The sequence below is a fragment of the Artibeus jamaicensis genome, unplaced genomic scaffold (assembly GCF_021234435.1).
Source record: "Artibeus jamaicensis isolate MK-2021 breed Jamaican fruit bat unplaced genomic scaffold, CSHL_Jam_final contig_76, whole genome shotgun sequence".
Taxonomy (NCBI): Eukaryota; Metazoa; Chordata; class Mammalia; order Chiroptera; family Phyllostomidae; genus Artibeus; species Artibeus jamaicensis.
Genome location: NW_026521954.1, coordinates 12,977,923 through 13,121,327, shown reverse-complemented (window position 1 = coordinate 13,121,327; position 143,405 = coordinate 12,977,923). Strand labels below are relative to the sequence as shown.

Genomic DNA, 143,405 nt, shown 5'->3' with positions numbered 1-143,405 from the left:
GAGGAACCCACGAAGGAGCCCACGGACTTGGAAGACCCCTGGGACCTGCCCGAGCTTAAGCCCCAGGGGATCAAGTGGTCAGGTAAAAATGAGATCGGCACTTTTACCGGATCACCTCGCTTCTTATTGTCCCGCTGTCCTTTCAACAAAGGTCCTGGCAAGGGCTGTCACATGACAGTCCAGGAGGCTTGCAGTCAGAGCATGGTGTGATGGTTGGGGAATCGTCTGTTCTTTTTTCCATTCATTCAGCAAATGTGTCGTTGCTGGGGTTATAATCAGGCCAGACACAGCGCTGCTCCTTAGCATCCACTGTGTGCTGACCAGGTCCCGGGTACTGTCCTGGGTGAACAGCCAGGGCCCCTGCTCTGAGAGCTGGTGGGTGGGTGGGGTCCCCTCACTTAAATGCGAGCATCAGAGGAGACTTTTGGAAGATGGAGACTGTATAGCCAGATGAGCCGGGCAAGCAAATGCTGCACTTTTCCTGATGCAAGGAGTAAGGTCTGTCTGGATCACACAACTGGGAAGGGAGCTGGGAGGGAGGAGGTAAAAACCACTTGAAGGGTAAATAGCCATCAAGGATGCAGCCTGGCCTGAGCCCTCCCCAAATGGAGGCTGTGATTGCTACCTTGCAGCCACATGATAGAAAATAGTCTCTGCTGTGGGGAAGGTGCTTCGCGGAGCCATTATCTCTGACCCCGCCCTTAGCAGGTGATAATTGCCTTTCACTGCCTCACCTGGTGATACTGGTTCAGCTGGGCTTGGAGCCTGGTTTGCTTGTCCCCAGACAACCCTGAACCCCCCATCCCAAATGCAAATCCTGTAACGACCCTTCCCCATGGATTTCACCTAAACTAAGTGGACCGTAGTGGTGATCACTTTGAAACGGCAGCCTCAGCCACCCTCCACCTCTGGGCCTCACTGTCCACGAGAGCTCCCAGCCCCCTGGCTGGGGCAGGGGGGCGGGGGGTGGGGAGAGCTCTGAGCTCATTGCCCAGCTCCTCAGGGTTTCAGACACTAAATGCCTTAGTGCCTTTCCCGCTCCCCCCAGAGAGAGACACCAAAGAGAAGATTCTGTGTGTCATCCAAGGGATCGGGAAGTTCATTCTGCTCCTGGGATTCCTCTACTTGTTCGTGTGCTCCTTGGACGTTCTCAGCAGTGCCTTCCAGCTGGTGGGAGGTATGGCTGAAAGGGGCCAGGGGGTGCGGGTGTTCCCATTGGTTCAGACCCTCGCCACTCAGCAAGCCCTCTCCCACTCGCTGCTTCTGAAGCCTGGGGGCCACTGGGCGTCATCTCCTGTTCCACTGAGGAGAAAACTGAGGCCTGTAGGAGTCTACGGACGGCTGTGGTGGCTGAGGCCCTTCCAGGCGTTCAGCCCCTTTGTGTGTGTCCACAAATCCCGGACATGAAGCTGTTTGATGTAAAGATCTATCTCAGGGACCCAATCTTTCTTTGCCCCCTGCCCTGCCAACTGAAGGGAGTATTGGATAAGACTCTTCTTAGGCCAGAGCAACTATGGAAGACCAGGGTGGACCTTTGCTGGAGAAGGACAGGAGGTCTCAGCCAGGGGTACTCACCCAGGGCTGAGTGTGGCTGTGCATTGTGAGGGGGGGCCCAAGTGAAATCACCATGCTCTTGGTTGCCTTTGTTATTACCCAAAATGGGTAATAACACTAATAAGCTAGCTGGCACTTTGAGTGCCTGCTGGGTACTGGTATTTTTAGGGGCACTGTCTTAAAGTCACCTCCACTATCTGGGTTTCAGTCTCCATAAAATGGACTGGAATGGCTTGGGGGTCTCACGGACATACTCAGAAATGACACTCCCAGCATTCAATTACAGGCTGTGGCTAGGGCCAGGGGTTTGGGGGGATGGTGGACAGATGAGAAGACCCACTCCTGGAGGGTAAGTCTTATGAACTGGAACACAGCCGGGAGACAGGACTCAGGACAGGAGGGTCACTGCATCAGTCCAGGTGTGGAGTCGAGGCCAGGTTCCTGATTAGAGAAGGCTAGGACAGGGTTTGCTGAAAGAGAGGCTGAAGGATGGAAGGGTGCAGGACGGAGCCACACGAGGAACGGGGCCGAGGGTGGGTGGGCCAGGCCTCCTGGCACCAGGGCAGCTCGGGGGAAAACGCAGAAAGAAGCGAGATGCTGCAGGCATGGGGGCTGGGCTGGGCTGCCCTCCCCACGGCCAGCGTTGACCCCGGCTGGAGGCTTCAGCACTCCGTGCCCACCTAACCCTCTGTCATGCGGCCGTGGGTTTGTTTTTTTCAGGAAAGATGGCCGGGAAGTTCTTCAGCAACAACTCTATTATGTCCAACCCCATGGCGGGGCTGGTGATCGGGGTGCTGGTGACCGCCATGGTGCAGAGCTCCAGCACCTCCACGTCCATCGTCGTCAGCATGGTGGCCTCCTCACGTGAGTCCAGGTGTCTCCCTTTGCAGCTGGGGCGTACTCGGAATGCGCCCTGGCGGGACATCATCATCTCCCCACCTTGTCCAACCATGATGTCTTCCACTCTGGGTCACAGGCGGTCTCCTGGGTCTATCAGTGTAGACATGTCTGAGAGTGGACTCTGGTGCTCGAACTACCTAGAGCTGAGCTGCCCAGCCCAGCAGCCCCTTGCCACATGTCGCTATTTCATACTGTTTCACCTTTAACTGATTTTGATTTAAAATAAAAAAACTCGGTTGCTCAGTTGCATCAGCTATATTTTAAGGGGCCAGTAGTCACGTGGCCAGCACCTGAGTTACTGAAGGGCAAAGACAGCGTTTCCATCACTGTTTAGTGCTAAGAGTAAAGACATCCAATCACATCACATGTTGGTGTGGGACAGCCGAGCTTGGGGAGCTGGCATTCCAAACTCGAATGTGACTGGTACTTGCCCTGGCTTAGCTGAGACAGACCCCCTGAGGGGAACCAGCGTGAACACATGAATTTTCAGCCCAAACCAGCATTTCAGCCAAAATTAGGCTGAATTAGAAAAAGGTATTACTTCTTTAAAATACTTATACAGGATTTGGCAGAAGGAACACCTGCTTGAGTGTGGTTGGTAGGGTAATAATTTATAGTTTTAATTTGAACATTTCACCTAAAATGTCATATGGTGTGCTTAAGTATGATATTGTTACAGAACTACATGCTTATGATTTTGTAATAAAAGATTTTATGATAAAACAGGGGCGTTATTTGTGCCGGACCCTGTATATGCTAGAATGTTATGGCAATAAACTAATTTTGTAGAAAAAAGAAATTGCCAGGAATTTGCTATGATAAACGCACAAATCTGTAAACGATGTTTTCTGGTCTTTAAGGTAGCCTTGCATCTGAGGAATTCAGAACGGCACTTTTGAACCAAGGCCCACAGAAGGGCTTCTTGGCATCTGTGGATTCCCTGAAATTATGCACTAAAATTTTTTTGGTCCACGTGCCTGTTTCTATGGGGAACCGCTGTAGCGTTCGTCAGATTCCCCGCAAGGCGCAGAGTCCTAAGAGGTTAAGAACTGCTGCTCTAGGGAGTCCCTAGCCTGATGCGTTCGGCTGCCCGGGTCCCACCAGAAGCTGGCCGGGCTGCCGTTTCACACTCACTTGCTTGCTGACTTATGTTCCCTGCACCCCAGTGCTGACGGTACGGGCCGCCATCCCCATCATCATGGGAGCCAATGTGGGGACCTCGATCACCAACACCTTCGTGGCACTCATGCAGGCAGGAGACCGGGCTGTGTTCAGAAGGTAAGAGACACAGAACCAGCTCTTGCCACCATCAGGCCCATCGGCTCGGGCCAGGTTGCCGTGAACTACCATTTAATAGCCAATGAGAATATGTTCATCCTTCCCGGGTCACTTATTACCGGCCACAGTGAGTGCAGCTGAGAGGAGGGATCACATACTGAGCCACCACACCCTGAACTGTGTGGCAAGGATAAAAACGGCATCACCACTGTGTCGTCTAGAGGAGTAAACACAATCGTGCGGGTAATTACTTAACAACATGCCTGGCACAGAGTCAGGGCCCCCCAAATGCAAGTCCTAGCCAGAAGCTCGCCTGCAGCAGGGCATAGTTCGAACAAGGCCAGCCAGGTCAGGACTCCCTGTCCTGCTTAGTCAGAAATAGTTGCAACCCGAAGCTTCCATTCTGGGCCAGCTCAACCCCTGCCACTTCTCGGTTCTTCACATGCCTGCCACTGAAAGGCAGAATGGAGCTTTTGTGGTTGTGGGAGACAGGAACGTGCGGCGGGTTGGATCCAGGCAGAGAGAGCCCTTTCCTCTCAGAAGGTTAACGAGAAAGTTAAGTCCATTTCCCGGGCTCTCTTCTCACAGGTGACAGCTTTTTCAGCTTTTGTACTTAATAACGCAGAGGAGCAGTTGTCAGCTTGTCTGTGTCGTGCTCATGCTGTGTGGGTCACCCACATGGCTTTCAGCTGGCTGGTTGGGGCGCCACAAACACCCCCACCCTCCTTTGGTCCCTGATGAAATGCTGATGCACATTATCTGGGGGTTTGCTAAGCTGATCTTCTCAAGAAGCCAAGTAGGCTTTTCTACACGCCCATTTCACTGATGTAAAAAGGCGAAGAGGTGGAAGTGGCTTCTCTGGTGCGCTTGAGTGTGATATTGTTGTGTTACAGAATTACACACCTGAGGCACATGGCTGGGAATCTAGGTTTTCTTATTTCAGATTTTGACCTCTTTTCACTGTTCCACAAATTTTGGCCTCTGGATAACCTATGAACTAGGCACACATGCTCTCTGGAGGCACCTGCGCGTAGGGATGTCGTTGACCCTGCCCGTCCGTTTGGCATATGTTTAAATAGACTGACCTTCCTAGACTGGTGCCTACTTGGTCATTGACCAGTCTGGCCACCGGCTGAGGATGGGGTTCCCTCCTGTAGGGCTTTTGCCGGGGCCACCGTCCACGACTTCTTCAACTGGCTGTCCGTGCTGGTGCTGCTGCCCGTGGAGGCCACCACCCATTACCTGGAGGTCCTGACCAACCTGATCGTGGAGTCCTTCCACCTGAGAAACGGAGAAGATGCCCCGGCATTTCTGAAAGTCATCACAGATCCCCTTACGAAGCAAATCATCCAGGTAGCCTGGCCTGCTCTGGAAGGGAAAGCGGGAACTGCCTCCCCCTTGCACTTTACCCCCTCAGCCGGGGAAGCACAGGGCTCTATGAACACCGCTCCTTGGCTGCCTCTGAAAAAGGCCGAGAGAAGCAGGGCGGGGTGGGGGACACTAGAGAGAGTCATCAGCCTCTTTGTTTCCTTGACTTCAACGTGCATGTCATGTTGGGGAGGGAGGAGGAGGTGGTGAGAGCTTCTCAAGACTCAGGCACTGGGCACTGGGGGCCACTCTGTTCCCACTGCTGAACTCAGCACCAGTGGGCTCACCACTAAAGTACTATCCTACTTCTCACCAAAAAGAAAGGTCACTGGCCTTCCCTTCCATGTCACGGCTTTGGGCTCCGGGGTCTGTCCTCATTATTAAAATGAAAGAAGGCTTTGTGTAGGCTGCCTTGGGGAGAGAGGGCCAGCTTAGACCTTGTCCTTTCACTCTCACTTGTCAATGTCCTTCGGTCAGGAAGAGAACATCTCCACACTTTCTGGAGAGCAGCCCGCCCACTGTTCACACGGCCATCCCTTTACCTGTCAAGCACTTGCTGATGTCCAGGTGCTGGGCTGCCCCCCTCGAGTGCAGAGCGGGGGAGCCCCAGCTCCCCTCTGCAGGGCCTCGGTCTGGTCATGTCGTCCCAGCCCCTGTTTACAGAAGCCTCCCTCCCCCCCGTCAGTTCTGAGGATGTGCTGATTCTATTCTGTCTGTTGCCTTCCTCAGCTGGATAAAAAAGTCATCAGCCAAATTGCAATGAATGATGAAACAGCTCAAAACAAGAGTCTGATCAAGATTTGGTGCAAAACGTTTACCAATGTGGTAAGTTTCTAAGAATACCGCTGGGTGGATGAACTCTTGCGTCTGTACTTTAAGCAAATTCCTGCATTCAAAGTGGGCAAATAAAAGGTAAAGGAAAAGAAATTGGGGATGTCTGAAAAATCAGAAGTGGTCTGTGAGGGTCCGTAAAGAAGCAAGTCTTTGAACCTGGATGGAGAGACAGAAGGTGGTACAATAGAGGCGTCTTTTGCCGCATCCCACCACACATACATCATTCCTGCTTGGAACTGTTTTCCTGTCTCTTGGCTTATCCCTGGCTGCCTCTGTCCCCATGTATGGAGGGAACCGTGGAGGCAATGCATCACGCCCACAAGTGCACACAGACTCCCCCGACTCCTCACTAAAAACGAGTATTGTGGATGATCCATGCCATTTCTCATGTTTGCCATCCAGACTCAGATGAATGTCACTGTCCCCTCCAAAGAGAACTGCACCTCCCCCTCCCTCTGCTGGACAGATGGTTTCCACACCTGGACCATCAAGAACATGACCCACCAGGAGAATATTGCCAAATGTGAGTACTGCTCACAGCATCAGTCACTGGGACGTGCTGTCTAGGGTGCTGGTGGCTGGCGACCGAGGTTCCACTGCTGGGAGACAGAGGAATAATAACAGTCTGGCCCTGGGGGTCTCTGCCCTTCGAGTAAGGACTTCCCATGGTTTCTTCAGGTCACCACATCTTCGTGAACACCAACCTCACGGATGTTGTTGTCGGCGTCATTCTGCTGGCGGTGTCCCTGCTGCTGCTCTGTGGCTGTCTGGTCATGATCGTCAAGCTCCTGGGCTCTGTGCTCGAGGGGCAGGTAGCTGTTATCATCAAGAAGACCATCAACACCGGTAGGTGCCCAGCCCCCGTCCGGGGCTTTCTCAGGGGCGGCATCACTGTCGCCACCTCAGGGGAGCCCCTGCAGCTTCTTGTCCAGCAGTGGCCTCTCCGCATGAAGTTTATCTCTTGGATTTGACAAGCTGCAGAAGATTTTGCCCTCAGAATCTTTCTGGCTGTCATGGGTGGGAGCTGGGGAGCAGGACAAAGCTTCCATGCGAGGTTCTGAGAAAGAAGCCTTCCTTCCTGTCAGCTTCCCTACCCTAGTTTGTTCGGCCCCCTCCCCAGGCCTCCAACCCTTCTAGAAGCATCATGACAGACCGCTTTTCCTCCTGCCTTCCAGATTTACCTTTTCCCTTTGCCTGGCTGACTGGCTATTTGGCTATCCTCGTGGGTGCAGCCATGACCTTCCTCGTACAGAGCAGCTCTGTGTTCACATCTACCATGACCCCGCTGATAGGTGAGCTGCTCCCTGGCTTCTCCTCCTAGTCACCATTACTGTCTCCTGTCATCCCCTGGGGCTGACGTCATGTGCTTTGTGTTTCTCCCCTGCCCGCCCGCCCCAGGTATCGGTGTGATCACCATTGAGAGGGCGTATCCCCTCACGCTGGGCGCCAACATCGGCACCACCACCACAGCTATTATGGCTGCCTTGGCCAGTCCAGGCAGTAGACTGAGGAGCTCGCTCCAGGTCAGGACGTGTTGCGTGGGGCAGGGGCTCTGTGGATGGGACACAACGCGCTCCGTGGTCTTGTAAGCGGACGGTCTCTAACAAGAGCCCAGCTCTTCTCCAGCAGATCTGAGACCGTGTTGTGGAAGAGAGGCCACAACAGGGAGACAGAGAGGTAGTGAGGCTCCCAGCACCAGCAGCTGTTTAACCAAAGGTGGGGTGGCCACCTGGTGGCTGTAGGAGGAGTCTTCAGGAAGCACAGACCCCCACTGCTCTCCCCACTCCCCCTGGGGACTCAGCCTGCGTCTGGCATTAAGAAGAATCAGGGGGCCCTTCCTTGCTGCATCAACTAGGCACCAGGGTGTATTTTACACTCACAGCACGTCTCAAGGCGAAGGAGCCACATTTCGAGTGCTCCGCTGCCATATGTGGCTCGTGGCTGATGTATTAGATGGGGCTGGTCCAAAGCCCCTGGCGTGACACCTGGTCCCTAGTGGGAGGACATGGGACAGTGCATGGCCTCGGAGCCAGGCTGCAGCCACCTGGGTTCAAAACCCACCTCTACCATGTCACCTGTTTGATTGGGAGAAAATAGCTTAACCTCATGGTGCCTCATTTCCTCTTATATCAGTTGGGGACAATATTGATAGCCACTTCATAGGACTTTGTTTTAGGATTTAAGTAATTCACATAAAGTGCTTAGGACAGTTGTCTCACCCACAGTAAGCACATAAATGTCAGCTGGTGAGGCTGCTGTCACCACCCTTCCTTCTCTCTTCCCCTCCCTGGAATGGGGCACTGAGCCAAGAGAGCCAGCTACCCTGCGAGCTTCCCTGCCCCTCCGGCTCCTAACTGCTCAGCTGGGAGCAGCAGGGCCAAGACACAGGCTAGCTAGCGCTGGGCACATTCGTGAAGTTCATTGTTAGAGCTTGCCGAAAAGACTTCGGGCTCTGAAAACCGAGCTGTGATTCAGCTAGTCCCTTCCCTCCCGCCTCCCTTCAAGTCCAGCCGCTTCCCAGGCCCTTGTGGGATACAGGTCCTGCCCACGCTGCTTTGGAGACATGGCTCTGCTGCTGATGCTTGCTAGGTGACACCCCCTTCTCCCCACTGCACAACAGACCACTCACCTGTCTAACCTCTTGTGTTGCAGATTGCTCTGTGCCACTTTTTCTTCAACATCACAGGCATCTTGCTGTGGTACCCAATCCCGTTCACCCGCCTGCCCATCCACCTGGCCAAAGGGCTGGGCAACATCTCAGCTAAGTACCGCTGGTTTGCCATCTTCTACCTGGTCGTCTTCTTCTGCCTGGTCCCGCTGACAGTGTTTGGCCTCTCGCTGGCTGGGTGGCCAGTGCTGGTGGGCGTGGGGGTGCCCGTCATCCTCGTGATCCTGCTGGTGGTGTTGCTCAAGCTCCTGCAGTCCCGCTGCCCACGCATCCTGCCCAGCAAGCTCCAGACCTGGAACTTCCTGCCCTTGTGCATGCGCTCGCTGCAGCCCTGGGACCGCGTGGTCTCTCTGGTCACCCTCTGCTGGACGAACCCGTGCTGCTGCTGCTGCCGTGCCTGCTGTCGCGCCTGCTGTATGCTCTGCTGCCCCACGAGCTGCCGCTGCAGCAGGTGCTGTCGGGACCTGGAGGAGGTGCCAGACATCCACATCAAGGCCCCGGAGGCCTTCAGCAACGCCGCCATGGTGGGAGAGGGGCACGATGGGGTCCCTAAGTCCCAAGCGAATGCCCTGGACACAAACACCATCTCCAGCAGCACGGCCTTTTAGCAGCTGTCCCAAGATAGGAGGAGGGGCCCCAAGTCTCACGTGCTCCCTCCTGGTTCTGCATGCCATTCTCCACCTCGCTGAGAAATGGCGTCAACATCAGCTCTGACTTATTCCCCTTTGCACTGCTGCAGCTAGAAAAATGATCCCAACACCCACCCATGCACGCAGATGGGTTGGCCAATAGAACTTATTTTCAGACTCAAACCGTCCTTTTCTGAAGTCCTAAAGGAGGGATTTGTGGGGGATTCTCAAAGATGCACTCATCCACACATGCTTTACTCATAATAAAACTCTCCTTTTACCAAAGACTGGCTTCAACTAAAAACAGATGCCCCTCAGGTGTCCTTGCTCCAGAGCGGCCCAGGTCAGGGGAAATGGATCTTGGAGAACACAGGTGTGGGCCTTTTTCTCTTCCTAGCACTCCCCAAGTTCCCCGACAAGGTTTTCTCACCTGGGCAGGTAGGGCTGGTCCATTTTACCAGCTGTGCCCCCGAGTTTCCAGGATGGGAGCCACATGGGAGCTGCAGAGAGATCCAGGATGCATGTTGGCTCACCTGTTGCTTCGCCCTCCAAAGAGGAGGGTGGTCCTGTTCCTGAACTGGGCAGATGGAGGATGAGAGCAAAGCAGTCCAGCAGTGGCGAGCATGGGGGGCAGGGGAGAGGTTTATCTGCTAAAAGGGCCAAGGATTTTTTTTAATTTGGCCATGTTGGAAGCCAAATTGACCGTCATAGCTAAAACCCAGGGCCACTCTTGGTCAGATTAAAATCATCCCTGTTGAGTCTTCTGGATTCAGGTTCTGAGTCCCCTCCACCTCACTGCCTTGAGTCCCAGGAGGCACCTGAGCAGGGGACAGTTCTGCATACCTGTCTCTGTGCTGCGTGCAAGGTGCCTGTGTCAGCTTCCTTTCATCCTCCCATACCCCCATGGATGGACGAACTTGGTTCCCTGCCTTCTCTTGATGCTTACAGAGCTAACTTCTCCAAGGGTGGAAGTGAGGGCCTGGCTGGACTCCCACAGAACTCTGGTCATCAAGTGGCAGTAGGGTCATGTGTGTTGGTTGGTCCAGGGGGTGGGCTTCTAGCCCCAGATGCCTTCTGTGTCCTTCTAGATCCCCTGTTGTATTTACTCCGTCACCCCCCACTGCTCCTCACCTTCCATATTCCCTGGAGAGGGAGCTCTTAACCAAGTCTGGCGGAGGCGGGGGGCGGGGCCACCATGCTCCCAATCAGCAGGTTGGGATACCAAACTGAGCCCTCCCCTAACCTTTGCCCGGGTAGATTCAAATTCCCTCACGGCCATTCATGCTCCATATTTATAACTGTACCTATACAGTGCTTGCTTTCTCTTTCTCTTTTTGTAAGTTATATAGTGAATGCATGATATGTTTTGGGTTCTCATTTGGAAATGTAAAGGAAAAACCATCTCTGTATTTTTTTAATACTGGCTTTTCAACATGCCTCTGTTAGCCATGCCCCATACCTCACTCTGTAAATACGTAAGCTAAACCTGGGCGGGGCCCTTTATATTCTAAAAATTGGGTTCTTGTATCTGCATTGATGTATTTTTTTAACTGGTTGTGGGAAGGGAGAAATAAAAATAATCAAACCACAAAAAAACGTGTTTTGCTTTCAATTACAGGGGAATAAGGGCCCCCTGGATCTAGTTCCTAAAAATGGGAGGTCCTTGTCCTCACTTGATGTTACTAGTCCCCAGCAGGGCCAGGGCTGTGATTTTGTGAACCCCTTCATCAGGAAGCAGGAAAGAGATGACAGGTATTAAAGGCAGAAAGCTTCCCTTTCTTCCCTGGTCTCTTTTGACTTGTCTTTGTAAACAGTTGTAATTTACTGATTCTCCTCGCCTTGTGATGGGGTTATATCCCAATAAACTCATAAGTTGAAAATGTGTGTGTTACATGCATTTTCCACTTACATGCATTGTAAGTGGAAAATGCATGTAACACACCTTCCCTACTGCAGATCATAGATTAGTCCCGCCTACCTTCAATGTGCTCAACAGTTTCCAAACAAGGTGTCAACATTGCCCCACAGAACACCGTGTTCACCCATGGGGCTGACAATGCTGGGGCTCATGACCACGGCCCGAGAGCCGAGTTTGGTGGCCCCTAAAAAAACAAAGATTGATCTAGCTGTCCTTTTAGTTTGCTTTTGTTTTAGGTGTGGTTCTTAATAACTGTGAGTTTGCTGTCCTTTCACTGTTCATGTTTTTAACTTCTTTTTCTTAGATAAGTCCCTTTAACATTTCATATAATAAGGGCTTGGTGATGATGAACTCCTTGAATTTGATCTTATCTGAGAAGCACTTTATCTGCCCTTCCATTCTAAATGAAAGTGGGAGGAGGAGAAGGGGAGAGAAGGTACGGAAAATAAGTAGCATAGACAGTAGATAGAAAGAGAGAAGGTACAGAAAATAAGTAGCATAGACAGTAGATAGAAAATTGATGGGGGGCAAGAATAGTATGGGAAATATAGAATCTAAAGAACTTGAGACACATGGTCAAGTGTGTCTCAAAGGGGGGGTAATGGTGGGGACGGGGGGTAGGGTGGAGGGGAATGAAGGGGGGAATAGAACAACTGTAATGGCATAATCAATAAAAAATAAAATGAAGATTTAAATCAAATAAAAAAAGATTGAAGCTCAGGCTTCCAAGTAAGGTTTCTACTGAAGACATATAGCTTTCACACTACCATAAAGTCAGAAAATCTAAGTCAAACCATTGTAAGTCAGGGAACATCTGTAATACTATTCTAAGTAAATATTAGTCTGGATTTTCTGTTCATGCTGTGTGATGCCAGTTTTAAATGCAGAATTGCTAAAGTCACACCACTCACGTTTGGTAGCTGGTACATGCATTTCATTCCTCCCAGAACAGCAGGGAACTGCACAGAAGTAACTCAATTGTCTCGATTTCATTTCCTGGTGCATGTGCATTGCACTGACACTTCACCTGACTGATGAGTGGGTTAGAGTGAAAGAAAAAGGAACCATGGCTGCCCTTGGCATGGACGCCATCACTTTCAGCCTAGGTGGATGACTAGCACAGGAAAGTGAGGAAGGATCAATAAAGTTTGTTTTGTTCAAGGAAGGTTCTGGTTTCAATGGAAAGCATGGCCTCGGGGTTGTTGTCAGTGCCCCAGCTCACTCAGTTGCAGATGTAACACATCCACCTTGTACTTAGCTTTGGTCTTGCTGCCGTCCCACTAGTGGGAGTCTACAGGAATTCTGTACTCAAGCATTGCCAATGTCCAGCTTTCTCCTTGACTCACCTCCCTGGTGCTCCCAGCTCCCCATTCTTGGATGTCGGCCTTTTTTGATGTCCCCTCCCCTCAGGCCCAGGGATCACCAAACACTCTGTATCTGGGGTGTCCTTGGAGGAAGCCCCAGATCAGTAAACATCCTAACAGGCCAAGGTGGCACTCCTACCCTTTCCTGCACAGAATAATGGAACTCTTTCTTCAAAACGACAGGTGTCCAGGCCAGGCCTGGGGATAAGCGTTGAAGAGTCAGCCAATGGCTCTTCAACAGAAGCATTTTCCACCACCAAAAGCGGCTCCTTCCATCGCCCTCCCCAGGATGACTCCTGGGAACCACTTGCTCGGGGGTGCTCTCAACACTGTGGAGCCAATTAAGATGCCAAACCTCAGGCTGCAGCCCAGAGACTGTGTTTAAATAGGCCGAGGGCCAGGAATCTGCATTTTTGAGAAAATGTGATTTCGATGCAGGTGACCATCAAATCATGCTTTATAAGAACTGTGCTCCAGCAAAGTTAAAAAATTAAGCCCAGTGCAAACACAGCTTCCCAGGCCTCCTCATTCTCTTTCCCTTCCCCACTACCACTCTCCTCCTCCTCCACCCCCCTTACCTTCCATCCCCCCCACCACACACAAATATTAACGGCCCTTTCTGGGTAGTAAGAAATATTTATAAAAAATGTTATATGTATGTATTTTGTCTTTATATATTTACTTATGCTACAGTTTAATAATTATATATATTTATATGCATGTTAACCTAACAACAAAAACCCAAAGTGAGAGGCTACAAGCGTGTACCTGCAACGAGCAGCAGTTGGGAAGCTGTGACTCGGGCAGAAACTCAGTGTCCCGATCAGGAGGTGAAGGCTAGAGGCATTTATGAGAAGTAGAACAGAAGGAAGGCGTCTCTGTGGATGCGAAGAAGCTGAGGAAGGGCTTTCAGAGGTACCAGCAAGCCAACCGAGTGATCCGAATTTTAAAGGCTGCCTTCAGCTGTCAGTCCGATGATCATGATGAACAGGTGTCTGCAATACGACTTCTAAATGCTGCGTCAGACCCCGCCCACGGGTGGATCGCCCCCTTCTGACGTCCCAGGGGTTTGTCGAGTTAGATGTGCCGGCACTTCCCAGGGAAGGCAGCTCTGACTCTGTTTTGGTTTGTTTTTCTTTAATAAATTTTGTAGCCCACCCAAATTTTTAAAAAGAATTGTGTTTATTTTTAAAGACAGGAGGAGGGAGGGAGAAAGAGGGAGAGAAACACCAACGTGTGAGAAGTACATCAATCAGTTGTCTCTCCCATGTCCCCAGCGGGGGCCTTGGCCCCCAACCCAGGCATGTGCCTTGACTGAGAATCGAACAGGCGACTTTTAGGTCTGAGGAACAATGCCCAACCAATGGAGCCACAGCAGGCCAGGCTCTGACTGTTTTTAAAGTGACTGTATTTATTTTTTTTAAGTTTTAAAAAATTTATTTATTTTAAGAGAGAGGAGAAGGGAAGGAGAGAGGAAGAAAAATACCAATGTGTGATTGCCTCTCGCACACCCCCTACTGGGGACCTGGCCCACAACCCAGGCGTGTGCCCTGACTGGGAATCGAACCAGCGATGCTTTCCTTTGCAGCCTGCACTCAATCCACTGAGCTACACCAGCCAGGGTGTAACTGTATTTATATTATGCCTTACGTGTATATGCATATACAGTATAAGAAAAATACAAGTGCTTAAATTTTTCTGCTTTCCTCCAGATATTTTGACCATGAACTTACATTATTTTGTCACTAGTAAGAAAAAAATCTAATGAAGAAAAGAAACAAACTCAAATGACCCCTCCAGGAAGTGTATCAGTTGGGAGACTGGATTAGACCTGGGAGGCTTCCCTCGCTCAAGGACAAAGCTTCCTCTCCTAATATCTCAGTAACCAGGAGGTTGTTCCTCTGACTCCAAAGGAACCTCCTGAACCTGTCAGTTCCTCAGACTCCAAAGGAACCTGTCAGTGCTCACCAAGGACAGCAAGTTCCTCCAGCTTTCGCCCTGTGCTCTGAGCTTGGAAGGGAAAAGGTGCTCAAGGGTAAAAAGGGTCAAGGTCATCTGCCGCAGGTCTGCCAGGACCCACAGTTCCCTTCCTTCTCTGCCTCCCAACCTCCTGCCCCACCCCAAGGTTCTGAGGCCTTTGTGTCAGCCTGGTGAGTTCGACCCCAGTCTAAGCCTGAAGGCAAGACTCAGCTCAGCAGTGCCCACTGCCCGCAGGGCGGCAGGGACGCGGAGTCACAACCCTTTCTTCTGAAGTCTGTTGGGAGAATGAAATGAAAATCAAACCTTGTCCTGGAAATTATCCTGCAGGCGTTCATGGTGTCTGCAGAGCTTGAGCAAATTCTGCTGAGGACTGGTTAGGGGCCTGGGCCTGGGATGTGAGAGAGAGAGAAACGGACCAAGCCAGTGTGTGCGCAGGTGGAGTCAACCAACCTGAGAGCAAACCCTGACCCCTCCTGAGGAGTTCCATGACCTGGGGCAAGTGTTTGAACCTCTGTGACCCGTGGGCTTGAATCTCAGACATAGAAAGATCTCTATGTCTCAGGGTAGTTGTGTGGATTAAATGAGAGTTCCCCAAATCTTGCGTGTTATCAGCTTTCTTTTATTTATTTGTTTGTTTGTTTTTATTTTGAGAGTGCATTTATTAAAGGCGAGGACAGCACATCAAAGAAGAGCTGAGGACAGAAGAAACAGCAGGGGAGGCCTGGGCAGTCAGAGAAAAGGGGCCTTGCAGGCAGGCTCAGGGGAATTAGCGTAGGACCAGCTTTGCTGCCCATTGCTCCCCTGGTTGCAAGTCTCATGGGGACACTTAGAGTTTAAGAAATGCATGCTTGAGAGGAAAGAAAAGCATGGGCATAGTCCCAGGAGGGAGAAGATGCCAGCATCATTATTTTAAAATGTTTGTGGAGGACTTCCACCAAGATGGAGGCATAGGTGGAAACGCTGCACCTTCTTGCACAACTAACTTTAAAAACAACAAAGTTGTAGGTCTTTGGATTTCATGACTTGGAATACCTCTTTCCAGCCCTTCTTGCCTGTAAGGTCTCTTTTGAGAAATCCGCTGACAGTCTGATGGGGACTCCTTTGTAGGTGACTGTCAAAGACCTACAACCAAGATTGCTCTATCCAGCAAAACTTTCATTTACAATGGAAGGACAGATAAGGTGCTTCTCAGATAAGATCAAATTCAAGGAGTTCATCATCAGCAAGCCCTTATTATATGAAATGTTAAAGGGACTTACCTAAGAAAAAGAAGTTAAAGAAACATGAACAGTGAAAGGACAACAAACTCACAGTTATTAACAACCACACCTAAAACAAAAGCAAACTAAAAGGACAGCTAGATCAGGAGTGGAAACATAGAAATGAAGATCTCAAGGAGGGTTAGCAACAGGGGAGTGGGAGGAAGAGAAGGGGGGAGAAGGTACAGAAAATAAGTAGCATAGACAGTAGATAGAAAATAGATGGGGGGGGCAAGAATAGCATGGGAAATATAGAATCTAAATTTGAGACACATGGTCATAAACTAAAGGGGGGTAATGGTGGGGATGGGGGGGTAGGGTGGAGGGGAATGAAGGGGGGAATAGAACAACTGTAACAGCATAATCAATAAAAAAATTTTTAAAAAAACTCAAAAAAAAAAACAAAACAAAGTTTTAGCAACAAAAACGCAGCCAAACCACAGAAAATTGAACTACACGAAAGTCTGACAATAATGAACCCTTCAGCCAAACCGGTAAGAGGGGCAGAGCCAGCAGCAGAGCGGGGTCAGGCAGGAAAGATCCACTGGACAACCCAGGCGCTCGACCAGGTGCTCCAGCAGCCCTGGGCGGATCCCAGGTGTGGAGTAGCAGGCAGACCCACTGAGGGCGCAAGGTGGTGGACCCACTGATGGCTGACCGCGGCCACACATTCAAGCTCGGTGAAGGAGCTAGCGGTGGGACGGACCATGCAGGCCCCAGAAGCGGGAAGCAGCAAAGGGGGCTGCCATTGTCCCTCTCTGACCCCGCCCCCACATACAGCATCACAAAACAGCGACCTGGGTGGCCCTGCCCTGGTGAACAACTAAAGCTCTGCTCCTCATACATCGTAACAGGCACAAACAGATCAAAACATGGCTCAAGAACAACTCAGAGCCCCAGAGCCCATAAATCTAAGCAATGAAGAAATAGCCAAACTTTCAGGTGCACAGTTCAAAACACTGGTGATCAGGATGCTCACAGAACTGGTTGATTTTAGTCACAAATCAGAGGAACATATGAAGGCTAAACTAATTGGAATGAATGGAAATACTCAGGAAACCAATAGTAATGGAAAGGAAACTGGGACTCAAATCAAAGGAGTGGACCAGAAGGAGGAAAAAATGACCAAACAGAAAAGGATGAAGAAACAAGAATTCAAAAAAATGAGGAGAGGCTTAGGAACCTCCAGGACATCTTTAAATGTTCCAAACATTCGAATTATAGGGGTACCAGAAGGGGAAGAGGAACAGCCACCAGTGGAAAACTTATTTGAACAAATAATAAAGGAGAACTTTCCCAATCTGGCAGAGGAAATAGACTTCCAGGAAATCCAGGAAGCTCAGAGAGTCCCAAAGAAGTTGGACCCAAGAAGGAACATACCAAGGCACATCATCATTACATTAGCCAAGATTAAAATGAAGGAGAGAATCCTAGAAGCAGCAAGAGACAAGGGGACAGTCGCCTATAAAGGAGTCCCCATCAGACTGTCAGCGGATTTCTCAAAAGAGACCTTATAGGCAAAAAGGGGCTGGAAAGAAGTATTCCAAGTCATGAAATCCAAAGACCTACAACCAAGATTGCTCTATCCAGCAAAACTTTCATTTAGAATGGAAGGGCAGATAAAGTGCTTCTCCAAACTCAAGAAGTTCATCATCACCAAGCCCTTATTATATGAAATGTTAAAGGGACTTACCTAAGAAAAAGAAGACAAAAAAGATGAACAGTGAAAGGACAGCAAACTCACAGTTACTAAGAACCACACCTAAAACAAAAGCAAACTAAGAGGACAGCTAGATCAGGAGCAAACCATAGAAATGAAGATCACATGGAGGGTTAGCAACAGGGAAGTGGGAGAAGGAGAAGGGGGGAGAAGGTACAGAAAATAAGTAGCATAGATGCTGGGTAGAAAATAGATAGGGGGGAGGGCAAGAATAGTATGGGAAATATAGAATCTAAAGAACTTGAGACATGAGGTCATAAACTAAAGGGGGGGAATGGTGGGGGAGGGGGTATGCAGGGTGGAGGGGAATGAAGGGGGAAATAGAACAACTGTAAAGGCATAATTAATAAAATATATTTTTAAAAAACAATAAAATGTTTGCCACATCTCCCTGCAGCCTCTACAATTACAGTTGACCCTTGAACACGGCGGAGTTTAGGGGCACTAACCTCCAGGCAGTGGAAAATCCGTGTATAACTGAAGTTGGCCCTCAGCATACAATTCCTGACCACACACCCAGAATACAGTTGACCCTTGGACTGCCCGGGTCCATTGTATGTGGATGTCGGCGCCCCCAAGCCCCAGGATGTTCAGGGTCCACTGAAGGTTCAGGTTCATTGACATTGCTATCCACTTTTTTTTTAAAGATTTTATTTATTTATTTATTTATTTTTAGAGAGAGGGGGAGGGAGAAAGAGGGGAAGAGAAACATCAGTGTGTGGTTGCCTCTCACATGTCCCCTACTGCAGACCTGGCCTGCATCCCAGGCATGTGCCCTGACTGGGAACCGAACTGGCGACCCTTTGTTTCTCAGGCCTGTGCTCAGTGGTTCTCACTGAGCCACATCAGCCAGGCCTCCTGTAGTTTTAAGCTGCAATGTTTGTGAAATTGTGGAATGGATGTATGAGTCCTGCTTTTTTCCCCCTGATGAACAGTAAAACAAAGGTGTAGCTAGTAAAATTTTAGAAGTTCATTCAGATACTTAGAAACTGTGCACGTGCCTTGAGGGGTATAAATACTACACTTAGGGAGATGCTGAGATTCATCACAAAAGCACCCAGCACATTGCTGGGTGGTGGTGAGGCTTACATGCAAATTTTGTTGATTCTGAGAAGCACAGAGGGGAGAGGACCAATGCCTTGAAAAGGGGAAGTGGGGAGGGAAGAAGGGCTTCCAGGGCCAGCGGGGGTGGGGGGTGGGGTGTGTGTGGAACGTCTGAACAGGACACTGAAGCCTCAGCTGCCACCAGACTGGCGAAAGGGTATGCGGAAGGGAGGAAGGGGACGGAGCCTGGACTGTAGAGCATTTGAAGAATTGCCTGCAGGGCAGCCAGGCTGGGCTATAAGGCGAGGAGCCTGGAGCCCGCCGATAAATTGGCTCAGATACAGAAGGCACTGCCTATTCCCTGAGGAATCTGAATTTGATCCCGAATGATGTGGTGAAATACTGAGAAGTCACGTGGTCCTATTTATAGCCTAAGAAGACCTCAGAATTATTTAGGAGTGGCTGCAGACAGACAGTCCACAAGGCTATATACCAAGGTTGCCCGATAAATCTGTAAAAACACCTCTCATGCTTCTCGTCCCTTCCTTCCATAACCGGGGCTTCCAAATAAGGCAGCCCATGCGGAACTATTGACTCGTTTCAGCAGAAATGAGCAGCTTCTGCTGTCCCAGGGAACCGGGACTGTGAGGGTCGTCATTCACCCACCTGGTGGGGAAAGCCAGGAACCCGGGAGCTGGCGTTAACCCCTTCCCGCGCCCTGCCATCCTCAGCACCCCAGCAACTGGGTCAGCAGCCTATCAATTTCTTTTCTTTTCTTTTTTTTTTTTTCGATTTCCCTTCCTATACGGATCAAATCCTGTCCCTCCTCCGTACTCCACAGCTGCTGTCTGGGTCATAACCCTTTTTATCTCTTGCCTCAGGGCTTTGCTGTGGTCTCAGAACTGGTCTCTCTGCTGGTTACATATGGATTCCTAGACGTAGGTAGCTGCAAGATCCTCAGCAAATCTAACCTTGTCCCCTCATCGGTCAAACGGGGATAATAGGTTCCTATACCTGTTTCCGAGGGTTGTTATGGGGACAACATGAGATACTGAGTGTGAGGCACTTACTATACTGCATGGCACAGAGAAGTTCAATAAGGATTTGCTGGTATTTTTACAGCCCCCCTCCCCCGCCCCGCCATTTTGCAATCTGTAGCTGCCTGAAATACTCCGACTTTTTGAGCCAATACATTGGCCTTCTGGTAACAGTCACCAGCCTCCTGTCTACGAGAACCTGTCCAGAGGGCTCAAGGGGCCCTCTGTGTGCAGACTGCTAGGCAGTGGGGCTGGGGACCGGCAGGGGTGAGCCCCAGGTGAGGTGAAAGAGCCACCTGGGTGCAAACTTGAAGGGGGCTCTCTCACTCGGGTCATACAAGTGCTTCCTTAAAGTCTGCGCTCTGGACCAGAAGGTGGAACTGCAGTCTGTCTTGTTTTCTTCCAGGTGCATGGCCCTTATCTGAGAACCAGATTCTTTAGCTTTTGGGGAAAAGCAAGCAGGCTCCCATGGTCCAGGCCCAGTTTCCCAAGACCCCAGGGGGTAGTGTTGAGATCTGGGAAATTGAGAACATAGCCTGACCACAGCAAAACAGGAACAAGGAACAGCATGCAAACAAAGGCTGAGCAGACAGCCTGCAGCATGTGAGTGTCCTACTTAGAGCAAGATAGGCAGATTGTAATCTGTTTAGTTTTGAACTTTGAAACCCCACCCTGTTCCCCGCGTGCGCGCGGTCTCTGTCAGCAAATAGCTAACTGCCACGTCTGCTTCTGTTCAATGCTTGCTTGCTCTTCCCCTATATAAGGACTTAGCTGTAAGCGCTCGGCACGTCTCTCATCTGCAGCCCTTTTGGGCACCGTGTCTCCGGACACCCCGAGAGTTCGCCCCTGCGCAGGTTAAGCTTGGCCAATAAAATAAGATCAAAACCCTGAAAGGTCTTCGAAAATTATTCTTGCATCCGGTGGATATAACAGTAGGAGGAAGAGGACTGAGCCCAGGGGAGGATTAGGGTCACAGTGACGCCCCGTGAAGGGAGTGTTAGGAAAGAGATGAGTATCAGCAGCCCGGGCTCCCGGACTGTCCAGGGGCAGAGATCTGCCATCAAACCTGAGTAGACGCAGGCTGGCTAGTAGTCTGGAGCTTTCGGTACTAAAGTCCTGTGCTTGTGTATTGAAGTGTCTCTACTTTCTCCCATCCCAGCTTCACCTTCCAGCGAGGGAGAAAACACGCCCTCGACTCGTGCTGGCCCTGGCCCTGAGCTACTAAAGCACATGCTGATTAGGTTGAGGTCTTTTCTATGCTTTGGCCATCATGGGGGTGTTTTAAATAAATTTTTTTAATGGATCTTAGAAAGAGAGAGAGAAACATCGATTTGTTCTTTCACCTGGTCATGCATTAATTGGTTGATTCTCTTTTAAAAAAATATTTTATTTATTTCGTTTTAGAGAGAGGGAGAGGGAAGGAGAGAGGGAGAGAAACATCAGTGTGTGGTTGCCTCTCACATGCCTCCTTCTGGGGACCTAGCCTGCAACCCAGGCATGTGCCCTGCCTGGAAATTGAACCAGTGACCTTTTGGTTCTCAGCCTGTGCTCAACCCACTGAGCTATACCAACCAGGGCTCATTGGTTGATTCTTATATGTGCCCTGACCAGGGATTGAACCTGCAACTTTGGAAATTGTGACAATGCTTTAAACAACTGAGCTACCTGGCTGGAGCCTCTGACCACCTCTTGATTGCTGATGAGACAGGCAACTCTAGATCCAGTAGGCGAGGTATGGGGATTTCGGGGGTGATAGAGGGCAGGGGCAAGGCACCATCCTCTCAGGGGGTAATGTGGGCAGATGTCTCTGTCTTGAAGCTCTCACAGCAGCACGAGTAGGAGCTTCTCTTCCAGCACAGGGGGATGCAGTGACAGAGAGAGGTCTCAGAGGCCCCAGGCATCTGTCCTGACCCACATTGTAGAACTTCTTTCAAATCAGCAGGTTGGTGCACCGAGGTGAGGCCATGTCAGGCAGGTCCCAGTCTGGTGTTTGGGATTAATGCATCGTGAAAGGAATTGAGGGTGTGGCTGAGGCTAACTAGGAAGTCAGCGGTGCTGGGACTCCCAGGCAGCAGGGTTTGCGCACCCTGCAGAGCTCTCCCTGTCTCCCGTGGGTCTCCCACGTGCTTGGCCCAGAGAGGAGCTCTGGGCGGGAGAAGCAGTGCAGTGAACCGGGAAGCTTATGAGACTTGGTAAATGTCAGACTGGGTTTGATTTCTGGACCTACCATTAACCCTCTGTGAGGTATTTGTCGATTTCCTTAACCTCTTTGAACCTCAGTTTCCCCAGTGGCGAAATGGGGACTGTATACCTACCCAGAAGACGGAGAAATGAATGTGGTTGTATTTGCAAAGTACCGGAGAGTAGATTCCACTGATATCAGGTACACTCAGTTCATTCTGTCCCACCTTTATTTTTCAAATGGCAAGCTGTTGATTTTTTTTATAATCTTAATAGAAATAAAAGAGGAAATGGTTTGCATGAGAATTTTTTGAGGAAGCTTTCCAGTGGGTGCCTTGGGTAAGAATGAACAGTGATGACAGATAACAGGCAGGGAGCCTTTACCTCACGCGCAGCCCTGTTCTAAGTACGTTACAAGGACGAGCTCATCTACTCTCCCCGGAGCTCTGTGAGGCGGGAAGTACTGCCATTCTTAACTTCCAGGTGGGGAGAAGCAGCCACGTCTCCTGGAGAGCACGCTCACCTCTTTTTCCCTGCTAGACTGTTTGATTGTTTATTAAAGAGTGGCTTTGGCCCTCTCATGATTTAAACAAATAATAATTTATTGAGACAAATTCCTACAACATTGCATCAACTACTTGAAAGAGAACAATTCAGTGTCACTTTGTGCATTCATAATGTGCTACTGTCACTCTGTCTAGTTTCAAAACATTTCTGTTCCCCAAAGTCAAACAAATCCTCACCCACGGGCAGTGTCTCCCCATTGTACACACCCTATCTGTGTCCCCTCCTTATGGATTTATATATTCTGGGTATTATACAAATGAAATCATGTAAGGTTGGCTTTCTGCTTCTGAATTTTTCTGCTTAGCATAATCTTTTCAAGGTTCATCCACATTGTTTCATGTATCAGCGCCTTTGTTTGGCCGAATAACTCTCCATTGTATGCTTATTCCACAATCTGCTTATCCATTCGTCTGCTGGTAAACATTTGGGCTGTTTCCACCTCTTGGTTATTGTAAGTCCTGATGCTGTGAACATGCCCGTGCATTTACTTGTCTGAGTCCCTGTGTTCAGTTCTTCTGGGTGTTTACCAAGGGGCAGGACTGTGGGGTCATATCATAGTTCTACATTTAACCTTTTGAGGAACTCCCAAGTTGTTTTCCACAGTGGCTGAACCATTTCACATTCCACGGACAATGTATGGGGGCTCCAGGTTCCCCACGTCCTCATCAACAGGTGTTATTTTCCTTTAAAAAAATGATGATCACCTTGCTGGTTGTGAAGTGGCAAGTTATTTCTCTAATGACTAAGGATGTTGACATCTTTCCGTGTGCTTGTTGGCTATCTGCATGTCTTCTTTAGAAAAAAATGTCTGTTCAAGTTCTTTGCCCATTTTTAAAATTGGGTTGTCTTTTTATTGAGTCGTAAAAGTTCTTTATATATTCTGAACACTAAACTCTCATCAGGTATGTGATCTGCAAATGTTTTCTTCTATTCATAGGATGTCTTTTCACTTTCCTGATAATGTCCTTGGATGCACAAAAGCTTTTAATTTTGATAAAGTCCAGTTAATCTATTTTTCCTTTTGTTACTTGTGCTTTGGTGTCTCATCTAAGAATTCATTGCAAAAAAAAATTCATTGCCAAGTCCAAAGTCATGAAGATTTACCCCCAGTTCTCTGCTCAGAGTTTACGGTTTTAGCTGTTATATTCTGGTTGTTGGCCCATTTCTGAGTTAATTTTTGTATATGATGTGAGACAGGAGTCTGACTTCATTCTTTGGTGTGTGGAAGCTCAGTTGTCCTAGCTCCAGGTGTTGGAGAGACTGCTCCTTCCCCACTGGCTGGCCTTCTCTTTGTGGTTTTGATCTGTGCGGAATAGGCATGAAGACAGTGAAAGAACCGCCAGGCACTCGGCCCTGGACTGGGAGCAAGGGGAGTGATCAGAACAGGTGGCTCAGCATGTCAGACGGAGGATGGGGAAGAAAACTGCTAGAGCCACCAGGCTGCTCCTATAGGTGGGGCACTGCTTCTTCTATGTGGTTTATCAAACACAAGCCGAGTGATCCTTTCAAGTGTAATTGGATTTATAAAATGCGATGAGAAGAATGAATAATGCAAACCATTGTGGTAACACTGAAATCCCAAATCAGAGCTCTGAGCCTGTGACACACAGACAGACAGGCAAGATTAGCCTTTGCATAAATGAGGCGATGTGATTTCCAGCATTTGAGTAATTTACTTTGTTTGCTTTTCTAATGTTCCTGAATGGGAAGGACTTTATCCAAGCTGGTGATTATAGTATAATACTTTACAGTTTTCAAAACCTGTTCACATTCTACTGCAGCAAATGCTCAACTCAATAAGACCTCACTCTAATACGAGATAGTCAATGAACTTGAGATTGTAAATAAAACACTTGGGAAGGAGTGAATGTTTATAACACGAACATCACACAGAACTGCTGAACTGACAGATCAGGAAAAGAGGGTTACTGCTTTCTCAGTATCTACTGTATGTGGGTCACTCAGACGGGGGCACAGCCATTGTTTTCTCCTAAATGCTTGCAGCAGCCAGCGAAGGAGTTACTCTGATTCCCATTTTACAGATGTGATGGCTGAGGCACAAAAAAGTTGTCTCTCACTCAAGGCAGATATCTAAAAAGTGTAAAATCCAGGATTTTAGCCCAGATCATATGGTTTCAAAGTCCATATACTCTCTTTTAAAAAGTGAAAACAGCCCTGGCTGGTGTAGCTCAGTGGATTGAGTGAGGGTCTGCAAACCAAAGAGTTCTTGGTTCAATTCCCAGTTAGGGTACATGCTTGGCTTGTGGGCCAGGTCCCCAACAGGGGTGCATGAGAGGCAACTGCAACCACACACTGATGTTTCTCTCCCTCTCTCTCTCTCTCTCCTTTCCTCTCTGTCTAAAAATTAATAGAGACTTCTGCCAAGATGGAGGCGTAGGTGGAAGCACTGTGCCTTCTCACACAACTAAGTTTAAAAACAATAAAGTTTTAGCAACAAAAACACAACCAAACCACAGAAAATTGAACTACACGGAAGTCCAACAACAACTAACCCTTCAGCCAAACTGGTAAGAGGGGCAGAGCCAGCAGCAGAATGCGGTAGGGCAGGAAAGATCCACCAGACCCACCTGGGTGCCAGACCCAGGTGTGCCAGTAGCCGTGGGCAGATCCCAGGTGTGGAGAAGTGGGCGGACCCACTGAGGGCTGATAGCGTCACACATTCGTGCACAGATAAACCGGTGAAGGAGCAAGCAGTGATACAAACCGCGCAGGCCCCAGTGGCGGGAAGCAGTAGAGGGGGCCACCATTGTCCCTCTCTGACCCCACCCCCACATACAGCGTCACAAAACAGCGACCTGGGTGGCCCCGCCCTGGTGAACAACTAAGGGTCTGCTCCTCATACGTCGTAACAGGCACAAACAGATCAAAACATGGCTCAAGAACAACTCAGAGCCCCAGAGCCAATAAATCTAAGCAATGAAGAAATGGCCAAACTTTCAGATGCACAGTTCAAAACACTGGTCATCAGGATGCTCACAGAACTGGTTGATTTTAGTCACAAATCAGAGGAACATATGAAGGCTAAACTAATTGGAATGAATGGAAATACTCAGGAAACCAATAGTAATGGAAAGGAAACTGGGACGCAAATCAAAGGAGTGGACCAGAAGGAGGAAAAAAATGACCAAACAGAAAAGGATGAAGAAACAAGAATTCAAAAAAATGAGGAGAGGCTTAGGAACCTCCAGGACATCTTTAAACGTTCCAACATCTGAATTATAGGGGTACCAGAAGGGAAAGAGGAACATCTACCAGTGGAAAACTTATTTGAACAAATAATAAAGGAGAACTTCCCCAATCTGGCAGAGGAAATAGACTTCCAGGAAATCCAGGAAGCTCAGAGAGTCCCAAAGAAGTTGGACCCAAGAAGGAACACACCAAGGCACATCATCATTACATTAGCCAAGATTAAAATGAAGGAGAGAATCCTAGAAGCAGCAAGAGACAAGGGGACAGTCGCCTATAAAGGAGTTCCCATCAGACTGTCAGCGGATTTCTCAAAAGAGACCTTACAGGCAAAAAGGGGCTGGAAAGAAGTATTCCAAGTCATGAAATCCAAAGACCTACAACCAAGATTGCTCTATCCAGCAAAGCTTTCATTTAGAATGGAAGGGCAGATAAAGTGCTTCTCAGATAAGATCAAACTCAAGAAGTTCATCATCACCAAGCCCTTATTATATGAAATGTTAAAGAGACTTACCTAAGAAAAAGAAGACAAAAAAGATGAACAGTGAAAGGACAGCAAACTCACAGTTACTAAGAACCACACCTAAAACAAAAGCAAACTAAGAGGACAGCTACATCAGGAGCAAACCATAGAAATGAAGATCACATGGAGGGTTAGCAACAGGGAAGTGGGAGAAGGAAAAGGGTGGAGAAGGTACAGAAAATAAGTAGCATAGATGGTAGGTAGAAAATAGATAGGGGGGAGGGCAAGAATAGTATGGGAAATATAGAATCTAAAGAACTTGAGACACGTGGTCATAAACTAAAGGGGGGGATGGTGGGGGAGGGGTGTGCAGGGTGGAGGGGAATGAAGGGGGGAAATAGGACAACTGTAATGGCATAATTAATAAAATATATTTTTTAAAATGTCAAAAATAAAAAAATGAATAAAATGCAATAAATATGTATCTGTCAATAAAAATAAAAATCTTTTAAAAAATAATAAAGAGTAGAAACAAAATTTAGTTGACTTATAATAAAAAATGATACTAAGCAAAAAAATGACTCAATTAATTGACACGGGCCTTCAATAAACTAAATACTCTTTTTTAAAAAAATTATTTATTTCTTTTTAGAGAGAGGGGAAGGGAAAGAGAAAGCGTGGGAGAGAAACATCAGTGTGTGGTTGCCTCTCATGTGTCCCCTACTGGGGACCTGGCCTGCAACCCACGCATGTGCCCTGACTGGGAATTGAACTGGCAACCTTTTGCTTCACAGGCCCATGCTCAGTCCACTGAGCTACACCAGCCAGGGCTAAACTAGATACTCTTATTTTACAGAATGCCAGTGCTGGTTTGAGAATCGCTGGACTCCCTTATTTAAAATTGATGATTTCAAGAATCAGTTTCATCTCTCTCCTTCCCCTGAAATGTTTCTCAAGAGATTTTTCAGAGGTGGTTCTAATCGGGAGCTATTAGTTTTCATTCCAGTTTCTGGAAGTTCTACATTCAGTTCTAGGTTCAGAACCTCTAGGGTTGCGAGGACTCCAGAAAGATCTACACTTTTCCTCATCACTGCTCCTCTTTACACCCTTCAGGGTGAGAGAAACAGGTGGAGGTGTGTCTGGGCACCAAGGGGCCCCAGGAGGCAGGCCAGCAGCAGGGCGCCAGGTGCCCAGCTCTGCAATGGAGCTTCACCCCTACAGGCCAGAGTTACTGGGACTTTTGTTGGAAATCCAAACATCTGAAGCTGAGTGGTCACATCAGCCCCTGCCCGAGGTAGTGAACAGAGCCAGCCACATGTAGCATTCATGGGTTGATTCCTGTACATGCCCTTGACTGGGGATCGAACCCACAACCCTGGTGTATCGAGATGACACTCTAACCAATGCAGCTACCTGGCCAGAGCAAGAGACTAGATCTTAAATTACCACCTCTTTCCACAAAAAGGAAGTGGTAATTATATGCTGTGATGGACGGGTTGGCTAACACTATGGTCGTAATCATAGAGCGATATACACTCTAAGCGTATCATCAAACCACACAGTGTACACCCCAGACTTCGCAATGTTGTATGCCAATTATAGCTCAATATAAAAAAAAGGAAAGTGAGCTTCTGGTCTCATGCCTGGATGAAGCACAACTGAAAATAAGGATATAAGCTTGGAACAGGTTTTGTGTATGTGTTTTATGTTTGGTTTTAAGAAGAAGCTGAGTTTTGACAAGAGCTGCTAATTAAGTCTGCAAGGAGGATACAGTGCTGATTAATCCAGCTGTACCTGCCGGTGGAAGATCCTCCGACATAATAAAGAACTGTCAGATTCTTCCAGCGCTGTGGGCCACAGTTACCAGCTCAGCTTTGTGGGTCTGTTTCATGGAATCTGCCAGGACGTCCCCAGCAGCACTTGTTGCCAGCTTCTTGGTAGGACAAATACGCCTGACCGGTCCTGTGCAATTACTTAGTGTGCTCCCTCTGTACCAGCATTGTGCAGGGCCCTGCGTGACTAGAAGGGCCCCCACCTTAGGAACTCAACAGTGCCATTCGGGACACAAAGTCAATACCAAAGAATAAATACCAGAACAAGACAAAGGCCTATAATTAATTCCTTCACTGAACTAAAGACAGAGAGCCGGGGGATTCATAGGAAGGGTGGTACGCTAATGTTGCAAGAAGGAGCTACCGCTTTGGTGTCTGACCGATGGAAGTTGAAAGCAACCCCCATTCCTCCTCCGTAGGAGGAAATGCTTTCCTTCCCATGTGGCTTTACCCTTGTGACTTGCTTTAACCAATGGGACACGAGCAGAGTTCATGTGGGTGAAGGTTTCAAAAATGCTTGTGCAGTTGGATTTTGAGCCTTTTGCCATGAGATTGTTGGGGAAGATAAATTTCTCCTCTACCCTTTTATGTTCAGTAAATGGGGGCCTGTGAATTCAACTAACAGAAGATGGATTAACAGGAGAAAAGGCATCCTTTTTATTAATATATTACATGTAGAGAATTTTACAGAAAGAGAGAAACTCAAAGTAATCAGACTCAGGAGCTTCTGCACCGTTTTTACAAAGGAAGGGCGTTTGAGATTTGAGGAATGATGAATTGTGGGGCCGTCACTAGGAAATGTATGGGAACACTAATGGAAGATGAGGGTTAATTTAGCAAAGTTGGTTTACGCAGACCATCTCGGTGCCTACTCTCCATCTCTGGTGACAAGAATTGCTCTCCTCTTCCTGATACAGCAGAGGAAGGAACACTTTCACAAAAGGAAATTTATGTCCTGCTCTGGGAAGAATAGGTGGATGCAGAGAGTTCTTCCTGCATCTGCTGATTCTCAATAACCCTTATGCTGAAATGGCGTATTTCAGGGTTGCATATCTGGATCCCATTCCATATGAAGACTCCCCAGTTGCCTGCTGACCCCAGAAGAATGAAAAGCTTGCCTGGACCCAACTCACAGCCTGGAATTAAGCCCCGCTGAGGCCAGCCTAGATCAGCTGAACCACAGCCAACCCACAGGTGCCTGAGCAAGACATACATGCTTGTGGCTGTGTGCCACTGAGATTGTACAATTGCTTGTTACTTGGTATGCTTGCAACAACAGTTTATTCATGTGTAAAATGGAAAAAATGTGTATCTTACTTGCAGTGGTATTGTGAAAACTAAGTGAAATATATATCTAATGTCTCAGATTTCAATATCCTGAGAACACAACTGAGGTCACACTCTTACTGAAGCCCAATTCCCCACGGTTCATCTGCTTATGAGGAAATCCCCTCTGGATGAGGGTCTATGAAGAGTCTAGATGGTTCTCAGTGTGGGGTGCAGCCCCTACCTCCCTCAGCCCCTGGTTCTCACAACTCTGCTAGGATACCGCTTCCAAGCTTGGGTTCCGCATTTATTGATCGGCTCGGGCTGGTCATTTGTGGGACTGCAGGGGAAACTCACCAACCAATAGCAGAGAACTTGAACTTCATGAGGCAGACAGTGAAACTCATTGATTCAGCGATTACCTAACTCACAGTGAGCCAGATTCGTGCTGCAGGAGGCTGAGAGAAGAATAAGGGTATCTGAATGTGCCAATGAATTAAAAACAGCATTGGACAGGGAGCTGGGCTCCATCACCCTCCTCAGTTCATGGCCCATCATCACCAGTGTGGGCGAGACCCTGACCTTTTTATATGGTAATATTTTTCCTTTCCTCACAGTCCCTCTCCTCATCCCTGCCTCTGAAAACTGAACAAGCCACTCTGATACATTTGATATAAAATTACACCAGCGGGTCCCAACCAGGGCAATTCCCCCCACCCTCACCCCACCAGAGGACATTTGGGAATGTTTGGAGAGACTGTGAGTTGTCACAACCGAGGGCATGCTTCCAGCATCTAGTAGGGAGGCCGAGGGGGCTCTAAGAAGCATCCAACAGTGTGTAGGACAGACAGACCCTACGACGGAGGGTGCATATTGCCAAGGTCAAGAGCTATTGGATGTATATAATGTTGTCTGGGTTTTTTAAGTTTAAATAAATAGTATTGAGATAGAGATCTCATTCATGTTCTTGCTCTTTATTAATATATGTTTTTTAACATCCTTTGATGTTGCTGCTCATGTCTAGCTCCTTCCTTTTTGACTAGTGCCTTGTTTTCCATTACATTCACCTACCACATCCCTTCTCCTACCGAGGGACACCCAGTCCGCCCCTCTCCTTGTTCTTTTACACAGAACCGTGGTGAACGTCCCCCCGCCCCCACACATATCCCGCGGGAGCTGGGCCGTCTGCTCTCGGAGGTGAGCACCATCGGACAACCGTCTCAGACCCGGACTGCTCCACGAGCCCACCTTCGGAACCTGCACCAGCTCCCCATTGTGTTCACGTTGCTGTTCCAAACTGAGATGTGTCCTCCCCGCAGTCACATGTCGAAGCCCTAACTCCCAGTGTCTCAAAATGTATTGCATTTGGAGACAGGGCCTTCAAAGAGACAACTAAGGTAAAAAGAGGTCACTAGGGTGAGCCTTCATCCAATATGACCGGCATCCTTACGCAAGGAGGCAATTAGGACACAGACACGCACCTAAGGAGCAAGACCGTGTGCAGATGCGGAAAGAAGACGGCCACCTAACACGTCAAGGAGGGAGACCTCGGAAGGAACCAACTCTGCCGACACCTTGATCTTAGAGCTCGAGGCCAAACCTGTGGGGAAATACATTGCTGGCGAAGCCCCCCAGCTCGTGGCACCTTGTTACGGCAGCCCCGGCAGACTCACAGACTCATGGGTGAACAGTGCCAGGAAGTCCTGTGTGAAAACGAAAAAGGCGGAATTGGGCAGAGGAAGCCATGGAGCCACAGTGGGGTAGCCACCAGGTGGAATTCTGGGGCTGAGATGGCCCTCCTGGGCTGTTTCAAAGTGACAGATGGGGCCTTTGCTTTTTGTGCATGGGTCTTTCTCAAGTGAAGGGGGGTGTGATTTTGCCCCCTGCCCCCAGGAACATTTGGCCATGTTTGGAGATACTGATGTGGGGGGGGTACACTACTGACATCTAGTGGGTAGAGACCAGGGCTGCTGCTGCTGCCATGCAGGAGACAGTCCCCCACAGCAGGGAGCCATCGAGTCCCAATAGTGCGTAGATTGAGAAAGCCTACCCTACCTACATCAGCAAGCCACTGGCCCTGCGCTGCTCCGGCAAGGATGCAACCTTGGGCAGGCCCCCACGGCAATGGCGATTCCCATGGAGGCTGTAGCTGTGGCTGCTGGCAGGCTGTGGTCCCAGAAACTGAGGAGTGGGTGTGTGTTCCATGAAGAGGGGGTCTAGGCAGATCAGAGGGCCCTTGTCTGGCCCCTCAGGCTTCTTTCTCATGAGAACAACGAATCATATTCAGGACACTGACCTGGAAGTTTTGCATCCATAATCTCATGCAAGCCCCATGAAAAGCCCAGGAGATAAATTTTATTACCCCTGTTTTATAAAACAATAATCTGAGGCTCAGAGAGGGTTAATCACCCACCCAGGGTTACTGAGCTAGGAGGTTACAGAACCAGAATCTGAATCCAGAGCTCCAAAGTCTGGCTTGTACACAAGCAGGAAGGATATGCTTTGCTATAAAACAAGAGTACACATAGGAGAAGGTGGGTAGGCTGCAAACGGAACCCAGAATTCATAAGAATTCAGCCTCAGAGCAGCCAGAAACCCTGAAGCAATGTCTGATCCTGTGCAAACATCACATGATCACATCCTGAGCTTTCTCAAGGAGAACTTACTTTATTTATTTTTTGCTTCCTGAGGGGGATGAATAAACCTGAGGACTTTATACAACGACAACAGCAACTATGAAAAAGAAAAAAAGCCACTTCCTGGGAATCAATGGTATAAAAATAATTTTTATTTACTACTGTAAATAAAGTAGTGCAAAGAGTAGTTTGGACCCACAATATTGCAACACCAATTTATTCACTACCGTAGCAGCATCCAGTGCACAATGTGCCCTTCCTCACACACACACACACACACACACACACACACACACACTCGCACACTCACACACACCCCTACAGGGACTCAGGCAGGCATGAAGGGTGGGGGTGCCTGGGAACTAAAGGCTTTTTTCCTGCATGTCCCATCGCTGCCAGTCTATCCTAATGGGCAATTCATGGAGAAGGCTATACTTAAATACTAAGAATTTTCTAAATGTTATTTTATGGATTGCAATTGAATAGTAACTGACGTCCAACCATGTCATTGAATGATTCAGAAGCACTACGACCCTAGAAAAATCCGAGGAGAAAAATGTAAACCAATTTACAAAGCCACCACCTTCCCTGTACTCCCAGCCATAACCTCGGCCAGGCTGTGGCAAACACATGTACCGGAACATTACCTAACCTGTAGAAAAGTCACCGTTTTTCTGCTACTGAATGAAAGGGAATGAACAAGGGGCTAAGATTCTGAAAACGTGTCCCGTCCACAGGGAGTGGGATACAATGCAGGGCCAACTGTGACTTCTGACCCACGGAATCGCCAGGAATGGTCGTCGCCGACGTGCTAACCTCCCGACGCACCCCTATGACCAGGCTGTCCCCTGTATTTGCTTGAATGCCTTTAGTACCACTGTCTGCTCTGGGTACTCTGTCATTTGATTAAAAAAGACACCAAGTGCAAATGTCACATCCACCTGACAAGACGTCCAAGGGGTTTATCAGTAGTACAATGCGTGGCCTCTGCTTTCCAATGCCACCTGTTGAAAGGAGTCTCTCTCCTGGGAGACACCTGGAGCGCACACATCACCTGCGTGACTCTGGGTTACTGGTGACGGGGGGCTGGTCCTGAGCAGAGGCGTCTGCAGCTGGAGTCACAGCTGGACTTGCAGTGGGAGCGGTGGGGCCTGGGGAGGGCCCGGCTGGCGTCAGGTTGAAACCGTTGGCTGCAGAGACACACACACAACAGGCGGTGAGGACTCACAACAGGGCACGCAGGGCACACCACCACGCCTAGGCCGCAGCAAGCCAGGCCAGAGGCTCCTGAGTTGGTGGCCCTGAAACCAACTAGCTAGCTGACATTGGACCCACTATCTAAGTTCTGCAGACTTTGGTGTCCCCTTTCTACAATGACAGACTGGAGCAGACATATGAAACTCTCTGCTGGTTCTAACACCATGGGACTCTAAGTTCTAACATTGAGGCTGTGACCTCCAGGTATCTATTTTAATTAAAAACAAAACAGTCTCTGGTTGATGGTTCTTGTGGTCGTGTCTATTTTTCCCCCCATGGCGTGGATGCAATGCAAGCTATGAATTATACCAATCAATCAGAAAGGAGTGTTGGTTTTATCTACATTATTATTCCATTTGGACAATGTACCAAGTTTGGCTTAATTATTTTATTTAAGTAAATGTGTATAAGTTCTGGAAAATGTAATTACTAGATTTAATTACTTATCAATTTACCTTCAGGTGCAGAGTTGGACCTCCATAAATGTTAGGGAGGCTTATAAAGTTTATAGTTTAGGTCACTGGTTTTTCAGATGGGAGCCATTTTACCTTCCAGGGGACAGTGACCAATGTCAGGAGACATTTTTGCTGGTCACACTGGAGGGTGGGTGCTATTGGCACAGAGCAGGCAGAGGCTGAGGGCCCGCTAAGCATTCTACGCTGCGTGGGACGGCTCCCCACAGCAAAGCAGGCTCCAGCTCCAAACACCTACTGCAAACACCAACAGCACCGAGGCCAAGAGGGGTCCTGCTTGCAAGACTGTGGGCTCCGGAACCTGCTTGCTCTGCCCTTGACCAGTTACGTGACCTTGGACAAGTTTCCCACTCTCCTTCTAAAATACGGGGAAAGTGAAAGTATCTATACCCTGTTGAGCTGTTAGGCTTAAATAAACTAATGGACCTGAAGTGCTTAGAACAGTGCCTGGCAGGCAAAGGCACTCAGCAGATGTTAGTCGTTACTACTAGTGATCTGCTTTACTGTGGAAATGCGTTAGGGTTTATTAATTTCAGGTGCACGGCTTGCAGGCTCGAGGACAGAGCTGGTGCCTTTGTTTCTGGGATGTCAACACTTTTCTTTCGGGCCCCAGTAGCCTAGGAAAACAGCAGAAATGTTGAAGCCAGAAAGACCAGGAATCGAACGGCTGATGTTTTTACCAGCAGAGCCATCCTGAGCAAGCTACATAAACACTCTGAGCTGTGGTTTCTTCACCTGTAAAATGAGGGCGGTGGTTTGCAGGGACAGGTGATGTATGCCGAGCACAATGGCCATCGTTTGGGCAAACAATTTGCTGGTTTGCTTTTAATCAGTGATCTTAATTAAGCTCAGGAACCCTGGAGTCTCACAGTTTTGTCGGTGGGACCATTTTTAAAGGCTCTCAAATGTCCACCCAGAATTGTATTGAGTTTTAGAAGATGTCACTACATGTTGGCCATCTGACTTCCAGAAACACCTGTCCAAAGCTGCAACTCCACATACGTGCAATCATCTCCACGGGGCTGGTCTAAGAAATTCAACAATGGGCTCCGAAGCCCCTGGCTTCTCAGGATATGTAAAGAACCCTCCTAGGAATCCCTTTCCGTACCTCCAGGAGATCTTGTGAATCCAGGGACTGTTCTAAAAGAACAGGACAGTGGAGGGGTGGGGGGCCAAGGGTGTTACCTACATAATGACGTGACATTTCTAGGTTAAAGCCACCATCCTGGCAGCTGACCTAACTGTGGCAGGGAGCAGAAGGCCCAGTGAGGTGGCACAAAGACCACCTGCTGGAGTCCAGAGACCCCGGCTGGCCCAGCCTCACACATCTACCACCAGTACATTACTTTGGGGCAGATACTGAACAGCACACATTTCATTTCTAAAATGCTTGCATCTCATAGGCCTTGGTTTCCTCGCCTGTGAACAGGGCGGCTCAGCTGAGAGGGTCTTGGACCCTCGGGCCCTCAAACTGATCTTTCTGATGAGCTCTCAGGAGTTAAGTTAATGAAGTACTAAGGCATTCGATTTTTCCTTTGCAAGCTTAGGGAAATGTTTAAATCACCATGGTAACAAGATAAATCAGCAATCAGTTTTCTGATTAAAACAAAAAAGTGCCACTGTGTAAATGGAGAAGGAATGCATAATCAGCACCGCCATGTTTAAATCTCCTTGTCAGAGCACAAGGAGAACGCTCGACGTTCGTCCAGTGAGCTCGGTGTTACCCCCCGTGAGAAGGTGCCCTCCCCGCCCGTGGCTGGGCCCCCGACAGCCTGCGTGATTTTCAAGTGGTGTCTTTTTCTGTGCTCACCTGGGGTGTGCACTAATTTGATTACTGGACTCGAATCAAGATTACGAGGAAAATGGGCATGTTGTTTTAAAAACTTAAGAGAGTCTATTCCAGGGCCAAATAGAAGTGATTTTCCAATCACTTGCCGCCTGGGAGGCCATTTTCTGTACATTAGTGAGAATCGGCAAGCGCTGGCCCTGAGTCACGTGGGTGGGCAGACCAGCCCCCGGGGCCAAGTGCGGCTCTCTGCCTGTGTTCGTACAGCTCACAGTTTAAGAACGGTTTATACATTTTTAAGCGACTGGACAAAAATCTAAAGAGTAGTAGTATTTCATGACAGGTGAGAAACACACGAGAAGTATTCTTGGCCACCAGCCGTACCACGTGTTTCCACGTATCCTCGATGCCACTTTCGTGCTACAAGGAGGGTTGAGTCACTATGACAGAGATGGCCCTTGAAACCCCAACTGCTTGTTCCCTGGCCCGTTACAGAACACACTCACCAACCCCTGCTGCGGCCACTGCAGCAGAAACATCTGCTCGCCAGGCAGCCAAGCCGGACGAGAGCACGCGGGGAAGGAGGACACGAGGGAATATGCTAGACGGATCCTGAGACAGCGAATGTTTGCAAAGGGGAGCTCAAAGCGCGTGCAGGGGGAAGCCCCTGAAGTCGCCTGCTATGAGTGAGATCTAGCCTGCTTCCCTGGGCCTCCCAATGGAGCAGGGACCGGTGAAACAGGAGGGGGGCGAAACCCCACCGGGAACTGGCTCTGACTTCTTTCCCAGAAGAAGGCTCCTGCTTCTTCTGTGAGCACCAAGTTTCCTGACATTTTACTGTGATTTCAGCAGAAACCTCATTAATTAGAAGTGTAGAGGACAGGAAAAGGTTTAATGGATCTCGTTTACATCATTTTCCTCTTACACGAGGCTAACCACTTAGACAGAAAGGATGAGTTGGCTTAAATTATGAATGTTTTGAGTAGGCCGGCATGGGTTTCAAAGGTTACTTGTCATACTGAGGAGCTGGTAGGTCTGCAGATCTCGCCCCATACTGTGTATTCTGTTTAGACACAAACTGAACACTAATAGCGGGCGGGCAGGACTCTTTCTTTGAAATGGTCATTTACATTTCCTCCCCTCCTCCTCCCTTTACCTTCCTTCAGGTGGCCAGCCAGGCTCCGTGGTTTTTCTTTTTTGGTCTCGGGAGATTTGTGGCAGAGCAGAAATGGAGACGTTTTTAGACATACTTTGCTTTGGGGATTTTTGCTTTGTTTTGTTTTTTTGAAAGCCTGAATCCATTAAGGCAATTACGCTTGGCGTCCCTGGCAGGCAGGGGAGAGGGAGAGTGCTTTAGCGATGCACTGGAGCAGGAAAAGGAGCTTTATTGGAGTCTGGGAAAGTGGCTGAGCCTGGCGGTGGGTTGTACCGTCAGCGAAGCGCTCACCTTGGGCGCCAGCCATCTGAGAAGGGAATATTGGGAGAAAGAAGGTAAACGGGGCTCAGCTTTGGCAAAGATGATGGGACTCCTAGGCGACCCGGAAACTGCAAAGCCAACAGGCCTGGAGGGACAGAGAAGGCTCTGGGACACTGTGTGTGTTCCTCTATCGGACCTGGGACACGTGAGTGTTCCCAGTGCCACCTGAGACCCAGGGGCCTTGGCACTCGCTCCCCTGGGTGGCATCAGCCTCGAGAAGCACTGAGCAGCCTGGTGCAAGGGAAGCTCAGAGTCAAAAATAAGTTCCCCGAAAGGAAATAAAAAGGTGTGCCGTATTTCTTGGGGACTTTTTTTGGTGCCTTGGTAGATTCGTTGAAATTTTTGTTTAGATGCCTTAAAGAGCATTTTATGTGTTAGACAGAGTCTACCAACATAGAAACCCATGCCAGGCTCTGGCCGTTGCGTCTGTCACGGAGGTAAACTGAGCCAGTATTTTGGTGCAGGTGCTACCCGCTGTCAGCAGCCGTCACTGCACTTGACATGCCCTTAGGACGTCACTGCTCAGGCGCTAACATGTGCGGAGTTCTAAGCACTTTACCTCTGTTGTCTTATTTGGTTCTCACAACTACCACAGGAGGTGGCTGTACTACTTCTGCTGTTTTACAGAAGGGGAAACCGAGGCACAGACAGGCTCCCTGCCCAAGGTCACACAGCTGGTGGCAGGGCCAGCATCATGGCAGCCTGACTCCAAGCCTGTGCTGTTGGCTACGGTCCTGCACTGCCAGCCTCCCGAATGCAAGCCAACTTAACGTGGCAAATGCATCGCCACCTTATGTGCCCCGGGGTGCCAACTGTCCACCACAGGGCACAGAACTCGGCGTGGGGTGGGGGTAAGGAAGGTAGTTGGAGCTGAACGCAAAATGGATGGACACCTCGATGCAAAGGTTTGACCACAAATCTCTTCGTTTTTTACTAACAACTGACTGAAAAAATCCAAATCACAAAATGACAAGGATCCCTAATCCCACTATCCTTCCACAAAGCCACCTGAGGTGGACTCCTGACTCTCCCATCCGGTCCCGTTTCCATGTTGTGCTTGCTTCTCGCTGCCGTGGCTGCCACCAGCATGTGCTACACCTTCCCCCTCCCGTGGGCAGGTCAGGGGGCCTTGCACCCGCTCATCGGGGTGACGCCAGAGGCAAAACCTTTGCCTCTGAGGGGCTCCTTGCAGTGGCTTCTCTTCGCTCTCTGGCTTCTATCACCCCCACCTCACCGCCCCACTGCTGATGGAATAGCACCCTCTTACACCAAAGTCACTGACCACTCTGCACTTAGGTTGGCAACCTGAAAAATATGCAAATAATTTATACATATTTTTCCTCGACAGTAGTTCTAACAGGGCTGGCAGGCACCACGGTGGGGCACATTTTGGAAATAGGTAAGTATGTGGGGACTTTTTCTTTTTTTTTTTTAAGTTCTAGGCCCTTATGACTCAAAGTGTGGTCCATGGCACAGCGGAATGGACAGCATCCGAAAGCTTGTCAGAGCTGGTGAGTCTCAGGGCCCACTCGGGCCTGCTGCATCCGAATCTGCATTTAACAAGCACCCGGGTGATTCATGAGCACGTGAAAATTAAGCACGGGCTATAATTTACATATTGAAAAAGATATTATCTTATGATAATTAGTTTCTTTTTACTTCTTTATGTTGATGTTAGAGCAGTCTTTAGAAAATAATGTATGTGGGCAGGTTAATTATCATTCATGTCAGGGCACCAAAAATGTGCTGCAAAGTATTCCTTATGTAAGGAGATAACAGAATAGGTTCGAGACGGATGATAATGAGCATTTTCAAGTATGGCAAGTCGGGAGACGTTTAAAATTCCGCTGCCCTACATCCCTTCCTGGGCTTTATTTTGTGATTATGGGGCAGGCCATGTCATCCCTTTGGCCTGAGTGCTTCAGAGAATTAAATTATTTTTAAGGTCCCAGGCAGACTTCTCTGAGGCCGGTTAACAGAGAGGGAGGGATGTTAAGGAAGCAGCAGATGAAAGAGTTTGAAAACCATGAAGACAACGTGTGAAGGAGCAAAGGATACACACGGGGAAGGGGAAGCAGACGAAAGGGCAGGAGGGGTGGGGAGATGAGAATGCGGACGGACTGACAATGAAGGCCCGGGGAGGGAAAAAGAGCCGACTTCTGATGAAAGCAATTCCACCAGCCCATGAATTTTCATGGCTACCAGCTGGCATGAAATCATACAGACAATTTTTGGCTCCTCCGACGGAATTGCATTTGTAATAATCGTAACAATATTTCTACAGAGTAAAAATGACAAAGATAATTTGAAATGGAAAACACTGACAAGATGCAAAATAAACGGGCTATACCTGGCAACACGTTTTGGGATGGGGCAGAATTTGCATGAGGGAAATTTATAAGCTGGCGTGTACCGCGGGGCCTCAGGCCTGGACCGGCCTCTGTCAGCCTCCTGGGGTGAGTCATAGGGGTGACTCATATCAGTCTCTCATAACAGTGGCATCTCACCAGAGAATCTGAGTGGGGAAATGTGTCCCTTTCGCTTTTCCTTATCTGCGCCACAAATAACGGCTGCGCGAACGCTCAAATGCCATGTCTGGTCCTACGGATCCCTTTGCAAAGGTCCCTGTTGGTCCGCGTGTGTGCGTATGTCCCTTCACAGCCATCCCAGACGGTGGCAAATCATAATCCTCTGTGAGACACATTTGCAAATTCGAGCACCTACTAAGTGTGAGATGGCAAATGAAGGCCTCCCTCTGACTCCACTTACGGTCTAACGGGGGAGGTAAATGCAACAGCTAATGTTTACCAAGAGGGTTTTACGTGCCAAATACATAGGACAGGTAAGATTTAACTGCAGTTGTCATTTGGTCTCACGTGTATTGTTTTTTTCACTGACCCTTTTTAACATCCCTGGAAAGTAGCTATTATTATAACCTCACTTAACTGATAAGAAATTGGAGGATCGGAAAGGTGAACTGACTCGCCAGAAACACACAGCTAATAAGCAACCAAGCCTGCACTCTCAGCCCAAATAGAAGTGATGGAGGTGCCCACCCCCTTAGCTACTGCCCCACATTAGCACAGAAAAATAACAGTAGCTACTGGAAACCACACTAAAATACATGTTCACTTTATATTCCTCCTCAGACCCTCCCTCTGAATCCGTGTGGCCGGGTATTTTGATTCAAGTTATTAGGGGCTTCCATCAGCCAGATATTACAATACAGCCCAAGGAGGACCCCTGCCCCATGGCCACCTGAACCAGGGAAACAGCATGACCCAGGGCACAAGGAGGGAGAAGGTAATTTTTCTGGTGAGGGAAAGAACTGGCATGTTTTTGTATTGCCCTGGCCTTGCAGGAATCTCTACCTGAGACGGACTGGAAATACTGCAGGGTCCAGGCGATCAGCACAGACAGCAGGAAGGTCCCCAGGAAGCAGGTCTGCAAACACCGGAAGCACATGTCAGATGACGAACAGGGCCTGGGACCTCAGGGCGGGGGGCTCGCGGGAGACGGCACCTACCATAGCAGAGTGCAGGACAGCACCCCAGATGAGCCGGACGTGCAGGTAGAGCCAGGCCAGGGCACAGGGGCTGAGGGACTCCTCGCTGCTGTGGCTCCAGCACCTGCAGACACGAAGCACAGGGCGCCCTGACATGTCAGCGGACCTTGTTGCCATCACTCATGCTGTGACATCCCAGCATTATCAGATCCTCAGCTTGGGGACAATGGGACACATGTGAGATGAGAGACAAGGGGAGAAAGCCAGCTCTCAGGGGTTCGGGCCTGCCCTGACATTCTAGGACCCTGCCGGACATTTCAGGAGAAGGTCACTTCTGTCCTCAATAAAAAGCCAACAGGTCAAGGAGGTCCATGAGGCATGGGAGCTGGCAGAGCAACAGCTCTGTCCAGGTGTCTGTCCAGAGTCCAGACGTCAGATGCCTCCCTGTCTTGCAGAAAAGCACAGTCTAATCAGATGCATTATTTTTCCCACGCTGCTGGAAAACCTTGGTCGGCACCTTAACTTCAGATCAAGTTCATTTTGTACCTTAAGCCTCAGAAACTAGAAAACGGAAGTAAGTTTGGGTCCAGCTCAGTGCTCTCCAATCGGAACAAACCCTGAGCCCTTTTTATAATAAGTGATGTTACAAAATAAAAGTCAGGCTCACTTTAACCAAGATGCCAAGAGCCTCCAGACTGCAGTGTTAAAGAGGCTCTGAACTCACCTTTCGTACAGTTCCTGGAGGATGGAGATGTTATTCGAATGGATAGTTGGGTCAATTTCCAAGAAATCCAAAATGTGATGTGGGATTAGAGCACCTTCCTCAATCAGCAGGGCCAGGTTAAAAAATCCCTGAAAACAAGCCACAAACCATCCTCATCAGCTTCTTACAATAAACCCAGATGCATACCCTTCATCAGAATGTAAACTTTCACAACCTCTAGATATTTTTTTCAGTCCCTAGGGCCAGATGGCTTTGTCATCTTCACTGATGAATTGTTTCCCTAAATATGTGCATCTGAGACATTTATTTGCAGGAGAACCAGGAGGCTTTCAGAAGAAGCTGGGTCCCATCTGCTCAGAAGCCAGTCAACCGGCGGATCTGTCCTTTCCTGCTCACTCTCCAAGACAGAACTTGCTGGAAAACGTGCCCTGGGTCACCAACAGAACCAGAACGCTGAGTTGAAGGCCATGTCCATCACTGATGACTCTGCTTTGGGTCACCACCAGTATGTCAGAAATCTAACAAAATGTTTTTGTGGCTGGAGGTGCTATGGATGACTGACATTCTAACATGAGGAGACTCACGATTCTTCTTGGCACAGACCTTCACTCTGGTGCGTTTCCTCACGTCCTTTACAGACCTTGTTCTTGACCCTCAGAGGTAGGGTCTGCCTCATCAGGCTGTGCAGGTCCAATAATATAAGGCAGCGAGGAGCCTGACGGTACAGCTTTTTCATCAAGGGTGGGAGCTACAGTGATACTACCTGGAGGGGGCTCATTGTCCATCACGAGTTGAGCATGTGGCCAGACCAAGAAATAAAAGATGACCTTACTTAGCATTAGGGCTTTACAAATTTCATTGGACTGTGGCCCTTCAAGGAGTTCAGGGTCATATTCTAATGACACGGTCTCCCTTTTGGTCTTTCTGTGCGGTTGCCACTGACAGCAATCTCAGTGGAAGCCAGCATCTGCCTGGGCGAACACACCAGGGCCCTCACAACCATCCTGTGCAATAATCATGATAAAAATAACAGCAGCCAGTATCTTCTGAGTGTTCACTCTACATGAGGCATCGCTGTGGTTTGTACATATTCATTGAATATTCATAACAACAAATTGAGATAGGTACTGCTATCCTCCTCATGGTATAGATGAAGAAACTGAGGAACAGAAAGTTTAAGGAATTTGCCCCGGGTCACACAGCTGGAAAAGAGCAGACAGGGTCCAGAGTCTTCAGTTTTAACCTCCATCATGCTGCCAAATAACCGCCAAATAAATGGAAGCGTTTAGTATCTTTAAGATGCCCATACATGCAGAAAATAGAATATTTCTCCAAGCTTTGAAAAGAAGGTGCTCTTAAAACTTATCACAAGAAAACAAGTACCACGTAAAAATTTAAATGCTTCAGAGACCTTCATCTCTGAAAGATGGAAAAGTAGAAAGATTAAAATAAATGAGAAAATAGACGAGGGGAATATTTACATGCAATGTAACAGCTTAAGGTTCATTATTTACTAGGCAAATGTATAAAAAAATTGTCATTTAAATTTTTAAAGTATCAGAACTCTAATAGATTAACAACAGGCAAAGAACAAGAATAGAAAATTCACCTAAAATATGAGGAGTAAATTATCATAGACAAGTATATGCAAAAAATGTCCCTCCCGACTAGAAATCAAGTAAATACAATTCAAAACAACAAAGAAGTATCAATTTCAAATTATTCAATTAGCAAAACCAAGTGACCAATGCAGACAAGTGCAGACAAGATTTCAGTTACCCTCCTACATGTGACCACTGCTGGGTGATGCATTAATTGGAAAACACTTTCAGAAAGCACATCAGCAATAAACTATTATTAGGTAGCCATAAAACCATTTAGATTGCCCTTGACTTAGTAATACTATCCCTTGGATTATAAAGAAATTACTCAAATGGAGCTAAAAGATGGAAACATGAAAATGTAAATATAGCACTAGCTGTAATTACAACCCAATAGGAAAAGACCTCCTCATCTTCCTTTATGGGCTATAATCTCATGAAGGCAAGACTACTGTCTATTTTTTAATCTTATGATCCCACTACTAGGCAGTGTCTCAGACATGCAGGACTGAGTAAATGTGCCAAATTAATTATAAAATTAGCAAACAAATAATAAATGCTACCAAATAAGATAAAGCTTAATACATTACAGTCTATTAGTGTGACAGAATATGGGAAGCAGTTAAGAGCAACAATTACATCAAGTGTGCACTAAATTGCACAGATCCCTACGATATGTGAAAAGAGCTCCCGTGTGTGCACGGGAGTTCACGCTGCAGAGGTGTGCCCGCCTATGTCAGGGGCTGAAGGGAACCTGCAGACACGAAGGAAGAAAAGCCTCTGCCATGGAATGTTTTGTTTTCTTTTAAAATTATCTTTTAATGTTTTTATAACATTATTTTTCCAAATGATAAAAATCAGATTGAAAAAAAAAATGGCCCGGACCTAATTTTTAGTATCAACAGACATCATCTAAGAAAGTTGGACTCTACGGCAAATCCCTTCAGCAGCAATTCATATTGCATTGCAGAAGAAATAATAATAGAATAGATAGATCACGGCCATTGCTGGGCTCAGTGCTTCTACATCAAACATCTCATAAACGCAGAGGTTGATGTTATTACTGTTCCCAGTTCACAAAGAATAGGAAGACTCAGTGATTTAGTGACTTGCCATGTACAAATAGCTCTGAAGTGATACGGATAAGGGACTTTAACCCAGGTAAAGAACCACTCTGATATAGGACCTCCTGGGAAAAAAAAAAAGACCAAGACAGGGACAAGTTTCCAATATTTGCTCTGCAGTCAAATCCCAAAGTGTGACACCAAAACCTGTTGCCTTTAAGAGTAACAGCTATTCCAGCTTCCACTGTGAAAACGGCCCTGAGATCACGAGAGAGTTGGGATTAGCGAACATCCAGGAAATGAGAGAAACAGAGACTCATCATTAGTGCACTAATTGTTGCAAGATCTATCAAAGGGTCCTGAAATTAGTGGCAGCAGTTTGAGGAGAAGTAAGATATTTGTGTAGTTGCAAACCCTCTCCCCATGATCTCTCTAAATAGAACGAGAAAAACATTAGCTTTTCAGGGGAGAAACCCAGCAGAAAGCGCCTTAACCGAGTGCCCGCGACCAAGCTCACCAGCAGTGAGACACCAAGCACGCCTGCACGGATACAGTGAGGACACATCACTTTTGTGCTCTGCTTGCCCCAAATGCATCATCTCAATCTGTTTGTGAGAAAACAGAAGCCAGACCCACATCGAGGGACACTCTGCAGAACACCTGGCTACTTAATATTCTCCAAAAGTGTCAAGGTCATGAAAAGCAAGGAAAGAACTGAGGAACTGTTTCATGAAGAAGACTGAGGAAATATGAAAACTAAATGCAATGTGGGACCCTGGGAGGGAGAAAGGCCTTGAGTGGGAAAACTAGTGAAATCCAAACAAAGCCGGAAGCGTGCTTCATGGCACTGAACCAACGTGGACCTCGTAGTTTGATAATGGAATTAATTGTGCCCATGCAAGATATTCACATTAGGGGAAGCTGGACAAAGGGTATACAGCAACTCTCTTGGACTCTTTCTGCTATTTTCCTATAGATCTTAAAATATTCCAAAATAAGTTAAAAAAAAAAGTCATCGAGAGTGAAGTCCTATGGCCGAAGTGTGGGGTCCACTATACAAACAGACCACTTTGCTTTTGACCACACCTCCAATTTCCTGAGTTTCTACCTGGTGAGTTTGTTTGATGGAATCTGGGCTTGGAGTCAGAAGCTCTGGCTGCTTCACCTGCTACCTGATTGTTTGGCCTTGAGCAATGTGTCACCTTGTCAGAGTCGTGGTATCCTCTCCTATAAACTAGGCATCATAGTCCCCACCCGCACAAGACTGCTGTGACAACGGTGGGGGAAATGGAGTAGGAGCTCGGTAAAGGCTCACCATCCTGATTAGCGCCCTTACAGGGTCTTGGTGAGGGGCTTGTGAAAATGGATGAGAAAGGACTTCGTAACCTGGGAAGCACACAAAGAGCTGGAGAGAACTCAGGGCATGCGACCTTGCATGCGACCTCACAAATGGGCATCACCAAGAACTCCTGTCCGTTGTTCATGCTGTTGCTGCTTACCTGTGAGTCTCCATCCAGCGCCGCTTGGGCGTACATCTGTACGGACAGTTCCAGGTCTTGCGACTGGTTTGAGTGGCCATAGTAGTAAAGGTCTCCCATTTTCAAATATGCTGCAGGACAAAAGGCACAGATGCACTTGTCAAGTGGTTTTATTTCAGAATGACAGTTGAGATGATGGGCTCATTCCCATGACTGAGAGGTTTTCCTGCCAGAACCTAATACAGAACATCTTTGGGGTCTTTAGTTTTTCATGTGTCAGTAGGGGAAAAAAAAGGCTTTTCTGCTGAGTATCCACATTTCCAGATACATTTTCTTGCTTTGCTCGGTAGCTCTCTGGAATAGATCTATTTGGGAGGATGGCAGCCCAATCAGCCAAGGATTTGGGGGGGCGGGGGACACTTTGTTCCACACCTCAAATTTTGCTGCCTAGATTTGATGGCTAAAGCGTACTTCTTTACTCTGCTTAAGCCATGTTTGTTTTTTTTTTTTCTTTTGAGGAAAAAGTTTTGTTGAAGAATTTAGGTATTGCCCTGACTGGTGTGCCTCAGTGGGTTGGGCATCATCCCACCAACCAAAAGGTCACCAGTTCGATTCCTGGTTGGGCCACACGCCTGGGTTGCGGGCTAGGTTCCCAGCTGGGGGTGTGTGAGAAGCAACTGATTAATGTTTCTTTCATACATCAATGTTTCTCTCCCTCTCTTTCTCCCTCCCTTCTCTAAAACAATAACATAAATAACATTTTTTAAAAAAAAAAAAGAACGTATGTATTGCTCAGTGTTCATTCAGAAAAATAGAGTCTATGTCAGGTAGTCCAAAACAGGGATTTTTCCAACTGGGAAGTGCTCCCCAGGGTGTTGGAAGAGCTGAAAAGGCAAACAGCACCCCAGGTATAGGCAATGCAGGAAGCTACTGACCTCCCTGGGCCAAGGCTCAGCGGGGCCCACAGAGTGTGGGGCCCAGGTGGGAGCTGGGACCATGGGAATGCACCACTGCCAGAGACAGAGCGAAGCAGAGAGAGAAGGACAGAAATACCTGAGCCCTCCACTGCCCCCATCCTGCAATCTCCCACCAGAACCTCCAGTTGACTGAACTGATCAGGAGCCCCGGGGCAAAGGAGTCTGGGAACTGTGGTTCCTGGGGGTAGCCCCCTACCCTACAGAGCAGAAGAAGACAGGGAACCTATCTGAGAGCTGAAGGGCATTGGCTCAGGGAATCTTCCATAATAGCTTCCTTGGAGTCTCACTGACTCTTCAAGATGTGGCGGGTAGAGGCTACAGCAGACAAATGGGCCAGGAAAAATCCATAGCGTGAGGCAGAGAGCAGTTTAGTCACGATCTTAATAGCAGAGATCTCTCTCTCTCTCCTAATTGTTTAGAAACACCACACTGCACACAAAGTTGTTAGATATTTCCTGTCACTGAAGATTAAAAGCCACCGGTGCTTTAATTCAGCACCTGCTTTTCCACACGTACCAAATGAAGGAGCATCAATTTGGAAAACAGAGAAATTATAGTATCTCCAAACGCAGTTCACACCCAAGTACGTCTCAGCCAGGTCCTAACAGGGAGAAGGGGGAGGAAAAGGTAATTCATTAATATTTCGGCCAAGTGAATTTTGCCTCCCTAAAACCCCAATTCACCCTCCTTAACCTTAGAGCTTCTATTCTGAGAAGAATACATTTACTCACGGGCCTCTCCTCACAGATGTGTGCTAAATTTGTCTGTGACACTTCAATTCCAGTTTCTGCAGCTAAAACGTAATACAGCAAAGCTTCGTGCCTAAAAATAGATGATTAATAATAAATTTCATATAGGGGCTTTTGCTAATATTCACAGACAACTTGATAGTCAAACATAAGGATACAAAATAAGCAGTTTTTTAAAAACCACAAAACCGTGAGTTTTTGAAACACTTTTTAAAAATGCTGTTGTTAAAAATACTGCATGCACTGATTTATTTTCTTCCTTAAGGCTGAACTGGCAGATAAGGCTGGGAGCTAGTTAATACAACAGCTACCTCTACTGGCTGAATGGTTTGTCAGCGGGGTTCTCGAATGCTTCCATCCTTCTTAGAGGAGATAGCAGTATTCAAAAAGAAAAAAAAAAAAAAGTCCTATGCCTTCAAGTCCTCTGTTTTGTGAAAGGCTTTATGGGAATTAGGATTCTGAAGAAGCTCTATTAAAGCTGAGCTTTTGTGGTGCATTAGACGTTTGGCAAAGGAGAGGCAGTTTCCAAGGGCCCGAAACACATCTGAATAAGTAACCGTTAGACACCACTAGTAACCGAATGCTGCAAAACAATGAGACCACTTCTCATCCGTTGAAAGGATGGCACTTGACTCATAATACCAGGAATGGCCAGAGCCCGGGGAGTGGATAGACGCACACCCTCCAACCACTGCTGCTGGGAGGGCTGCTGGATGCGGTGGTTCCGTGTGGGAAGTCTTAAGGGTGCAGAGACCGCGTGCCCAGCAGTTCTCCCTGTGAGGGTTTATTCTAAAGAAACAATCAGAGATGTGCACAGAGTCTGTGGCAAGAGTTTATTTATGGCAGAGCTTTTTCTATGAGTGAAAAAAAATTTTTTAAAAAACGGATAAGAACTTAAATATCTGAAAATCAGTGACTATTTAAATTAACCCATGGTGTAGGCTCTTTCAGATGAGGCCATGAAAAATGGTGCAGAAGAGTATTCAAAACTGTGCAAAGATGTCTACGCAAAATTATCTATTCAGTGAAAAAAAAAAGGCAGAATAAAAACCAGTGCAATTCCATTTTTGTGTAACAGAAATAAACCCGAATACACACATATGCAGATAAATATATCCACAAAAATCATCTACCAAAATGCTAACTATACTTATTTCTAGGTGGTGAGAATGCAAGTCATTTTTATTCTTTACTTTGGACTGGTCTGATTTTTTTCCATTTTTCTTTGTGGCAGCCAGTTTATCAGTAAAAATTTATTTTAAGCATAAAAAGTTGTTTCAAAACTAGCTGACATTAGGAACTCCCCCTTAGTTTTCGGTCTACCTAGGAAGTGCTTTAAGGAATGTGGGGATGGGTGGGGGAGGAGGAGTAAGGGAAGCAGATTCTGAAGTCGCCTTTCCTACAGGGCCAGAGCAGCTTCTGGCAGACCATCCCTGGGGGACAGAGGGAGGTGACCGGGGAGTCAAATTAGAACAGTGGACCTTCAGTCTGACATCCTGCAGGGCACGGGCCATGTGGCTGCTGAGTGAGCTGATTCTTAGCCTCCAAGACACCCAACCAATTAGCCGTGACTCATTCTAGACACAAGACATGAGATTTGCCTGCATAGGCACGTCAGCTAACAAGCCCTCACTGCAGCCGAGACAACCGTGAAAGACCCAGGAGCATTTTCCCACATGGACTGCAAACATCACATTTGGTGACATGAATCCTCACATCAGACCGAGGACACGCGAAGGCACAGCACAAAGCCTGCATCGTTCTGCAACAGGGTCCTGCTCCCAAGGTCTTATAACCTGAAGTGTCTTCTGAGACACTCAGGCACGCATAGGTGCCTCAGTTTCCCCCAAGGATGAATGAGGGAACGAGATGGTGTATGCTCGCCAGCCCAAGGCCAAACATCAAGCTCGCTGCTTCTGCTGCTGTGACTGGGAGGAATGTGACTCCTGCTATTAAAATGCAACAAGATGAGTTTTCCTCAGACAACGAACGGTCAAGTACTGGCAGACTTAGAGTTTGCGGCTGGGGTCGGGAGTACGAGATCGACCCTCCTGTAAACCAGAGGCACTCTGATAAACTTCATAAAGCCAGAATCTGGTCTCTGAAGTTATTCTGGTGGTGGTGGAGGTTTTGTAGAAAGGCTTTCGCTGTCCAATTACTGGATAAGCCGGGAGGAAATTTCATAGAAGCCTTATGCATTTCCCTTGAAGAAACGTGGCAATCCATCAAAAAGAGATGTCTGCAAACGTCGATGGTCACAGAAGTGCAGGGCAAAAATCCACCTCTGTCTTCCATCTTGCAGAAGCAATCACCAGAGGCCGGTGCACTCTGATTCCACCGCCATCTATTTTCATGTAATGAAGTGTGAACTATGGGTGAGGGTTTGAACACTGAAGACCCGACTTTCTCAGGCTATGAGGATTTCTGAGACTCGCCACCAATGCAGAAACCCTGTCCCCATTCAGCCTCCCTCCCAGCATGTTAATTACAGGTATTGCTACACTCATATTCATGGGACAATCATTTTCTTAGCATTTGCTATGTGCAGGAAGCCCCCAAACAAGAAACAAAACTGTACTGCCCTTCCAGAAGTTTCTTCAAGGTTGAGGAAGCCAACCCAAGCTTCCAGTTTATTTCCAGTGCAGACAAGTGCAACTGTCCCCTTGACAGTGATTCTACTGGGGGTGGGGGGATGCAAAGAGGAGGAAACTCACAGGAAAGGAGGAGGTGCAGGCACATTTGCTGCCCTCCCACTTCAAAGTCCGCACACACACTTACAGAGCTTTCCTAACGATGCTTCACCACCAGTTCTCGGTCTGCTGGCTGTGACTCGTGAATCTGACTACCTCTGAGCAGGTTCTCAAACAATTATTTTCTCTGTGCTCCTTTCCTAACAATGCCTGAAGCAGCTCAAACTGGAAGGATGAAAAACAATCCTGGGGTCTCAGTGGAACTCAGGGCTCCTGTTCCATTCACCAAAAGGTGAATCTCTTGGCTGGAACTTAGCAGGCCCACTTGTCTCGCCTCCAGCCCACCACAGTCAGGCAAACGTCCTGGGTTAAGTATTCAGGTGTATTTAAGATAAAGCACAATAAAACACACAGTTAATAGATAAAGCATGTGCAGGGCCCCGGCAGAGAGAAATGGAACCTGACAGCCGGCCTCTCCGTAGCTGATCTCTCCTGGCGTCTGCGGACAGCCTCGGGCATGACAACGTTACCTTCCATGTTAGGCCTGAACGGCAAAAAGCCCCTTTCCTCAAACACGCTCCTCTTTGAAGCAATCCCATATAAGTCCTGGAGCCACACAGAAAAGCACGTGCTCATCAAACTGACACATGTAATTTGAAAGTAACGTCCAGAATAAATTCACTCACAAAAAATGGAGAAAGGGGATGGACTGGGGACATTGATGGGTGCTTCAGTTCTGTGACAGCAAAATGGATGGTACCCCAAAAGCGATGCTGTGGGAGGTTACGCTCTTACGGTTCCTGTTTAACCCCCAGGGCACGTTTGGGGCTCCGAGAGATGAAAGCACTCGGCCTCAAACGTGTTTTGACAAAAGTTTCCCAACTACACATTGAGACTCACCTCTAACAATAGTTTAGCACCAGTGTCAACACTGGCAAGATCTGGAGGAACAGAAATGTACAGAGGATTGGCGGGGGGTTACATTGGTGAAATCATTTTGGAAAATAATCGGCATTATCTTTTTTCAAAATCAATTAATTAATTAATGTAAAGGATTTTATTTCATTTCAGAGAGAGGGGAAGAAACATAGATGTGCAAGAGAAACACAGATTGGTTGCTTCTTGCTCACCCCCCACCGGGGACCTGGCCTACAACCCAGGCATGTGCCCTGACCGGGAATCGAACCAGCAACCTTTCCGTTTTCAGGCCAGGGCTCAATCCACTGACCGCACCCGCCAGTGTGCAACTGGCATTATCTTGCAGAATCTAACATGTGACCCTACTCCTAAGTTTATATTCTCAAGGAACTATTCCTCTGAGGGTCAGGATACACATAAAAACGTTCATGGCCACATTGTTCTTAAACACATAAAAAATGGGGCCTTGGCCAGGGGGCTTGGGTGGTCGGAGTGTCACCCCACACACTAAAAAGGTTGTGGGTTTGATCCCCAGTCGAGGCGGTAACAGGAGGCAACTGGTGGATGTTTCTCTCCCACAGCGATGTTTCTCCCTCTCTCCCCCCCTTTCCTTCTTCCTGAAATCAATAGACATATCCTCAGGTGAGGTTAAAAAAAACTGGGTAACAACACAAATAGGTGTTAATATGAGAACTGGTAAGTAAAACGTGGTATATGACAGCAGTGAAAATGAACGACCTACAGGGACATGCGTCCAAATATATGAATCGCAGACACGTAACGTTAAGTGACAAGCCTCAGCTGAAGATTTATGTATAATAATATTCTACTAATAGAAAACTCAGAAACAAGCCAAACCAAGTCTATTGTTTAGGAACATACCTACAAATAGCAAGAACTATAAAGAGCAGGATTCAGGATCATGGGTACTTCTGGGTCCTGGGGGTGCGGGTGGGTTTAATCTGGGAGGGACACAGTGCAGGGGCTCCGACAGTTCCTTAAGTGGGGTGGTAGGTCTACAGGCGTTCATTTTACTGTCATGCTCTGGAACTTATGTACATTGTTTCAGATGTTATCAACCACTACACGACAAAAGAAGAGAAAAACAACTCAACTGGCTCGTGCCACTTTCCCGACCCAAACGCTCAGCTCCTTTTCCTTGGATTCTCCCAGGCTCTCCATCATTATTCAGTTGTTCGGTCAAGCATCTCAGAGCCCAGATCTGGCACATCACTACCCTCTCCCAAAGCTATCAATGGCTCCCTGCTGCCCCACAAATTAAGTAAAAAGACAGAACCTTTCACTCAAAACTCCAGAAGGTAGCACCTCTTTGGTCTCATCATGTATTACTCCCTTTTACAATTCTTACCCTCAAGGTAAATTGGGTGGCCTGAAATCTTCTAGATACTCCCAGAATTTTCCTCTCTCTTTGCTTTTGTTCCTGTGACTCCCTTCACAAGAAATGCTGACCCCTGCGTGGCAAAGTGGACATTCCACCCATCCCTCAAGGCCCCATCATGGAGGCTGGCCTAAGTCCCCCAACCCAGATAGCATCTTTCCCCCTCAGGATCCCCAATGTTCTTTATATACCGTTCAGGGCGCTTACGTGACGTTTGTTCTATTTGCCTTAGTTCATTTACTCAGTAGTTTCTGAGCACTTCCCAGTGTACTAGGTGCTGGCCACTGGGATACAATTCATAGGGCAATCAACAAGTAAGGCACAATCAGGGCCCATGGAAGCGCCAACACAGGTAAGAAGTTAGGCAAGACTTCTGGGCAAGGGCAAAGGCCAGAAGGTCAGACAGAAGGAGGAACGTGAGACACTGCAGGGAGTTCAGCACGAGGAAGACAGGAGGCAGCTAGCAACCCCGCCTTCCTTGCTGACATCCCCCCAGCTCATGGCAAGGTGCCCGAATGGGAGGGACGCAGTCAAGTCTGAGGAACTGAATCCAAACTCCAAACTCACCAACAGTGAGGACCCAGTTAATTCCCCCATCCTCTCCACCAAAAAAAAAGTCTCTTATGTTTGAATATTCTAAGAAAGACAGCAGGCCACAGAAATCTTAATTCATCTTTAAATGTTAAAGTGATGTTAAATTCAAAAGGAGGCAGCACAGCTACACTACTGACAGATCCTCTCTTTATGAAAAAAAAAGTATCAGACATCTTGGTGCCCGTCTGTGAGTGTGTTGGGGCTGTTTACAGATGTGCGCTCCCTTTGGGAAAGCCCCACATGTAAACACCTTGATGTCTGAATGTTTAGTTCCCCCTGAGAAGCTTGTGAGGAGCAAAGGATGGGAAGTTTAGGGGGTAAGAACAGAATAGTTAAAGTCAAATTTGGGAGATTTGCAAGAGAAAACAGCACCAAAATTGTAAGGTATATCAATTGGAAAATAATAATTTCCTAAAGAATTTCTTTCCTGTTGTGCAAAGGGAGGCCACGGATAATAAACTTTCATAGGATGTTAATAATAAACATTTTTATTTGGTGCTTTTTCCCACTGGCCTCCCTTCTTCTGCATTATCTAACTTCGGACTCTCCATCACTGAAACACTCTCTGTGGGTTACATGGGCACCCATGGACCAAAGGGAAAACGGCTTTCTTTTGGACTTACATTTAAATTTTTTAATTAAGGTTCTGATCAGAGTATGATCGATGTTATGTCTGGTCTAATGTCTTTGAGGCAGTGTTCCGAAGAAATATGTGCTGATTTGCATAGCCTTTGTAGTTATTACTGAAATATCCAGATCATTTAGGCAATAAACCAGCCTAAAAAACATAGCCCAAGGGACAAGTGAGATGAAGTGCTAGAACTGACAGGAGATAAAATGGTGAGGTCTGGTAGAGTCTGGAGAGGCGTGCCCTTTTAGTAAAACCGAAGATCAGCAAATGGGGGGAGTCTGGAGTCGGCACATGTGCTGTCACGGGGTGTTCTTCACGCAGCAGAGCACAGCATGAGGTCTGGTAACCCCGTCAGGAGGAGGTGAGAAAGGGGCGTCTGGCTGTGACATGAGAGGCCGTGTGACTTCCTGCAATCCCGGGCTCCTGGCCACAGAAGATGCAGCAAAGTATCTGTGGAAGGATGCGGTCTGAGCCCTAATTCTTTTCCTACAAACACGGTGAAAATCCTGGACCTTCCATGACCTGCCACTGAGAAGCAGAGGGTCGGCTAAGACCCCCCATGTTGTGTTTAGACTCTAAAACCGAGAGAAACAAACTTGAAGGAAAAAGAAGTCAACACACGCTTGTGTCTCTCAACTGGATGAATGTGGATGCTCCCCCTAGAGAACTAATTTTTGTGTCTAATTAAACATGGGATTGCTATGTTTTTCAATCAACAGCCAATCAGTCAGTGATACTCTGCATAGTATTACTGAGGGGCTGTGATTTCCCTGCAAATTGCTTTTTTGGTTGCATTTTAGGCTCCATCTCATAAGACGACAGTGACAGATGAAAGGCAGGTGCTGAGGAAGTTCTCGGTAATGTGGGGTCCGAGCTTACCATGAGCCCTCCAGGTAGGCATTGAGGCCTTTCCGAATGACGTGGCCCAGGTAGCCATTTTTCTCGGCGATGTGCTTTGCCCATCTGAAAAGGGAAGAGAAAAATATCCAAACTGTGGCAAATTAAATAATAATTTTTTTCTTCATATGATTTCGATAAATCCCATTTGGGGAATATTTTGCTTGTTAGAATTTTTACAGAGCAACAAACCAGAACTGAATGTCAAGAAGGTAAATAGAGAGGCATTTTGAGAGCTTAGCAATGCTGAGGAGTTGCTGGTTTATGGAAACAAAGAAATGAAAGGCTCCTAAGGAGCAATATTCACCAGCGCAGGAAAAGATCATCTTTTTGGACATCTGTACAGTAATTAATCGATACTCATTTTCTGGTCCTACCTTTACTTTAGAATGGGGATTTATAATATCGGGCATTTTTTAAAATTTTATTTTTAACTACAGTTTACATTCAATATTATTTTGCATTAGTTTCAGGTGTACATCACAGTGGCTGGACAATCATATACTTTCCAAAGTTGGCCCCCAATATTTCCGGCGCCGACCTGGCACCGCACATAGTGAACCCAATAATCCTGACTATATTCCCCATGCTGTGCTTCATTTCCTGTGACGATTTTGTGATGATCAATTTGTACATCTTCATTCCTTCACCTTGGAAAAGATCACCTTTACCAAGAACTCTAAGTTCTTCATTAAAACAGTTCTACTTCTTTTTAAATAAGGTTTCCTTATTTTGTTTCTGCTCTCTAATGTATCCCAGAGGGTAATTTTTAATAATTACCCTTCATTCATAATAATGAAATAGCCTATTGTCATCTTTGGATTTATAACCACTAAAAGAATGTCATAAAATACATAACAAGCTAATGAAATGGGATCGAGAATGATTTTTAAAAATAGTTGATTACTAATGGCCCCAAAGCACGAGTGGTGATGCTGGCGATTCGGGGAAGCCAAAGAGGAGCTGTAAAGTGCTCCCTGTGAGTGTAAAGGTCTGTATGTATAGAAAGAACATTTTCTACAGGGTTCGGTACCATCTATGGTTTCAGTCATCCACTGGGGGTCCTGGGACACATTCCCCGAGGAGTAGGGGGCACGACCACAGATGCCTTTCCCTTCATACACAACATCTGGTGGGTGCTTACACGACAGCCTTCTCGGGGTCTCTAGGGAATGTTGCCAGGTTGCCCGTTATGTAGTAGAGAGAGCACCACAGGGTCCCTTCGATGTGTCCGCCTTGTGCAGCCTTATGGAAATACTCGCCAGCTAGAGTCTGTCAAGAGAAAAGATGAAAGCAGAGTCATTCCTCCGCGAGGAGCCCTCCTGGCTGGGCTGGTTCCAGCAGAGCCAGCATATTCTCACAGGCTTATAGCTTCTGATATCTTTAAGAAAACCAAGTCAAGTTCAAGGAAGACAGCCAATCACAGATGCCAGCCTCTGGAGGTGATAACCTTGACCACAGCTAGCCTGTTGATGAGGCTTGCCCCACAAGTAGGACACCATGTAACTATGAATATCACTGCCACCTCATTTCGTCCTCATGTAACCCCTGCCAGCAAGAGAGAAGGCTGCGTCAGAAGTCACGCCAGGTGAAAACGCAGGCATTTGCTTTCCTAACCTTGCTTAAGACCTTTCTCCAAACTTGTGCACAAAGACTACATTTCCAATAGGAAGGTGAGAATTAGGAAGCAACAATAAAAACCCGAGTTCCCAGATGTGTGGGAGGGTTTTTGCAACGCACAGAAATACACAGCCTCACACGTAGTCAGAGAGGTAGAGGGAAAATGAAACACTTCGACATATGCTCCGCTGATGACTATTACTTTTCGGAGGCAGTTACTGATGTTTTTTTTTTATTTTTGTTTTTATTTATTGATTTTTTTAAGAGAGAAAGGAAGAGTGAGAGAGAGAGAGAGAGAGAGAGAGAGGCATCGGTTTGTTGTTCCATTTATTTATGCATTCAGTGGTTGATTGTTGTATGTGCCCTGACCAGGGACCACACCCACAACCTTGGCGTCTCAGGACGATGCTCTAGCCAACTGAGATACTTGGCCAAGGCTAACTGACATTTTTAAAGCATGGGCTTTGGAATCAGGCAGGCTTGGGTTCAAATCCCAGCTGTGTTTCTTACTAGCTGAGTGACCTTGGGTGTATTAGTTGATCTCTCCACCTGAGAAATTAACTCAGTTTTTTTAGCTGAAAAATGTGGTGTCGGATAAAACCAAGCATGAAAGGTGTTGTGAGGACTAAATGAGAAAACGAGTTCTTCAGGGTTAGCATGGCGCTTCACGAAAAATAATCTGCTACCCCGCCCCGGATAGGCTGCTGCCCATCCCATAAATGCCCCTCTGTTCTTTCCATCTCAATAAATGCCAGATGCTCCAGAGTGTTCCTGATTCCTCACTCCCTTTCACACCGCATATCCAATCATCAGCAAACCTCATCACCTTGACCTTCAAAATATATCCAGGATCCAGTCACGTCTCGGCCCCTCTTGTGACATGGCCCATCCTCTCTCACTTGGATTCGATGCGTTAACCACCCACCCGCCTCTCTCTCTTTTGCAAGCCTGGTTTCTGCTGGTATCCGAGAGCCTTTTAAACTGCATCCCGCCCACTGCAAAGCTGTGCTCCCATCTCGCTCAGAATGGCTGAGTCATCCCGAAGACCCGGCCACCTGCCTCCCTGACTTCGTCCCCCACCTCCCCATCTCCTCTGCTTTCTGCTCCTGCCACTCTGGCCTCCCCGCCGCTCCTCGAGCTTATTCTCAGAGCTTTTGCCGTGGTTGTTCCCTCTTTCTGGAATGTTCTCCCAGATATTCACAAGAGTCCTTCAGGAGCTTATACGACGTCACACTGTTAGAGAGACCTTCTCTGATCTCCCTTCTAAAACAGCATCCCCCAATCTCTACCCTCCCTGCCCTCCTACTCCTGCTCTATTTCTCCCCACAACACCCTCATATTATATATTTAACACCTGATTGCCTTTCTTCCCCATTGGAATGTATGCTTCCTAACAGCAGAGACTACTTTATCTGCTGCTGTGTCCCCAGGGCCTGGAAGAGCGCCTGGCCCTGGGTGGGCATTCAATGAATTTTTTAAATGCGATGGTGCTCTGATCATTGTCATCATCTTCGATGTTATTATTAATGACCAGGAGTCTCCACGTTACACTGGGATCCAGATCCTGACTCTGACAAGTGTGTAAGTCCCATGCCTTTCAGAGCCCTGGTTGCTTATTCTGTAAAATGGGCTTAATAACAGTCCATTTATAGCAACACTCCAGAGGTAGGTAAGATGATGCGGGACATAAACCCTTTGTGAGTGTCTGGCTTAGGGGAGGTGCTCAACCTACACTAAAGATTATCTCTGCTGCTTTCATCGTTCTTAAATCTGTTCAGGCCACCCAATCTGAACCCAGCTCTCTTCCAGTAGGATGGATCTTACACTGCCTCTTGGTTTCTCGCTCATTCTCACCTCGTATCATCTCCCCCTCCTCTTTAACTCAAGCCTCCCTCCTCCAGGAAGCCTTCCTGACTGCTTTGACCTTCAACTTTCCCCCTTCCAGAACTGTTTGGGTCATATCAATTAGCACACACTTGACACCTGGCTAAATTCACTATCTTATGTTCCTAACGGGGCCCTTCAGTTTTTGAGAACCTGGTCTGTGTCTTGGGTGCTGTCTGGGACACCACAGGCCTGGTCCGGGCAGGGCACACAGTACACCCTCACAAAGACTTCATGAGCAAGTGACCCACCAGCTGCCCAGTGTGTCTCAAGTCTTACTCACTTGATTCCTTCCAGGGACTCCTGGGAAAACACCGTCCAAATGCAGGACTCCAAGGTTATAGGAAGCATCCGGGTTCCCCATTTCTTCTGCTTTTAACCAGTACTTGGCTGCCTTGGCATAATTTTTCTTGAATTTGTGGTAATACCATCCTAGACCATTGACTGCCTGATGCAATCCCTGGATTTTAGAACAACAAGAAAGAAATTACTTTAAAAAAAAAAAACCCTAAAGAGAATTCATTGTCATGAAAGCATTCTGCACAAGTGTGACCAAAACCTCTCCTGTCTCTTTTCTGAGGCAGATGGCATTAGAGAAAAGCTAAGTGTCTGAACATACGAGCCCGCCTCAGGGTGCTCCCAGGTGGACTTCCCGTGGTGGCTGCCGGGATGCCGGCCCCCAGACCATCCCTCAGCCCCTCTAGGCTCTGACATGATGCCCTTGTCTACAGAAAGCCTCCGATGGTCCTGCAGCATCAACAGTGCCCTGACATCCATGAGCGCTCAGCTGCGACAGGCAGCCTGAAACCTGCCCTGGTGGCCACAGGCACAGTTTCGAGGTGACCTCTCAGCCCATCTGTTGATGACTCTGTCCCAAACACCAGCAAATCCTCTGAAGGAAGCAGCTGCAACATCCTACCTGCAAAGTACAGGTGATTTGGGACTGCCTGGCGTCCCAGTTCAGGGCTGAGGCAGAAGGGGAAGGTGGGGGATAAGGGGGCAGGTTCAGAACCGTGTCTGAACCTGCAGGGCTGGTTCATGGGATTCTAGCCTCGAGCCTCCTTGCCTTCACTGAACGCTCTCAGGTGGGAGCCTCTGCTGTCCCCAGGGGCTCCCACCTGCTTCCATCGGCAGCTTCCTCTCTGCTTGTTGAAGACACAGGTGCCCTGCAGGGGTGCATCTGCCAACCTGGGCACACAGCGCTCATTCCTCCCTCCCTGCCAGAAGCACAGGACTGTGAACAAGCAGCGAGAAAGGATTAGAGGGGCACACAGTGCCCTCGCATATGTGAGGGCTGGTAAGTCAGAGCCTAGGTGTGGAACCCAGTTTCTTCCACCTCTCTTCTCACAAGGGGCCATGGTGTGTCCCTCAACGACAGATGCCAAGGCCCCAGCCTGCAGCCTTTCCAGTTGGCACAGCTCCTGAAGGCCTCACCTCCTAGTCTTTGGAGTCCAGGTTCCAGGGAGACAAGGAGGAAAAACTGTGGGAGGCAGTTAGACATGCACAGAGCAAGGATGATGGGCCAGGGACAGAAGGTCACCAGCGGGGAAGGCCCGGGTGCCTAACAATGGATAAAACTGGATCTCGCCCCCAGGGTAACCATTCCCTCCCCCTCCCCAGCATATCGCTGGTCATGAGGTTTAGACCCCTGACCTTTCCTTCCTAAAGACAACATCTAGGCCTCAGCTGTATTTCAGACCCCAGGACCAGCTGCACTGACTAATAACCCCCTGTCCTGGCAGCAGCCATTCAATGGAGACCATGACCCTGAAAGTACACACCTGGAGAGCTGGTTAATATTCTACTGAGGTCCACCCCTGGGACCTCCCCTAAGGTTCCCACCTGCAAGGGGGAGATGAAAACCCCCAAGACAAAGGACCCAGTGTGCATTCTCCCTCTGGGGAGCAACCCCACACCATTCCCTTCCTCCTCTTCTTCCCCCACAGGCATGTGTCTCCTAAACTCCAAGGGTCCCCACAAGACTTGCAGCCAGGGGACAATGGGCAGCAGCAGGCAGCTCCTCCCAGGCTAACCCCCTGAAGCCATCTCCAAGGCCCCCTTTTCTCTGACTTCCCGGTGAGCAGCCCTGCCTGGGCTCTCCTGTTGCTTCTTCTACCCAAGCCCTCCCTGTTTCACAGCCCTGTGTGTGCTTCTGCTGCGGCCAAATGCCTGCTTGCTGTGCTGCGCTGTCTCTCGACTGAAATCTTTCCTTCAGGAAGACAAGAACCAAGATCTTGCAGTCTCTCTGGTAACAACACTGGCAAAGCCCATTCACACAGGAGCTCCATGAGGGCAGGGGCCTTTGTTTTGTGCCCCAAGCACCAACATTAGTGCTTGGCATAGAGTAAGCACTCCATAAGTATTTGACGAATGAACGAAAGCCACCCTTTGAATGCCAATGCTCAACAAATTGGAACCCAAAGCCAACACCCTGAGGAGCCAGAGGAGGGTTCGGATTTGCAGGCCCCCAAGACAGCGGACACTTGGGACCGAGTCTGTGTCACGGATCCAGTCACAGAAGCGTTTTTCTTGAGCTTCAGTCACACAGCACCAGGTGCAAGGCCAACTCCTGATAGGTCTTGCAGAATGAGGAAGTTTCAATGGTGTAAGAGACCAGGCCATACTACAGAGAGACCAGAGCCGGCTCTGGAACAAACGTGCAGGGCGGACACATCCAAATGGCTTTCGCAGCGCTTACGTCCAGAGGCCACGGCTCATTCCAATGTACCTGTCGTCACCCACGCTGTCCGCAGAACTCCTTGATGAGCTGCGTTTGGACCTAGTTCAGGAACCCGCAAGAAATCTTGTTTTGTTTCTTAAGTTCTCATCCGTTGTTCTGGACTTCACTGCTTGATCGACAGATCTGCCTCCAAGTGATTTCCGGCTCATTCCAAAAATGAAACTGTGTGCAACCTTCTCCACAGGGCCCGGCGAAGAGTAGGGGCTTCACAGCTCCCTCCTCCATGAATGACTGAGAACCATTTACACTTTCCAGGATGTGACTACTCCAGGCCATAAAACTGCATTTGCCTCAATACTCATCTAAGCCCTGCTAAAAATACATGCAAACACACAGCACATCAGACACCAATTCACCACCAGAATGGCTAAAGAGATGCAAATTTCACACCTGCCAGGAAATCCCACCCCTGGCCCATTTTAGGGTGCTCTGAAACCAACGCCTCCCACGACCAAAATTCAGCTGCTTTTCTGGCTCTGCCTAGAATCTGTGTTGGGGTCGAGAGCTGGTGGGCACCTCAGTGGGTTGCCTTCTCCTGGGTCACATGCCCTCCAGACACAGGGAAGCCTCTTGGCTCGCTCACTCCATGCTCCAACTCCTACTACTCCAGAAAAATGCACTCTGAGCTCCCTAAAGAAGGCGAACGAGGAAGCCCAGCCAGGTTCCTTCAGGAACCAAGGCATCCTTGGGGCGGAGCCACATTCACGAGCCAGAAGGGCTATACAGGGCCTGCTGAGGTGTAACATTACAATAGTTCCTACAAAACTTATTTATTTGCAAATCTGTATGCATGCATGTGAGTGCACGCATGCGCACATGCATGCATGGGGCATGTGCCTGACACAGGACCATGTCTGCGTATGTCTGCGAGCATGTGTACCTCCTCATAAGCGACATTATAACCTCTGTTCTCTAGCGCTGTGCTGAAACTAGCTGCTTGATGACTACACTGAAGAGTAAATAGTGACAAAAGCAAAACAATGTTTAAACCCAGTAATAAACCCGATAAACAGCCCCATTATTCAAGCACAGAGAAGCACACAGGCATGGACGTGGCAGGGTTAACCTTCCAGGGAATTAGGCTTTTGGTTTTCCTAATTCAATGGCATTTATATCCATTTACTTTCAAGGAGCCCCCGCGGCTTGTTATCAGGGCAGCCTTGATTATAATTTTAGCCTTCAAACAAAATTGGCCTGAATTCTATTGACTGGAGGTGAATACAGCTTTTGAATTCTGCTGTTCCCATTGTGGCGGGTTTCTGTGCGTGTGTAGCTCTAAAAAAGACCAGTGTTGCCATTCTGGTGACCCCTCCCACCCCTCTCCGTGTCTACCTTGGTGCTTTGTAGGGAGACGCTGGCCGTGTTCTCTCTGGAGTGGGTGTATGTGGTGCAAATGTTTTCCTCTGACAATATGCGAAAGTGTTACCTTGGATGCTGCTTTCTTCATCAGCTCCAAGGCAAGCCGTCTGTTCTTTTTCACTCCTTGACCCTAAACAATGATAAACAGCAATGATTACAAACAGAACGAACCCAGTGTGCACTCAAAAATACCACACAGATAGGCCCAAGTTTGACACAAAAGAACTTAGAAATAAAACCCAAGGCTTCTTAATTATAAACCAAATGTTAAAAATCCCTATAAGCAGTGCTCTACATTGTCATCGTCATCATCGTTTTGTTTATATCTGTGGAGCCAAGGCCACGAACCTCAGCCTCCCAGCTTAGCATCCGTACACAAGTCCCCAGTCATCATTAAGTGACTCGCCTGTGCATCAGCCCACAGGTGCTGTTGGGAGAAGCTGAGAACAGGCTTGAATGAGTTTGGGCACCTTGGATGGGTTGCTCTGGGGATTATCTAATTTGCTGCCAGACACAGTACTTTATCTGCGTCCACAGGCCAGAGTTGTCAGGCGCTGTCTGCGGCCTCCCTGGGTCTTCACTGAAGCCCCCAGGGTGAAACACTGTTGAGAGCCACCTCTGAAGGAGTTGGGACCCCTTGGAATTGGCTGTGTCAGGCAAAAACCGACAAAGTTCCTCCGGCAGCATCAGGTTCTTTTTTGCAGAAGTGTTTTGTGTGCCACAGAAAGAAATGGCCTTGGGGTTCTTGTTACCACAGAGAAGTTCTGCGGGACCACGCCGGGTTGTCTGTGGGACCACGTGGGGAGGGAGGGGGTCCCCTGGGTCTCTCAGGACATGGGTCTGACCATCAGGATGGCAGGCAGGGGGAGCCAGGTGAGAATCGCTGCTTCCTCCAAACTCACCCAGAGTCCGTGATGAACACACATCCCCCCACCGAGTGCCCCACGGAGTCCTGGTCTCAGACATGGTGGTCGATGGGGTCACGTGTACTCTAAGGTGAGCAGGCTTTGCAATGGATCCAGCTTTTAACTCCAATTATGTAAATACTTGGCTTTATAGTAAATGAGACAGCAATAGTGAACATTCCTGTATTAATTAACGGGGGTCAAGCACTAGCCTGTCATTTTTAATCCTCACAACAACCCTGCCCTCAGTCCCATCTGAGAAAATGGCCCAGAGTTCCACAGCGAGAAGCAAAGTTGGGATTTGAACCCAGGCTGGTGGGCTCCACAGTCCAAGCTTATAATCCCCACGCTATGTTTTCCCCTGTCCATTTCAGCTGTATGCAGAAATAGTGTGACGATTCATAACCTCCTGGCAGGATGCAGAAAACATGCAGAGTATGTTTGTCTCTGTATTTTTCAGGACCCAAAATAAAACTGTAAATCCAGCTAAAGGTTAAATTACATACACCGAGTTTCTGTTAGACTTTAACTTACCCATTTAATAAAACCAATGAGCTGAAGCAAAGTAGAAGATATTTTTCAGAGGTGCATCATTACTTCATTTAATTAGAGAGGGGGAGGAGAGAGGAGAGGACATGAGGACATTGGAATAACTGGAGGTGCCCCTGGGACAAGCTTTTCTGATTTCTGAAAAAGCACCGAGACCACTGAATGGTCAACCCAAAGTGTAGCCTTCATCCTTTTCCAACTTCTTTATTTTGAAGAAATAAAACTGAGGCTCAGCGAGCTTGACTTATCCCAAACCTCAGGGTCAGATCTGCAACGAGAACTCAGAGATGCTGATTTCTAGGCAGGGCTTGTCCAGTGCATTTGCTATTGAATCAGAAGAGGGGTGATGTCTTGCACAAAGACTACGCATTATACTCAAGTCTGAGCAGTACTGGAAGTCGTTCAGTGAGAGAGATGTAAGGTCCTGGTACCACAAGGCACGTGCTCAGTAATTAATGTTCACTGAACACATTCATTGAGGACAGCTGTGCGGTGAAGTCAACGCTCCATCCTCGTGCTGATGCAAAGCGGGATGCACTTGACTGTCCTGGACAAACCGCCGCTGCCACTGTGGCACCGTGTTTGAGCACAATAAGCCGAATGCCCTCACAATACAATAAGCCAATGCACATTCCTGTTCTCTACATTTGGAAAGCCCGTTTTCCGCGTGGGGCTCTTTCACATGGAATACACTCAGAGAGACCTTCTGGCCAGAGGGGTACAGATCTTCCCTTGAAGGCTGATCAAGGGCTTCCCTCATCCCACTTAGGAACACCTTAGCTAAAAGGCAGGAAAATCAAAAAAGCTTTTGGGTTGAGGAAATCAGACCCTGAGGAAACAGTACGTCCTCCGCAGAGCATCTGATGTGTGTATCTGCCTCTCCCTCTGGACCGCGAGTTCCTGGTGGGCAGAGGTAGTGTCTGAATCACACGCTTTGGGGGGCAGCCAGCCCTGGCTCCGGGGACAGGTGCCAGTCTCTGTCCCGTCTTCCCCATCAGTGCACAAGCCCCCAGAGGTGGGAACATGACTCATGTGCCCACATGTCCCGCCATCTAGCACAGGGTCTGGCATTTCTTCAGACCGAATGGGTGTTTATCAAACAAATACATGAATGCATTGGCATATGGCTAAGAGTCAAACCATTTCTATGTTGATTTGACAACTGGAAAGAGAAAGCCCAGGCCATAAATTTGGAAACCATAACCACCAATAGGTTTTAAAGCTTTGGAAGGTTAGAAACGTAGCAAAAGTCATGGCTGTTAATCAGTGAGGGCCACAGCTGTGGTTCTGGAGCTGGGCCTGGCCACAGGAACCTGTGCTTTTGTTTGAAGACACTTGCCACGTGGGGGCAGCTGCTCTCTTTGGGTACGAACACGGGTCTAGGGGTTTCCATGCCAGCGCCAGCAGCTTTTCCCTTTTCCAGGATTGGTGAGTTGATATCTTGTGTTTGGGAGTGAGAAGCACAGACTCTGAAGCCAGCCTGCCTGGATCTAAGTTTCGGGTTTGCAAAGCACTAGCTGTGCAACCTTGGGCAAGTTACAAAACCTTTCTGTGCCCCGTTGCCTCGTACATAAACCACAGTCATAATACCAGCTGTGCCCACCTTGCCAGGTTGTTGTGAGGATTAAATGGTTCACACATGTAAATCAGGTAATAAACACTCGGGCGATCACGGTGAACAACCATTATTTTGTATAAAACGCAGTGTTTTATAGTTTTCAAAGCCCAATCATTATGTCATTTCATTCAATGTGTGGTCATCACTGTTGTCCCGTGGGATCACACAACTCCAAGGACACAGCAGAAGCAGGGCTTGAACTCCATCCTGTGTCCTGGGCTAATGCTCTTCCCACCTGTCCCCCTATTCTTCTGTTGGCTTAAAACCAAGGTCTTTGTTTGACCAACAGAGATGGTTGGGATTGAGCCCAAACAGGCACTTTAAGCTGTGACTGAATGCCAACACCGCCTGGTGGCAACTGCAGCTGGTGGCAACACCGCAGCACCTCTGGGGGCTGGCGGCCATGCACCAGTCCATGGACTCCGGTGTCTCCTGCAGAATGCCACAGCGCTCGCAAAAGCAAAGAGCATCCAGGTGCCTAACATAAGACTCATGATCAAAAACGAGACCAGGGGACCTCCTCCTACTCTGCCTGTTCAGCAAATATCCCTCTTCATTAAGAGTGACGGCAGGGTACACTGAGGTTCTTCAGTCCCAGGCTCCCTCTGTGACCACACGCCTCCAGGAAACTGCTCAGAAGTTGCATGAGAACTGCACAGCCTCAGCACCGGTGAGTGGTTCTTACCTTGAACAGCACAATGGCATAGTCGTATATCAGCGCAGGGTCCTCGGTCTCCAGGGCCCCCTTGGCGTACCACTCGATGGCCGCTTCGGGATTCTTGGCCACGCCTTGCTGCCCCCAGAACAACATCTGGGCCAGTCGTTGCTTCAAGACAACAGTTCAGAATAGTGACTTTCCTGTGCAATGCTTAACATAAAGTTTTGAAAGGTGGGAGGACAAACCTGGCTTAGAATGGTTACATATTGAGAACCAAGAATGAGGCAGATACATGTAATCTTCCAACCGGAGCCAGAGCCCTGAAGGTGGACCTGTGTAAATACAAGTCCTTAACGCAAGCTGGAAATGGTGCATCGGTGTGTGCGTGCGTGCTTGTAGGTATGTGTCCATGTGTGTGAATGCATCAACTGCACCCAGGGCCAAAGCTGGATGAAGACAGCCACAGCTGTCTCCTCTCCTCTCTTCTCTGAGAGGTGCTGCCCGGCCTTGTGGCCCAGTGAACTGCGGAGAGGTCTGTGCACATCCATAGCCGTTAGGGCATCTTTCTACGGCATTTATCTCCTCCTGACCCAGCATCTGTCCACACAGCCGTCTCCATAGTTACACTTGAGGCTGGGAGCCCTCTGGGGGTAGAAACCTCAGGAAGTGATTGGCCTGCCCTTGTCCCCTCGGCCTCCACCCAGCAGAGCTCACAGAAACCACTCAACAAAGATCTGCTGAATGAAGGAAGGAAGGAAGAAGTGCCCGTGACTAGGGAAGTTCATGCAGGCTCTGGAGCACCCAGGACGGAGCCCTGGCAGTGGCCTTTCCAGAACCACACACTGGAATTCCTTCCTGCACTAGAAAGCATACAGGCTAAGGACAGATGCCCAAGAACGGAGCCAGAGGGAACATCCGTTAACATCCTGGCCCCATGCAGGCCCCTGAACGTCTCCTTCCTGTCTCTTCTCTCATCTCCTTCTCTTCCTTCCCTCCTCCCTCCAACTCCAGCGAGTGCTTGCACCTCCAGCAAAGTATCCCCTGAGTTGCTAGGGAGACCTCCACAGAGGGCAGGAGACCTGTTACTAGAGGGTCTGAAATGAGTGCTTGTCGATGTGTTTATTCTTCTGTTTTCTTTCTCTTTCCATTTCTGGTTTTTCTGCCTGCCTAGCAGCCCCAGGGGCCCTTCACGACACTGTGCTCACCAACAGCATGAAGGCAAAGCTAGATCCTTTGGGAAGGAGGACCCCCGCCCCCCTGCCCGCCCCGGCGCAATCAGCCTTACCCAACTCCCACCAGGGGCTCTTCTTCACTGTGAAATCAAGGCCAAAGGGCAGACAGAGCATGTTCTCCAGTCTCCTGCCCTTTCTAGTACCCTTTTAAAGTCCCCCCAAAAGACATGGTTGAGAGACAGGGTCGATCTTTTCGGCACATGGATTTCTATTATTTCAGCCAGAACATGGCCTTCTTGATGCCCATCTGCTCTCTCCTGCACCCCAGACGCTTCTTTCTCTTTCTATCTTGTGCACTAATGTCCACTGGCAGCCTTCTGGACTGGCCGTAAGTACTGTGGCTCTTTGTCCTTCTGGGGTCAGGGCAGGACTACACTGCAGGCCATCCGAAGTCAACAGTGACCAAGGACTTGTTCTGGCCAATGAAACGTGAGGGGTGACCTGTGCTCTTTCTGAGCAGAAGCGTTAGAAGCCAGCGTGGGAGGTCCCACAGCCCTCAGCCTGCTGTATCGGTTTTAGAAACATGTGTTTTGATGAAGGCTCCGTTAGCTTGGGCTCCTAGGTGACGACGGCAGCACAGCCCATGCCAACCCCCCACCGGACAGGTCACGGGAGCAAGAAATGAACCAGCACCAATTTTAGCCACTGCGGCCTGGGGGAGGTCGCTGGCACGGCATAACCTGTCCTACCACGACAGGGTTTCCAAGACGGTGGGCCCCGTCTTTACCTGCGCTGCCGCGTTGCCTCGGGCAGCTTCATGCTTCAGCCACATAAAGACATCTCCATCTTCTTTGGTTTGTACCTTGAGTACCTCATCATCTTTTAGTCTAATGGTTTCAACATAGGCCTAGAAAGGAAGCAAGGAAAGGAGGGAGAGAAGAAGGGAGATAGAAAGCATCTAAATGATATGGGCATGCAAAAGATAAGACATTGTTCTTAAGTCAGAAATTGCTCAGGGGAAAACTATATGAATAACTGAAATACGAAGGGTGTCCACTGTACCATCAGATCAAAAAAAATTTTTAAGCCAATGCATCACATCCAATGTATCTACATGAGTATCTTTGTTCCTATGAAAGCATATGCCTTGGGAGGGCAACATTTATTCCACTTCTACTTCTACTGTTTAAGCTTGTTCAGAAGTCAGCTTCTGTGCCTCTGATTTCCAAGCCAGACTATACATAGCATCAGAAAAGGTAAATCAATATTTTCTAAGTATAACCTTATTTTTTATCCCAAAGTGTTATTATCCTGCATGACTAACCCTTTTGATTCAGCAGGCTCTGCTTCAGATGCCTTTTGGCCATTTCCAAAAATTAAACCCCCCTCGCAAAGAAGAGGGCCTGTTAACTCTGAGGACACGATCGAGAACGTGCTCAGAGGAGCTGTAGACGAACCCAAAGGGAAAGTTCACAAAATATGCAAATTCGTGAACAGCCTCCCGGGTCTCCGACTCCTCTGAAGGAAATAAGACTCATTTTGAAGTATAAATTTTGGCTGCTTATCAAAAAAGCAGTCCTGTTGTCTCACAGTCCCCCTCATGCACAGTGAATCCCACCTAAAAGGGCCACAAGGGGTCCCGGGAAGGGCTTCCTGTGCCAGCGCAGCTGCAAGCAGATGGTGGGAAAATTGGCTTGGGGAGAGTTCGGGAAAGAAGCCTCGGAGAACGAGGAGCTGATTTCCCTGCGGACCTCTCTGCTGTTAGTTAAGGAAAGCACTCAGGTTCACAAACTCTAGTGCACAACCCCATTCCTGAGGAGGTCTTCCAGCCGCCTTGTCCACTGTGGACATGTGGAGCCGGAGGTCCCTCTCAGGGCCACAAGGGCACTGAGACTTGGGGACATTGTGAGGACTCAGAACCCAGAGGGTATTAATTCCTGCTGGGTGTCTAATGGGAAACCTCCAACCCAAGAGCAACAATGAGAATAATAATGCCCGCCCTGGCTGGCGTGGCTCAGTGGATTGAGCACTGGCTTGCAAACTTCAATTCCTAGTCAAGGGCACATGCCCGGGTTGCAGGCCAGGTCTCCAGGAGCGGGTGCACAAGAGGCAACCATACATTGATGTTTCTCTTCTGCTCTTTCTCCCTTCTTTGCCCTATCTCTAAAAAAAAAAAAAAGAATAATGATAATGATGCCCATGACCTTTTATTGAAACCAACTATGTGCTGGGTGTTTAACAAGTGTTTCCCCCCACTTAGTCCTCACAACAGGGCTGCAACCCAAATACCACTGTCCTCAATTTATACACCAAGAAAAAAGCCTGAGGCGCAGGAGGCGAAACCATGAACTCAAACAAGGTCACGATGTAGAGCCGGCCCTGGAAGCCAAGTCGGCTTGAGCCCAAAGACAGGGCTCTGGGCAGCTCCCCGACAATGTCCTTTAGGGAGAAGCCCCTGGAATCCTGCCTGGGCACAAGCCACTTGTCAACTCTTTGCCAAGTGCACGGCCAACAAGTGGTGCTCCGGCTCCAGCTCCAGCTCCACGGGACGCGGTCGCCAGTGGTGAGCCTGCAATGGGCTGAAACCTGAGATGCTCCCAAACTAGAATTCTCCGTGACAAGTTTTTTTGTTTAACTGGAGACTTTGGATTTTGAGTTGTTTTCCTTCTTCTCTTTAACTGTTTCGAAGGGAGAGAGAAAGAGAAGGGAGAGAGGGAGAAAGAGAAGAATGTGAGGCAGGGATAGAGAAGGGAGAGGGGAAAGGGGGAAGAAAAAACAAAGAGGAAGAGAGAGGGAGGGAAATAGAAGGTGGGGAGAGAGAGAAAGAGAAGGAGAGACAGACAGACAAAGAGGATGGGAGACAGGGCAGGAAGGAAAGACCCTCCAACTTTACAGCTGGGGAGCACAGCCCTCGGCAGCGCCCCCTCTTCCAGGGCCTCTGCATTCCCTGGAGCTGTGATGTAGACCGGCGCCAGCCTGGGAACCCGGGAGCAGGGCCTGTTCGGAGCTGCTGCTTAGACCACCTGCCTACCCCCACTAACTTCCTCCGGGGCGCGGGAACCGCTATTAGGTGCCTAGGGAGCCAGGAGAGGGGTTTGTGTGTGTGTGTGTGTGTGTATTAGAATCAGCTATGATGGTTGGCTCCCAGTGGGGGCAGGTGTGTGTTCTTTGTTGAAGTTTAACAAGGGATTTTAAAGTAAGAATGGGGAAATATCGGCAGTAACACAGAAAGACAGGAAAGCAAGTACCCAAGATTCCCCAACAGGGGGTGCCGCTTACTAAGGAAGTATTAGTGCAACAGAGGCAGAGTTTGCAGCCAATGCTCTGGGTACTGGCCATCAACAATGGACACTGGTCGCATCACAAAGCACCAGAGTCGACAAGAAATTGCAATCCCTTTATGTCCATCACTGGACTGGATGCGCTGCACTTCCAGCCTGTCCATCATCCCGTCTGTAAACACTGAGCACCAACTTTATGCCAAGCACAGTGCTGGGCAAAGGGGTCACTCATGTGAATACACAAGATGCCTATCTCGGAGCTCACAGTCTAGTGAAGAAGCCGTACCTTTGACCCTGTACCCAATACCCATCATAAGACCAATGGCAGGGAGGTGCCTGGCCTCACGGCAAAGGGGAGATCAGGAGGAGGAGGTGAAGTGTGAGCCTTGAGTTCAAGTAGGAGCAGGGGTCAGCAGGCAGGGAACGGCGGGTGGGCATGAAGAATGAACACCAGGCAGAGGACAGCCAGCGGGGCTGGGAGGTGTGGCCAGAGGCTTGGTTTCTCCAGGGTGGGCATGCCAGGAATGTGATGGCTGAGAGCCAAGGTTGCGGACACAGAGAGAGACCAGGTCAAGGGGCACCTCCCCTGCCCAGTGACGGGCTGGACTGAGTGCTGCTGGGTCAGGCCTTCTCAGCACCGGCTGCACATTGTGATCCTCTGAGGGGCTTTTAAAACAGACACCTGCACGAATACGCACAAGGGAAGATTATACGCCTGAGCCCCACCCTCACTTCTGGGGCAGACGTGTTCTCTAAGCCACCAGGTAATTCTGATGCGTAGGCGGGTTGAGAATCTCCCGTCAACGGCTCACTGTGGCCTCTGGGAGAAGAAAATGGGAAGGGACAAGCCCGGTGACAGAAAGACCAGTTAGGAGGTATACTTGCTTGTTAGGGCTGTCCCAGACTGGGTGGTTTAAACCACAGACATTTATTTCCTCACAGTTCTGGAGGCTTAAGTCCAAGATCAAGGTGTTGGCAAGTTTACTTTCTTCTGAGGCCTCTCTCCTTCCCACGCAGGCGGCTGCTGCCTTCTCGTGTGTCCTCACACGTTCCTCCTTCAGTCTGTCGTGTCTGCGCCCCAATCTCCTTTTCGTGTAAGGATACCAGTCATACCGACTCCATTTATAACTTAATTACCTTTTTAAAGGCCTTATTTCCAAATACAGCCACATCCTCAGATACTAGGGGTAACGGCTTCAACATGTAAATCGCGGGGGTGGGGGGTGGTGAACACAATTCAGCCCCCAACAGGAGACTGCCGTGGCAGCTGGGGGAGAGACGACGAAGGACAAATGCAGGCTGCGGCGGCAGGGATGGAGATGGAAGGGACTGAGTGTCATGGGAAGCTGTTGGGGATGCCATTGATTAGGATAATGGGGGTGTCTAAGATGCCAGCCTAGTGGCCAGCGTGGAAAATGGTGCCATCAGTTAAGGTGCTTGTGGGGAACAGGAGCAGGAAATGCTGGGTTTCCTCTGCATCACGCTCTGAGTGCTGATGTGAGCTGTGGCAATAGCTCAGCTGGAAAGGAAGGGCTGAGTGTTATCAGACCTGGAGGACAGTTGAAACTAGGGGTGCAGAGGAGATGAGACCCCTGCCCTCTAGCAGGTGTGGAGAGGAGGCTGAGGCCCAAATCCTGCAGGAAAAGCAAGTTCTGAAAAGTGGAGAGGAGAGGAGCTCCTTTGTGATTAAGCCACAAAAACAAACACAACCTGAGAGCATCTTCTTTCTCTTTAACCTGAGGCAGAGTCCCACGAAATCATAAAGAAGTGATACGAAGTCAGATTGCTAATAAAGAAGATGAAGTGATGCCATGTACACATTACATTAAAGAGAAAATGAAACAAGAATCAAGAAAAGAACGCCTGACAGATCTCGGTTCGCTAATTAGCGGTCTGGCCTCCGCTGTCTCCTCGTCTGTTGCGTGCTGCTGGTGAATTAATAGATTTCTCAGCAAAAGGACATTTACGTCAACGTATGACACCTGCTTAGAGTCTCAAGAAGCCATTAATTACACATTCTTAAGAAAATGAGCTATGATACCACTCTTCTAACTGTGTAATTTGTATCTGGCATTCTTAATCATACGACTTTTCAGCTGCAAGATGGATCTTTGCTATTCAACTTTGCCGGTTCTGACCAATTAAACATTTTCTTTCATAATCATAACGTTTCATGTGTCAAATCTTCAAAAGAAAAGGAGCTTGTTAGCAACATACCATTTCCTGTCGCTAATTTATGCTAAATTAGAATTCTTAAAAGTATAATATATACATATAGGACATCATTAACACATCCAGGCTTAGTAAAGCAGTGGCAATATTATCTGGTGGCTTGATTTTGCATGAATGTTTTTCAGAATAATTTAAAAAAATCTTTATCAATTAAATCAATTCCTGTCGAATGGAGGTCAAATTTTGCACATAGCTTATATACATAGAGGGACTATATATGGTGATGAGAAAATTGTGTATGTTTATTCAAAAGAGACCACTTTGTAAAGGAATTAGAATGTCCATACCTACAGCCTTCGGTGTTTTATAGCTTGAGTCCTGTTTAATGTTCACCGACAGCATGCGTCTTTGAGTCATTTATGTCATGGCCACGTAGCGGTCACTGCAGATTTCTTTTCCAGAAACCACCCATTCCCAGTCATCAGAGCAAGCGGCTTCAATCTGGGGGCCACACTAGGGGGCAGTGAGAGGCCTGGCCCCCAACTAGCTGCTCGGCCTAAGATTCCACGACCCTGACCTAGCCAGGCCTACCCCTTCCTAGGCTCTCTGAGCACAAGCAGGGAAAATCAACAGTTCATGGCCTAGGTCAAGGCCAAATCTGGCAAAGCAGTTTACATTTCATTCACACACTGTCTCTGGCAGAGTCAAGTACAGTCTCTCTCATCAGAAAAGCCTGTATTTACTATCTGGCCCTTTACAGAAAAAAGAAATTGCTGCCTCCTGGCATAAACTACTTGCACTTCCTCTCAACTCGCCCACCTCAAGTGCTAAGACCATCAAAACATCTTAAATCCTTTCTGGAGGAAGAAGATATATAAAACACATTCCAAGAGACTAACCACATCATGGTCTACTCCCTGGATACAAATCTCCATCATGAGCAGGCAGCTTCCCTTTTGTTCTTACACTGCCTCCTTTGCTTGCACCATTTCATTCACTGTCATTCACACAACTATGGAAATAAACCATTGGTGGTCTAATGTAACACATTATGTCTTGTGAGTGGATGTAAGCCATCGATACCTTTGGCCAAGAGTCAAAAAGATTTAGGGGCCTGCAAAGTTAGGGACTGGAGTTAGTGCAAACATCACATGCTGTCGATCACCCGGGCGCACTGGACCAGCAAGGCTCACGTGATGGGGACAGATGCTTCTCCAGGTGTCCAGCAGTGGGAACACAGCTCCGACAGTTTGCTTCCTCATATCATTGGCCCTGCTTCATCATTACATATTGATAGGAACTCTGTTTAATGTTCCGCCCATTTGACTCAATTTCCCCTAACATCTCTAGACTCACGATGTCACACAGTCATGAAATAAAGACAAGATGCCTACATTTCTGGTACACATTCTCCTGCAAAATCATAATCTGTCCTTTGTATACGAGTCCTCCCCTTCAAGAAAAGTTTCTCCTGTGTAGATGGAGCACAGACAGGAAATACGAACTGGGGAGTGTAAGAAAGTGTCTCTCTCCATTCAGTGATACTCATCCTCTGGAGGCCAGCGGATGTGGACGGCCACAGGTGTAGACACTTCGTGACAAAATTCAGGAAGTCCTGGTACTAAACAGGGCCATGACCCCTTCCTCCCGCCTGGCTTTCCTACCTGATCTCCTTGCAGCGTGTGCTGGTCGAGGGGCGTCTTTGTGGCAATGTTGCTGTAGTAGGCGTAGGACAGCTCCCAGTCCAGGGGGTAGTTATCAACGCCCTGGAAGTGTTTGTACCCAAGATTCATTGAAGACAGCCTCTCACTGCCCTGGCCTCCAACCAAACTATACAACATGCCCTGTTAGGAAGAAATGGACCGTGTTCACAAGATTAGAGGTGAGGGTCATAAAACCCAGCTGCTAAACGGTCATCTGGCCCCGTCCCTATATACAACAATCCCAGTCATTCCCAAACACGTTAACATGCCTTGAAAATAAATATATCAATAAATAACATGACTTGAAAAGAAGGTACAGCAGCTTCCTAAAGGTTTACAGATTCCCAGCTACCTGCCCTTCTAAATGTCTGATAGCTTAAAATTCCTTGACCTTTGCTCTTCTTCGGTGACAATGGGGGCCTTCCATGGACCTCTCACAGTATCTTCATGTTCCTGCTGACTGTTCTAAGGGTCCCTGGTCTGCTCCAGTCATGTCCCCTATGGCCAGATGGCCCCCACCTCACGCTCTCAGAATGTTACTGTTGGGAAGCATCTTTTGAGATCGACTGGTCCAAAAACCTTATTTCATAGTTGAGGAAACAGAGGCCCAGAGAAGAGGCGTTGTTGCTCCACGTCCAATCAGCCCCTTTGTGGCAGAGACAGGGCTAGAATCTTCTAGACTATTCCACCTTTGTGGGGACTGCCTCAGGGACTCGGGAAAGCATGCCATCCGTCACGAGCTTCTTTAAGCCAGAGTCACGTGTGAAGAAGTCACCGAGGAGCATGGAGCCACCTGGGCACATCTAAATAGCACGACCCTCCACACTTGGGATGAACAAGCCAGAAAACAAGGCGATCAGGGCCCACTCGGTGGTACCTCCACAAACGTGATTCCAAAAGTTACCCGAGTATGTCATCAACTGGATCCAGAACCGAAAAGGAAACCGCCTGGCACAGCTTTCCTGTTGAGGGCTGGATGTGGCAACGCTTGGCTTCGAGGCCCAAATGACTTGACTTGCTAACAAGTCATGGGGCAATGGTCCCACAGCCAGAGCAGATATAGGGATTGGGTAAGAGGCGCCTGTTCCCAAAGGCCTGGGATTCTGGTAAGCCTGGCCCTAACTGTCCCTTAGCATATACAAATCACGTCCCCAAGCCCAGCGAGGGGAGAGGGAGGACTGAAGGCAGAAGCACGTCTTTAACACAGCCCTAGGGTGTTGTTCTCGACTGTCAAGATTCAATTCCTGGGATCACGAACTCATCCAGTCCCACCGGGGGCAGGACAGCATCAGTGTGCAAAGAGAGCGTGGGTGATCGGTACCCCAAGATCCCCTGAAATACTCTACCTGCAGCTGATCCCGAGGCATGTTTAATCCAGTTTCGTAAAAGACTGCGAGGTAGTAGGATGCTTTATGATACCCACAGCAGCTGGAATCCATCAGGGAGGGGACGACAGAACTCATTTGGTGAAGACCATCCACGCGAGAGAGTCTCTTCACAGCCTTTTCAAATATCATCCCGCCGATTTCCAAAAGAGATTCATTCGGGTGCCGTGGCCCTGCAAGCAACACAAGTCACAGCCCACAGGATTAATTACCATGGGATCGACTCGGCCTCAGGAAGAAGAGGGAAAAGCCAATTAAACCACCTAAGTTATTAATGTGGATGGTTCGGCAGTGCCTTGAAATACACCCGCTTCTGGGGAGGTAAATCAAACCCTCTGGGGATGCCATGTTGTCATTCTGTAAATAGCTTTCTCCTTTGGCACCAAACGACAGCCTAGCATCCTGGGAAAAAAGGATGTGCCTTATTTAGCTGAGACAGCGCCTCGAGAGAGTAATTTACTCGGTGTAACTCAGCACCAGATCAGGACTACCTCAACTTGCAGAGAATTTCTTCCCCTCTAAGACTCTCTGAAGAAGAGAGTGCTTTATTTCAGAAATAGTTCCTAGGTGCTGTGCTGCTCTAAAAAGTTGAGCAGAAGAAACTTATTTTGAGATGCTTCCCTACCTTTTGCCTCCAGTTTCTATAAATACAGTAACAAGAATGAACCAACTTCTATCGAAGGCTTACGAGATGCCAAATGCTGTGTTAGGTGTCTTGTGTGACTTATGTCAGGTAAGCCAAATGATTTTGGGAGGGGGGCCCTGTTATTAGCACCCTCCTTTTTTCAGAGCAGCAGACTGCAGCCTGGAGAGGTCAACCAAACCCTCTAATGCGACAAAAGCTGGCAAGTGGCAGAGCCAAGCTGGGAGTCCGGCTTGGCTGGTCACAAAAGCCAGTTCCTACTCAACTCTGCTTCCCCGACCACTTCCCGCCCCCATCAACAGGCAACCAGGTGTCTCAACAAGCGCCTGGCCACCAAGGTCGAGACGTCATTACGCAACTGCTTTAAGCTATATGATGCTTCCTCTTATCTAATCCTCCCTAAATCTGATGACCATTTTAAGACCAAGTTAGCCCATTATACGACCCTATCATGTAAGTGTTACAGTCTTCTACAGTCTGTCTCTACTATTCCCGCCTCCGTTTATCAATTCAGACAATGAATGTTTGCCTTCTCTTCTGTGCTCTGTTACAAAACACCACATAGGATCGCACCATACCACTGACATCAAAAGAGAGATGGCTCGTTTATTTCAGACTACAGTTTTAACTGCCTAAAAACCATGTCCAGCATTTGTCTTTGATTTTCTTCATTCTATCCAAAATTGAAATAGTATTATCAACTTTCAGGGGGGCCATAAAGAGATTTATTGTATGAGTACTTCTTAAGGGAATGGAGAGGGGGGAGTTTCCGAGGAGGGGGAACTTGAATGGGAAGATCTGAGACTGATTTCTCTAAGGGGTCCAATTCCCTCACAAGGGTCCAAGCTAAACACAGACACCAGTGGAAGCCACAGATGAAACTGTGAAACCGAAGCTGTTGGCTAGGAGCTGGTGCCAGTCCCTCCTGGCACAGAGGCTGGCTGTCCTTGAGAGGTGGCACGCGCCGTTTTTGGCTGAGCTATGGGGAAGGCGCCCACCCACGCCCCACACCCGGTGCTGAAAAGTACATCTCCTGCGACTCTCCACGCCAGCCCTCCCGGGTTCCCCAGACAGCGGCTGGATCTGCCTTTACTCTCTCCATCCCAAGTGGTAAGTGCTGAGAAAAAAAATCACCCTACTACTGAACAAATGGAATTTACTCCTCTGTTTGTATTTTCTAATCTCTAAAGAAATAGTGGCTTTTGTTAAAAAAAAATCAAACAATGCAGATTTGTGTAAAATAAAAACAGAAGTTCCCTCTCTCCCAATCCTTCTCCCCCTCTCAAATTAAAACTTATTTATTCCCAGAAGACTTCAAAATAGCACTCTTTTATCATTAGAAGTAGTCATTTTTATATGGATTTTGCTTCAAAAGTACAATAAACTCCATTAAAGTTTTCTTCACTAATTTTAAAATGAGCTGTAAACAGACAGAATATATTATTCTAATGAAGATTTTGAGAAAAAAGTTGCTGCTTCTGGGTATTTTAATAAGAATAATTATAAAGTAAGAATTTAAAACATATTTTATTTATTTATTTTTAGAAAGATGGGAAGGGAAGGAGAAAGAGTGGGAGAGAAACATTAATGTGTGGTTGCCTCTCATGTGTCCCCTACTGGGGACCTGGCCTGCAACCCAGGCATGTGCCCTGACTGAGAATTGAACTGGCGACCCTTTGCTTCACAGGCCCATGCTCAATCCACTGAGCTACACCAGCCAGGGCTAAAATAAGAATTTTTAAATAAACAATCAAGTAATTCAACATGTTTTCATGTCAGGAGTAGCAAACTAATTGTCATAATTTTAAAAATTATTCTCCCAATCTTTCTTTAATAGTGAAGAGAAACACTGTTGAAAGCCTGGTGCCCTGGCGCCAAGTGGACTGAGTGGCAGCCTGTGAACGGAAATGCTGCCAGTCTGCTTCCCAGTCAGGGCACACGCCCGAGTTGTGGGGCGGGTCCCCGGCTGGGGGTGTGTGAGAGGCCACTGGTTGGTGTATCTCTCACATGCTGATGTTTCTCTCCCTCTCCTTCTCCCTCCCTCTCCCTCTCTCTAAAAGCAAATGAAAATAAAATCTTAAAAAAAAAAAAGCGTGGTATGCATGCTTCTAGAAGTTTCCTGTGCACAGACAATAATCTACATGTGCACCTCGCTGCATATATACAAACACACTTTCTTCCCCCAAAGCCCCTACAGATTCTGACCCTCAACCTTCAGAAATTAACTTCGTCTCATGAGTACCATCAGTCTATGGCTCTCCGAAGCTCCTTCTTTCTAAAGCTTCAATAGTATTGGATTCTACAGCAGCGCCGCTGCTCTAACCGGTCCTCTATTTTTAGACTCCTGGATTGTGTCCAGGGTTTTGCTATAACCAACAACATGGTAGTGAACACCCCTGAACACTTCTGTCTGCTCATCTGCTGGGACAGATCTGAATAACAGCACCCCCTCCACCGGGAGTCTGCAGATTTCACTTTGGATTTTCCCTTTGCATAGCTGAGAGCATGCCATCCTCCTCCACTGGCAGACGGGATACGGATCTTCACTGCATGCCGCGTGCCTGCAGCACTCTGATGGAGGTGCAAAATAAATCCTTCTTCTGCTGATTCACATGTTTACTTTTAAATACGTGCCCCTCCAGGCACATTCAGAGCAAGGCAACATTAGTGTTTCTTTAACGACTCCTCCCTGCCTCACTTGCTCTGCCCAACCCCTAAGATGATGAGTTTTGCCTGAGTACCCACGAACATGGATGTTGTGGGCTCAGAGGAGAGAAGCTACTCCAAACCAAATGAACCTCCAAATGAAACCCTTACTCTGCCGACCTCTGGCCCAGAACCCCAGAAATCAATAGCGGGAATGTCCAGGTAGCTGGGCTTGCTGGAGAACCGGGGGGGGGGGGGGGGGGCGAGGGGGGGTGGGCAAAAGGGAAATCCTTTCCAAAGCTCTAAGCCTTAGCACAAAAATACTTTGCAGCCTGAAATGTAGGCGGCTTGAAAAGGCTTCATTAGTTCTTTTACATATTAAAATGATCGCCTCACCCCCAATATTACCAATCAGTATTTTCTCTGCAAAAGAATCTAAACAATTTTCTGTACTAGTGAACATCATTTTTAAAAATACATCTAAAGTAAAACTGCTCTGTTTCTAAATTTTTAAATATTATTGATTTGAGAGAGAGAGAAACCAACTGAGCTACCCAACCAGGGTGCAACCACTCCATTCTGCACATTCTTTAAAGTTCAAGTTCTAACTGTGCAGAAAAGTTCAAGCACAAAATCAAAGCCAGGATGACACTGGTGATATTGTAAAACCGGTAATTTTTAAAACCAGTTTAATGGGAACTATTAATTTCACCCATCTGGTTTAGCATATGCATTTTTTCTAGGCGGTCTGTAACTGAAAGAAAAACATGCCTTGTTTATGGAGATTAATGGTGTCGTGAAAAACAAGCAAAATAGAAAAAGGAGACATTTTCCCATTTTCTCCTTCCTGCACCAGAAGCTAAGGAAACGACAGGCGTCGGGGCTGTGAATTAATCCTTCCTCTTCATCGCATTGTTTGCTTTCCTCTTTGTTCTTTTTTAGAGCAATACCATAAGGCGGCCACGTGCGTGCCTGTCGTTAAAAGAGGCAAAAAGCAGAAAATGAGAAAGTAGCCACTGGTTGAAGGTGCTGGTGTGGGCACCTGATTGCGAATTCAGAAGGAGAGAGACAGACTCACTGCTTGTGAGAGGAACGGGGACATCAATAGGAAAGTCATTTTTAGTTTCAAGCTTCCAAAAGGTGGTATGCATCCAAAGTAGAAGTTTGGGAGTGGGGGAGAAAAGTGAAAGGAGAAAATGTCATGTAACCAGAAAAAGAAGACCTTCAACAAGTTTACTAGTTTAAAAAAAAACACAGGGCATTCCTCATTTGCATTCCCATCAGGTGAGCCCCACCGGGTTTCCGGAGACCTAAGGAGGTGCTGGTTTCTACCTCGAAAGTAAGCTCTATTTGTTCTTTTCGGTGCAGTGCAAATTTTCTGGTTTTATACATGAAATCTCTCTCCCTCCCTCCTCCCTCCCTCTGTCCCCTCCTCTCCAACTCTCAATACCATCATCAGGAATTATCTCGGCAGGTAGAGTATGGCCCTTCCTTTGTGCTTCTGTGAATTAAAAAAAACAACTATAATGTATGCTTTCGTAAATAAAAAAAAATGGTTCTGCAATGAATAACAATGCAAACAGTTCTTAAAGGACACAGCATCCCGGCATTATTAAGTAACATCATTTCCATGCTCTGTGTTTCCGAGTCTCCAAATAAACATTGCAATTGTCGGCAAAAAATGAAAAGAGTTAAAAACAAATTAGAGCAAAGCCAAGGCAGCCGGCAACCCTCCCGCATACTGGGCACAGTGAAGCCTGGGGCAGGTGTCAGGCCCTGGCCCTGCCCCAAAACACAGATGGTGTCAGCCCTGGAGGGCCAGCCCATCCCCAGACCTGGCCTTCTTCCGAGACCCATTTGCTGGCAGACCTTAGACTTCCTGGGGCCACGGTCACCAACTCTTATGGGCTCAGAGGCGCCCCGTGCAGGATAAAAGGCAGGATACAGAAGGGTGTGGAGGAGGGAGCAAGGCGGCCTTGGAGAAGATTTCTGGAGAGGCTGGCCCTCTCACCTGTCCTTCCCTGCCTGCGAGTCCCCCCTGCCCTGGAGTCTCCAGTGACCTTCCTCACTCCTTCCACCACCAGCTCTCCAGCCTCCAGCCCCGCCCCCCCACTGTCATTCCAGCCTTTCACCAGCCCAGTTCCCACCTCTTCTCTCTAGACGCCAGAGCCCTATTCAAAGGGTTTTTGAGTTCAAAGCATTCCATTTTGACCAAAAAAAAAAAAAAAAAGTGTCAGGAGAGCAAAAAAAATAGCCAGCACACCTCTTACATAGTGAAAAATCATGCACACTGAAATACTACCGTTCTAGTATTAGAAAAAGCCAAATGCTAATAGGGCAATTTCTATGCTCTGCCAGGAGCCATTTTCCTGAAGAACTGGAGGTTCCCCAGGAAACACTGAAGAGGTTGACTGACCAGAACAGTCCCCCTGAAGACCTGAATGTGGGGTCTAGTGTTGGATGCCACCCGGCACCTGGCCAGCGGTGAACTTGGGGACAGGGCAGCCCCAGAGAATCCCCGTGCCAAGCAAAGCACTTGGGATGCAGGGCTGCAGCCCTGGAAGGGAGGCGGGGGATCCGGCCACATCTACATGCACTGTGCATAGCCAGCCGCCCAAGGAGTGCTGCCGCCTCTCATTCAAAAGCACGCCAACTCTGCGAGGTGAGGGACGGGTCCTGCGCTACTTTAGAGTGGGAACCACTGGAGGGGACAGCTGCGTTTTACACCAGGTTAGCAGATCAGCTGTCAACACGGAAGAAGCCTCCCTCCCCCGCACTCAGGAGCCCTTGGCAGAGGGTTGTGTGTGGGCTGGTCTGTGCTTTTCGTTACCAACCGTTGCCCCAGGGCCCGTGCTTGGAGGCACCCCACGTAAGGTACTGTTTTACATGTGGGCACCGCACACCTCAGCAGCGGGACTGCAGACCTATGAAAGCAAGAACTCTGAGGGCCGCATTTCGAAAGTTCTTTTGTAATGGGTGTGCGCAGACTAAGAAAAAGTCCGGTCTCCTTTCATTGCCGGAGAGAGCTGGCAAACAGTGTTCTGGGGAACAGAACTGTTTGTAGACGTGTTTTCAGAGCCAGGACAGCGGCTTCGAGAGGTAACAGGCTGAGGAGAGTGTAAGAAATGAGAAAAATAGAGAGAGGGGCGAATAAACCTACAGAACTCCCAGTCTGCAGGGGTGTCATCACTTGGTTGGCACAGACCTTGAACTTGTGCCTCCCAGAAGTCAAACTCTGTGTTCCTTTAGTGACTCACTGACCCAACAAAACACTTTTTTTTAGTACTTACAATGGAATCGCTTATTCATTGGGAGTCCATTCAGTTACTCAACAAATATTTACTGAGGGTCTGCAAGGAAATCCCAGCCCCTGTTCCTGTTGTCTCAGCTGCACTGTGGAATCAGACGGGCATATCAGCCATGAGGCAGTGAGACAGGTACCGTGCAGGGGAAACTGACACCATGTCAAGGGCAGCTGGCGAGATGGAGCCGTCTGCCTGGGAGGGACAGGAAAGATGCCCTGAGGACAGCATCTGAGTTGGGACTTGAAGACTGTCCCAGGCCAGGTGAGCTGAGAGGTGTGGGGGTGGAGGGCAGCAGTGAGGTATGTGCTTTGAGGAAATGGTACAGAAACACGCTGTGTAGGGTCCCACGGAAGATGAGCAGCTAACGTATGCGTAGCCCCATGCAGACGCTGTGCAGAATGAGAAGAGCACGGGGACACTTCCACTGCACACACTGCCCTCAACGAGCTTGCAACTGAGCGAGCGACTGCGTCACCTATAGGATCAAATGGCTGTAAACGAGGGCAGAGTGCGATGAGCTCTATCTGGGCAATGCTGTGCTACATACTCATGTGCCACTTCTCTCATCCCTGAGGCTCTTCCAGAGACATTATGTCGCTGTATGAAAGCACTATTCTTCATCACTACTAAACCAGACTTTCCCCGGTATACAAGTTCTAAACATAAGTTACACCTCATACCCAGGAGTCTGAGAAAATGACAAGTGTTAGCAAGGATGTGGAGAAACTGTAACTCTTGTGCACTGTTGGTGGGAATCTAAAATGATGTAGCTACTGTGGAAAACAGTATCGTGGTCCCTCAAAACGTTCAAGGTAGACCTTTTGGCTGAGATGGAGGCGTTGGTAGACACACTGTGCCTCCTCGCACAACCAAGAGAAGGATAACCACCAATTTAAGAACAAAAAATAACCAGAACTGCCAGAAAACTGAACTGTATGGAAGTCCCATAACCAAGAAGTTAAAGAAGAAACATTCACCCAGACTGGTATGCCAAGACAAAGCAGTATGACCCAAATGAAAGAACAGATCAAAACTCCAGAAAAAGAACTAAGCAGTGAGGAGTGAGCCCATCTGTTAGATGCAGAGTTCAAAACACTGGTAATCAGGATGCTCACAGAAATAGTTGAGCACTGTTGCAAAGTACAGGAAGAATTGAAGGCTATGCAAAGTGAAATAAAGGAACATTTACAGGGAATCAACAGTGAAGGGAAGGAAACTGCGACTCAAACCAAAGATTTGGAACAGAAGGAAGAAATAAATATTCAACCAGAACAGAATGAAGAAACAGGAATTCAAAAAAAAAATGAGAGACTTAGGAACCTCTGGGACAAATTTAAATGTTTGAACATCCAAATCACAGGGATGCCAGAAGGAGAAGAGGAAGAGCAAGAAACTGAAAACTTCTTTGAAAAAATAATGAAGGAGAACTTCCCCAATCTGGTGAAGGAAATAGACTTCCGGGAAGTCTGGGGCGCTTAGAGAGCCCCAAAAAGTTGGAGCGAAGGAAGCTCACACCAACACACATCATAATTACATCACCCAAGATTAAAGATAAAGAGAGAATCTTAAAAGCAACAAGAGAAAAGGAGACAGTTAACTACAAAGAAGTTCCCATAAGACTGTCAGCTGATTTCTCAAAAGAAATCTTGCAAGCAAGAAGGGGCTAGAAAGAAGTGTTCAAAGTCATGAAAGGCAAGGACCTACACTTGAGATAACTCTACCCAGCAAAGCTATCATTTAGAATGGAAGGGCAGATAAAGTGCTTCCCAGATGAGGTCAAGTTCAAGGAGTTCATCATCACCAAGCCCTTATTATATGAAATGTTAATCTAAGAAAAAGAAGATACAAAATATGAACAGTAAGATGACAACAAACTCACAACTATCAACAACTGAACCTAAACCAAAAACAAAAATGAAAACACTAAACAAACAACTAGACAGGAACAGAATCACAGAAATGGAGGTCATATGGAGGAGGGTGATCAGAGTGGAGGGGTAGGGGACAGAATAAGGGAAAAGGCACAGGGAATAAGAAGCATAATTGGTAGGAACAAAACAAGACAGGGGGAGGTGAAGAATAGTATAGAAAATGGAGAAGCCAAAGAACTTACATGTACAACCCACGGACGTGCACTAAATGGGGGCGGGGGGGTGCTGGAGGGAGGGGACAGACAGGGCAGAGGGGGAGAAAGGGGAGAAAAAAATGAGACAACTGTAATACCATTATTAATAAAATATACTTTAAAAATTCAAGGTAGAATTATCACAAAATCCAGCAATCCCACCTCTGAGTATATATTGAAAAAACCTGAATGCCGAGTCTTGACGAGATTTGCACACTCACACTCACAACAGCACTGCTCACAACAGCCCGGAGGTGGAGGCAGCCCAGCCGTCCATCAAGGATGAATGGCTACACCACTGTGGTTTACACACAATGAAATATGGTTCAGTCTTAAAAAGGAAGACGGTCCCGACACATGCTCAACATGTTGAACCCTGAGGGCTTCATGCTAAGCACCAAATACTGTGTGACTCCCCTCATATGAGGCTCTAGAACGGTCTAGTTCATAGAGACAGAACGTAGAATAGTGGTTACTATTCTACTAAGGGCGATGGGAAGTAGTTGTTTAGTGGGTACAGAGTTTCAGTTTTACAAGATGAGAAAGTTCTAGAGAGCTGTTAAAGCAACAACGTGAATGTCCTTGACACGACCAAAAAGAACCCTTAAAAATGGCCATAATGGGGAATTTCATGTTGTTAGTACTTTCCCACAGAAACTGTGTATATATTTTTAATTACAGTCCTTAGAGAGTGAGGGCGTATAAATACTCGGTGATTCTTGGAGGAGAAAGTACAGCCCCACCTTTGGGGACACGGGAAGGTGGGGACCACTCCTGACTTCCCTTGGCCAGAGTATAGAGGACACTTCGTCACACTCTGCTAGTTGCTGACGAAGCCCACGCTTCCTACTCTCCACCCCCCGAAATGTGCCCACGGCCCCTTTGAAGTGTGCTGCTGGCTCAGAGTGAGAGCAGATGATCCGGCACAAATCGCACCGTGCGGGGAGAACACACTCTCCAGCCCGAAACGAGCGTGCGTGGTGGCCTGGGAAGTGGCCGGCTCGCCGAGGAGAGGCTGCCAAGGAAAAAGATGACGCTGCCGCAGAGAACTCGGAATCACAAGCCACTGTCTCACGCTGTCTTCTTTTTCTCCTTCTCAAAATGCCAGGAAAAGACAACTCCACACAGTAATTCCTTTGTACAAATGAAGGGAGTTGGTATTTTCTCTCTAGTCACCTGAATGGTCCCACGGCTGTTCTGTCCTGGCTCGCAGACGGCACCCAGTCAAGACTTGTTTAGCGAACGAATGTGTGGACAGTTGTCATGTGAGGGACTTGAGAAGTTCCGCACACGGTCCAGTTCCTTACCTTGGGGACAGCACCTACTGGGTTCCCACGGCAAGAATTCCAAGCCTCAAACATCTGACGCTCGCATCCATTCTCATAGCTTATCTCAGATATGAAAACGGGAATACGAGAAGGATGAACTTAATCAAAAGCCCCCCCAGCCAACGGAGCGGTCAGCCCAGGGCAGCAGGAAACAAGGCACACACAGTTCATGAACCAGTCGTTCAAAGCGCTCCAGAGCCGGCCAGACAGAGCAAGCTGAACTTGGGAGGAAGGGTACGTGAGAAACCAGGAACGGATACATCGTCACACCAGTCTCACTACAATTCTTTTTATAGATCAGAGGAAAGACGTGTTACAAAATATGCACTCATTTTTTACCCTCAATTTACGAAATCAAATTTTCTGCATTTCTCTCAGCCTTGTTGGAAAATGGGCCCAGTGTCTAACGCCCACCTCGCCAGGGTCAGCAGGAGGATGCTGGGACAGCCTCGGGCGAGGGCAGTCTGCCAGGCAGAGATGAATTTTAATGAGGTCTCTGGGCCCCACCTCTGCAGAGGCCGCCCCAGTCCTCATGGACAGGACGGCGTAACCCAGAAAAACGGGGTGGAAGGCAGAGTGCAGGGGGCCCGGGGTCACAGTGTTCGTGGTCGGCCCGTGGTGGGGCAGTGTTGCCACACCACAGCCCAGGAAATCTCGGGGACTGGGAGCTCATGATTTGGGTTTTTAATTAAATTTCATTTCCAGATTTTCACGGAAAAGAAAAATGATTATAAATTCTTATAGACAAAACTTCTGAGTTGGAAAAAGAACATGAAAACATTCCATTGAGAGTATTTACTTAGAAAAGAAGCGTGAAAATGATTCACTTGTGTTCCCCATCAGCAAAACCACATTTAAATACGATCAGAAATCACATAAAGCCCATTTTGCCTGCATTACCCAGCACGGCCCTCCCTCCCCTGTTCGCCTGTCTGGCAGGGCAGCCCCACCCCCTCCCAGACGACCAATGAAACCCGGTAACTGTCTCTGCCCCGCTGTAGTATCTCTAATGCTTACATGGCAGCGGTTCTCAACCAGGGGTGATCTGGCGATGTCAGAGGACATTTTTGGTCGTCACAGCTCGAGAAGGGAGTCGTGGGAGGGAGGGCTACTGATAGGTAGTGGGTAGAGGCCAGAAGCTCGGCCAAACACCCCACAATGTGCAGGACAGACCCACACAACAAGAATAGTCCAGAACAAAGTGTCAATAGAGCCAAGGGTAAGAAACACGGCTTACAAAGAGCTTAGCATGTGTTGTTAGACTGTTCTGAGAGAGGTACCACTGTCACCTCATGATGCAGATGAGGAAACTGAGGCTCAGAGAAATAAAGCTACTTGCCCCAGATCACACAGCTAGTGTGAAGCCCGAAGTTAGAATCCAGAGCCAGACCAGCTGGGCCCGGAGGCGGTGCTGTCACGTGACCCTGCACAGCCTTCCCTGCCCGACTCCGAAGGGGTCCTTCAGGGCCGTCCTCGTTACAGCCCTTATTAACTCTGTCGGTCTGTCCCTCTCGGGCCTGTGTCTTCTCCCCCTGGGCCATTGCGAAGGTCCCCCTGCTTCCAGCTCCCCTACTTCCCCCAACGATCAGAGTGACCTCAAAATCCCAGAGCTGGTCCCACCTCTACCTGCTGCTGGAAACCCTTCCACTGGTCCTTGTCACCTACAAAGAAGCACAAACTCCTCAGGACGGTGTCTGAGCTCTCCAGGCCTTCTCCTGCCCCCCGACCCCCCTGCACCTCATCGAAACTGCTGTGCTGCCCCCACCTCTCTGCAGCTGCTCTGTGTGCAATGCCCACCCCCACCTTACTCATCTGCTAAACGCCTACTGACCATTCAAGAATCGGTCCCAGCGCCACCTCCTCCAGGAAGCCTTCTCTGAACATCCAAGCCCTTCAGGTCAAACTGACCATTCCCTCCTTTGACCATGTCTTTCCACAGCCTTTCTTCAACAGCATGACCTTTTTTCTTTGCTTTCAAGTTTGTCCCTCAAGGGCAGGGACCTTGCGTTGGCTTACCTACCTCTGAGCTCTCGCCAAGTAACTAAGCGGCTGCTCAGCAAGTATCAAATGAACGGAAGGTGAAACATCCTGTATCGACTGAATGCTTTCCGGAGAGGGGAGGGGGGTCACTCTCTGCCGTGGAAATCTATCCCATTGAACACTGCCATTGTTAGCAAGTTCTGACCGGAAGAAGTCAGTTTCTGCAATGCTGTGTAACGGGAACAGCACGGGTTGCCTCAGGCCACTAAGATAGTTACCTTCACCCCATCTCTGCATCCCCTTCCCCAGGCTGAACATCTCCAGCTTCCCTCCTCTTAACAGATGTGGTTCTGAGCAACCTCGTGGCTTTACAGGGGGTACTAATTACCGAGCAAAGCCAAATCGCGATGGGAGAAGCTGGCTGCATGTGGGAAGATTCTCAAGATGCTAACATAAAGTGTACTTTAAACCAAGGTCTCAAGTTCAAGTGCCTATGGGCCAGGCCAGTAAGACCCGTGAAAGAGGTAGGCAGGTGGTGCTGAAATACCGAGAGGCCGTGGACAGCCCCACAGGCCGGTGCCAAGGACACACCTCCAGGACTGCTGCCATGTCGGCCAGGTGGCCAGGTCTTTGCAATTTTTTGGAGAAGAGCTAAAAATTTGCATTGTTACACAAGGTTTTTAAATCTGGTAACTATTTTTTTTTTAAGTTGACAACAATGTGTGTGTTAAACCAATCACATCTGGGGGCCAGCTCTGGCTGTAGGCTGTCCAGTTGTGACCTCGGCTTTAAACAAGGAATTGCTCGAGCCCTGGCCAGTGTCGCTCAGTTGGATGGAGCGTCATCCAGTCTCCAAAAGGTTGTTAAGTTTGATCCCCAGTCCAGGCACGAACAATCCCCGGTCTGGGTGTGTGCCATCCCCAGTACCAATCGATGCTTCTCTCTCACATCAATATTTCTCTCTCTCCCTTCCTCTCTCTCTAAAAGCGATGAAAAAATGTCCTTGGGTGAGGACTAAAAAAATTTAACTTCAAAAGAAAAAGAATTGCTCAAGCAATTCCTAAATATAAGTTTTTGTATTCAGTGTTGGAAATGTGCATAGATATATTGAGGGCTGTGGACAAGGCAGAATTTAAATTTAAAGTTAAGCTAGAAGACTAGGGTTAAAAATAACTTGGAGGCATAAATCACCAGAGAGGGCGAGTGAAACGGTGGGAAAACAGGGAGCCTTCCCAACCGGCGTCCAAACGCAAGGCAAAGACACCACTACCCGTCCACAGACCTGTCTCCAGCAGGGCCTGGAACAAGCTGGCGTGCTGGGCTCTCCGCGTCTGTTCCCAGGGGAAGGCTCTGCACGCCGAGGGTCTCCCGTACCTGCGCCTCAGGTCTAGGTAGGAGTTCTGCAGGTCACCTGCAGGAGAGGGAAGCGTAAGTCTCATCTCTCTCCACCCCTTCACCCTAAACGAAACTAGAAATAAGGGGTCAGATGTGACGTTACTGGCTCCGGGTTGGGGTGCATTAGGGATCTGAAATTGGTGAGATGCTTTTGCCTTGAGGTCACATATTTAAAGCCATGTCCAAGGGAAATGTGCCAAAGTTGCTGATGGCTGTTGAATAATTCTGCAGAATGAGCAGCTGGCCTCGGACGGGCCCCCAGGAGGCCGGTATCTAGGCCATTTTGTTGGCAGTGTGAGCTAAGGAGCAAAGCCCGAAGACCCCCAGGGAGGCCAGGCAGTCGATGCTAGAAAAACCTCCCCAAGGCCTCCAAGCAGATCGGCATGCAGGGCTGGGCTTGCAACTCAGGCTATCTCTCCTAAAATTTCATCAGTTATCGAAATCAGTTTCTTTCCTGTTCAGGATATTACTATTCCTATATATCTTCCCCCTTTCTGACAGCACCGTATTTTCTGGATGACTCAGCGGTGAGAGCAGCAACCGGGGACCAGTACAGCCTATTCTTAAATTGAATTGCAGGAGCGCTGCCTTTCCACATTTACCTATCACCACCTCTAATCACTCCCTGGGACGGTTTTTACGCAAACCCCATCGGACTGGGGTATGTTCGAGACGCATCCATTCAGTCTTCCGTGGCCTGGAACAGGAAGTTCAGCTCTGGAGATGGCGAGATATGTGGGCAGGACTGAAATACTCAATTTGCTTTTGCTGATGGCAAAGGCCCCACAGGAACTTCTGTTTCAGAAGAAACATATGTGACTAACTCTACTGCCACCCTATCAGGCAAGAAGGTCCACAGCACAGAGACACTGGTAAGTGCCAGATCCAGACTGGAACAGTGGAAGACAAGACCGAGTTTCGCAACAGATAAACACCCCACGGGAGTGAGAAGATGTCTGTGCAAATAGGAGCAGGCACGAAAGCAGGCTCTTTGAAATTCCTTCCTTCTGTTGCAAATTACCAACGTCTTCTTCCCCAATGAGTCGACTTCAAGGATTTAAAAAATAAAACCAAGCCCCGAACAACAAAGTCATTGTTCAACATTTCTGAAAGCTAATATTCAGATATTAATGGTCCAAGACAAAAGTGCACCGATGGGGAAACATTTCTAATGATTAATTTATTTTCCAATTCATTTTATTTTCTTAGGTTGGCCTAAGATCCCATTATGAATGGGAATTACGAAACGCGAGGCTCGCGACACTCTCATTTATATTCTTAAACTGAATCACGTCTGCTTAAAGCGATGAGGCCGGTTGGGCTGCCGTCGGCTGCGGGTCTTGTTGGAATCCAGGTGGAAGGCACACTTTCACTTGCACCCCCCTGTGGAGGTCATACTTCTCCCCACCGATCCAGTCACAGATGTCCTCCTTCACCCCCATCAGAAAGCAACCACACATGTTGACACAAACAAACACACAGAGCTCGAGACTGCTCTCCTGAAGCTCAGTACTTACACGTGTCTTGGCTCCCGGCCCCTTCCTGTACTGTGGATGTGTACACAGACACTATTTCTTGAACCTCTGCACACCGTTCATAATAGAGCTTGATTTGTTCAGCAAGTTGCTTCTCAAGGAGCGGGTTAAAAATCTACAAGAAGGCAAGAAAATCGAATGAGCAGGTATTGTCATGCATTCCCCTTCGGCACCAGGAAGGCTGTCAGGCGTTGACGTCCTTCTGCTGACCCCCCCAGCTGGCTAGTTTGCTCTCGGACCATCCGATCCGGGTTTGCAAAGGGAGGGTGTCATCCAAGGGCATGCCGGCTCTGGCCACTTCCTTCTTGCTTCTTTTTGAGCCATCTTCTCCTCTGCAGAGCTTCTTAAAGGTCGGAATTTCTCAGAGACAAGGCCCCCCCTTTTCTCCTGCTTGGCAGGCTCCTACTCAACCCCCAAGGGCCAGATTCTAGGTCATCGCTTCAGGGCGGCTTCCCTAACGCTGAAGCCCACCCTGTCCTGTTGGCCTATGTTCCCAGGTCAGTGCTCCGGAACACTGTGCTCCCATCTGACGTAATGCAGGTACCACGTTCTTTCATGACTTATCTGCCTAAGAGAGATTAGGAAGCTCTTTCACAGAACAGAGGCCTTACCTCAACTCAGTGGTTTTCAAAATGCAGATTGTGTCCCATTGACAGGGTCATGAAATCATTTCAGTGGGTCGTAACAAGCAGTGATTTTGTTTGTAAAGTGGAACACAGACTATCAGAGTACACTGCACATAGCAAGGGTATGTAGGTGCTCAGTAAGTAGCAGGTCTCTCAATAGGGGTTCTAAGGTGCACCCACGGGTGGTAGGGATTCCCATTTTTCCTCCATGGCTTTGTCTTGTGACTCCTGCTTTTCCCAGAACAACCCCCACGGGGTCACAGGAATTGAAGACGGCTCTTTGTTAAGGAATCTCCTTACCCAGGCAGAAGACACAGCCGCTGTGAAGGCCCCTTCGGGGGGCAGCGCTGCACCTCTAGGTGGGCTTTGGAGGTGAGACCATCCAACGGCACATGCAGTTCCGAATACAAAGACCTCTAGACCAACCGCCCAAGTGTGAGTGGGGCCCGTGTTTCTGAAGGGAGCCGTGGAAAGAACCAAGAGTCTCATCGGCTGGAGCGGCTCCTCTGCTACTTTAAATAACAGCGTATAGAAGAAGCTTTACCAAACAACTAGGACTCTGTCCTTTCATTAGCTTAATCACTGGATAGGCAACAGCCTGATAAAAACCTACTCTATAATTAAGCCAGTGGTTATTAAAACAGAGGAAGTAAATGGTTTCCATTTTCTGAGTACTAAATGAACCAAACGTTAACAGAAATCTATTATCGTGTTAGCTAGGGGGAAAGACTCAATATTAATAATGTTTGAGGACAGAGCTGATGAGAGATACAGCTTAAATAAATCTTTTGTTTACACGGGGTTCCGGGCCCCATGAGCCACAAGCCCATGAGCACCCGCAAACTTCATCTCCATCCCCTGGGCTCACCTGTGCAGGGTGCAGCGTGCGGAGGCGATAGTATTTCAGGGGTCCGAAAAACCCTGCGATGCCGGGCACATACCTGCTCCCTCCGACAATGAAGCACCCTTCAGTGTCGTTATAATGGAAATCCTCCCGGAAGCTGCAGGAAAACACAAACCTTCGTGTTTGAACCAGATTTTTAAAAAGAGACTCTTTCACTGACCCTCACTGACTTGCCCCAAATTTCCACCAGCCCTTCACTCTGAGTTCCAGCAGATGAGACAGCTGTGGGGTCTGGCGGAGTTGGGCTAGGGTCCCAACTCTGCTGTTTACCAGCTGTGTGACCTTGGACCGGTTGCTTAACCTCTCTGAGACTGTTTTCTTATTAGTGAATTAGTTCCTCACTGAGAGGATTGTTAAAAAAAATTAAGTGAAATATAAGACATAAAATGTCTAGTCAAGTGCCCGGCTCACTGTCAAAAAGGACCAGCTATTGAGATTAGTGAAATTGTTTGGAATTATTAAAATTATTTGAAATTGCTGGTTCTAACTAAAGCTATTATGCTCTAAAAGGAAAAAAGAAATTGTTGAATGGATAGAAGGTATCTGTGGAGGAAAACCAAAAACATATCCTACTAGATAACTTATGCAAAAAAAACTTATGTAAATTCAGACTCAGGTGGAAGAGGCCACAGCAAGGTCAAAGGTCTTGGCCAAAGACAAGAGGTCAGCAGAGGGGGACCCACGGCAAGTCCACTTCGTCCTGAAAGACTCAGAGGGTCGGGAAGGAACACTGGGTTAGCACGAATCAAATGCCCAGAGTCGCTCCTTGCAGCATGGGTTACATTTACCAAGGCCTGGGAAACTGCAGGTGTTCTGTCCGTGAAGGCTAACCCACACCCATCCCACCAGCCTGGCCGTGAGCTTCTTCACTGCACAGCTTCAGAGACACGGGGCTCTGCGTGCTGATCTGGAGTGACCTCCAAAACACACTGTTAAGTGAGAACATAACAAAAGTGCAGAATAAAGCGTATGTTTTTTTTTATCTAGGGAAGAGGAGAATGGATGTGTGTATGTTTGTGTATACATGTGATGTCTGCATAAAAACTGTGAAGTACATACAAGAAACAAATCAGTATTTCCCGATGGCACAGGGTAAGGGGGTTAGGGGATGGAATTGACAGGGGCAGGGTTAGAAGCAAGACATCTACCTGTACACCTTTTCGCATAATTTTGATTTTTTAAACCATTTAAAAATTCAAATAGGAAGGTGCGATCAGCACGTGAGATCACATGTTCCTATGTGAACGGCAAGGGGGAGGGGCCGAGACAGGCATCAGGTGAGAAGCCAGGCAAAGAGCGAAGAGCCGGGGACGCAGAGGGCAGACAGAAGTGGAAAGAAAGAGCGCAAACTGTCAGGCAGGCGGCCAGGAGCCCAGCGAGCCATGGGGGTGAGGGGCCGGCGTGATGCCTGTGAGGACAGAGCAGGCTACCAGCGGTCGGATCAAAACAGCCAAGCAACCTGCAGGCATCCCAGGAGAGGTGATGGACTGACTGCTAGCAAGGAACCTGCCCCGCAGCAAGTACACCTGGCTAGAGAGGAAGACAGGAGAGTGAGGAGAGGGCACGTGTGGATAGCGCTGACGGCAGCCAGAGGGAACCCTTAGCAACACGCTTTAGACAAGCAACTCACACGGAACAGAGGCTTTCTCTCCTGATAGTTCTCTTTGCAGAATTGAAAGGACAGGAGGAAAGACGATGGTCTCCCCCCACACCCCCTTTTCAGGTGGGACCTCGAAGTTATTATCAGACCTGTGAATTGATTCTGTTTTTCAAGGCCTTGGAAAGACCTAAACCACCCTCCTGAGACAACACCTGGCACTTAGTGGGTGTGAAGCTGCTTCTGCAGTGAAGGGCCTCTTAATGGAACTCCGCTTACCCAGCCCGCCAGCTCCCCCGATGGTCTATCCCTCACCCTGCCTGGTGCTAGCTGACCGCAGCCTTAGTCTGCTCATTTTATCCGAGGAGATAATCCCAGTACCTAGCTACAGGCTGTTGTGAGGATTAAATGAACTAGTATCTAAACAATGCATTTAGAACAATTCCTGGCACATAGTAGGCTCCAGAACTTCACAGTTATTATTACTTAGTTCAGTGTTAAACTTTTTTTTAAAACAAGTTTTTTTAAAGATTTTATTTATTTATCTTTAGCGGTGAAGGGAAGGAGAGAAATATCAATGTATGTTGAACTTTTGCTCTCATCTCTTGAGTTACATGCTTCATATGAATAAGATGTGTCTGTTTCCAAACCTGTTAATGCCAACTGTATGGTCATTTAACCGTACCAGCTAATGACATACTATGTTACCCAATAAAATATGGGTGTGGCGGAAGTCATTCATTCTGCAAAAATTGAGTTGACTACTTTGGGTAGACTCAGTAAAATAATGGTTACTAAAAAAAGGATTGTGGAATTAGGACAACTGTTTGGAAAAAGAAACTGAAGACATCTAGATGGATTTTGGGCTCTGATAGTTTCACAAGTGGCCTCCTTTCCTTTTCACTGGGAGAAATGGAGATTGTGTGCCGTTTACCCAGGATCAGAGAGAATGCCAATCAAGGCTCTACATAGAAAGAATGGCAAATGAATGTGCGTTTCACCTTTCTGATTAAAATAAAATATTTAAGGTATCATCTTTAAATGATCCTTCCTTTAACTGAGGTTTTAACTGACCAATAAATTACTTGGTCTCCATTGCACTGGATTGTAGTTTTAGTTTTTTTATCACTATCATGATATAACCAAATAGATTTCCCCAGCGTGGTCTCCAGCATTTCTCTGCGCTAAAGTCCTTGTGGCTGCACGAAGATTGCTTGTACTGTGCACTTCCCAGCGGTCATCCATTTCACTGACATAAAAGCTGAGCTAGACTCTTCCAAAGCCCAGGATGGTCCCTTTCAGAAACGTCTGACACGCTGGCACACTGACTCTCATCTGGACATCAGAGCCTGCCCTGGTTTACGACTGCCGAGGACCAGCAGCCAGAAGAATGGACCGTGAGTGACGTGGTCCAGCGGACCTCACTCAGAATCAGGGAAGAGTTGTCCCCTTCACGTAGACTAATTAGTATCTTGAGTGTCATTGCTCCAGGACCTGCTCTCAGTGCTGGCCCCCTCGTCATCTCCTCAGGCTGCCTTAATTCCTTTTCTTTCCAGCACTTACCGCAACTTGTAATTTTACATTTATTTGTGAATGTCCTTGTTGAAGATCAATCACCCCTGCTAGGCTTTTTAGTAGGGGCTGACTGTATTTAATCCAAGAGTCCAGCACTGTGCCTGGCATGTGGTACGGGCGCTGGATGCATGAATACACACTGGATGGAGGGATGGATGGACAGACTGATGGATGGATGAATTCAACACTCCACAGGTCCGCAGTTGCTGCCTGCCACCAAATGTTACTGGCAGCCTCTCATTTGAGAGCAATGCTGCACTTTCGAGCCCTGAGTGGTGGGTCACCCTCTACCAACGCTGTGCGAGAGCCATCCCACTGTGTGTGCATTTTGAGAACAAGTAGAAAGGAGGTCCAAAGGCTTTCCTTGGAACCCCTATAAACATCGGGGATATTCGGTTCACTGGCTTGGCCCACTCTGAAAGTGGGATTCCAAACATCCAATCACAGGGGACCCTGTGGGCCCGGTGTCACCTCTTCAGGTGCTCTGCTGACGGGGGCGGGTCCAGGGATTGGGGCCGGGCCACTGAGTTGGCGGTGACGGCACCCTCGGGTCTGGGCACTGCCAGGGTCGGTCCCCAGGTGAGGAGCCGCTTCAGCGCTTTAACTGGGATCTTGAACTGCTATGTCCCTGGCAGTTGGCCCACATGTCTGTAATCTTCTGTGACCATACTGATTTTGTCTTCTCCTAACACAGTGACATTTTGTTCATCATGATTCTTTACATTGATTTTGATTATAAAAAATAACTGTAGAAAATGTTATTTATCATGAATACTGTCATGAGTTGAATGGTGCACCCCTTGAAAATTTGTATGTTGAAGTCTGGGCTCCCAGGACCTCGTCACGTGACCTGCTTAGGAAATGGGGCCACTGCAGAAGGGTAGTTACTTAAGAAGAGGCCATAATGGGGGGTCTTGAATCCCGTATGACTGGTGTCCTTATAATCAGAGCACATTTGGACAAAGACAGACATGCACATGGGGAGAACGCCACGTGAAGACTGGGTTATGCAGCCACAAGTCAAAGAAAATCCAGGAGCTGGGAAAGGCGCCGGGATCAGACCCTCCTCTGGGGCCTTCAGAGGGAACATGGTGCTACTGATGCCTTGACCTTGGACTTGCAGTCTCCAGAACTGCGAGACTGTAAGTTTCTGGGGTTGAGGCCACTCGGTTTGTGGTACTTTGTTCAGGCAGCCCCAGCAAACTGACGCACTGCAAGGTTTTCGTAATTTCTGCCGCTCTCACCTGACCCTGATCCCAGCCCTGGATCATACTGTGATCCAGGATGGAGACATCTACGACCCACCACGCCAGCCTCTGGATTTCTAGGATTTAGGAGAAAAGGAAGCTCTCACATAGAAAGATGAAAAAGGGCCTATGAAATCCAATTGGTTGTCATCAATGTCCTGGGGCTGGAGATGGGTGTCAAGGGAGACAGGGGAGGTATCATTTCAGACTTCATGTCCTGAAACACAAACCCCTAATTTCTGCTGCCTCCTTAGTGAAACAGGGCAGTCAAGAGGTTTCCAAGGAGCCACCGTCTTCCGTTCGCCCAAAGCAAACTCCTGAGAGGAGAGCCCACGGCGCCCTGCCACGCAGCAGCACTCAGGCCCGCCCACTTTTTTTGGAGGGTGCGCATCCCCTTGGTGCACCTGAAGGCGGTCCTCTGGTCTCAGGCCTCGGCGTCCACGCTACAATATAACTATCCAGTTATCACTGACCTTTTCTTTGAAAGCTAAGGAAGGCCACTTCTTTAGCCTTTCTGTATAACTCTAATCCTTTAATCCAGCCATAAAAATACGAATTGTTCTACATGGGCCTAAAAAGAACCAGCTTGGCTTCAACATAAACAGAAATGGCAGGCAGTGAGGAGGTGAGGGAAGCAGACTGGATGCCCTTATATTCCCCTGTCTCCTCCCATTTGCTTTCCCTTCTGTAATGACTGGTCTTCAAAGACATGTGGGGTGTGAGGGGGCTGTGAGTGAATGGAGCCTGTTTGGAAAGGCGGCCCTGTGCCTGGTGGGGTCAAATGACCACAGGAAGGTGGAATGACCCCCCAGCCCTGCCCCGCCCAAGCGCCAACATTCCTGGCACATTTAAGAAAAGTATACATATGAAACTACTCATTATTTTCTGTTCTTCAGACTGTCCTTAAGCATTTCATTATACATTCATTTATTACCAAGCCATGATGAGGTATCTTGAATTCCTAAAAAAGCTGGCCCTCTGGTTCCGCTACTCCCACTGCTATACAGGGATAAAGAAGCATATTCAAAAAAAAAATCATGACATACAAGGCAAGGGACCCAATTCTCAGTTTCTGTACCTCTTCTAGGAACAGTTCTATAAAGATGAAAAGTTACACCAATATCAATAGTTGCTTACATTTCAAATTTAGATTATGAACATAAATATGAAGACTGTCTGCTTTTATGTTTTATACTAGGCCAACATTACCAACCATTCTCAATAAGCAACATTAATATTTTGATTTATTTTTTGAGAATCCTTTGTAGAAGATAATTTGCAAAGAAAATGAATTATACAAAGTGCCATGAAAGGAAGAATTTACAATGAGATCTGGAAAGAGGAGTATTTTCTCTTGCTTAGAAAACAGGTTGCGGGGGGAAACAGGTGAGTTTGTAGACAGTAAAAAAGGAGGAAACAAAGGACAAAGACCACAGCCACAGGGCAGACTCGCACATGCTCAGAAAAGCTGAATAAGGAGGTGCAGGGAATAACCTTAGGCTTGAGGGCCAAGGCATGAAGATTCCTTAACCCTCAAGCAGCAACATTTTCAATTGGAAGAAGGATTGCACTCACCTAATGGTCTGATTGTGCTGGCTTTCCAAACCCTGCCCGGTGCTGGCCGCCACCACTATCTACGGTGGGAGAGAGAGACAAGCATCACTTATTCTCCGCACCCCACCTCATGGAAACAGATCTGGGCGTAAGTTACCCAAAACGTTTGATCAGTCCCAGCAAAAAGAAATGTAACACTTCACTAACCCTGTACGATTGAATAAATACAATTTCTCCCAATGAGTTGTGGTAAAAAGACCTATAAAGCAGTTTCACCCAGTAGGTGTCAGATATTTCCAAACTACAAGCCAAAGTTTCATTTGGTAGATTCATTCTGTGCTTCCGAGCTTGTTGCACAGAAAGACAAGGGAATGTGTAAGACACAAGGAGTTTCTGAAATTTCACTGGAATTCTACGAAAGCCTTAGTGGGCAAAACGGGATTGGCACCCAACTTCCTCCACGCACCGCTGGTTCCCACTATTCTTTCCCTGACCACTGAGAAGCAGCGTCACCGTCCTTTCCATGGTGACGATGTTTCTGTCCTGGATGTTATCAGCTGTCATCAGTTGTCCCACATTCTTCTCAGTGTCTTGGATTAGGACACAAACTCCTGGCGTTAAGGGGCTCCTGTCGTTCTCCCACTCCCAGCCCAGGGCCAGGGCTGACCGAGCACCTGCTCAGTAGCCAGATTCTCCAAGACGCGTCTACACTGCTGTGTCCGTGAAAGGCAAACTAACCCAGAGAATCCAACCCAGTTCAGCCACATACTGGAGGAAGAAAATGGCTCAAACCAGGTGTTTCTCTAAACCAACCATTCACTTCACGCCAATCTGTCCATTTAGTCAAAGCAATGAATGTGGTAGTCCCATCTCAGAGGTGGATTTCGTGTAGAAAAACAATTAGGTATTGTTCCGGGACCTATATTTTTTAGGCAGACCAGATGGAATGGAAAAAAAAATCCTTTTTCTTTCCATCCCATCTGGCCTGCGTAATTCTTCTCTCCTGCTTGATCAGATCATGTGCTCTGCCATTGAATTCCTCTCTTTAATTAAAGAACTACTTTGATTTACAATTCTTCTGCTCCGAAAGCTTCCAGGAGGCCCTGCTGTTTTGCAAGTAGAAATCTAAATTCCAAGATATTCAAGATTTTCCACATTCCAGCCCTGAAGACAGTTTTTCCTTTGATTAGTGTCCTGCGGTCTGCACATTTCTCCTCTGGTCAGACTGGTTTACTCTCCCCCCCAGTGCTGTGTGAGCTGCTCCCCACGCCCCTCTCCACCCCAGTGCTGCCCACTGGCAGAATCATCCTCTGTGGGTCCTGCCCCTCCAGCGTCCCAGTATGAAGCGCTGTCTCTCTTCTCTGATCCTTATGAACTGTTTGGCAGTGAAGCTCACCTTAGGACGTCCCTTCACCTGCTTGATGGTAATTCCCTAAATAGTCTATACGCTCCTTGAGCACAGTGCCTTACATACAGTAGGAGCAAAATATGACCTGGGATTTGCTCTGATGACCTCACAGCTGTCTTAAGTGACACAGGGAAGCTGACCTTCGTAGGAGAAGAGCAGCAACCACACTAGATTGCCACTGTAATTGTCACATAAATAAGAAGCTAAAACCGGGACCACAGACACGTCATCTCACGTCGTTGAAGAAACAAACTAATGTACCAAGGATCCTGGCTACAGACTCTTCTCGGGAAAGCAACAAGGACTGACCCGAGTTCCTTTCTCTTCAGAAAAAGGAAATGTGATAAACCTGGCCACCAAGGGAAGTCTGCAGATTATCCAATAAAACACAGGACAAACAAGACGCCTCTTCCAGTTTTGTGGCCGGCATGTCACAAATCAATAAGCAAAGCTGATGGGAAAATGAAGTCACCAGAAGAAAAGTAGCACACTGACATTGCGCAGATTGAAAGATGGAATTGCCTTTCATTGTAACAACAGATTTGCCATAATCCATACAATCTGCATTATGACAGTTGGAAACAGTTACACAGAGTGTTTTATAGTTCCAAGTAGATAAAGACCCTCCGTCCCACCAGAATCGGCACTTAGGTTTGTTAATTATTATTTGCCAGTTTATGCCAAGCAGAAGCAATTGTTTCAACTGCCAAACACAGTCAAACCAATTCTCGACTCAACTAATAAATTTCCCGAAAAAATAAAAGTTGTAGCTCAATAGCACTATAGAAACCTGGCTGATGTTGTTTTACCATATATCTCCGCAAAGTCTATCTCACCAGGGGAAAAGCACTGAGTTCTTCAGATAACTGGAGCTATATAGCTGGCTATTTTATTTACTCACTCACAATATGGTCAAAAGAAGCACTATAAAAGCCAATTAAATGGAATGGGATTCTTATGATTTAAACTTCCATCTATAAAAGTTTGATTGGAAAAGTGTATAGCTGTAAAGAGTTCATCATTTACCACAAATTTGTTTTTAGAGATTTGCTTGCTCCCTGGCTTTTCAGCGGTGCAAACTTTAAGTGGCAGCGCTGGCGTGGTTGATGGGGGGGCGGCCCATAGATACCTGGCCTCCATTGAACGAGATATCCAGGCGAAACCACTCCTTCAAAGGCAGGGTGAATTTCGTTTTCACAGCAAGGTCTTCTCCTCTGACAAGATGCATCTGAATATGCAAGAGGCCTAAAATGAAAATCAAACCTTATGAAAATGACAAATAGTACCCAGGAGTGAAAGAAATAGCTACTCCTTTGCAACCATTGTCCTAAGGAGCTATCAGACTAAGACTACGTTCCTTCTTCTTTAAACAAAACAAAGCAAAGCAAAAAAAAAAAAAAATCACATCCATGCACTCCTTTGTAAAGAAGACAGTTAGTTTAAGCTTCCTGGAGAAAGTTTAACCTGAAGCCCACATTTGAAAACCATCGCTCTCGCTAAACTGCCCCGTTGACAGTATCTTCCTTATTCTAGACAGACAGAGCGTACGAAAGCAACGATGTATCGTTTGAGATTCTGTGTTACACGTACCCTCTTCGGTAAGAAATACAGACGGCGTGCCGTACATCTCATCAGCATCCACGAAGTACAGAATCCCACAGAGACTGGCCTTGCAATAATGGAGTAAATAAAGCCACAGTGAAACAGTGAACCTAGAAGAGTGAGGGGAAAAAAATTCTGCAGATTGATATCATCCAAGAACAGGTAATTATACTTCACAATGACCAAGTAAATTGCTTTCTTCCCAATGAAGGGATGAGCATGGCTTCGTGTTCATCATGGGAGATCAGCTCGCACAGCTTGATCTTTGAGACAAAGGTAGTTATAGTAACTGGAACAGACAGGAGCTAAGCACCATTGTACAAAACTAGCAGACACTCCAGCTTGCACCTAAAAGTCTGTTTCTGTGCCCTGTGAGAATCTCGTGTGCCTGCCGTTCAAATACCTTACAAAGCCAGGCACAGAATGAAAAGCTGGAGTTTAATAAGAGGTGATTTGATAAGAAGCTATTCTAATTTCGGTGATTAAAAGGAAAAACATAATTAGGGCTTTTTGAGCAATTTTGTTTCTTTCAAAGATAAAAGCATAAGGTAGAAAAGATGTCATAATCTGCAAATGGCTTCACTGTACACTAACTGGGACACATATATACTATTTTAAGGCACATATTAGGTTGCATATCACAGTTCTGGCTGACCGATATGGAACAACTAATCTAATTGTTCCATTTCTGGACTGGGGCTATTTTAGTTGGAAAAAAGCTTTTGTGTATCTGTGATTTGTGGAGGGGGAATAAAGTCACAGTCATCAACTTAACTAGGACAGATTTAGCCAAGATATAAGATCCACCAATCACTCAGCAAACACTTGCTGAGCCCTTGCTTGGTTGGGTGAGTGACCAGCAGCTCAGAGACGAGGCTCTGGGCATAACAGCATCGTGCACGTGAGAGAACAATCAAGGTCAAAACAAACGCACAGAGGGCTTTCTATCACCCCAGTAACCAATTCACAGTTTGGGGTTATGGGGCCAGTGACCTCAGGTTCTCTGGGGTTTTAACCAAATAAGTTCTTTAGAATATTCTGGGCTTTGTAATGTGGCCTCCAGACCAGTGGTAAGATACACAGACAGATGGTGTCACACAGCTCCCTCCTGACCCACCCAGCTGAGCAAGCTCATGAAGATAAGTTATTACAAGGAAGCTTAGCAAGAACATACGCTCAGTAAAATGACTCAAGATCTTTCTACAGCCAGCAGCATGGGAAGAATTAAATCACTCCGTTAAATCCACCCAGTCTGAGGTGCACCAGGAACCGTTTTTAGCATCTTTAATTCGGCAGAAAGGGAAAAAATATATATATATCTGGGTTTTGCTGAAATCGACAAAGATCAGAAGTGGTGAGCTTCCAGCAGCTCACCCAGTCTTCCAAGGCAGAAACGGCAGGACAAAGTCTGCAGCCTGGGCTTGCTGTGGCTGGCTGCACTTGCAGCCCTGCCAGGGCCTCAGGCTCCAAGGCCTTGCCCCCGCCTCCTGTCTTTCCTGGGGCCTGACGAGGAAAGTCCAAGGCAAGTTGAGGATTGCTAAGTGCAAGAATAATTCAAGAATGCTGTGAGGTGTTTGGGTCCACAAGTTCTGCCTAAGCCACGTAGGTCTCAATGTTTTTTTCAAAACCAGTGACAAAAGGTTTGTCCTGTTAAAGGAATCCACCAGCCCGCTCTGATCCTCAGATTAAAAAAGAAAAAAACCCCACAGCATGCCCCCACCCGCCCCACCATCTGCCCATTCTTACATAGGGTAGTCTATCCGCTGGCGTCGGGTGGCCTCCAGCTCCCGGTTCCGAAACCTCGGCAGCGTCTTCACAATGCCTGTGTTCTCTCCACTGGAGGCATAGAGAAAGCCCAGGAGGGTGACCGCGTCTGCAAACGACAAGACACTGGCCTTTCAATGATCTCCAGAAAAGCACTGCTTCCCAAATCGCATTCCTCCCGGAACCCTCTGCCTAGGTCCCTTCCAACACTGAAAGGACTCGGTCTGCAGATCTTACCAAACACAGAATGCATGCATCCGCCCGGCACCCCGGCTGAGCCCTTTCCAGAGCCATCCCCATTCGCTTTCATAGCATCTCCATAAGGCAGATTCTGTCATTCGTCCCATCCTACAGAGAATTGTGAGACGTAGAGAGGGAAAGCAACTCGCCTAAGGTCACCCAGCTAATAAGTGGTAGAGCCCGTGGGCACCGGTCAAGCTCCCCTCCTTGGTGTCCAACCATTTCCCACGCTGCCTTCCAACGTTAAGAAAAGCATTTTGAACTTGTGTCACGAGGGTAAGCGAACCCTGAAGTAGCACGCACCATGGTCCACACTGCTGCAAAGTGGTGACTGAATGTAAAAACGTACACAATTCATCTCATCCTCACTATTATCCCCGGCTTACAGATGAAGACATGGAAGGGCAGCTTCCAAAATAAGAACTCATATTTACTTAATATTTAGACTGTGCCCAGGCGGTATGCTAATCACATTTCAGGAAAAAAATCTCATTTAATTTCTAGGAGCACAATCTAGGAGATGGGGGTCTATTATTATCCCCACTTCATAGATGGAAAAAACTGAGTTTTAGAGGAGGTTGTATAATAAAGAGGAAGAGCTGGGATTCAAACTCATGCAATTTGGCTTCAGAATCCATGCTCTTAAAATTGCAGGGTTTTTTCTTCTTCTGTGTAGACTTTCCTAATATACTCAACACCATATTTAGTATATGCAAATATTACCAACCATACTCCTTAAAACTGGAGAGAGTGCCTCCCACTTTACTTTGCAAATGTGGGAGAAGTCTGTGGCTCCAGGAAAGAGGGTGTCCATAACAAATTTTAAAGGGAGAACAGTTATTTCATCTATGTTTAATTACCTATTGCGTTAAACAAGGTTAATGTCCGTTTCTTATTTCCAATGTCTCCCTCCCCTCAAAGAGAAAGAAATTCACTGAACTCAACCTAGTAATAAAAATCACTTTTCTCTTTCTTTAAAATGCTCCTTGGTTGCCCTGGCTTGTGTGGCACAGTGGATTGAGTGCCAGCCCGTGAACCAAAGGATCACCTGTTTGATTCCCAGTCAGGGCACATGCCAGGGTTGTGGGCCAGGTTCCCTAGGAGTCACATGAGAGGCAACCACACACTGATGTTTCTCTCCCTGTCTTTCTCACTCCCTTTCCCCTCTCTCTAAAAATAAAAACATATAATCTTTAAAAAGTTTCTTACATGCTCCTTGGTTTAAATGTCCATGATTAAACGGTAGAAACAATCTATTTCCCTGGGCTCCTTGGAGACGGAAGGGTTGGTTTCTATGCAGGTTACCAAGTGCCAATAACGGTATAAATTATGGGAGGCTCAGCCTGGGGTGCTGAAGGCCCCAGCTCTAGTTTCTCTATGAGAAAAAAATGTTTTATTATAGAGAAAGGTACCTCTGGTTCATTATCACTTAGAAATCAGAGGAACAAAGTTTTCATAATCTGACTTTTGTGTGTACAGTTAATAGAATTAAGTAAGCCAAATTTTCCCCAGTGCCCACAAATCTACCTGTTTTGTTACGTAGAGATGCATTGGAAACCCAAAAGGGCAGAGTTATCCCTTCCAACAGAAACACTTCAAACTTTTTTCTTTATAACTTGAGCCCAGTTGGGGTACATTGGACTTGCTGGCCTGTGATGGGGGTGAGGACGGAGGGTTGCACATGATGGTACAGAATTGTGTCTTTGGAATCTGGAAGGAAAACAAAATCACCGAGAGGCTGAGATGAGCCCCGGTTTGGCCTCCGCAGTGCTGAGTGGAGCAGGCTGGACAAGACGGCCCGGCAGTCCCCAGCCTTCCCGGGAGGCCCGCCGTCAATGAGTGCTGTTGAGTTATCCCGTGTGTATTAGAAGCAGTTATCAAAACGAGCGGGATCTGATGCTCCCCGACCTGACTCCTGTAAAGGGAGGAGTTCTTCACAAAGGAGATTTCCAAAGGGAAAGGAAAGAAAAGCGAATGCTGGTGAGCCTCTCCCTTCTTTGGGGATCAAAGTAAAGCAGGCTGAGCAGGAGAACTTGCAGCAAAGGACAGTGGAGGGAAAACCCAAATGTCTAAAATCATTTTACAAGAATGCAGACCCTTCCGTCACGGACAAAACCAAAGTGATGGCGGTTTTCCTGTAAAATCTGTAGCTTCAAGAGTTCTATGTTTGGGAGTTCTATTGCAATTGTCCCTCAGTACTATGGCTTTTACAGTTAATTAGAAATAATTAATGAAAATGAAATTTTGTAGCAGGAAAGGACTTCAGAATTCATCTAGCCTGGGAAAACATAGAGGCTTATTTTCTAGTAACTGACTGTGGTGTCCTGGAGTGCTGTAATTTGGTGGCAATGGCTCTCCTAGGCACTAGAATGGGGAATAACAACCAGTGTCAGTCACCAGGAAAGAAGTCACAAGCAGGCCCTTGACTGGTGTGGTTCTGCTGGCTGGGCATCATCCTGCAGAGAAAAAGCCCCCTGGTTCAGTTCCCAGTCAGGGCACAGGCCTGGGTTGCGGGTTCAGTCCTGGTTGGGGCGTGTGCAAAAGGCAACCAACAGATACTTCTCTCTCACATTGATGTTTCTCTCTCTTTTTCTCCCTCCCTTCTCCTCTCTCTTAAACAAAATCTAAAAAAAGAAAAAAAAAAAGAATTCACAGGCAGGAAACCTAAGGTCCAAAGAGGTAAACTGGCTTGCCCAATTTCCTCCAGAATGTCCTCTCCAAGAGAGCATGGACATTACTCCATTTATTGTCCATTCCCTAAGCCCAGAACAGTGCCTGACCTTGAGAGAGGCTCCAGAAAGATTCAGTGAGTGCGGGAATGAATAAACTCACAAACGAGCGTTGCTGCGGCCAAGTCAGGATCTGAACGTCTCTTTGGCCCGACCTGTTCCACAATTCCATAATGTGCCCGTGCTATCTAAGCCAAATAATAGTCTTTCCGGTCCTTCCCCCAAGTTCATTTCTTCAACTTTTACAGAATGAGGAAGTTAGGAAAAAGGCACCATTTATGGCATAAACATAAAATGCCAGGGGAAAATGTTCAGGTTCGGCTCTCACCCCCTTGAGTGTTTTGTTTCATTTCCTCCACTTTTAGAGCAAGAAGCGGCATTAGGTATCATGCGGTGCAAGCTCTTTTCTTTGGAGACGAGAAAAGTGTTAGGTGTCGTTGGAGGTTCTATAGCTAATAATAGACCCAGGTATGACTCAAACTGGGTCTCCCTCGGTGGACCAACGGGCTTTTTCTTAAACCTCATCACCGGTCTCAAGGCCTCCCTGAGGGCCAGGGCGGGTATCCAGCGGGCATGCCCCTGTGACACACCGGTTGTTAAAAACCGAAATATACCCACACTGGTTAGACGACTGGTTTGGCCTTGGACCTCCAGGGTGCCGCCACCCACCCTGGCCTCTCCTCCCAGGCAGAGACCTCCAGCACCATGCTGTTTGAGCACTTGGGCTAGAACCTGGGGACACTGACTGAGTCCCGCCCCCCTGCCCCCACCCCTTTCTGGTTGTCAGGTACTTTGAACATCACCCTTGAGTGAGGTTGCTGGGAGGGCTCCACAGCCCACTGTCCAGTTCAGCTGAGGGGCCAGAGCCTTGACACAGACCTGCTCTGCAGAAGGTCCTGTTCCCACCCAACCAAGCCCTGCTCCGATGTGTGTCAAACTCGTCACGATAATGCAGCTGAGATCCTCTGCCCATTTGTGGAGAAGTTAGAGACACGCTTATTGCAAGGAATAACTGTGACTATAAATCTATAAACAGAATCTAGAGGACAATATGCTCAGATTTTCCAACCTGGAAAAGAAAAGCTAGAGCGCAGACAACTCAATATGCTTCCCAAACACAGAACATTGAAAAGACAGTGGTGATGGGGAGTTTTATTTTCCTTAAAGCCACAGGCTGAGAACAAACACTGTCCTACCTAGGAAGCAGGATCTAGGACAGAACTTCCCCCTAAAAGGTGCCAGGCAGGCAAGTGAGTGACTAAGACAGTCTGCAAAATATTCCGTACGAGGAGTCTTGGGAGTAAAATAACTCCACTCCCAGTACTTTCTCCCCTAGACATACCTACATGTGTGTACCAAGACACGTGTATAAGGACGTGCGGGGAAACCTTGCTGTGAATGGTAAAGGACTAAAAATGACCTGCACGGCCATCATCAGGACACAAGTTACGCGATGGACGGGCGGGCAGGGGACTGCCAAGCGGCTATCCACTCACTGGCGGAAGGACTGCGGTCGTGCAGCACATACTGATACGGACAAATCTCTGCTGTACTGTTAGTGAGTGTGGGACGGAGCTCAGAGTGCTCTTCCTGGGTGTGTGCAGAGAAGGGCCAACCTTTACAGGTGAGGGAGCACTTCTGGAAGGAGACACAAGAAACTAGTGTTACTGAGTTTGCCTCTAGGAATGGCACTGGAAGAGTAAGGTGGGGCGTGGGAGGGAGCAAACCCTTTTACACTCTCCGGAGTTTCTAAATCGGGAACACGTATCACTGTTCTGGCTAAAAGAGAGGAGAACAGCATTCTCGGGCATTCTGTGCAGGCAGGAGAAGGGGCTGGCCACAGTCAGAGGTCTCCCCTCCCTGGGCCGCCACGGACGTTCACCTGCTTCCAAGAGACAAAGTCCAGTGGGTGAGGAAAACAGGATGATTCACATTGGTGAAAATTCAACTTAAAAAAAAAAAAGGGTATTTCTTCTTATTTAGAACCTGGGTTAGGACTGTACTAGCATATTTCAGTTAAAGACTGAAATAGCGAAGTCAAAGGAACCAGGAAGCCGGGACTGCAGTTAAACCAGCACAGTGAGCCCGGGCTCCCCCTCCGTAAAGAGAACATGAGAAATAACGCCCTTTCCCCTGGGCACGCTACGAGGATTAAACGAGAGAACGTGCACCGGAAAAGAGTTTTGAAGATCGCAAAGGGCAATGCAGAGACGAGACATTAATTAGTGTTCTTACAGAAAAATTCAGACCACGTGATTAACTGGGGGGAAAAAGGAACTTAGTCTTTTTTGTCTGAAAGTGCCAAATATATGGTTCTTATAATAACAAAAAGTATCATCATGTCATTGACTTGAATAGTCCTGCTGCATAAACTGATATTTTCACAAAGACAGTAATCTGGCTTCAATATTTGACTTAATCTTCTTAGTTTGTTATAATGGAATTTTGTTCTAAGAAATCATTCTTCCAATGCAATAGATCTGCAGATGAGAATAAATTCTCAGTGAAAGGAGAAGAGAGAGGAGAAGAAGAAAACTGCCACGTTCCCTGGGTTCTGAACTAAGAGGGAAGGTTAGGAAAACGTTCCGAGTGAAACACCAGGGCAGAGTGTTTAACACCCCTCGGCGAGCCTCCAACCTGCCTCTCTAGTCTGACTTCCCGAATCGCCGACTCCACTTGGGATTCTAACTGAACAAATACATGGCTCGCGTGCTGCTCCTCCACACGTCCACCCCGTGGTGGACATTGGCGATAGGTCCACGTGGCTCTCTTTCTAGGCACAGACGCAGCCTCAGAATCCTTCTCAACACCACACTGGAGGGAGCCACTTCACTCCCACTGCCCTGGGTCAACAAGCAAGACGAACCCTCTGGGCCAACCTCACATCAACGGCGCCCCCGTCAGGCTGCATTTCCTCCTCCGTGCGCCGTGGCTCCTACTTCTACCTGGATGCCCTTCCCTCGGTTCCATTTCTGACTATGAAAACGCTACTCATCCTTCAAGTCTCTGTTCTAATGTCACCTCCTCTGTGAAGAAGTCTAGCAAATCACTGAACACATAATGACTACTCAATAACTGTTATTCAATGGACTAATGAATTAAATTAATAGTCCAATGGCATCGCCCAATAGTGTAGACTAATGGTTAAGTGTGGCATCTGGGAACCAAACTACTTGGGTTCAAATCCCAGCTCCATCATGGATAGCTGTGTGACCTTGGACAAGCTACACTACCTCTCTGAGTCGGTTTCCTCTTCTGTAAATATGACCTAGAACACCAGGCAGATCTAAATTAGACACCCACTGAAAGCACTTCGCCCAGTGCCTGGCAGTCACGGAAAGTAACTGTTTGTACTGTTAGCTTTATTTACCTCTCGCATAACCTCCTAAACCGAGGGAAGGATCATGAATGTCTGTGTCTCTGAGTGTCCAGATTTAGTAAAGAAATTGGTACATAGTAGGTGCTCGAGCAACCTTTGTTTAATTGAATTCAACGTGACACGCACCATATGGGGTGGCGGGTAACAACAGAGGGCTGGGGCAACCAAAGGGAAGAGTTAATTTCTGACTGTGAGAAGGAAGGGAGGAAGGAAGGGAGGAAGGAAGGGAGGAAGGAAGGGAGGGAGGGAGGGAGGGAGGGAGGGAGGGAGGGAGGGAGGAAGGTGCCTTGAGGGGGCACTGGGAAGGGTGGAGATCTGAGCTGGCTACTGAAGCATGGGCATGGTTTTCCAGGAAGACAAGGCAGGTGGCAGTGGAGTGGGAGTCAGGGATGGCAGCTGACCCCGGTAAAAGGACCTGGTGTAGCCAAAGCATAGGGGTGCCCAATCAATCAAACTGATGAGACTCAGCCCACCAGGGCAGGCGCACAGGATGAAGGTGAGCTCGTGTGCAAAGGAGGCTTGCTGATGGGTGGCTGCGGCCTCAGCCAGGACAGCCCAGATGGGCTCTACCTGGGAGACTGCAGTGTATGCATGTGCGTGTGTGCGAGTGTGAGAGGGAGCCCCCGGGATGGCACACAGCCACTGCCTACTCCCACTTGCTTGTTAACGATGCTGTCAGCGTGATGGTCACACAGAAGCATGAGACAGAAAAAGGCCCTTGCCCCTTGGCTCAGGGCACTCACTCCTCAGTCTCCTCCCTCAACTGACAAGCAGTCACTGCACTCCGATGCGTGCAGGCGCTGTGCTAGGCACCGGAGCAGCACACACACCAGGACCCTGGCTTTGTGGAGCTTGTGTTGTGAGGATAGAGACACTCAGCCAGAAAAAAAAAATTAACTACAGTTCAGGACAATGTTCAGCAGCACGAAGGCTATGAAGGAAAATGAAGGTGATATCAACGGGGCGGGGTGGCCAGGTGGGGCTGCTGCCTCAGATAAGGTGGTCAGGATGTCGTGCCTGATGAGGGGAGACTGGTGCAGGGGCAGGAAAGAGGTGAGAGAGGTGAGCCGGGAGGAGACTCTCAGGAGGAGGGAGCAGGAACACAAATGTCCCAAAGTGGGAATGAACTTGGGATGTTCAAGGAGATGCAAATAGGCTCGTGTGGCGAGATCGGGTGGTCCAGAGGAGCATGGCAGGAGATGGAGCTGGGGGTGTGGGGGACAGGGACAGATTCCACAGGCCACGGAACAGACACAGGTTGACCTTTTGTAACTGCTATGGGAGTAACTGCCCGCGGGAGGTGACGTCACCTGCTTGCTATGGCTGCCGTGTTGGCAGGACAGGGAGGCACAGCTGGGAGGCCACCTGCAGGCAGAGACCATAGTGGCTTAGACCAGATGACAGCAACACACTCAGGGAGAGGTGACTGAACATGTGCGCTAGTCTGAAGGTGGAGGCAACAGGACCAGCTGGCCCCTCCTGGGAAGAGCAGTCTGCCCGGCCTACAGTTACCCATGGTGGGTGATTTCCTTCTCTCAGTGAGTTCACCCATGAGACAGACACCTGTGTGACAGGTGAGAGACCACAGCTAAGGCCTGGTCCCCTCCCCCAAGGAAACGCACAGCAGTAAGTGGAGTTGCAGGTGTGGTGTGCCTGACCCACGGCCCAGGCACCTGGAATGCAGCAGGAACAGGCGCCTGGAACGTGGCAGGAACAGGAGCACCAGAGGGCAGGCGGCCGAGCCAGGGCACACACGTGTCCTGAGAGGCTGCCCACTTCTGACCTGGGGTAGGTGTATGCAGCAGCGCTGGGCAGAAGTTTGCTGCACTTCTACTGAAAATCAGACCCCTGGCCTGGCCCGGGACAGGTGCAAGCAAAGGAGATACCCGGCCGGGGTGCGGGCACACGGCCCTCCCCTTGGGAGCCGAGCCTGAGCCTTGGACTCGAGGTCACTCCGGCCGCACCCACACAACCTCTGTGCACGGGGACTTTGGCTCGCTCTCTTCATAAAGGAAAAGGAAAAGGAAAGCAAATCAGGCAGCCCTTCAGTTCAGTTGCAGAGCCCTCGTAGGACACCAGGCACTTGACACAGAAAACATCCTCCACGCCCGCCGCCAGCGCTGGCTGCGGGCTGCGACCGGACATGAAAGGCGCCCCCTCGGCTTCCTACAGCCATCCTGTTGTTCTGACTGGACTCAGCTTCATCAAGAGTCCCTGCTAAGAACAAGCCAGAGGCCTGGCCTCTGTCCACCACACAGCCGATGACAAGAACAAAGGTCGCGGACACTTTTCACAGAGCTGCTGCAGATGCTCTTTTGATTTGCCTTTTAAGGAGAGGGGACAAGTCACAGCCGCGCGAGCGGACCTGGTGTTGAGGTGACACAAAGCTCCCCCCTACCTCCAGCGACTTTGACTCTTAGAAAACATTTTCCTCTGTGCTATGCCTGTAGTACACTGGTTCTCACCCCAAAAGTAAGGGTCTAACGGTGGGGAGAGAGAAACACTCGGGCCCCGTAAATATAGGAAGGGACAAGGAGAAGACATTTCAAGGGTAGGTTCCGGCGTCCCAAGAACTCGGCCAGTTCGTAAACGACTTCATTTGAAACCTTCCAGCTTGCAGTTCAGCCGTTCTTTAATGAGGAATGTGACTTGGCCAAACATGAAATGGAATCATTAAGCCCTGACAAAATCGGAGGCAAAGCAAAACTGAGGCTCTGCGCTTCCTTCTCCTGAGCAAACTAGGCCCCTGTGTGGAAGGCATTCCAGACAGCCTTCTGCCTGGCAGAGGGAGGCACAGGGACCATCAAAACGCGCACGGCTCCGCGAGTTCAGACGCGTAATCACCCAACCCCCACCCCAACGAGCACATGCGGGAAGGGAATTTGCCTTCTGCTTCTGCATATCTCTTACTTAAAGCGCCGCTCCAACAGGGGGCAAGCCAGACACCAAGCACGGCCATTGAAACAAAACGTGGGTGAAACTGCACACAGCGCTACGCACGCACGGAAGCGCCTGTAACAGCTGGTGGCCGCTGGCTGAAGCCCACAGTCGAGCTCACAGTGCCGGCTCCACACCGGTGTCCCCGTTTTGGCGCCGTACTCTGCTTATGGAAGACGAGCCACCACAAGGGGACTCTGGGGAGAGGATAACGCAGGACTCGCTGCCATTTTTGCAACTTCCTGTGAATCTATGATTATTTCAAAATAGTTTTTTTAACGCCAGATGTGTTGATTCTACCGTAAGTGGCTTCTGGCTGGCTATATAGTTCGTACTTGCACAGGCTTTAAGTTCTCATTACATGCGGGGCTGTTGCAGGGCTATTCAGGAAATACTCACTGGCAATGTTCTCTCATGTCCTTAAGGCACCTTGCCCCTAGCCAGTCCCCTCAAAGATGAGGAGGTATCAGGCCCTTCCCGTGGCGGGGACTGCTGTGGCAAGCCCACGGATATGCTCTGCGCACCAAGCCTGCCTGGCGGTCTGACCGCAGTTACTCTAGATCAAAGTACCACCAGCCCCGCCCCTGGTACAGAGGTTCTCAAGCTTTAGGGTACCTCAGTTGTGGGAATGTGGAAATGCTGATTCCAGGGCCCTGCTCCCACAGATCCCGACTGAGTAGTTAATGCATGGGGCCTGAGAATTTGCATTTGCAACAAGCATCCTGGCTGAGTCTGTTGCAGTGTGTTCCAGGGCCACATCTTGGGAAATGCTACCAGAGCTGGGTGGTTGCAGGGATGGTACCCAGGATGGCTCCCCATTGCAGGGCAGGGAGAAGAGCCAGCAGGTGCTCAGCATCCACAGTGCAAGGTGCCCCTGGCACTGATGCAGAGATCTCCAGACCCCTTCTTCTAGGTGTGTATAGCCACAGAGCTCCAACCCCAATGCTTATGGGAGACAGGTGAAGGAGCCAGGAGCCTCCCATACGGATCCTTCAGTAGCTGTGACCCTGTGGCACTGAGGATACAGTGCAGGGTTGGGACTCGATCATCTAGCACCAGGGCTACTTTTCACTGAGTGCTGACTATGTGCTAAGCAAATTACGCGTCATTCAGTTCTGACAACACCGTGCTGAGGGAACCGTTGTTTGGTATTCCCATTTTACAGAGGCCAAGCTGAGGCTCCAAGAGTGCCAAAATTACACGGGCAAACGGAAGCACAAGAGCAGCAGTGGAAGGCGGGTCTGCTCACCCAAGAAGCTATGCTGCCCTAACACTGACGTCGGAGGGATTTCTGAAGGGCGACGGGAGGAAGACTTTCCCAGTGTTTCGGTGGCCTCCACGTGCCTCTGCAACTTAAAGCAGTTCAAATTCTTCAAGGCAGGTCCCCCTCCCGTGGCCCCGCTGTCCCTCCCTTCAGTCCTGTCCTCTCTGACTCTTTCCCCTCCCCTCTCCTCCCCTTTTTACTTTTCCCTTCTCATCCCCAAAGTCTGAAATCACAGGCTCCGTCTTCCTTGTGCCCCCCACCATTAATGTAAGAACACTGCCCTGCCCCTCGCTGACAGTGCAGGCTCTCTGGAGAAATGAGCATTAGGGGCCTGACCAGGCGAGTGACCTACCAGTTTCCAGAGGACACTGGGGGATCTTGTTTGCCCGCAGGTTCCAAATATAATCCATGTTCCACTCGAGGCACACTTGGTGGTCTTTGAATGGGCGCTCAAAAGGAGGGACCGCCTTCAGCAGAGTGTAATTCTTTGCGACAGCGTGCAGCAAGTCCTTGTCCCACTTCAGGTGCACGTCCCCGCCCCCGTACGTGTGGGTGATCCAGGCGCGGAGGACCACCACGGACACGGAGATGGAGTGCCGGATGAAAAAGTCGTCCCTGTACACCATGATGCTCGGGAACTTCACCTGGACCAGGTGCGTCCTGCTGGTGTGGAGGTGCTTCTCGTTCTTCCACCTTTTTTTGTACACGGGAATGCTACTTCTGAACTCGGATGAGACGACAGCTTCCAAATTGACGACACAGGGCTGAGAGCACAGATACTCAACGGAGACTTCGGAAATGTTGCGCACGTTCCCTTCGGCGACAGTGAAGTAGATGAAGTCCTTGTAAACCATGCTCTGCTCCGCTTTGGGCATCACCGCCGTTGTCTGGGAGGTCTGACGGCCCCAAGACGGTACGAAATTCTAAAAAGAAAAAAACATACATAGGAAGTTTTAAAATGATCATCTTGCCCTGGCCAGTGTGGCTCTGTTGGTTGGAGCGTCGTCCTGCACACCAAAAGGTTTCGGGTTTGATTTCCGGTTGGGGCACGTACCTGGGTTGTGGGTTTGGTCCCTGGTCAGGGTGTGCACAAGAGGCGACCAATCAATGTTTCTCTCACATATTGATGTTTCTCTCCCCCTTATCCTCCCTTCCCCTCTCTCTAAAAATCAGTATGCATGTCCTCAGGTAAGGATAAAAAAATGATCATATTGCCCTGGCTGGTGTGGCTCAGTGGACTGAGCGCAGCCTGGAAACCGAGAGGTCACGGTTGTGATTCCCAGTCAGGCCGGGGTCGCAGGCCAGGTCCCCAGGTGAGGGCCTGTGAGAGGCAAATGATGGATGTATCTCTGGTGCATCATTGTTTCTCCCCCTCTCTTTCTCCCTTCCTCTCTCTAAAAATAAATAAAATATTTTTTAAATTATCATATTAATAGATACGTGAATCATGATTTTCCTGGGATAAGAAAAATCCACCTCCATAAAGTGGCAAATGTGGAAGATAAAGGATGTGGACACCACTACCGAACAATTGGAGAAAAACCAACACGCACACACAAATGAAGATTAGGCTACATTAACTCTCTCCCCAGACGCGGTAGCATCTGCTGATCAGAACGTGACTTTGAAACAATGTGGCAGTTGCTCCAGAGCTGGCTTCCAAATGGAGGAGCTAGTTCATAACACAACCAGTCACAATGAATCTGCCTCTGAGTGAAAGAGAGAACAATCCAGCTTCAGACATTTCCAAACTATTGTCCTGACTTCAAACGCCCGGAAAGCGGCCAAATCAGAGGGTGGGAGAAGAGTTCAAAGTGCACCTGAGAGGGAACATGACAGGGATGCCAACTGGGCCTCTTTTTCTCTGGTAAGTTCTGAGCCAAAATAAGCGTGCATGATGGATGGACCAGCAGGAGGCTTCTGTTGCTCCAGATCGGGCACAGGCAGGCTGGGACCACAGACTGTGTGGTCTGATTTTTTTGTCGTGGATGGAGCAACCTGTGCCAAGAAAGATTTCATTTGCCTGTTTATTTATCTAGTTCTCTAAATGACCAAGCCACCTCCGTGTGGACATGGGTTCCAGAAAAAAAAATCTGTAAAGTCTGGTCGTGAAGTCAAGGCACTGTTTAGAGCACGATGTATGGGTGCTAAGAGAGCTCCTAAATCTGACTCTGTGATTCAGGCATCAAAGCACAGTCGCAAAAAGGTTACTTGGGACCACTGCACACCCATTAGTATGGCTATTGTAACAACAAACAAACAAAATAACAAGTGTTGCAAAGGATGGAGAAAAATGAGCCCTGTGCACTGCTGGTGGGAATGAAAAAACGGGCAACTGCTGTGGAAAACCACAGCGGTTCTGCAAAAAATTAAACAAGAATTACCATGTGATCAGCAATTCCACTTCTGGGTATACTCTCCCCAAAAGAGATGAAAGCAGGGACACCAAGAGGCATGCTCGTAGACAGACACCCATGTTCAGAGCAGCCTCGTTTATAACAGCAGAAAGGGAGAACCAACCCAAAGCCCATCAACAGAGAAATGGATAAACAGATGGGTCTGTACACACGACGGGACATCAGTCAGCCTTAAAGAGGAAGTTCTGACACATGCTACAACTGGATGAACTTTGAAGACATTCTCCTAACGGCAATAAGGTAGTCACAAAAGAATAAATCCTGCATGATTCCTCTTATGCCAGGTCCCGAGAGGAGTCACAGACCCAGAAAGCAGAGCGGTGGTTGCCAGGAGCTGGGGTAAGAGGAGCTCCTGTCACCAGGCCCGCAGTTTCGGTGTTGTGAGGGGAGAGAGGTGGAGACGGGGGTGACGGTCGTCCAGCCCTGTGAATGCACTCTAATGTCACGGAGCTGTACGCGCAACATGGTTAAATGGTAAAATGTTACTCTAGGAATATTTTTACCCAACACAATTTTTTTGCAAAAGGTCACTGTCGTCTTCTCCAAAGAAGGGAGACATAAAGAATCCTTTCCTCCCTTCTGGTTTAGGAGAGGCCAAGGTGGCGAAGGCAGGCAGACAGGCACCCAGGAATTGGGTTCACAAACACCAGAACCTTTATCTAGAAACCAGCGCTATGGGAGCACAGCCGCAGGTGAGAGTAACTGGCGGGGGCAGAGGACAGGTGCCATGGAAGGAACGGTGTTTCACTTGGGCTTCGATGGATGCAGAGAAGTTCTCTAAGTGAGGAAGCAAACAGAGACGCTGCAAGTGGCGTGAACAGCCTACTAGGGGCAAGAAGGCAGGGAAATGCAGACCCGCTGGGGGGCAAGCACGCAGCTTGGTTTAGCTGGAGAATAGACAGGAGGTAAAATACACGAAAGGACGTAAGAATGTGAGGTTGAAATAGGGCAGGGTCCTGGTTCTGGAGGACACTGAATGCCCACCCACACGAGGCTGACCTTTACTGGACCGACAGCGAGGAATCAACGAAAGTCTCTGTAAAAGGGGATCGTGTTCCTGTTTCAAAGCGCTGACGCAGTCAATGAGAAGTAAAGCTGAGTGAGGATCAAGAAAAAGGAGCAAGCGACAGAGTTCACTGGTAAGTAAATCTGCACTCGCAGTAGGAGAAATGCCCATTGGAACTACCATCCTGACACGCCGTCCTGAACCTGGCAGAGTCACAGACATCAAAAAGCCTGACAAACACGCGGTCCCGGCCAGAAGTGGGGAAGCACGGCCCCTGATGCCCTGCGGGCAGGAGTGGTCTCCGTGGACTGCGATCAGGCAGTGCTAGCAAACCTCTGCCCCAGCAATTCTTCTTCTATGGCTTTTCCCTACCAATATACTCAAATTTGTGCAAAGGCAGGTATATACAGCTTTTCACTGCAGCACTGGTTATAACAGCAAAAGGTGGAAAACTCAAATGCCTGTCGAGACAGGGCTGGGTGGATAAATGGCCATGTGTCTGCTCATGGAGCCCAATACGGCTGTGGACACAGGGCAGATCTTCATGCGGAGACAATAGGAGGATCGTCCAAGTTCCCCCCACTACACTTCAGAGTTCAGAAGGACCACTTGGGTTTAAAAAGAAGAAGAAATACATACATATTTTCCTGAGTGCGCAGAGCACTGGATGGCCACATGGAGAAAGTAAGGTGACCAGGAGACACGGTAAGAGGGACCTGCCCCAGCCATGTCTACTTAACTTTTGAATTCTGTACAACATAAATATGCCCCCAAAATGGGGCAGGGAGGGAAGCCTCAGTCCTAAAAAATAAACAGGACAAATACAGTTTCTCTACACCACAGAGGGAGACCAGGGATCAGTGATAGGAACCCAGGGGGGAAGAAATATATAAAGTCCAAACTGTCCACCCCCTCAGGGAGAGGTTGGATTGTTCCATGTTCTCATTTATACTTCCAAATAACAAGGGGGAGAAAGGAATATAAAATAATCTTCTACTCAGAAGTAGAGAGTGTTAGAGCGGACGAGCCCTGAGTGGCGAGCCAGCCCATCCCATGGTTCAGAGAACGAAATGGCAACCAAGAGGGTGGCACCCCAGCCGCTGCAGCAGCAGAAGCCAGCTCCGAAGCCCGGCTCCACTCGTCGGCCCCGCTCCCAAGCTCCCCACCGGACAGCACACAGCAGCCAGACCGAAGACTTGCCACTTCACGGCTGCCTGAGACCTGCAGGCTGAACCCCGCTCTCCCATGAGGAGCGCTACACCCAGCACTCGTCCACGAGCAGAGGTCTATTCACTCGGCACGTCTGCCGAGGTGTGGCCTCCTTCTCTAAGTGGGAGTCCAGCTGGCCGCACCCACGGCAGAGGTCTGCAGAAGCCAGAGGAGCTGGTGCTGGTGGAGGCTGGACCACAGCAGGGGGGAGGGGCGGCGGGCACACCTCACTCTAAACACCTGGACGCCTCCCTTACTGGGTTTCACAGGAAGGAAGCATTTGCTTAGTGAGACCACAGGGAGCAGAGTCCGGGACGCGCTGTGGCATCTCACATATCACACTGTGTTCTTTTTCCAAGAATGACTCAAAACCTCTTCCTCATTCTTTCCATGTACAGGATACCTTAAAAACTCACCGGGGCCCAGTTCTCCACTTTGATTTTTTTTTAATCATGTTTTTATTGCTGATGCTACGAACGCCCGCGAAAACCAGGAAGCTGGGGGAAAGGCTATTTGATTTCACTCGATTTCACCGCAAAGCGAGGTTCATAATCATCGTGTTCAATATTTTACATCTTATTGCTAAAAACGCACCAGCCTGCTTCTCCACGTTAGTAAGCACCGTGTGCCGAGCGTGGTCTCAGTTCTGCTTGACGGCCCACCACTCTCCAGAACTCAGCTCCTCATGCAGGAGGTCGGTGGTGACAGGAGGGGACGGGGAAGGCACAGGACACCTGACCATACACCCTCTCCAGGGCCTTCACTTGAAATTGTTTGAAAGGAACCTCCATATACTTATATATGAAGATTATCTTATTTTCCCCAGCTTCAAAGTGCAGTAAAAGTAAACCTAAGTTTACGCGCTCTACTTACATGCAATCCAGTCCGGTGGCCAGGAGGCATGTTAAAGCACTCAGAATATGGCCGGTCCAAACTGAGGTGTGTTGCAAGTGTAAAATACACACTGGACCTCACAAACCATATAAAAAAGGATGCAGAGTATCTCATTGATCATTTTTACACCGACTACATGCTGAAATGATACCAGGATACAGTGAGTTAAGTAAAACGTATTACTGACATGAATTCCACCTTTTTCAGTAAACTTTTTTTTTATGTTACTACCAGAAAATTTGAAATTACATATGTGGCCTGCATTTGCGGCTCACACCGTATTTCCACAGGACGGCACTCTTCTGGACGTGACAGCAGCAGGTTTCCTGTAAAAAGGAACCGCGTGGTACATGTTTCAGGTTTTGGGGCCACTCGGTGTCCATCGCAGCTCCCCACCTCTGCTGTGGTGTCAAGAGGGGCCACCAACACCTCGTGAGTGACAGAGCTGGGCTGTCTCGTCCACTACAACTTTGTTTACTTACAAAAACAGGCGGCTGGCCAGTTGGACTGGCCCGTGGGCCACTCTCTGCCCACCCCTATTCTAGCTTTTCAAACTTTTGTTCCTGAGAGAGTTTTGAAGAACAAAAGGGACAGAAGGCACACTTTTTAAAGGAATGATGGTATAGGAGAAATGAGATGAATGACCCAATTAGGTATCATTTCAAACGTGCGTAGTTCATGGGGCTTGATTTGTTGTTTTGCGAAGGTTCCCTGGGGGTGGTGATGACACCTTGCTATTGTTTCTTTCCAGAAAGAGCTAAGCAGGATGAGAAATGAGATCTCCATGAGATCTACTTGCCTGGACTGAGAAAGATTATGTGAGAAGTGGGAAAAACATGAGTGGCAGCTAGGGTGGGAGGGACACGAGACCCCACGGGCTGGGCCGCGTTTTCTGAGCGTGACCGGTGTGCCGGCCCCCGAGGAGGCTGGCCGGCCGAAACCCCGAGAAGGCGCTGCAAGCCGCGGTCCTTTGGGCGCCTATGTCGTGTAGTTGGCATCTCGTGGTTGGCGCCGAGCCAGTGGGCAGCTGCTTCACTGTGAGTTGTGGCTACCTCTGTTATGTACAAAACCAACATCGATTATCAACACATCCCACTCTAAATATTGATTAAGTCGAAGCTGATTTCCTGGATCAAATCGTGTGTGTGGTTGTGAGCTGTTTCCTGCCAGGAAAACAAGGCAATTAACTTGAAGAGCTCCAGCTACAGGCATGACATGAGTCGAGCCTTCATAGGTATTTTCACATGCCAGGTTGCATGAACATAAGCTAAAAATTACCCAAACACTCCTTTGTTTAGAAATTATGAGGTCGGCATTCGTGGCGTAGTTATTGCTAGGTCTCTGGCTCGGCACACAGGTTTTTGGTGTTTGTTGCTGAAATGAAGTACAGGGCATGGGCAGTTAGTTCTACCAGGTACCCTAGTGGTCCTGCATATAAACCAAAGGATTTGATCCAACCGTGTGTCCCCCCAACACTCTTTCCTGACATTCACAAGTTCTTCTGTGGGGGGGGGCCTTGCCAATTCTCTATTTTTCACTCAGTCTCATCAACCTCCTTTGGAAAAGCCCTTTCCCGAGGGCATTTCGCTGGGCCCCTGGCGGTCAGAGCTGAGGTGGGGGACCCTGAGTGAGGTCAGGGAAGCTGGCACTCGGGCCCCCACCATGCCCACGTGGGGTGGGCTTCTCCCCGCTGCCCAGTCCCTCCAGCCCTTCAGACAACCACCCTACCTTCTAGAACTTTTTCATTTCTCCACACCGGAAATACAAAGTAAATCTTTAAAATGTCTTCTCCCTCCACCCCCACTGGACTGCTGTTCATCTGGCAAGTTCGTCTATGTTAATGGGATAACGGTAAAATGCTACAGCGAGGCCCGCATCCAGGCATTTCCATGCCAGCCCGGTGGAGACAATGCCTTAAATGCAAAAGCCAAATGCACTGCAGCTGTAAGCAAGGCATCCGAGGGGGAGGGGGACCTTTCTGTGCCCCTCAAATTACGCCCTTTAGGCAGACGCGTAGATGCTCCACCTCCGAAGCTCCTGACCTGCTCCGCACACAGGGGGGCTGAGCTCCGAGAGATGTCCGGGCCCTCAAACATCTGTTTCACCCAGAAGCCAGCCCTAATCCAAGTTGAGTTTGACAGCGTCACACACAGTCACAAAACACAGATGCCTTTGTCTTTGTGTAATTGGGTACTTAGTGAAATTTTTTATGACAGAAAGAAATGGGTCAGTTAATGCGTGTTCATGATAAAAGACCCCAAACTGAAGATCTTAATGCACTCCGTTCAGCCTGGGAATTGAGAAACAGATGGATTTAGGTATTTTGCGGATGGAGGGGAAAAAACCTATCAATACTGCCTCAACTTCTTTCAGGATGACTGCATCTGATTCCTTTAAACGAAATCAATAAGAAGAAACTCTATACCCTCCCTTATTCTAAAGAGTTGAGAGAAACTTGGCTCTTTTCTCTACAGGATCCTCTTGTGATGTAAGGAGGGGACAGAGACGGAACGATCTTAAATCATTCACATCTTACTGTGGGAAGTTCATTCACACACATGTATGTCTGACACAAACCTGACACAACTGGCGGTTCTCACTCCTGCCTATTCTGCCCCATCCGTCCTCTCCAAAACCTTGGCTCATGAGGTCTTTCCCTCCAAGGTGCTGGATCAAACTTTTCACAGGGCAAAAGGGTAATTGGATTGGCTTAAAAGGCCTACTTTTCCAATTTCTGCTGACTAGAAATAAGCAAAAATGTTGTTTATGTCAACAAAGCATGCAATTAAGCAGAATGGGCGCTGATGTCAATACGGACTTTCGAAAATCAAGATCTGCCTTGGGAAACATTTCCGAGTCACCAAGTACACCTTCCCAGACCTGAGAGCTGGCTAGGGACACACCGTCACAAGAACAATCAATACTCCTACTGAGTGGGATCCTCTCTCCTCTTTAATGTGGCTTAATATGCTATTTCTTTTGAACTCGAATCATATGAGGGTAACTACGGTTTGGACTGGTTTGGTTTCTGTGAGTAGCTCCCGTGTGCTGGGCATTGGGGTGGGGGTGGTCGTCCCCACTCAGTTTTAACCTCGTCCTCTCACACACAACTTCATCCAGCGTCTCCCTTCAAACCTAATCCTCACAACAGCCCTGGAAGGGACAGAGAATTCCAGCTGAGGAAACAAGATGGATTCAGAGAGGGTGAGTAACTTGCCCAAGGTCAACCAGCAGAACCAAAAATTCAAATCCACATCTGCTGACTCCAAAGTCGGCCATGGTGTTCCTCTTGCCTCCCAGAAACACCCCAAATGACACCCTCGACTCACCCACTGACAGCTACACCTTCACCACTCGCTGGCTCCGGGTGAGGGAGTCTCGAGACTTTCCTCACTCCCATCTTGAATGGGGGCGGAGGTGGCTAAAATTCTATGGGGTCACTATGCCTGCGTCTGGGGAGGGAAGATGTTTCCACAAACGTACACACCGCCCCGAGCCACCTCCCCAGCTCTTTTTGGGGTCAGGATGGGAGGCAGGGGCTGCCAAGCCAGAATCTTCACGGCCATTCCTCACACGCTGTACAGCCCTCCTGCACTCAGGTGCTTTCTCAGGGGAACGGGATGCACTGCAGGCTCGTTACGGTCTACTTGAGTCTACCCATCTTCTCCACGAAATACCTCGGTTCTCCACGTCTTCCGGTCAGCCAATTCATGGCTCCTGCACGTTTACCAACGAGACCAGAGGGGCTAGAAGGCAAGAGGCAAACGCCATCACTTGGGAGATTTTCGAGACTCTGGTCAGGATGAGCTTGGCAGCTGGTGGCTAACGTGAAGTCCGAGGGTGGTCTCTGCATTTCAGAATGTTCACAGGGACCCTCGCACGAGCTGGACAACTAAGGCTCCTTCCCTCTGCCTTGCTCTTCCAGGCTCTGTGTGACGGGCACGGCTGCTTCTAGAGAGATAACCAATGGCCGGCACAGAGAATGCGATACAAGGCTGTTGCTGCACCACTTGCCGATGACCCTCACGTACGTCTGCGCTGCTGATGTCCTTTTATTTCTTTGTCCGTGGTTGTCTAACGAGGGCCAATGTCTACAGCTGACCATCAGTAATACTACACGTTGTGAGATTTGTTTTCTCACTTAAGAATAAATTTGTATCTTTGAGACCAGCGCTCAGGAGGGACAAAAATCGCCTTCTACAAGTGCCATTGTCACAGATGGGGCTGGGGAAGCCTCAGGGCGTTCTGGCCAAGTCTGGAGGAAGGTTAAGAGTTAATGATGTAAGAGAACGGCAAGGGGGTCGGTCTGTTGGGCACAGCAAGTCCCGTGTGGACCTCGCCGCTCCGCACCAGTGAGCTCAGGGGAATCGATCTCACTGCCTTTTGCTTTTGAGGCCCTCACCCTCTCTAGGGAGGCTCTCTGCATCTTGACCTTTGGTGACCTCAGAATTTTCTGGCAGCTGCTAGAACCAAGGATCATCTTTTCAGAAATCTGCTTGGCACCACTCCGTGACTTATCTTTCAGGCCTCGTCACAATTATTCATGCTTTGGCAGTATCCTAGCTACAGTCACAGTTCCATTCTTAGGCTGCGACTGAAGGTTACTCTGTCCCAGCCAATGGAGAAGGAGCCCATTGCCCCTGGACCCTGGCTGCAGGAATGCATGCATCCCACAAGGGCAGGGGCTTATAGGCATCCGTTCATAAAGCTGCTCTCAGAAAGCTTTGTGAACAAGGAGATCGGTGGGGACTACACAAATTGGGAATTGGTCCCCAAATCACATAAAAGTGGCTTTGGAATAGATTCCCAGGCACACTCAGCTCTACACTTGGACACACATTCATACAAACTCAAGTGCTAAACTTCGCCAACCAGCTGCTTCTGGACTGTATAAAGACCCGCTCTTATCTCTTCATCACGGATGGCAAATAATGTCCGGTTTAATCTTTCTCTTTAACATCCTGCTTCTATTCTGTGGCCTGTGCTTCCTGCTTTATATATTTCAGGTTACTTTAGAGATGACCTCACATCCTGGCTAGTTGCACAGTAGCTGCTAATTGCAAAAGCTTTGCTAATGGCCCATGCATCTATGCAAGAGGGGAATGGGTTACAAGAAGCAAAATCCAGAAGGTGATTGGCTAGCATGGCTGAGAACTGGGGCCCTGGAACAGGCAGATTTGGGTTTCAGTGGTGGGTTTCAGTTGTCCTGTGTGGCCCAGGACAACTTCCTTATCCTCTCTGAGCCTCAGGAGAATCATAATAGCTCCTGGCTCAGACAGTTTTTGCTGAAATTAATATTAGATAATGCATATAAACAACTTAGCACTATTATGATCGCTATTATGATTTAGCCTTCCAAATTATGGGACAGCTTTCTTCCTCTAGTGTCTACATATTCCTGAGATCCCAGCTATTCTGTTCAACCTCTACCCTCCACTCGCCTGCCCACCCCTGCCCCCTCCACAGACTGATCACACTTCCTCTCGGAAGGATTCCTTGATGAGCAGAATGCATGCAATTATCATTTTCTTCTTGGCTGTCTCACGTTTTTCAGACAGATGTTTACAATTCCCCCAATTCACAGGCCAAAGCTCTCCAAGGTCAAGGAAGCCTTCCTTACTTGTTGTCAGCATCTCAGAAAACACATGCCTCTAGAGCAAAATCTATAGCAAGTGGCTAGACCTTGGTGGGGTGGGGGTTGGGGTAGGCCCACCGTCCAAGTCATACTTTTTTGCTTCCCTGGGTTTTGCGAAAGCTTCTCATTCAGTTGGAAAATGGCTTTCCTGGCTGTGGAAGCCTTTCTTTTACAGTAGCGTCTCTGAAGTCCCTCTGAAGGGAACACACAGAGTCAGGAGGCGCTGCCGTTTCCCTCTTCGAGTTGGTTCCAAAACCCATTTCGTCCCTCTGCCGAGACATTCACCCATGCTCTAGTTATTCCCCACACGACGGTATGCTCTATAACCTCCCTTTCTGGAGCCCCACCTCACTCCTTCCCAGCTCAGTCCGGTCTGCCAGATAGCGTCATTTCCTCCTCTCTGTCACGTTCTCTCAGACCCCCTCGGTCCACACAGAACTCTAATACCCGGTCCACCATCTGTCTCTGTCCCCACCAACCAGGAGACCTCTAGGCTCTGCTCTGGTTTCTCTGATTTCTTGGAATTGTCCAGAAGTGGTCTCTTTTTGCCAGGTGTGAAGATTTCCACGTGGAACTTTCCAGAGCACCTGTACACTACTGTTTTACCCAATACCCTATTCCATCATTTCTGCCTCTGTGGGTATCCAGGGCCTTGTGGACGGGGTCCCTCTGTTTAAACTGGAACCCTGTTGTCCCTCATGGCAGTTTTCTGTACAAGCCTGTGTGCTGTAACCCTGTGGCATAAACATTAAGTAATAACATCTCTTGGGTGAAAAAACTCATTTATGTTAACCGACACCTTCTTATGAAAAATACGAAGTAAATCCAACCACAGAATTTGGTACTGGATAATTTGAAAATACAAAGAGAAGCACAGATCGCTCAACAGGTAGATGCAGAAGCAGAAATACAACTTGCCTTTTCACACTCCCTCCCTCACTTCAAAGAAATGAAACACCCGAGAAGTCAAGAATGTTCAAAGAAACTTGCTGGGTGGCAAATTTCCTTGGAACCAAATTCTAAGTCCTGCAGTGTCTCCTAAGCAGTTTCGAGCTCCTGAGAAGAAAGACTCCGAATAATGACAATACCACATAAATGCAAATAATTCTGGACAATGACACTGCTCCATTTTTTTCACATTCTGTGAATTTCCTATTACATCAGTTTCATGATTCAGCATTTTCCATTTCATTTATGTGCAGTAATATGTGGCGAGATAACCCGAGGGCCCTGCAGGATCCTGGAGCATAAGGTAGGCTGGACAGGGAGGGTGTCGCCTTCTGTAAATTTACTGTTGTTTAAAACTCAAGGCATAAGGAAGCAAAGCCATCAAAGGAATGGAGAGGTATTTCCCCCACTTTGTTCTGAGGATCTAAGTGACTCTGGTATTTTAAATGAGTTGGTCTTGACAAATAGGTTACTGCCATTTAGTTGATGACTAAAAAACAGAAGCCAAGAAGTGCGAAAACTGTAACTGACATGCATTAACCCAAACGTATTCTCAGAAATGACAACGTTCGAGACGCAGCTAAAGTCACCACTCTGGCGGCAAGCGTGTTAAGAACGAGATTTCTTTCTGGCACTGGCAACTTGGCTAGAGTGGCCATGGAGGAGTTGAAGAGCTCTGGAAACCGGAGATGCAACGCCAAGTGCATTGGCAGAAAAGGGTCACAAAGACAGGGCGGAAACTCAAAGGAGGGTCGAGGCGGGTGCCATTCTCGGAGAGAAAGAGGAGAAGTTAAGCGCAAGGAGAAAAGGGTCTACGAGAAGACTGTAAGGGAAGCCCAGGACTAGAGAGAAGGGGTTGGAGAGCCGTGCGTGGTGGGGCGGGTTAGCAACTCAGCTTAGCAAAGATCCCAGGTGGAGTGGGGGGCAGGCCGGGTCTCTAGGGGAATCGGACTCAGGTCCGGAGCGAGTCTGGGAGCGAGAGAGAGCAAAGCGCCGCAAGTCCGGTCCACGCACTGCTCTCTGCGCCTCCGGTACCCATCCCAGGTGCCGGGAGCGCCCGGGGCACAGCAGCCAGGGAAACAGAAAACTAGCAACACCGCACCCACTCCGCTCAGTGGAGGTCCCCGGCCCCTCCACCCGCGTTCCCGGGGCCCCGCACGGAAGGGAGAACCCGGGCAGGGTCCGGTGCTCACCAGGTAGCAGAGCAGGAACAGCGCGCAGGCAGGGCGGCTGCCGAGGTCCTGGGGGACGCCGCCGCTTGGGGGGGTCATGGCTACGGCCCGGGGACCGACCGCGGGAGGCAGGGCTTGTTGCTGCTGCTGCCGCGGCCGCCTGAGCCACGCGCCGCGCCGCTTCATGGCGAGGCCGCCCGGATCCGGGCCGGAACAGGTCACCTGGTGCAGGGACCGGCCCCCGCCCGAGGCGCCACCTTCCCGCCCGCCCCCGGCCGGGCCGGCCGCCGCGCGCGGGGCCACCTGCCGCCGCCGCTCTCGCCGGACTCGCTGGCCGCCACGGCCGCTGAAGCCGTCGCCGCCCCCGCAGCCCCAGCCGTGCGCCGGCTCCTCCCCGCCTCCCAGTCCCCGTCCGCACCCTCCCCTCTGCTCCGAAGCCCAGCCCGCCTCCCAGCCGCTCCCTCCGGCCACCAGGATTCCACCCCTCCCGGCAGCCGGCGCCCGAGCAGGTGGGGACGGACCCCGGTCCCGCCCTCCGGCCGCTGCCCACCCCCCGCCCGGCAGCCCTGCCCCGGGCCCGCCTCCCCTTTCCCTTCCTCTCCTCTCCTCCCCCGCCCCCCTTGCCCGCTCTTCCTTTTCGCGAGCCTCTCCCTCCCTACGTTTCCCTCTTTTCCCTCCCCGCTCTGCCTCTCTCACCTCTCTTCCGATTCCCATCCTTTTTTTCACTTTCTCCGTTTCTCCCTCCCAACCTCCTTCTATTCCTCCCTCCGGCATTTTCCCAGTCCCACCCACTCTTTTTGCGGGGCGCGCAGCCCAGTTCCCGCCGGTGCAATGGGTTTTGTTCGGTTGTGGGTTTTTTTGTTTTTTTGGGGTTTTTTTTTTGGCAAGGGCGCCATTCCCGCTGGGCGCCGGGCGAGTGTGCCCCCTGGAGTTCCGCCGCGCACGGACCCAGCTTCTAGCCCTTGGGGTGGATTTTGACCCCTGCCAACCTCCACCTGTCCACCTGCAGGGGTGGGGCAGCCTTCCAGCTGGTTCATGATTAGCCCGGGTTGCGCCGCACCCTGCCCGTTGGGTCGCGGCAGGTTCTGGATGTTTCCCGAGGGTTTTGCGCGGCGCTGCCGCCGCCCCAGTCGCCGCGCTCTTTGTTTTAATTGTCCAGAGTGTGGGCGCCCAAAGCGGATTGGTATTTAATTTGTATCCACGTGTCCCGGCTCCACTTTGGACGGAAAAGAAAATGAATTAATTAGGTCAGTTCAATTGTCCTCAAGCCCCAAATGAGAGGGGTGAGGCTCTTCAAGTGCACAAACAGGTTTAAAAAAAAAATCCAGGCACATCTTGGCTTTGGGGACGCAGGTTGGGACTGGCTGCTCGCCGAGCAGGGGGTTGTCGACAGGCCGCGCAGCCCAAAGCCGGACCCCCAGCTCCAGACCCACCCTGGTGTTCGGGGGAAGGGCACCGCTGCCCAGCGCCTCAGACGACTGCTTGGGCCCATGGCTGCTGCCCGGAAACAGTTGAGCCGCCTTTGAAAGTTAGCAAAAGCTTCCCTTTGGTACTAGTGGGTTTGTGTGGGTTGGAACTAATGATAGACTGGGAGTCTGAGACCACACAGCCCTTTCCCTGTGGAAGTGCTGCCACAGTAGGTCAAGTCACGCAAGGCGTTGGCAGAAGTGGGTGGTGAATATGAGATGCCAGGGCTGGGTTTGACCAGCTTCAGAATGCCCAGGGCCTGGGTACGCCCTGGGCCCTCTCACTGCAGGCTTGGCCATACTCGGCTCCTCCGCTGAGTCATCCCTTAGTGTTTTTAGGTCACCCGAGGGCTGTGGCCCTGGGTCAGGCTCTTCTTGGCCCAGAGTCACTCACTGCAAGATGACACCTTCTGTCAGTGGTTCTCAGACTCCAGCCTGCATCCAGATCTCCCAGGGAGTTTGTGAACACACCTGTGGCTGGAGGACCTTGCTAGAATTTCCGAGTGGGTGGGTCCTGCCTGGGGCTTGAGAAGCTGCCTTCCTGACTTGCTCCCAGGTAATGCCCGTGCTGCTGGTCCAAGGCCCCATTTTCAGAACCACTGGCCTATGGGAAAGGGTCGCTTCTGCTCCCGTCACACCTAGCAGTCACCCACGGAAGTGTTTGAGGATTTCCTTGGTTGACAGATGTCAGCACTGCCCTGTCCCATTTCCACAGGCCCCAAGAACTCAAATGCTCCTGTGCGGTGTGGAAAACGGTTTGTTCTATCAAGTGCTTGAGGGGATAAAGGATGCAGTGACTTCCGCGGAGAGCATGCCTGTATTTTTCCTGTCCCGCCAAAAGAGCAACACTACTTTTTAGTATATCGGGCATGAAAACTGTTGGCCAGCTTGGGAGAACAGGGCATCGCAATATCTGTGGGGTTTCCACTAGTGTTCCTGGGCAGTTCTGCAGAGTTTCTCTTCTTTGTTGCACCTGGACTTGGCTGGTCTTCAGGGAATGGAATGGTTCCCTCAGGTTGTTTGTAATCAAGATTCATGGACCTGCAGTCTTCCAAGCCTTGGGAGCTTTCAGGGTTTGCATTTACCTAACTGTCGTCAGTGCGGAGGGCCCCCCCCATGGGGGACTGGACTATTTTTAACCTAGCATATGCAGTCTCTGACTTGCTCATCTTCCATTGCACTCCTACTGTGTTCAGGCACTACCCCAGGCCCTGGGAACCCAGACGTGGCAGGACCATCCCTTTCCATGGGGTTGAAGAGCGGCAGGAATGCAGAAAACTGACTTAAAATCCACTTTGGTTCTCTAAAGCCACCTGCAGGTTGCTCTCTGGCCCAGGGCAGGGGGTGACAGTAATGACTGATTAATTCTGTATTAGAGAGGGCCAGAGAAAGAGAAGGTGGGGGTTTCTGTTCAGTGCGACATTTGATCCAGGGACAGAATGCTATCGGCCTTGCCTCGCCAGCCACTTGTGTCCGTAATTCGAAGGGTGTGGTCTGATTTCAGAAGAAGGCTCTTTATTGTAAAAATATCGTGCTTCCCCATTGTGATGTGGAAAGGCTTAAAATTCTACCGTCGTAATGCATCGGTTTGAGTTTTAATACTCGTCTAAAATATGAAGGCCCCTGGGGAGACTGTATTAATCCGGCATCTCTCGTTATTGCCTGAGTGAGTCAGTTTGTCACCTCCCCTCCAACTCTGCACCTCAACACAGAAGAGGGCAAAGGCAACAGGGTTCTAGGGAGGATGGTGACCCCCGTTAGGGAAGCCCCAGTGGAGGAGGCTCCAGGGCCTGGAGGGGGAGGGGCTGGGGAGATGAAGCAGAACCTGCACTGCATCTGCTTGCCTTGGCAGGCACTGCGTGACATCTTAGACCTACAGTTCTCTGATGCTAAAATGGTTTAAAATCAGTAAGTCTCAGGGACCAATGCAGCTGGCCAACTATTAACTTCAAATAAGCAAAATCAACCTCCAGACACACTTACAGTACCTTCTGTCAATTATTTCTATAAAAAGTCAGGGCATTTCTACCATCCAAAAATTAGGAAGGACCTAATAGCAGAATAAAAGACAGTCTTTGAAACTGCGTGTAATTTGCTTGTGAAAAATTCCTAACTGGTCTTTGTCTCATTTTGCTCTGCACCAGTGGGAATGTACCTTTGGACGGTCACAGTCCATGCTGATACTTGGACACTGCATTTGCAGGGACCAAGGATGCGTAGGGTACAAGATGTGACCCTATGGAGACAACTGACCTCTAGGGGTTGCAGGAGGGGGAGGGAGGGCACTACTTGTAAGAAGCACCCATTCTTCCCACTTCCCTCCTGCATGAACGACTGGTGTCCTGGCAAAGCTCCAGGGAGCCTTCCCTCATGACCTCACGTTCAACTTCATTGGTCATTTCTCTCTGCCCCTCTGAGCATTGCCTGTCGCCGCATGTGGCAACTGGCTGGTGCTGCTTTATATCTCGTTCACTGTGTTGGCCTCTTCTCCTCCTACGAGTAGACTGTAAGCTCCTTGAAAGCAGAGGTTGTTTCTTAAATTTCTCTTTATTTTTTATTTTGAGAGAGAGGAAGGGAGGGGAAAAAGAGAGTGAGAAACATCAATGAAAGAGAGACACATCGACTAGTGGCCTTCCATACACGCCTCGACCTGGGACCGCACCTGCAACCCAGGCCCGTGCCCGGACTGGCCATTGAACCGGTGACCGTTCAGTTTGCAGGACGATGCCCAACCCGCTGGGCCACACCAGCAGGGTCCAGAGGTTGCTTCTTAATCAGCTCCGTGTACTCCCTTCACGCAGTGTATAGAAGTTCTTATTCACTAAATAAAATGGAATCCACCATCTTCCTTTTTCATTTCTTCTCCCATCCTTCCTGTCTTCCGTCTTGCCTTCCTTCCCTCTTTCCCTTTTGTATCCATGGTTTTCTCCTCCATGCTCTTCCACGGTCAGGGTTCTCAGGGATCCTGCCGCCTTCTCCTCTCGCCCACCCCCTCCTCCCTTTCTGCAATTTCAGATATTCAGAACAAAGATGAATGCACTGTGACATTTGCCTTTTACATCAAACTAGAAGAGAATAAAACAGAAATAGAAGAGAGGACTGCTGTCAGACCACACACTTTCCATCTCGATGGGAAAACCGCGGCCCTTCCTTTGCTGCCAAGGGTGACCTTCAGGGTCTAGCTAAACCCTGCACACCAAGAGCCGGGTGCAGTGCTTCCATTTTTCTCAGGACACCCAGGGTTTACTCTCCCTAAACCCATCTCCTGTCTGTTTGCATCCTCCATATTAACCGATCGCTTCCTATTTCTGTCTTCCTTAGAGTGTTCTGTTGGATACCATCCTCGTGCCCTGGTCCCCAGACTCTGTCTTTTGAGCTTCAAGTGCCTGACTCTGCACGCTCCCTGCAGCAAAGAGGGGATGGGCGCTCTTGGGGAACCTATGAGTTTTTCCGGGTATTTCTAAGGGAATGAAGAAGGTCCAAGAGTCACTCTATCTGCAGCCCTGGTGTGCTCCGAGCTGTATTTCTAGGCCTGTCAGATGAAATGACGTTGCTCTTGGTTATTTTTGGCTCTTTGCCTTCCTGAATAGGTGCATATCCAGCTCGCTGCCTCCCCAGCCTGAGCTGGGAAAAGGCAGGTGGCTTCCCTCCGCCAGGCCCTGCCTCATGTCAGCGGCACGTGCCCCTCGAGCAGTGGCTATTGGGTGCTCTCAGGCTGCACACCGGCTCTGTGCCGCGTCCAGGTGGGCAGCGGGGCTGTTCCCTCTCTGGCCACTAATAAAGAGATTTGTGAGCTGAACGACCCTAGGCGGGCGTAGCCAGGTGCCCACAGCCTCCCCACTCAAACACAGGTCTGCCTCCTGCCCTGTGGGACGGCTGTAGAAACTCCTCCTGCCATCCCTGGGGGCACCTGGCACGGGAGGGAGACATTTCAGGTTCAGCGAGCACCAAATTCTGGATACTGAGGGTCTGAGGAAGGAAGTGACACCAAGAGGCAGAAGGTCAAGGGCATGTGTCTGTAGGTGGAGGGAAATCTTCGGGTGAGTGTGTTGAGAAGGACCCTTGTGTGAAAAGGAGTGGAGTGAGAGAAGCTGTGTGTGACTGTGAGGACCCACTTGGGACAGAGAGTGAGAGGAGAGCGCGGCAGGGCGCCGAGGGAGGGACTGTCACTGTAAATAATTGAGGAGCGAGAGTGAGTGCATGTGACAGCTTGGGGAACACCAGTTGTGTCCGTAAGCCCTGACAGTGTTCTGTAGCTGCGTCCTGCTCCTGAAATCAGGATGCTCAGGCAAACACTAACATTGAGTTAGGGCTACCAGTCTACCGGTCACGTGCGATATCAGGTAGAATGAAATGTCGAGATCATCTGCGCCTCTATGGACGCTCAGCAAAGTCCATACCAAATCAAGAAAAGCACGCAAAAGGTAAAGCTAGAGCAGGGTTCTCTCTGGCTATGTATCTCTACAGCTTTTCCTGAGGGATTTCTTTCTAAAGTTCTCATCAAGTATTACTCTAACTCATTTCATCCTTATGCCAGCAGCAGCAGCCCCATTTTACAGATGAGGAGACCGAGTCACTGGAGAGGCTCAGATCCACGTCCTGGGGGTGGCGGAGCCCGTCTGGATCAGGCATTTTGCTCAAGGGCTGGAGCTCACACCACTGCCCTGGGCTGCTGCTGTGACAGGAGGTGCCTGCGAGGTGAGCCGGCGCTGTGCAGCGTGTGGGGGAGTCACGCCTGAATTTTAGACCTCGGTCTCGTCAGCGCTTTGCCAGGTGCTTGAGGACATCGGTCATCATGTGAGACACACCTGCCGAGGGCGCGGTCCTCCACTTCCTAGCTGTGGGATGAAGTCACCAATCTGCCCATTTCCCTGGTGTTGTGGAAGCCAGGTAAGGCAGCATGGTAACGTATCAAGCCCTAGACAAAAGTAAAGCACCACTTGTATATCATTCACCCTTGCCTGCTTCCATAAAAGGCTCGTAAAGAAAATAACATGCCTGGTAAGACCATAAAGAACAGAAGGATGTTTATGTGGTAGCCTAAACCCCACCCATGAGCCACGTCTCCCATTATAACCCTCAGGAAGGTATTTCCCCCAGGCGAAGCCAGCTGCCGCGTGCGAACTGTGAGAAAGCTCAAGCCAGCCATGCAGAGGGAGAGAGAACTACTTGGCCAGCCCCCAGCCACACCGGCCATCCCAGCCTGGCTGCCAGACATGGGAATGAGCAAACCCTCTTCAACATCTAGCACAGTGGACCTTTCGATGGTTCCAGCCCCAGCCACCATCCGACTGAAGCTGCACGTGACTTCCCCAGCAAGGACTGCTCAGCTGGGTCCTGTCAGCTCACAGAACCATGAAAGGCAAAAACACATTGTTGTTTTGAGCCACTAAGTTTGGGGGTGGTATGTTCACAGCAAGAGCTAACTGAAACTGTGCCCTAGACCAATATCAACATTTTAACTGAATGGTGTAGTTAGCTTTGAGCTTCCTGGCATTCAAAGTGAAAAGGGGAGCAGGATGGATTATACACACTTCATTATCTTGAAGTACACTGCTTTACCTGAATGGATAGTTTATCTGACTTGTCACCTTTTCAGTCTAATCAGAGGAAAAACGGAATGATCTTCCTTCCATGAAAATCTCTCCTATCTTTACCAAAATTACAGTTTTGCAAACCAAGGAATTGCTGTCGTCACTAACAAGAAAATGCCTCTTGCGTCTGCCCGAATCTTTCAGGCTGTAGCTCAAACCCACTTTCTCCTGTCTGGTTCTCAGGGGATCTTCTGCCTCCTTCCTGGTTCTCATCCCAAATTAAGTCACAAAAGGGTTTGGTGACTCCGGAGTCCTAAGTGGCCCAAACTAATGCTTAAAATAGAAATGCTGAATATAGTTGAAACTTAAGCAGATTGGATGATTTATTCAAACCTTCGGGAAAAAAATCACTATTCAGCCTGGAATTGAAATTTAGACTTGTGGTTCCTAATCAACTAGAATGCAGTACTTCCCTGGTGGTAGCCCCCAGAAAGAGAAGGGGAAGAAAGAATATTGGATTGGCCAAAAAGTCCATGTGGTTTTTTCCATAAAATAAGATGCATTTTTTGTTTTCACCAATAACGTTATTGATTGGGATATTTTGAGCATGTTGGTTATCTCCCACATGGTATAACGCTGATCGTTTTCAGTTAACGTCTCGACTGGATCGTTACCAACGTCATCTGGTCCACCCGACTGTGGAGCATCGTCCATTGAGAAATCTCCAGCACGAAATTTCACAAACCACTTCTGACACGTTCCATCAGTCACAGCACCGTCTCCATACAGTGCACGAATCTGTTCTTTTTTTTTTTTTTTGCATTTCAGTTGCATTTTTACCTTTCTGGAAATAATAAAGCATAATATGGCAAAAATATTGCTTATCTTCTCCCATCTTCAACATTACAATGGCTCCACAGAAATTCACCAATTTGATAAACTTTTTAATTTTTTAAAACACTTTATTTCTAGAAACAGGGGGAGGGAGTGAGAAAGAGAGAGAAACATCAATGTGTGGTTGCCTCTCGCACGTCCTAAACTGGGGACCTGGCCCACAACCCGGGCATGTGCCCTGACTGGGAATTGAACTGGCGACTCTTTTGCCTGAAGGCCGCCATTCAATCCACTCAGCCACACTAGGCAGGGCTTGATAATTTTTTTTAAATGCACACTGATTTGACAGCTGTCACAATACCATCTAACAAAATTGTCTCAAATGAATTTAAAGACTACTAAGCACTACTAGAGCCATCGTATGGAAACAACATATGAACTTTTTGGCCAACCCAATACATACGTGACTGTCCTTGTGTCCTTTAGAACCCGAGCCCTGGGGGTTGGGGACCGTACCTGACTTCTGAATAGCGTGATGCTTCCCACCTTACTGGGGCCTCACTAAAGCTTTTCTTCATTAAGTGATCATCCAAGCCTATGATATACAAGAGACATTAAGATGAGTGTGGACCGGTGACTTCCATTCTCTCCAGTGTGGCTTTGTGAATGGGCAGCATGCGCCTGCTGGTCCCATTTTGGGATGATGTCTGGGTTTGCACACAGGTATTTGAGGTCACCTCCCTCAGGGCCTGAACAAGGTCCGGGCAGCCATGTGAAGGTAGTAAACTTTGTCTTTTTGTGCCCTTGACCTCATTTTCTATAATCTCCCCTTCATTGGTCTTCACACGCCTAAACTGAAACTCTTTGTGGGTAGTCTAATGGTTGGGGGAAAGAGCCACACTGAGGTCCTCGTTCTACATTTGCGTAAACACTTATCAGTCATCGAGAGCTGCCACCCCCGTGTTCCTGCTCATTGTGAGTTATGGGTTGGATTGTATTCTCCAGTTCAAAGACTCCTGCTACTTAGGAATGTGAGCCTATTTGAAAATAGAGTCTTTGCACATATAACCGAGTCAAGATGAGAGTATAGGATGGGCCCTAACCCGATATGACTGAGGACATTATAAGAGGAAGGGAATTTGGACATGGATGTGTACAGAGGGATGGTGTGTGAACACAGGGCAGGCAGCCACATCAAGACAGAGGCAGGCATTGGAGTTTCGCTGCCGCAAGCCAAGGAACTCCTGGGCTACCAGAAACTGGAAGAGGCAAGAAGAGATCCTTGTCTAGAGGCTTCAGAGGGAGCACAGCTTCACCAATGCCTTGATTTGGGACTTGGACCTTCCAGAACTATATCTGACAATACATTTCTCCTGTTTCAAGGCACCCAGGTTGGAGTGCTTTGTTCCAGCAGCCCTAGAAAACTGTGTAGATGTCCTTTTCCTGTATTTTTGAATCCAATGTTACAGGGTACCTGCTGCGTGCCAGGCTCTGTGCTGAATTCTGGAAACTGGACCCAAAGCTTTAGGTTGATGCAAAGCAGACCAAAGGCCCTGAGCCTTTTGGTGAATTTCCATTCCGTTGCGTCTCTGGCTCTCGCAGGCATCCCCCACCCATCGCCGCCTGGCTTGTGCCCATCCCCACAGCTGTCTTAGAAGGAGACAATGCAGGGACTGCAAGCGACTTGGAAGGTCTCTCGACCTGTCCCCCTGCTTTTCCGGGTGTACCAGCCGAGGTTCAGAGGGGCGATGCTACCAGCAGAAGGGCAGCGCCGGACTCCAACACGCCTGCTCACTCCGTGCCTGTAATGAATTCATGTTATGAATAAATTCAGCAAACAACAAATGTTTGTGGAATGAACACTAAATTATTAATGACTAGTAAAGAGAATGCGTTATACCTCCCCGAGGCATTTGAATGTGGAACAATACCTTAATCCAGAGAAGTGAATTTCAGATAGTGGAAAGTGGGATGGAGGTAAGGGTGGGCAAAGCAGGGCAGGGAGATTTGAGGGGTGAGGGCAGAGTTTTTTCCTGACCCTTGTCTCATATCCCTAAAGCAACTTCTGCATCTTCTGGAAGTGAGCTGAGGAAGTACCTGCTCTCCTCTGTACTTGGAGACGCCACACAGAACTGAAACCAGTGGCCTCCCGGATTCAGAAGGAGGCGTTGGCCTCATTATACGCATCTACCCTGAGTGCTGTTTTAAACTCCAACACTGCTGAACGGTTCAGAAATAGATCCATTATAGGTCTGCTTTAGCCCCAGGGCTTTAACACAGGTCACTAAAAAAATCCAAGATTGCACAGAAATTCAAACTCTTAAGAGAGAAAGAAAAAAATGATCTTCAGCGCTCCTCCTGCCCCCGCCCTACCCCACTCCTCAGCATAACAGAGAGCGTCTCTTCATTTCTGTAGTGCTTTACAATAAATACTTCTTACAATGAACTTGAAAGCTACATTGTTCTCCAGCTATTAATTGATAAGAGCAGCTCATTTTACCTATCATGCTCTGAAGTAAGATTACGGTGTCAATAAACTGGGTCAGGTTTAGCAGGATGGATGTGAACTGTTCCCTAATTCCTCTTAATCTCTGGTGAAGGAATAACTAGGATTTGGACGTCAACATTCAATAAACAATTACCTCGCTCCTTTGAACACGATCTCAATTAGTCTGTTCTTCCCTGAAAGGCAGGCCAGGGAACCCCCAAACCACACCGTCAACCGCAACCTCCTTTCTTTTTGTTCTAGCCCAGGAGAGGAGCAGAGGTTGTAGAAGGGATCTGATTTCATTTACATTAATTTTTAGAGCATTGGGATCTCTTGTTTTACTTGAAGCGGATCAGGGAAAAGGGGTCAGTTAACAAGGGTTTTCTCGACTACTGATCACCACGCTGTGCTCAGCATTTCACGAGCCCGGCGTCCCCTTTTCACAGCACACGAGAATTATTATCTTATTATTAATCTCACCCTCGAGTTCTGAGGAGCTTATGACGCCCGTTGAAGTTAATGAAGGCTTTTGCCTACAGATCTGGTGCTAAATCATTGTGATTGACTAAGTGCTTGCAATATGGTGGGCACTGATAGAATTGACAGAAGGGAGAAAGAATTAAACAGAAGGAAACCGTGAAAAGGAAGGAGACGGCAGCGGAAAGGAGGAGGGGGCAAGGAAGCAGAACTAGATGGTAACTTCAAAACACCTCATTAACAAAATGGGGCAGTTAAGGAAGAACTCACCACGTAATCTGTTTCAACTTTAATTAATTATTCATTTATAGATATTTACGTGGCACACTTTCTCTAGGGAACTCCATGTAGTTAGCAAACATATTAAATAATTAACTCTCTCAAGTCTGAGTGAAGTGGAGAGGCAGCGGAATTATTCCATAAGAGGCCAAGTGTGTGAGTGCGTAGTGGCTGGATGTCTCCCCGTGGCGAGGTGATACCATGTGATGCTCACCAGGGGCTGCTTCTGAGGGCTTAGTAGTCACTCTGCTCACCTGTCCCGGCACCTTCCACAGTGAGCAGTTTTAGTTCGTATGGATAGTGGTAGGTAGGCAGGTAGGTAGATAGACAGGCAAACCAATAAATAGCTATGAATTACCATAGAAACCCCCTATATGTTGAGGGAGAGTGTTATTAGAAGATAGTTGAATGGGATACATTTTAAAAACAATACTGCCTTCAAGACAAAAATCAAACTTGGGACATATTTCAGAACGAGAACATCAATTATGGCATTGCGTAAAAGGAAACTGCAAAGGTCAAATGCCAAATGGGGAGCAATGACATTGACTAAGGTGCGTTTAGACGTGTCCTGAGTTCCTAAAATGGTGCTCTCGCTGCACTGTTGACCGGACGTGGGGAAAGCGCAAAACAAAACAAAACAAAAAAACCCCGTAACCCAAATGGCTTCAACATCTCTCCGGAAAGGATACATGTGTCCAAATCAGTGGAGGGCAAAAACAAGCAGAACACTGAAGAGAGTTTTAGAAAGAAGAAGTGAGAATCACAGCTGTTGAGACACGGGGGGGAGCGGCAGAGGCTGCAGAGCGAGAAGGGCAGCCGCCCTGTCATCCAAAGATTCCTGCCTTCTGGGCTGAGGCCTGTGCGTCAGTTACAGGAGCAGACTTCTGTTCAGGGCGTCTTAAAGGTGGCTCATTGGAGCCCACACCTGTAGGAGGCCAAGACGGTCCTTGGAGAGATCATGGTCATTGAAACCGCGGCACGTGTGTGCTGGTGCCCGTGTCACCCAGCGACGCCTCGCCAGCAGCTAATGTTGAGACTTGGCCAGCCGACCTGCGGAGGGTTTCGGTGTGGGAGAGAAGTTGATTAACCAGAAGAGAGGTTTTCTTACCTTCTCAAAGTGAAAAATGACCTTACTCAAACCACTAGCAGGAATTAAATTTAAAAGGGAAGGGAGATGCGTTGGAAGGGAAGAAACTTTTTTCAAAAGCAAACAAAACCACTCTACTTGATTTCCAACTCCACCTGGAATCCTGCCGGGCTTCAGTTTTTCTTTTATTTATTTTATTTACTTACTTATTTATTTCTAAAGAGAAACAACTTGGTGTGTGGGATAGAATTGGTTCTCCACTAATTCCCCACCAAGGCCTTTGAGAAAGTGGCCTGACCCTTCCGAGCTGCTTTCTCCGTCGAAAATAATGACAGCCACTCTTGGATGGTCCTGAGGATGACATGAAACGGTGGCTGGGGAAGCGCTTTGCAAACTACGTAAATGTGGGGTTATTAGTGTCACTCTGCACGGGAATGAAAGCCTTACTGTTCAGGGCACACACTTCTGGGCGTTGGGCTCTAGACATGCACAGGTCTCTTCCTCCCGCCGTCTTTTACAAGACAAACATCCACTGCTGCCACCGGAAGTTTCCAGAATCATGCCCCATTTTCAGAGCCGTTGGTCTCGTGTTCTCACTTCCTTTCCCCCTGGACTAACTCAGTTTAGCTGACTAATGTCAACATTAGCTGAGGATCAGTCTCCAGCCTTAATGCAAATGCACCAATAATTTCCTGTCCAAATCCTCCTGCTTCCAGCAGAACAGACTGCAAAACAAAACAAAACAAGTCCTCTCTCCCTATTCCTCTGGGGCCGTGAATACGTTCTCCCCACACCCACCCCCCCAACAGACACACAGGCTGCCTGGAGTGACTACTTTCTAGGGCTTTCTGATATCCACACCAGCTAAGTTTCCTGCCTCCATCCACATTTTTTAGTAGATATGGCTTATACTTTCTAAATCTAAAAGATCAAACATTTTCCAAATCACATAAGCTTTGGAATAATATTTTTAGGTAATATTTTATTATAATTCACATTTGGAATCAGAGAATACTTGATGCTTTTTCTAGTTTATACATATATACATATATTATATTATATTATATTATATTATATTATATTATATTATATTATATTATATTATATATATTATATTATATTATATTATATATAAAGATCAAATAACTACATGTATTAGAGATGAGCTTAAACTTATTTTGCATATATAATTAGTTTATATAATTTATATATTTTGTATACACATAAGTTTAAACTTGTCTATACTCAACCAGCTCACCAGATTTCAATTTAGGTTGGTTAGCAGGTCCTTCCATGACATTTCTAAATCCTGCATCTTCAATTCTGTAAAAGAAGCATCTGCCTACCTACCAACTTGACAATAAGTAATAGGCCAAATATTGGGAAAGCCCCGGGTGCACCAAGGTGAAAAGTAACACTCCTTGAATGACAACACCGGACCCCCCAGTGTGATTTCAGTCGACCTCACAACGCTGAGACAAGGATTCAGCCACAGCTTTTATTTTTGTTTTCAGAAAAAAGACAGTGGCGATGCAAGGAGACTTTGCCAGTTTTCAAGGTCACTCACGTACAGCATGGTAAAGAGGCTGAAAGTCTAACACTGTCAGGTCTGCTTGGTTTCTGCAGCCCGAGCTGGAGATGTCCATCCCACCCGGGAGGTGAGAGGGACGTTGGCGTCCTGTCAAAGCGCGGCACTCTCGGGAAATTTTACAGAGCTTTTCCAATTCCTCCAAGCTATGGTCACGCATCCCAACGATTGTGTTACAGCTTTTCATACCGTCCCACTGCCCACCAAAGCTGAGATGCAGAGAAATAGTTAAAGTCTCCAGAGCATAGAAAATGCCAACAACCAATTCCTTTTTTGTTCCTCTGCAAAGGAAGAAATGGCAAAGCTGCTTTTGCATTTCAAACTTAAAATTACAAAGTTGACTTACAGAGAAGTGTAAGCTCAACTCTGCTCTGTGAATAGAGAGGGGACTGCCCCAGAGTGGGAGGTCTCCCGAAAGCCCCACTGAAGTCATTTCCATACACATGCTCTGTGTCTAAATAGTCTGAGAAGAAAAACGGATTTTAATTGGAAAAACCTCTAGCCACAGTCTACAGAAAATAAAAAATATTTATGTAAAACAGTCTTCAGATTATTGACAATCCTTGTTTTTATTTCACAAAACAACTGTACCAGGTTTGTTGATTGTGGGTCAGTGACAGTGGTTCCAAAGTGGGGAGTTGTCCCCAGGGGACATTTGGCAATGTCTGGGGAAATTTGGGGTTGCCACAACTGGGAGTCGGGTGGTACTGGCATCTAATAGGTAGAGGGGAGTGATGGTAATGAACATCATACAACGCACAGGACAGCCCCCCAGATCAAAGAACACCGCAGCCCAAAGTGTCAATCAATAGTGCCATGGTTGGGAAACCCTGTTCTACACAGTCCCAGTCAACCTTCAGGAAACAGTTGCCTTTTGTCTTCCTCTACCTGCTCTCACCGATATTTCCGCCCCTCCAAGGTGTTCTGGGGTGTCAGCATGCTACGCATGACAGCAGCCCAAACTGAAAATACTTTCAGATCTTACAAATCTGAATACTGAATACCTGGAGTATGAAAATCACTATTGCAATGTGTTTTAGTATTAGCATTATAAATCGAGTCCAGACTATTTATATTTTGAATTTGTCTACATTTAATCCCGGTTACAAACTGAAGCCCTAGCTCACACAGGCTACGCATTACCTTTTGAGGGAGAGATTATGGCAGCTGGTTGGGTGCCTCGTGTTCTATTAAAGTTGAAACCTGGCTTCCTTGTCAGATCATTAGAGCTAAACACACTCGGATCCGCGAGCAGCAAGCACTGCCTTCCTGCCCAAATGGCTCGTTGTGCACAGAGGAGACAGCAGCTCTGGACCGCCAGAGCGTGTCCCTGCGCCATCCCTGAGCACCCTCCCTATTATCCACTCAGGCCTGGGAGAACAGCCTGCCAGGCAGCCAACAGCTGTCAGGGGACACCCGTGATTGAGTCAAGCTGCCGACCAGGGGCTGTGTTTCTACAGGAGCCAGAAGTTCTAAAACCCTCTTCCCTGGGTGTCTCTTGAGTCCCACAACCCACACTGTGAAATTGGATCCCTTCTTGTCCTCCACCTGTTCTTCCCTGTGTGTCAGCTTTGCTCTTAAGACAAGGACAGAGCTCCTTTAAGCCCCACCAGGATGTGCCCTCGGCCTTGGCTCACTCCAGCCACGCTGACCTTCATCTGCATACTCATGCAAGTCATACTCTCTCCCACCACAGGGTCTTCGCAGGAGCTGTTCCCATTTCCTGGAGCTCCCCTCCCCACCGTCTCCCCTCACTTAACCTAGTTAACGCACCTGCTCACTTAACAGTAATAAGCCCAGTGTCACTTCCTCGAGGACATTGCTGGGCCTCTCCAAGTCAAATCCTTCTAATACACTCTTCCACCAAAACATGTTCTTCCTTCAGAGCACTCACAACAACTGTGTGATTGTTTGAATAATGTCTGGCTAGGACACATCCTCTTATTCTGAACACCAGACACAACACTTGGCACATAGTAGGTGCTGGGTAAGTACCGAATAGTGATTGGATTGTCAGTATTTGGTATTTAGATCTTTGAAGGGAGCAGAGGAGAAATTTGCCTACAAAACATGCAACTGAGAAAAAAATGGTATACCTCTCTTAGAGCATCATTAAGTTAGAGAACCACTCCCCCGCCCTGCTCTAAGGTGAAGCCAACATCCAGACTCTTGTTGCAAACTTGGCTCTCCCCAAATTCTCTATTCTTCTTTTCCCTGATCTCACAACTTCCTAATGTGAAATATCTACAGCTGGCCCATTTCTTTACTTTCGTTATTATTATTATTATTTTGCAAAGTTAACCTTCTTTGTTTTCTTGTGCGTTGTGCAATACCAAAGAGGGCAACATTACCATTTGAGATATTTAAATATGACTTTGAGAAATGAGCCTGTCTTAGATGTAAAAGCCTACAGTCACTGCGATGAACATGACTGCAATATTTAAAAATCCCTAAATAAGGAGATGCAGCCCTTTCTGCATATTCATTGCTGAGATGAATATAATATATGATTCCTGTTTTTGTAAGCATTCAAATAAGGTAGTAAAAGGGAATGTAGATTTACTTATTTTTCATCAATGACAACAACTTTCCTTGACCAAAGGAAGAATTGTTTCCTCCAATGTAAACAGCAGTGTGTACATGGAAGGCAGTTCTGTGTGATGGTCTCTAAGCGAAGCTTTATTTTTATATCATTATCGTGTCATTTTATCCACAGTCCCCAAGTGCTTTGTCAGTGACAACCACTCATTAAATCACTTAAACTATCCTATAAACATAAAGATGGATTTTAAGCCACACTGAGCTAGTCAGTTGGTTAGCAAATAATTATTGCTCCCCATGGGGTCCCAAGAATTCTTGCAGGTAATAGAGTTATATATTAAAGAAGTATATGGTCCATTCCCTGAAAAAGACTTAGAAAATAATCTTAGTGACAAAGAGATGAACCTGTAATCAAAATAAAATTATATAGATAAATACTGTCTTGGCCAAATGGATCAAAGGTCAGCAGTGAATTCCCTTCACATTGAGCCAGTATGATGTGGGTGCTATGCAGGGCAGAGGGGGGGAAGCTGTTCTGTGAATATACAACAGTTTGGTGGAAGATTAGGTGGTCATGATTCTGAGTGAAGAACCACCAAGAGGTCAGGCCAGTTGATTGACGACCGAGCTCCTCAAACTTGGGACAGGTAGAATCACAGGATAAACTCAGTGTATCTCTCAAAAGCATCATTTTTCTCTTTTGGCCAAAAAAAAATGTGTAACAGTTTTCAACGCAGAAACAAGCATGGCTGTATCATGGAGAAGAATTTACAATAAAAGCCATATGACAGTGGGGAGCCACCAGAACTCTCTCAGACTGAAAACCGGTGGAGATGTTGGTTCAACCACATGAACCAGAAAAATGGTTTGAGAGCATTGAAACATGCAAAACCCATAATCCAGCAATTCACTTCTAGATACATACAGTCCAAAAGTCATGCTCAAGTACACCAACAGATATTTCCAACAATGTTCAGCAACAGTATTAGTCATAATAAGCAACGACCGGATACAACCTAAATGCCCATCGACAGTAAAGTCGATGAATAAATGGTGGTGCGCTCATAAAATGG

General features: G+C 48.3%; 2 protein-coding genes across 4 annotated transcripts in view; one reads left to right on the top strand and one right to left on the bottom strand.

Annotated features, from left to right (window-relative positions):
* Nucleotides 1-10,811, top strand: part of SLC34A2 (solute carrier family 34 member 2) — a 14,601-nt gene extending 3,790 nt beyond the window's left edge. The window contains exons 3-13 of one of the 2 annotated variants that reach the window (XM_037155531.2): nt 1-82; nt 1,049-1,177; nt 2,275-2,418; nt 3,621-3,732; nt 4,890-5,085; nt 5,830-5,925; nt 6,337-6,457; nt 6,613-6,780; nt 7,110-7,226; nt 7,333-7,457; nt 8,587-10,811. The exon at nt 1-82 is cut by the window's left edge and continues 65 nt beyond it. In XM_037155531.2, coding sequence (XP_037011426.2) covers nt 1-82; nt 1,049-1,177; nt 2,275-2,418; nt 3,621-3,732; nt 4,890-5,085; nt 5,830-5,925; nt 6,337-6,457; nt 6,613-6,780; nt 7,110-7,226; nt 7,333-7,457; nt 8,587-9,210 — 1,914 coding nt within the window. In that variant the 3' untranslated portion in view covers nt 9,211-10,811. The remainder of the gene's footprint in view (nt 83-1,048; nt 1,178-2,274; nt 2,419-3,620; nt 3,733-4,889; nt 5,086-5,829; nt 5,926-6,336; nt 6,458-6,612; nt 6,781-7,109; nt 7,227-7,332; nt 7,458-8,586) is intronic. The other variant, XM_053672258.1, reaches the window with a different exon arrangement.
* Nucleotides 10,812-31,835: 21,024 nt separating this feature from the next.
* SEL1L3 (SEL1L family member 3) lies at nt 31,836-126,377 on the bottom strand. 2 transcript variants are annotated; one of them, XM_037155510.2, is made up of 24 exons: nt 126,057-126,376; nt 113,107-113,677; nt 102,188-102,314; nt 100,430-100,551; nt 99,969-100,084; nt 97,453-97,511; nt 91,423-91,555; nt 89,911-90,043; nt 88,281-88,409; nt 74,933-75,144; nt 73,548-73,727; nt 67,218-67,337; nt 65,286-65,426; nt 61,596-61,658; nt 57,713-57,889; nt 55,070-55,197; nt 53,908-53,991; nt 46,779-46,869; nt 46,564-46,648; nt 45,092-45,201; nt 40,928-41,055; nt 40,225-40,327; nt 40,070-40,142; nt 31,836-32,895 (listed from the first exon to the last, which is right to left on the bottom strand). In XM_037155510.2, exons 1-24 carry the CDS (start codon nt 126,219-126,221, stop codon nt 32,756-32,758), a joined length of 3,390 nt encoding a protein of 1,129 aa, XP_037011405.2. In that variant the 5' UTR covers nt 126,222-126,376; the 3' UTR covers nt 31,836-32,755. The 2 variants fall into 2 exon arrangements, with proteins under 2 accessions (XP_037011405.2, XP_053528374.1); XM_053672399.1 differs by lacking the exon at nt 88,281-88,409 and having other exon boundaries at nt 126,057-126,377.
* Between the last annotated feature and the right edge of the window lie 17,028 nt (nt 126,378-143,405).

Coding starts and splice junctions, on each gene's coding strand:
- SEL1L3 (XM_037155510.2), bottom strand. CDS start 126,221: ATGAAGCGGCGCGGCGCGTGGCTCAGGCGGCCGCGGCAGCAGCAGCAA. Junction 55,198..57,712: donor GAGTCCCTGGAAGGAATCAA/GTGAGTAAGACT, acceptor TTCTCTTGACAG/ACTCTAGCTGGCGAGTATTT. Junction 40,143..40,224: donor CTGTCCTGCACTCTGCTATG/GTAGGTGCCGTC, acceptor CGGTGTTTGCAG/ACCTGCTTCCTGGGGACCTT.